This window comes from Hypanus sabinus, chromosome 8 (assembly GCF_030144855.1).
Source record: "Hypanus sabinus isolate sHypSab1 chromosome 8, sHypSab1.hap1, whole genome shotgun sequence".
NCBI lineage: Eukaryota > Metazoa > Chordata > Chondrichthyes > Myliobatiformes > Dasyatidae > Hypanus > Hypanus sabinus.
The window spans coordinates 144,291,630-144,418,043 of record NC_082713.1 but is presented as its reverse complement, the minus strand read 5'-3'; the positions used below and the strand labels follow the sequence as shown (position 1 = coordinate 144,418,043).

The window sequence follows — 126,414 nt, the reverse complement described above, 5'->3', positions numbered from 1 at the left end:
TTCTTGGGTAAACTATTTAAATAGTTCTGCTTTGGGATGTACTGTTGAGCTTTGAGGTGTTGATTTTACTGAATAAAGGTTTATTTCGTGTTCCGGTTTGTTCGATCTCCTGGCTTTGGGTCTCATCAGTTGTAACAGGCGATGCGAGGTGCCTTATTATATTGACAAGGCAATTTCAGCAGATGACTTGCGTGCAATTCTGCAACAGCAGCAAGCTCAGTTTGAGGTGGCCCAGCTGGAATTTAATCGAAACTTTTGACGAGCAGGTTATCAATAGATCCAACGACGTCAGTGTCAAACACTGAACAGAACTTGTGTCAGTCAGTAATTGCGACCTTTACCAATTTCCATTTCGATGCCACTTCAGGAGTTAGATTTGAATCCTGGTCCAGACAACGTGAGGATATCTTCTGGGTCAGGTTCACCAGTAAAGACAACTCTTGGAAGACACGCAACACGCTTCGTAATTTGGGTACTGCTGAACATGAATGTTATTTCAATTTCATCCTGTCTAAGAACCCATGTGGCATACCATTTGATGGAATTGTCCAACAGCTAACAAGCGTTTTTGGAGAGCAGTCATCTCTTTTGAGTTTTTGCTAACATCACCGATAAGTTCATCACATATGCTGGGGTCGTCAGCTGCGAACGTGAACAAATCAAGCTGGGTAACATGACTGAATCACAGTTGAAATGTCTGATTTTTTTTTGCGGACCTCAGGCACCTGGTGATGCAGACATTTGCCAGTAGCTCCGAGCCAGACTGGAGCAGGTCCATGATATGGCTCAAGAATGTCACTGGTTGATCAGCTGGAAACATGATTCCAACTTGGTCAGCAGAATGTATCAATGCAGCTTCCAGTGGCCCAGATATCATCACTAACAGGTCTCTAAGCAGCCAAACACAGCTTGTGGGATCTGTGATGAGCGGCACTATGCAACAAACTGCCAGTATAAGAAACATATTTGCAGACTGTTGTGTGAATGAAGTCACTGGAGAAAAGTACTGGTAGATACAGAGCGGTTTCTTTATTCGACAAGACAAGGCACAGCAGACATCATACGGAGACACTTTCGGTCAAAAGGTCTCCCTGGCCCAACATGGGACTCGATATTTTATGTGGCAACCATCAAAGGACATTCCATATCTACAAAGTATGGGCAATGCTTTCTTTGAAACTACATACAACCTTCACACCTCCTGATTCTCATCAGCATCACAGACATCCAAATGAATTTTAATCAGCATTGTCTAGTCTGAGGTTCATGGCTTTTAGGAACCCATTGTTCAGAGCTGCACTCCAAATTCAATCCAAATACATAATCAGATGTGAAGACTGGTAGCCAAAGTCAATTGCTAAATGTATATGTCCTAAACCCAAAAATCACTGTAACACAGACAATGCCAGTACCATGGTCTCAAAGAGGACTTTTGCCACCCTTCAATGCCTTCTAGGCCAGTGAAATACAAGGGCACAAAGTTTCAAAAGCTCCAAGCAGTTTAATGGTTACGGTCAAAGTTGATTTCACCAATGATTTATACGTCAACAATCAGTTGGTCAAGACACAACATCAGACATTATCATTATCTCCAAATGCACGTGGCTGCCACTTGATTCCCCACAGTCAAAACAACTCATCTTCCCACTTGCAGTGCATCAGGTGAAACCTTCCAGCTGATTGGCGAACTGCACCGCATGGTGAAGCTGAATGGTAACCAATCTCAGTGGTGTGTGTTCCCTGACAGACCAGCTAGATCTGAATGTCCTTGATGGACTAGATGGACAAACTTGATCCTTGGTGCATCCCTCTGGATGAGGACTGGACAAAGCCATTGGCCATTCAACACATGTCAGTCAATGCCAGTATGTGAGACCATTCCACGACTGCAACAGCACTCTGTAGCAATGTTTCTAGATGGTTTAGATCACTGTAATTAAGTACAAGCAGAACTCCATCTCCATCCAGATGCAAAGCCAGTCTTCTGTCCTAAAAGTCTGGTGCCATATGCAGCCTTACCAATTGTGGAGCAAGAGCTAGATCACCTGCAACAAGGCGGTGTGATCAAAGCTGTCAGTTACTCATGTTGGGCAGCTCCAGTAGTCATCATTGAGAAAGCCATCCCTACAGTGAAGTTGTGTGCAGACTTCTCAACTGGTCTTAGTGTGGCTCTGGAGTCACATCAGTACCCATTACCAGTACCCGCAGATCTTTTCAAAAAATTGAACTGTGGTTGTTACTTTGCAAATTTGGACTTCATAGAAGCCTACCACTGGGTAGAAGTGGTGGAATATTCACAGGAGCTTCTCACCATTACTAGACATAAGGGGTTGTTTTTCTTCCTCTGTCTGCCTTTTCAGGTAAAGGTGGCTCCTTCAGGTTTCCATGGACAGCATGCTGAATGCTGCTGCTAACCTTGATGACATCATTATGGTGGGAATGGATCAGACAGAACTATGCTAATGTCTGGATCACATTTTATACAATCCTCAAGACCTTGGACTGCAACTTTGTGCAAAAAAAAAATGCAGCCTCTTGATGTGTCTAATCGAGTATCTTGGATTCATTGTGGATAAGCATGGTCATTGTCCAGATCCCAAAAACATTGCCGCTATTTTAAAGATGCCTCTGCCATCAGATGTCAATGATTTTTAGGTATGATCAGTACTCCAAGCTGTGCACCAGCTGAGGGAGCCATTCAATACCCTGCTCAACAAGGGTGCCATGTGGAAATGGTCCAAACACTCGCAGGAGGTTTTTGATCAAGTGAAAAATTTGCTGTCATCTGACCCTCTCTTGATGCATTTCAACCTAGAGTTGCTAATTGTCATCACAGCGGATGCATCCATCTTCAGGGTACTTGCTATTATAGCTCATATCTTTCCTGAAGGTTCTGAGAAAGCTGTCATGCATGCAGCTAGATCTTTGACCTAAGCAACTGACTAAAAGTAACTCATGACAAATTCAAAATCATCTTTGCTGTGAAAAAATTCCACAAGATGCTTTCTGGTAGACAATTCACTCTCCTTACTGATCATAAGCCACTATTGTCCATCTACATGTCTAAGAAAGGCAGCCTGGTATATACAGCTAACTGCCTACAAAGTTGGGCAATGATGTTATTAGCCTACCATTTTGAATTCAAGTGCACATCAGCCCAGGAACTTGGTCTCCAGACTTATGAATCAGAAGCTTACTGAAAACAAAGGTGCCAGCGTGGCTGCGATTTCAATTGATTGAGAAGTCCACTGGGTTGTATTGGACTCTGCTGAAGGTCTTCTGGTCATGGTTGACAAGATCAGAGTAGAAACGTCTGCAGATCCTCTTCTTCAGAATATCTCCAGATACCTTGTTGATGAATGGTCAGTCAATGGGTTGGGGAAGATGTCATGCCCTTCTACCAACATCGTACGTTGCTCTTAGCTGTGAACTCCTGCTTAATGTTTGGAGACAGAATAGTGATTCCATGAACACTTTGAGCAGAAGTGCTGAACCAGTTCCACCATGGTGACCCAGGCATCAATCAAATGGAAGCGTGGCAAGAAGCTTTGTGTACTGGCCAGGTATAGATAAAGATATCACAGCTGGATGCGAACGGTGTACTCAGTGTTCAGTGGCAGCAAGGAATTCAACTACAGCTGATCCACAACCAGGGCCTCGGGCTACCAGACTTTGGATTTCAGTACATATTGACTTTGCTGGCCCAGTCAATGGGTGTATCTACTTTGTCCTGGTTGACACCTATTCCAAATGGCCAGAAGTATTACCTATGAGGTCAAGAATGATAAAGACCTGCATTTGTTGCATGCTGCAGATCCTCAGCCACTTGTGGATGTTTCTGACAATAGCACCCAATTCGGTGCACAGCGGTTTGGTGCATTCTGCAGAACAGTGGAATTATCCACATATGCTCACCCTCCTATCATCCATAGTCCAAGAGCTGCGTAAAAAGGTTTGTGGATACCTTCAAATGTTTGCTTCTGAAATCAAGAGGGGAAGGAGCATCGGCCGAGACTCACAACACATTTCTGCGTACATATTGCATCCAGGCCTCAAGGGGAAGTCTCCAGCTGAAGTGTTTTTGGGAAGAAAACTGTGCAGTGTTGGATACAATGCCACCACAGCATCCAACATCTGAAACAACATTGCAACAAAAAAGTGACAGCCTGCAACCACTAACAGTGATTGATCTCCAGCGCAAGCCAGTTGTTCCAATTCAAGTTAACCCTCAACTCAAATCCTACAGGTAATCATCTTCAAGAGGGTGGTGTTACAGTGAACTGAAACAACCAACACCTATTGGTCAGTTGACAATCAATCCCAGGCTGACTTTCACTGATTGGCCGTTATTCCTGACAACAATTGTAATGTTCTTCAGTAAACCATTTAAATAGTCGAGCTTTAGGTGAACTGTTGGGTTTTTGTAGCTGCGTAGTTTTACTGACTAAAGGTTTATATCATGTTCTGGCTTGTTCTGTCTCATGGTTTCAGGTCTCATCAATAGTTACAGGTGTGTGAGCAAACTTGCGAAAATTAAGAACGACCCATTTTAACTTAACTATATCACCTGCAATGTAGTTTACTTCATCTGCTGAGCTACACTGGTCACTTTTTTTTTCTTTTGCATAATAAATCGTCTTGCTTTTCAACCCTTTTCACAGATACTCTTCGAAGATGCATTTGATTTGGCTTCAGGATTCCTAGTCAAATCAGACCTGAATACACTGACAGGACTAAAGGAGGAAAGCAGGTATCAAACTGTTAACTGTCTTTTGTTCACAATCTTAAAAAAGTGTGTGATGTAGGAAGCAATAAAAAAATCCTGAACAGATACCAACTTGCGTGTGTGGTTCAAGCTCTGTGACTCCCTAGATAAGGTAGGCACTTGCTAGTTTTTGGGTTCTGCACTTTACTGCCATTTTGTACATGTGATAGGGTGCAGAAGTACAGTATATGGAACCTGCATTCCATTCTGATTAGGAGTTTGTCACTTCTGTGTGATATATTCTTATTTAATACTCTCATCCAAGATTAGAATCCTTGCCAGACCAAAAAGAGTACTGTAAATTTGTGGCACCTCCACTTACACTCCTTGAAATAAATCAGTTTGATGAAACTTTAATGCAATAATGGAATGGTATGTACAAAACTATTTATAAAAGATTTCAGTTAATTTTAGTCTAATTATCTATCGCTCCTAAAAATATGAATTTGTCACACTAACCATGTTAATCTGTGAAAATAATTTTTAACTGGCTAGTCCTACCTCTGATCCTTATCAGTTCTATATTAAATAGTTGTTTACTGTATATCTCGCAGCAGTACCACTGCCTGTAGCTATAACCTCAGACCTAGCTGAGGGTCTGAACTCTAGTCTCCCCTGGGTTTTGCTCTCTGGAGATGAGCCTATAGACCTGCCAGTTAATTATGCTCTTCCTGCTTCAAATATAAGGGGTCTCCTTGGCAGTAATGCTGTACAACTCACGCGAATGAGATCTTCTCAGCATTAACACCCAGTCTCCAGTTTGGAATCAGTTAAGGAAACTGATGTAATGTCCAAGGACATACATTAGAACATTTGGACCAAATTTCATCGTGCAAGTGGGAGCAGAGGCATCACTCTATTAACTGGCTTAGGATTCTCGTAAACAATGACTGTGTTCAGTATCATTTTCAGTAAGGTGTTACACAAAGTTAAACAAGCACTTGAGGTATGCTGTGCTGCAACTAGCAAACAAGAAATGGCCTACCCCAACACCTTCAAATCATCGTCGAGGACTTGTTTGAAGAAATTGTCATTGTCAGGCTTGTTTGAAGAAATCTCTGCCCATTTATCATATACGTATCTCCTAAAACAGGAAGGGTCTCAACACGCTCGACCACTGTTCCATACTTAGACTGCATTTCAGGAGATCTAATCATCCGGCCACCTTCCTTCTACCTGCATACAGAGACTAAAGAGCAACTCTCCAGAGATAAGGACAACAAAGAGGTGGTCACAGGGGGCAGAGGAATGATTACGGAATTGCTTTGAGTTGGTGGACTGGGCCGTGTTCAAGGGCTCATCAGAAGATATGAATGAATACACTAGAGTTGTCTCAGACTTTATAACAACAGTCGTAGAAGAGTATGTCCTGACAAAACCATTCAGAGCCTTCCCCAACCAGAGGCCCTGGATGTACCAAGAGATCCATAATCTGCTGAGGACCAGATCAGTGACATTCCGGTCTGGCGACCAAGTAAAATAAAGGAGGTCAAGGTATGATCTCCAGAAAGCATCTTACCAGTGCAGTGGCAATTCCAGACTAAACTCGAATCACTGAATGAAGCTCGACAGCCATGAAAGGACTTGAATGCTATCACCTCCTACAAAAGTGAAACCAAGTGACATGGGTGACAACAAGGTTTTGCTCCCAGATGAGCTCAATGTCTTCTACGTTCACTTTGACTGTCAAAGATGGTCAAAACATGGAGGCACCTTACAGACTCCCACAGCCCCTGACAACCCTGTGATTTTAGTCCCTGAGACTGACGTGAGAGGGTCCTTCAGGAGGGTGAAGCCACGGAAAGCATGCGTAATACAACCTGTGCTGATCCTGTACTTTATATTGGTCTTCTTCAGTTTTTCAGTGTTTTCTTTCTTGTGGACTATTGGTGGCTGGGTGGTCTGTTAATTTTGTGTGTGTGTGTGTGTGTGGGGGGTAGTTTGATGTTCAGTGCTACTATTGCTGTTCGTTCTGTGAGTGAGGTAGGTGATATTGTGGCTGTTTATTTGCAGTGAGGAGAGGGCCAGTGACTGTTATTGTGGTTGTTTTTTGCTGCAGGTGGGGGGGGGTCAGTGATTGTTATTGTGGCTGTTTTTTGCTGCAGGGGTGGGGGGGGGGTGGATTTTGAGGGTCTGCCAGTATTGTTCCTTTTCTTTTTCTTTCATCAACACCATCGGTCTTTCCGTATTTAATGGCTATCTGGAGAAGCCAAATATCAGAGTTGTATTGTACATGCATACTTTGACAATAAAATGAACCTTTGATCAACCGGCTGGTGTGTTCACTGATATCTCTAACCTTCACTTCAGCCATCTGAGGTACTCACCTGCTTCAAGCAGGCTTCAATTATACCAGTGCCTAAGGAAGACATGGTGACCTGCCTCAATGACTATCATCCAGTAGCACCTACATCCACTGTGATGAAGTGCTTTGGGAGGTTGGTAATGAAACATATCAACTCCTGCCTGATGACTGACTTTGGTCTGCTCCAATTTGCCTCCCACCACAACAGGTCCATTTCATTGGCTCTTCACTCAGCACTGGAACATCTGGACCCTGGTTCACATCAGGATGCTCGTCTTCGACTACAGCTGAACATTCAATGCTAGTGTGCCCTCAAAACTAATACCCAATCTCCAAGACCTAGGCCTCAATACCTCACAATGCAATTGGATCCTAGATTTCCGTGATCTCCATCAGCAAAAGTACAACACAAGGCTGTGTGCTTAGCCCCATGCTCAACTAGACTTGTAATTATGACTGCGAGGCTAAGTATAGCTTAAATTCTATATTTAAGTTTGATGACAACACCACTATTGCTGGCTGAACTCAAAGGGGAAGGAGATTGATAATTTGGCTGAGTGGTGCCACAACAACAACCTCTCATTCAATGTCAACAAGACCGAGGAGCTGATTATTGACTACGGAAGGAGGAAACCAGAAGCCCACGAGCCAGTCCTCATCGGGGGATCAGAGATGGAGTGGGACAGCAATTTGAAATTCCTCAGAGTTATCATTTTGGAGGACCCATCCTGGATTCAGCATGTAAGTATCATTACAAAGAAAGCATGGCAACGCCTCTACTTTCTTAGAAGTTTGTGAAGGTTTGGCATGTCATCTAAAACTTTGAAAACTTCTATAGATGCACTGTGAAGAGTATATTGACTGGTTGCATCATGGCCTAGTATGGAAACACCAATGCCCAGGAATGGAAAGCCCTACAAAAAGTGGTTGATACGGCCCAGTCCATCACTGGTAAAGCCTTCTTCAATGATGAGCACATGTACATGGAGCGCTGTCGCAGAAAACAGTATCCATCATCAAGGACCCACCCTCACCATTCAGAGCAGAATCAGAATCAGTTCAATATCTTTGGCATACATTGTGAAATTTGCTGTTTAATTGCAGCAGTACATTGTAATACATACAACAAAAACTGTAATAAAATAAGTATATATAAAAAATTAAGTAAGTAGTGCAAAAACAGAAAAAAGTAATAGTGAGGTAGTGTTCATGGATTCATTGTCCATTCAGAAATCTCTTGATGGAGGGGAAGAAGCTGTTTCTGAAATGATGAGTATATGTCTTCAGGCTCCTGTACCTCCTCCTTGATGGTAGCACTAAGAAGAGGACATGTCCTGGATTAACAATGGATGCCACCTTTTTGAGGCATTGCCTTTTGAAGGCATCCTCGATGCTGGGGACGTTAGTGCCAATGATGGTGTTGGCTGAGTTCTGCAGCTCTTCTGCAGCTTTTCCAATCCTGTGCAGTGGCCCCTCCGTACTAGATGGTGCTGCAATCAGATAGCATGCTCGCCTCGTTACATGTGTAGAAATTTGTGAGAGTGCTTGGTGTCATTCCAAGTCTCTTGAAACTCCCAATAACTAGTCTATGTTGTACCTTCTTTGTAATTGCATAGATAGGTTGGGCCAAGGATAGATCTTCAGAGATGTTGACATCCAGTAACTAGCTCACCCCTTCCACATCTGATCCCTCAGTGAGGACTGATGTGTATTTCCTTGATGTTGTCACAGGAAAGCAGCATCCATCATCAGGGACCTCCACCCAGGGCACACTCTCTTGTACAGGAGCCTCAGGACTCGCACCACCAGGTTTGGGAACAGTTACTAACTCTCAACTATCAGGCTCTTGAACCAAAGGGGATAACTTCACTTGCCCATCATTGAAATGTTTCCACAACTCAATTTCAAGAACTCTTCATCTCATGTTCTTGATATTTATTGCTTATTTATTTATTATTATTATTATTTATATATGCACAGTTTGTTGTCTTTTGCACACTGGATGAACCCCCAAGTTGGTGTGATCTTTCAGTGATTCTATTGTGGTTGTTATTCTATTATGGACTTATTGAGTATGCCCACAAGACAATGAATCTCAGGGTTGTATATAGTGACATATACATATAGGGTAATGTAATTGGTGGAAACATACATAATTCACAACCACCAACATTGAGCTTGGGTTCACTTTAAGGGGCTGGTTTGACGTGATAATGTAATTATGTGAAGTTTGGTTACCATACTTTGCATTCACTGTTCGGAGTACAATAAATGATGGTTATGGTTTTTCTTAAACATAAAACTTCTCACACTGTTTTATTTGTGTAAACCTTCATTGGTGACTCCGATACTCTAGGATGATCCCAGAGTTATTGAACATGTCAGCCAATGCATTCACTTTGAAACTGCTGGAGTTTTGGGAGCCAAATGCTATGGCTCGGCTTGTACAAGCTGAGGCTCAATTTGCGCTGTGAGAAATCACCACAGACCACACCAAATTTTACTCTGCCGTAGTGTTTCTCAGCAACTCCATGGCTGTGAGAGTGGTAACTCTACTGGAATATCCACCTGAACATGATAAATAGCGATCACTGAAAACTCACCTTTACAGACTTTTGGACTTAGCGGAGTCTGAGTGCGCCAAACAGTTGTCCTCGTTGCCCAGCCTCAGCAATGCTAAGCAGTCAGAGCTAATGGACCACATGTTGTCTCTCCTGGAAAATCACCATCCTTGTTTTATTTTTAAAGAACTCTTCATGCAGCAAATGCCTGATCAAGTTCACATAGCCCTTGATAATGTACCTGTGTAGGTCTACAGGGAACTTGCTAAAATAACAGATAGTCTACACTTGGCCTGAGAAAGGTGCATCATTCCTGCTTTCCCAGTCTCCATATGTCTGGTCAGCAAGGTTTCCAACATAAGCATGTCTGCAAAACGTGTTTTTACCAAGCTCGCTTTGGTACGAAAATTAGGAAATGCCGACCGTCTTGCAGATTCGACAGTGCCAACGCATCGGGACATCAGAGGTCTGTGAACACTGTGGGTTCCAGCTGCCAGGGACATCTACTGTTCATTACAGACCCCCTTTCAGGGCCACACTTCCCGTGTGACATGAGCACTCAAGTGAGTGCACTGCCAGCATTACCCATTGAGAAGGCAAAGAATGACGATACCTCGCTGGAGGCCGCAAACAACAGCAGGATCCAGACTTACAGGACATGACAGATGATGCTCTGCTTCAGTGGGCAACATTACGGTTGGGACTTCATCTAGACCAAAGTGGATAGTCCATTGCTTGGTGCTGATTTCCTGTGTACCCAAGGATTTCTACTCCACCTTAAGAACCAGCAGCTTGTAGATGTCAATGACTTTGGGTCTTTACCCTGCTCCCCCAGTAAGTTCCCCACAACAACTCTGTCAAGCACATGCACCACTGCATGTGAGTTTACTCAACTGCTGGGTGAATTCCCAAACCTCACCAAGCCCACATTCTCCACTGAAGTCACAAGACATGGGGTCAAGCAACACCTTTCTACAACTGGCTTGCCAGTTTATGCTCACACGTGTAGACTGGACCCAGAAAAGCTGACAACTGCGAAGGCCGTGTTTGCAGAAAGACTTGGCATTGTACGCCAGTCAGATAGCCCCTGGGCTTTGCCCTTCCATATGGTCCCAAAGTGTTTGCCACCCATGTGGTGATGACTGACACCTTAACAAGGTCACCATCCCCGATTGTTACCCGGTCCCACACATCCAAGACTTTTTGGCATGTTCAGCCAGAAGGCTAATTTTTTGTGAACTTGACTTAGTTAGGGACTACCATTAGGTGCCTACTAATTTGGCCTGGTTTTGGGGACAAGATTCCCAAAACAGCTGTGATAACCTCCTTTGGCCTCATTGAGTTTCTGCACATGCTGTTTGGGCTGAAAAATGCAGCAGACTTTCCAATGCCTAACTTTCCAAAAGCTGATGGACTCTGTATTAAAAGACTTAGATTTTCCTTTTCGTTTACCTGGATGACAAACTTGTCGCTAGTTCATCCAAATCCAAACACGAATCTCAGCTCTGCACACTTTGAGTGCTTAAGCCAACACAGGTTGATTATTACCCCTGGCAAATGCCACCTTCGGTTGTCAACAGGAGTTTTTAGGCCTGGTGAATTTCTATCGCTGCTTCATTCCACGAGCCGCTGAACTTGTGCTCCCCCTGATACCCCTAATCGTGTGCTTGATTGGTCAGACGATGTGACCAGAGCATTTGATCATACCAAACGAGCTCTTTCTAACGCAACCCTACTGGCACTAGCCATTGCTACCGGCACTTCAGACTGTGCTGAGCATGAACAGCTGGTCAGAGGCGTGTGGCAGCCACTCATTGCCCTCAGCCGGCAGCTCCATCCTGCCGAAAGGAAGTACAGCACGTTTGTCCGTGAGCATCTCGCTCTCTATCTGGCTGTCCACCATTTTCATTTTCTTCTAAAGGTATCAGACCCTTGGGCTGCACAGGTATACAAACCAGGCCTGCAGTACGTCTCAGAGTTCACAAATGATATACAAACGATATCAAAGGGAAAATTAATGCTGTGGCTGATTGTCTTTCATGGCCAGCCATTGAGGGTGTACACATAGGGGTTGACTATACTGGCATGGCAGCTGACCAAGCTACTGACCCCTAGGTGCAGCCTTACTGAACAGCAGTCATGGGCCTGTGGTTGGCTGACATTAAGTTCAGGGAAGCTGGGGTTTCTCTTCTGTGATATCTCAACGAATCACTCTCACCCCATAGTGCCCGCAAACTGGAGGCAGACCATTTCGGCTCCATACATGGCTTCTCGCATCTTGCTGGAAGGCCTCACAGAAACTGGTTGTACTAAAGCTGGTGTGGCATGACGTTAGAAGTTAGAACTGATGTGGCATGTGATTGGAGTACAGCCTGTGTGGAATGCCAGTGGGCAGAAATTAACTGCCATGTTTAGGCACCGTTGGCTGCTTTTAAGATGCCTAGGTGGTGCTTTGACCATGTCAATGCAGACCTTGTTGGTCCTCTTCCTTCCTCTCCCAGTTTCATGCTCCTCCTTACCATGGTGGACCTAGCATCGACAACAACCGAAGACATGGCCTGGGCATTCATCAGCACTGGGGTTGCTCGGTTTGGCACTTCTGACCGCTGTCCCCAGTTCACATCAGACCTCTGGGCTGCGATGGCCCAGAACTTCACACCACAGTGTGTCACCCGCAATCCAATGCTCTGTGCAAGCAGATTCTCCGCTCCCTAAAGGCTGCTCCAAATGCTTCCCTGAACGATGAGTGTTGGCATGATGGCTTCCCGTGGGTCCTGCTGGAGCTCAGAACTGCTCCAAAAGAGGACCTACAGTTGTCTGTGGCTGAGTTACCAGAAGGGGAGCCATTTTGAGTGCCAGGTGATTTTATTCCTGACACCATGATCGCCTGGTCTGCCTCTCAAAACCTGTTCCATGGTTTGGATTGGAGAGAAAAGACTTTTATCACAGATAAGAGGGGTAACCCCGAATCTACTTCAGTATATTGCCTTAAACCAGCCCTGCAAGATTTTGAGTATTCCACTACTCTGCCCCTGTCATCACACGACCATGAGTGTGTCAATACACCTCTGGACAAGCCAGAGGCACCTGCTGTTCCTCCACCCATGGAACGCAGGGCCAAAGCCAGGCAGCTCGTCCGAGCTCCGGACAAGCTCACAACGTCAGTTTTAGTGAATTCTGGGGCGGGGGCCTGTGTACCCAAAGAGTTGGGGTTCACATTAAGCAGCTGGTCAGCCATGATGATGTAATTACGTGAAATTTGGTTACTGTGCTTTGTGTCCGGTGCTTGGAGTACAATAAATGAGTTGTTGTGGTTTTTCTTAAAGATTAAATGCCTTACGCCATTTTATTTGTGAAAAGCTACATACGTACTTTAACAATAAATTTACTTTGAACTCAAACAATTGATCAATCTCATTCCTGTATGCCTCCTTGTCACCATCTGAAATCTGCCAACGATAGTTATGCTGTTGGCAAATTTATAGATAGTGTTTGAGCTGTGCCTAGCCACACAGTTGTGGGTGTAGAGAGAATTGAGGCTAAGTATGCAAACTTGAGGTAGTATTGATTGTTAGATAATTATTAATGCTCCAGTATTGATTGTTAGCAAGGAGGAGATAATATTCAAATTTGCAGTGACTGGTCTCGTGGTGTGAAAGTCTAAGTAAGATCCATTTGCAGACGGGTACAGAGGATGAGGTTTTGGAGCTTGTTGGCTGGTACTGAAGGTATGATTGTATTGAACACTGAGCTATAATCAATAAACAGCCTGATGTAAGTATTGCTATTGTCCAGGTGATCAAAGGCTGATTGGAGAGCCAGTGAGAGCACATCTGTTGTAGATGTATTGTGGCAAGAGGTAAATTGTAGCAAATCTAGGTTTTTGCTTAGGCAGGAGCTGATTCTGATCATAACAAACCTCTTAAAGCACTTAATCACATTAGATGTGAGTGCAACTGGGTGATAGTCATTGAGGCAACTCATCTGCTCTTCTTGGGCACTGGTATGAGTGTTGCCCTTTTGAAGCAGACAGGAACCTCCAATTGCAACCGTGAGAAACTGAAGATGTTCCGAAACACTTCTGCCAGTGGGTTGGCACAGGCTTTCAGGCCCTTATCAGGTACACCATCAGGGCCTGACATCTGGCAAGGATATAGCCTTTTGAAAGATGATCTGATGTCAGTCCCTACGTGTATGGCCTCAATGGCTGGCCATGAGACCCAATCAGCCACAGCATTATTTTTCCCCTTGATATGTTGTATATCATTTGTGAACTCTGAGATGTACCGTGGGCCTAGTGACAGACCAAGGGTCTGATACTTTGGCCATCGTGTTTACAAAGAGTTTGCGTATAGGGCATGCTCCCCAATCCAGGCAACATCCTTGTAAATCTCATCTGCACCCTTTCCACAGTTTCCACATCCTTCCTCTAATGAGGTGACCAGAAATGAGCACAGTACTCCAAGTGGGGTCTGACCAGGGTCCTATATAGCTGCAACATTACCTCTCAGCTCTTAAACTCAATCCCATGATTGATGAAGGCCAATGCACCATATGCTTTCTTAACCACACAGTCAACCTGCTCAGCAGCTTTGAGTGTCCTATGGACTCGGACCCCAAGATCCTCTGATCCTCCACACTGCCAAGAATCTTACAATTAATACTATATTCTGCCATCATATTTGACCTACCAAAATGAACCACCTCACACTTATCTGGGTTGAACTCCATCTGCCACTTCTTAGCCCAGTTTTGCATCCTATCAATGTCCCACTGTAACCTCTGACAGCCCTCCACACTATCCACAACGCCCCCAACCTTTGTGTCATCAGCAAATTTTCTAACCCATCTCTCCACTTCCTCATCCAGGTCATTTATAAAAATCACGAAGAGAAGGATAGATCCCTGAGGCACACCACTGGTCAACAACATCCATGCAGAATATGACCCGTCTACAACCACTCTTTGCCTTCTGTGAGCAAGCCAGTTCTGGATTCACAAAGCAAGGTCTCCTTGGATCCCATGCCTCCTTACTTTCTCAATAGGCCTTGCATGGGGTACCTTATCAAATGCCTTGCTGAAACCCATATACACTACATCTACTGCTCTTCCTTCATCAATGTGTTTAGTTATATCCTGAAAAAATTCATCAGGCTCATAAGGCATCACCTGCCTTTGACAAAACCATCCTGACTACTCCTAATTATATTATGCCTCTCCAAGTGTTCATAAATCCTGCCTCTCAGGATCTTCTCCATCAACTTACCAACCACTGAAGATGTTAGAGCAAAAATCAAGGCAGCAAAGGGAAAAATTCAGGAGTTCATTTATAGTGAGTACCAGATGCTAATAATCATAAATAAAGGAAATGACTGGCTACATCAGAAGGATAGGCATGTTTGATTGCACAGAAGATAACTGGTTGCTGTACACTGAGCTAACTGAACAGTATTTTAAAGCAAATAGAGTAGTCAAAGAGAAACAAGTACCAGTTTTGCTGAGTGCATTGGGTGGAAAAGCATACAGTATGTTTAGAAATTAACTGTTTCAACCTAATCAGCCAAAATGAACTTTGCTGATATTGTGAAAGTAATGCAAGAACATTTAGAACTGAAACCATTGTTGATTGCAGAACGTGTTAGGTTTCATAAATAGAATCAAAGGGAAGGGGAGCCAATTTCAGCTTATGTGGCTGAATTGAAGAGATTATCTGAGCATTGTCAGTTTAGTGTTGGGCTTAATGATGCACTGAGAGATTGTTTAGTTTGTGGAATCCTACAAGAAATCATTGTGCTACCTGAAGAGCAGTTGAGATGGCAACAGCAGACAGAGGCACAATGGAGTTGCAGTCAGGAATGAAAATGAGTGTGTGTACAAATTCGTAGCATCTAGAAGGGGGCTTGCCTGTCCGAACAAATTGTGTTCCCATTGTGGTAGGGGCTCACATACACTAGAGCAATGCAGGTTTAAAGCTGAAACTTGCAGAAAATACAACAAGGTATAACGCATACAAAGAGCATGTTGGACAGCCAAAAATAAATGGACTATACAGGGAAGAGAAAATGTCAAGTTGCAGTTTCACAAAGAGCATAATCTGCATACTGTTGATGAAAAATGAAAATGATGAGGGTGACACAGGAGACTAACAAGAGGCAAGCAACACAGATTACACCAGACATGAATGGCAAATTGATTAAATTGAATTGGGCACTGACTTGGCTGTTTCAGTTTTTCCACAAAATGAGTGTGGATGGCTTTTCAAAGATACGGAACTGAAGCCTGCCGATATTGAAGAATTTATACTGGAGAAAAGATAACTCCTGTGGAAATGATATTTGTAATAGGGAAATACAACAATCAACAAGACATATTTGGTAAAAACAGGAGGGCAGTCGGTGTAGGGATATGAGTAGCCGAGACATCTACTACTTGGTTGAAAATCCATCCACCATTTGCATGCCACATCCCCTGTAATGAGTCAAATGAAAGTATTGGATGGTGCTACAACTGTTTCCCTGCTGTACACCCTGAACTATTGCCCAACAGAGGGCAAGCAGGTGTTGATGCCAACTTCCATGCTTCTGATCAGAAAACATATTGGACCAAGGACGGACCACGCTGCTCAGAGGAATTGTACAAGTGATGGAAACAGTGGTCCGACTACAAACATTTTAGTAGGCAACTTGTCTGAGAAAGCTTCTTGTATGTTAATCAGGCAGCTACTTGTGAAGTGTGGCTTGGTTTTGAGCTGGAAGAGAGTTCAAGTAGCTTCAGGAAAGTTGCAAGCATTCAGCTTTCGTAAATATAAAGAACGAGAATCTACTCTGCATGCATTGAGGCTATTGTGTGAACTTAAAGTGGGAAACAAAAAGTTGCTCGTAAAAGTAGATGCAAAGACCAATGCCCAGCTGGATGAGTGGTAGACCAAAAAGAAAGCTGTCAAGAAAATAGATAATGTTGTGGAGGATGAAACCAAGAGGAGAGATCAGATCATAAAGGAAGCAATAGAAGGATTAATGAGAGAATATTCCAGTGAAATAAATGCACTCTCCCAAGATCAAGATGCACATTCTAGAAGGAAGAGAAGGATAATATAAGTGCTGTGGAAATGGAAGAGGATAAACAAGATCTAATTCCTTGAGAAATTAGCAAATTTAGAGATACTCACAAGAAACTAGAAGAAAGAAAGAAGAAGACGAGAAGGAAAAAGGCATGAAAGAGAGAAGGAATGTGAGAAAGAAAAAGAGCAGGGTAAAGAGGGAGAAAAGAGCCTGGACCAGGAGAGAAGCAAAGATCAAAGTAGATCCAAAGAGAAAAGTCAATAAAAGATGAAGAAATGTGTCCAGAGCTGTCAGAACCACTTCCTGCAGTCTCAGAGTCAAAATGTGTGTATGTATATAATCTGAGATCCATTCTATATTGAGTTGGAGTTTATAGCTAAGCAGGGAGGAGTGTTGTGTTGTTAATATTTCAGTAATATTGTGAATATATTGTTTAAGTAAGCATTCATTGTTATTTACATAATGCACTTCTGGATTATCTATAAAGATGTGTGCCTTGCTTAAAGTAAAAATGAAGTTAGACTTGCATTCTTGGCCTCCTTATTTTTCTTTATGTTTGGGAGTTTTAAAAAAAGTGTACCAGCATCTAACAGTACTTTATGAGGACTCCCTTTCTCAGAACTTGCAAGTTTAGGAAAGACGTTCATTCACTGCCTGCTTCGAGCACTGGGCACAGAAGTTACTGTTCAGCAAAATAGATACTGGCGATTGATGTATGTCACTGTAGGTAAGGCAGGGTAAATCACATATTGGAAAGTAACTGATCTCAGCTTTATTCGTGTACTTTCAGTGTTGAAGAGGCTGTTGGCGCAGCTATTATTGAAGGTTGAGAGAAGTGAGATGAACTAATCAGGTACAGAATCAGAATGAGGTTTAATATCACTGGCATGTGTCATGAAATTTGTTATGTGGCAGCAGTACATTACAATACATTATAATAAAACTGTGAATTACAGTAAGAAGTGTTGTGAGGTAGTGCTCATGGGTTTAATGTACATTCAGAAATCTGATGGCAGAGGGGAAGAAGCTGTTCCTGAATTATTGAATGTGTGCCTTCAGGCTCCAGTACATCCTCCCTGATGGTAGCAATGAGAAGAGGGCATGTCCAGGGTGATGGGGGGTCCTTAATGATGGATGCCACCTTTTTGAGGCACTGCTCCTTGAAGGTGTCCTGGGGAAGCCAGTGCCCATGATGGAGCTGACTGAGTTTACAATTTTCTGCAGCTTATGTCGATTCTGTGCAGTGGCCCCCCCCCCTGCCCCCCCCACCCAAAACCAGACGGCGATGCAGCCAGTTAGAAGGCTCTCCATGATACGTTTGTAGAAAGTTGAAATAGTTTACGGATTGATGAAATCTAAATGGCTGAACATAAAGTTGAATATTCTGGTTGGAATCGTACCAGGCATAGAGAAGATGTAATGAATGAATGTTATTGTAGCCTCACTCATTATTACAGTCAATTGTTAAGGCAGAGTTTTATCCATTTTATAATAAATTCTTAAATGTTCTTCCTTCAGTTATAAAGCCTATAGTAAGGCTGTTCATGATTGTTCATGATCAATTTTCAGTGTATGCAGTTCATGATTTAGGTAATGGTGTGGTGAATTCCCTGAGGTATGTTGACTGGTAATATTCTATTAATTGAGTAAATGCACAAATGTGAGAATAATAAATAGGATCTTGTAAAATGGAACAAGTAAATGGAGCATTTTAATATGCTTTCAGTAAAGAGCTAGGTTTACACGAATGAATCTGCAGATGCAGGAAATAAATAAAAAGCACAAAATGCTGGCAGAACTCAGCAGGCCATACAGCATCTATGGGAGGAGGTAGTGACGACGTTTCAGGCCAAAACCCTTCATCAGGAGTAATTCCCTTTATCAGGAGATAGGTTTATTCAGGTTATTATGAGAGTCAAGATACGTAATATTGGCCACATGGATGTTGCTATGTTGATTCCTACCTTTATTTCCTCTTTGTTTGGATTAAAAGCTCTATCTTCACTCATGTCTCCTCGGAAAACCTAGAAGAGGCCCGCATGCTCTACAAGGAGATAATCAACTTTGTAATGGCTAAATCTGGAACAGAGACACTCCATTCACAGGAGGTACGTGTACGTGTACGTGCGCTTCAGGTACGTGTACAGAAGCAGACTCAGGTCTATTATCTCTGTCTTTTATGATGTGAAATGTGTTTGTTTTGCAGTAGCAGTGCAAAGACATAAAACAATTACAAATTACAAACAAAAAAGGAGTAATTCAAACAGTGATGGTAGAGGGATGGAAGCAGTTTGTGAGTCATTGAGTGTGGGTCTTGAGGCTGCTGTACCTCCACCATGATGGGAGTAACAAGAAGAGAGCACGTCTGGGGTGATGAAGGCCCTTAGTGATAGATTCCGCCTGCTTGAGGCACTGTCTCTTAAAGATGTTTTTGCTGGCAGGGAGAGTTGTGCCCATCATGGAGCTGGCTGACTCTACAACCCTCTCCAGCCTCTTGTAGCCCAGTGCATCAGAGCAGGCTGTGTTGCAAGCAGACAGAATCTCTCCACCATACATCTATAGAGTTTGCAAAAGTCTTTGGTGATATACCAAATCTCTTTAAAATTCTTATGAAGTGAAGCTGCTGGTGTGCCTTCTTCACGACTGCATCAATCTGTTGTCCCAAGATGGATCTTCCAAGATTCACCCAGGAACTTGAGGTTGTTCCTTTCCACAAAAGACTTCTCAATGAGGACTGATGTGTGTCCTCCTGACTCCCCTTCCTGAAGTCCACAAACAATTTCTTGGTCTAGCTGACGCTGAGTGACCTCACTCAACCAGCTGATCTATCTCACTCCTGTAGGCCTCCTTGTTGCCATCTAAGATTAAATAAAGGATGTCACCTTAGTGTTGAGTTTCAAATCTGATGAAAATGGGACAACTTTAAAGATCCAAGTATTCTAAACAGGTAGCCATATGAAAACAAGTTTTCGTAACAAAATCAGAATAACAATGTTCTCTTTAATTTTCATTTTTCTGATTTCTCTTGCTGTTGGGCAAAAGCAGTGAATCATACTGAGGGCCTGTGGATGTTAATGAGTATGTTTTTTAGCTAATTAGGAAGGTCTGGTGGCGCAGTGACATCAGCGCTGGACTCCGGAGCAAAGGTTCCTGAGTTCGAATCCAGTCAGGCCGCTCCCGGACATGCTTTCCATCCGTGCCGGGTTGAGGGTTGAGCTCGCAGCTCGGCCTCATAACAAAGAGCACTGCGCTGTGAGAAGGACGTGGGAGACCGCTCACAGAATCTCTCCTCCAAGACAAGAGGTTGCTGAGGCTCTGGCAGAGTATGGCACACAAAAAAAAGGGAGAAAGGGAGATCTAGCACATCACCCACCAATGACAAACTGCTGCAGATGTACTGTTGGAAGTTTCCTGGCTGGTTGCTTTGTGATCCTGTACAGTACTTAGAATATAAGAAGCTGAGAAGAGTAGACTCAGCTCAATACATCCCTTTGCACCACCAAAAATACATGAGTTGTCATCTGGCATCTATCATCAAAAATCCCTGCCATACAGGCCATGCCTTCTTTTCACAGCCAGCATCAGCAGGAGGTACAGAAGCCTGAAGTTGCCCACCACTAGGGTCAAGAACAGCTACATCGCATCAGCCATTCAGATTTTGAGCCAACCCCCATAACCCTAATCACTACCTCAGTATAGAAACACTATGACCAGTTTGACCACTTCGCAGAGCAAGGAATTTCTTTTTTTTATTCTATCGTTTTCTTTCTTGTACAATTTATGTTTAACTAACGTTTTTTTGTCGTAAATGTTGTGTCTCTAATACTATGTGCCTATGATTCTACTTCACAAAAGATTTTCATTGCACCCATGCTTCTATGTACTTGTGAATAAACTAGAGCTGGGGTCAATCTGGTCATGAATAGGGGCCCGTCTAAATTCATTTTAGTTACTACTTAGGGAGTATCAGGAGGAGAGTGAGAAAAAAAAATAGAGTAGAAACACACTTCTGTAATTTCATGTACACCTGATTTAGTTTCCTACATAGTATAGGTCTCTGGATTGGGTATCACTTAGTCTTCCTGGTGGTGAGTTAGGCAGTTAATTGATTGGTATGCGAAAAATATCCGTCTCTTGCTCTGCCATAGGTTTGAGCAATAGAAATCTTAGTAACTGAGCAAGATAACAAGCATAATTCCTTAATACCTTTTAGTTCCAATTAATTTAGTTCATGGTAATGCTGATCAGTTTTGCTCTGTTATATCTTGGTTCAATTATAGGTACTCCTGTCTGATAGAGTAGCGTGTTGCAATATTGTATATAAAGCCTGTGACCTTGGGGATTATATATTATTCCATGACAGGGCCATGTGGGATTTTGAATGAACATTGATTAAGCAGGATGAAGGTCATTTGCAGGTGACATGTTTACTCCTTCCTTTAGTGCTAAATGACTCTCACCTCTCTACAGGAAAGTTCTCCAAACCTTGATGATGAAACAGTCCTCCTGAGATGCACAGAAACATTTGATGATGATCTTTAATTGATGGCACCTCTGCAAAAAATTCTGCTAAACGCAGGTGATTAGCTTGCAGTAATATCAGACAAGTATTTCCAAAATTTATTTGAATTTTTTTTGAATGAATTTGATCCAAATTTTATGAATTCACTAATATGGAAACAGTGGGTACAAAATAAATAATATTTAAAATGTGTCCAATTAATCTAAAAGAGTGAATTAAATAAATTATATTTTACCCTGTACTGGGGTGCATATTTTCACAAGGATTTTTCTGCCCAGTGACAGCAGCCTATTGATTGTATTGTGTGGTTATTGGCAGCATCTTTAGTTATCCCCGTGCTGCTGGCTACAATGCATTGTAAATATGTATGTGTTTAACTTAACAGGATTTGCAAATACAGTTTGTGCTTATGGTTATTCCACATTTTGGAAATATGAAAGGCTTAAATTAAACACAATTATAACTAATAATTGTTGTCTAGGTTAGACAGGGAAGCAGTCTGGTGGTAAAACAGATGCCAAGTTATCGGTAGCTGTTTGAGAGGAGAGGGAGGACCTCTGATTTGAAATTGATACATTTCTATGTATATGATACTGAAAATATCATTTCAGAATATTCCAGGTGTTAAAATACAGTTTTTCAGTCTTGAAAATGTGCATTTGAAATAAAGATTTTGTATAGTTCTCTGTATATGTTAATTAGAGCCTTAAATTTCTATTCATGTATAATTGTTTCATGTAAACAATTGCATTTTCTTATTCAGAGTTATTGCCCCTTTTTCATACTTCAGGAACTCGTGCTTTTCTCAAGAACATTTATTCCAGTGATCTAAGAATGTTATGGTATCTCAGTCTAAAGAATATTGTTTGTTTGTGCCAATTCAGAGATTATTAACAACTTATTCTTTAGCTGAGATTGATTCAATTTTATCTCAGTGTTTATGCACCTGTCACATTTTTCATAATTTTTACTGGATCAATCACCTCAATATAAATTAACCTGAAACATTCTACTGTTTTCTGAGTACTGTACTTCATATTGTCTTTAACCACTAGCAAATTACTGTACATCAAATATTTCCTCCAACATTTGCTTAATCGGTCTCAATTTTATTTAAAATCATCTTGATAGCAATTTGCATCTCTCACTCTCTCACTTTCTCTCACTCTCATTCTCTCACTCACTCTCTCTCACTCTCACTTTCTCACACACTCTCACTCTCTCTCACTCTCACTCCCTGAACTCTCACATCTCACATACACATTTCCATTGTTTTTATGAAATTAAGTGCAGTAAATGGTTGACAGAAGGTATGAAACTGAACTGAGGGCTTTAAAAGGAAGTATTTAGCTCTTGAAACGACAGGTGCTGCTAGTCTAATTTTATAGCGAGTTTACTCACTTCTTTTCCTTTCCAAACAAAAATAATACAAGTGTGATTCAGGCAGGGTAGTTTTCAAAAGAAGGAAGAGTTGTTCATCACTTTTAAGATGAACAAGTATTTTTCTTCCACTTGAAGGATTCTTGATCTGGAGGTCAAATAAGAAGTGAGGATATATACCCTACATGTAAAAAAAAATCTCAGAACTTTGATAATCTCATTAAGAAACAGAATGCAGAAGTAAGTTACCCCGTGCATTTGAGTAGAGTCCGATTCCCGTTCTGCTATCCAATGTTTATATTATTACTAGTACAGAGAAGTCCTTGATTGTCTACCCTTTGTCAGATTTTCTATTTATAAATAAATACATTTGAGTTCATATTAATAACATTTACCAGTTGTTTTAAAGGGAATCTGTTCTAAGAACATCGTTATTCCTGGAAATATATTTCTAACTTGAGTCAATCCTCTAGATTTGTGTTCTGTTGAAGGCAGGTTTAGTTTGCTGCCATTAAAGTGCCAGAATAACACTGGTCATTTTTTAAAATCCTTGGATGATGAAGCTCTGGGAAAACGAACTGACAATTTTCAATGTCACGGTTCCTTGGAGTGGATTTAACAAGATGAGTCATGCACAAATGTTTGAAACATAACTTGCACCGTTTGTTAATAGCTAAGAGGTATGCATGTAAATAGTCATAATTAATTAAGATCTTTTGAACAGCATACTCTTGTGATGAGAGCTGATTGGAATTCTTGTGACTACAAATGTTCTGGTGTTCACATTGTTTTAAAATAGTTTTTAATTAAACCATTGTCATCTTGGTTTCATTGGGACGGTTGTGGATTGTAATGTTGTTGGTATTGCAATTAAACGCCATTGGACTTCGTGTTTAAATCAGAAGCGTTCTGGTATGTGAGTTTTGTTTTCATTTAAGTAGCTTTTGTGTTTCTCAGACTCCTTTCTCTTGAACTGATCAAAATGCCTGCTAAATGTTACTGACTTCATTGACCTGTGATTGGAGGACAATTCCCAAGTTCCTCATAGTGAACAAAACCTTCATTAGGCAACTGCTGAGTTAAATAAAACCCTTTGTTGAAGCAACAATGCAAATGTTTCTTAACCAGCATAACGCTGCACTTGGGCATTGCCGGTGCAAATACTGGAACTTCCTACCCAACACCAGAAGACTGCAGTGGTGTGGTTCCAGCACTCAGGCAGCTTAGCGCCATCCAGGACAAAACAGTTCTGTCCCAGCCACTGCGCAAAATACTCATTCATTGCACCACCATTGAAAAAGATCACATTGTTAGGACACCCCAAGAGTACTTGGAACTTTTCAACCAGGAAGAATAAAGGCAACACCACTCCTCTAAAGTTTGCTAACCTTTCAACCTTAGAAATACTGTGGATTACTGGGTCTAAATCCAAGAACTCCCCATAAGGACTGTGGAAGTGCCTTCAACAGACCTTCTGGAACAGTTGAAGAAAGCCCCTCATTCCAACCCATCATCACTAAAGGCCTGGCTCGTGATCATCATGTCCAACGTGGTGTGGGTTAGCACAGCGCTGCTATAGCTCAGAGTTCACCCTTGGCATCCTCTGTAAGGAATCTTTGTACATCCTCTCTGTGGAAGGCATTTCTCTGGGTCCTCCGGTTTCTCCCACTGTCCAAAGACATACCAGGTAGGGTCATTGATCATTATAAACTGTCGCACGATTAAATTGGGGTTGTCAGGGGTTACAGGACAGTGTGACATGAAGGACCTATTCAATTCTGTATCTCCAAATAAATGTTAATTAAAATAAGATAAACATCCTTCTCAATGCTGATGTCCCCAAAGTACAAAAATCTGCCAACCTCTTATGTGAACTTACATGACAAATAAGCATTTGCAGCCTTCCTGAAAAGAAGCTTTTAAAATTGATTTTTTTAAAAAGTGCATCCTTTTCTCAGCCCTAAACATGTTTCTCTTTATCCTGAGACTCTCCAGCCAAAGGACATTGCCATCAGACATTTCCATTCCCTACTCTCTCAAATGTTAATGTTTCAGTGAGATAGCCTATCACTTTTCTAAACTCCAAGTAGTACAGGTCTATTCTATTTGCCCTTCTTAAAGGAAACGATCCTCATCCTAGGAGTCAGCCTATAAACATAAATGGCATTCCATCCAAGGTCAGTAGGTCCCTCCCATCTGCTCAGAGTACTTAAGTTCTGGCCTCAACAAATCCCTGCACAACTGCAACAAAATTTCCTCACATTTTATTTCAGTTCCCTTGAAGAAAAAGCCAAAATATCATTTGCTGCCTTGTTTTTTTTAAAGAGAAATGTTTGAGGAGATAGTGTTTTCCCTAAAGAGATTGACATTGATAATGTGCCGAGCCAGAAAAAGCTGACAACTGAGAGTGACACTGACGACTGTAGTAATTTTCCCTGCCTCTGGCATTTTCCAAATTAGTGCTAGAAACACAGCGAGTCTCCAAATTTCCAAAGCATTATAGTGGGTTGCAGAGATCCCTGCACAAGGAAAGTTATGTTCCCTTGTCAGTAGGTAGACTAAGGACAGGGAATCTCCAGACCAATGGGATTCTCGGCTGTGCGAGGGGTGATTGACATTTTCCATATTTCATTCTGTTTACCAATTAAAAAGGATATCACTCCAAAGTTTGTGAATGGAAAAGGCCAGAAAATAATCATAGTCAAAACCCAGAACCACTTGTGATGCTCGTACCTTCTGTTCTTTCTCTTTTATGGTTAACATGTCAGAATAAGTGATCAAATTCAAAGTAAATTTATTATCAGAGTACGTACCATCCTGTGCAAAAGTCTCAGGCTAACAAGATAGTTAGGGTGTCTTAAGACTTTTGTATGTGCATTGCACTGTACTGCTGCCACAAAAAAACAAATTTCCCGACATATGTGAGCGATGATAAACCTGGTTCTGATATGGGTCTCTGCTGTCGGCTGAGAGTGGGAAGGAGACAGGGTGAGAGGAATCATGGTTGGGGAAAGAGGAAGGGGGAGGGGCAGGAAGCACCGGAGAGACATTCTGTAATGGTCAATAAATGTTTGGAATCAAATGACCTTGCCTCATGTCTCAGAGCTGGATGCATTTGCACCCGCGCCATTCCCCGCCTCGGCATTCCTTCTCTGCCTCCTTCACCCCCCCGCAGCGCTCCACCCTCGCCATTCCCAACATCCTTTGCTCCCATCAGATGTACAGATTTGCTATCCTCTCCACATTGACAAATACCGTACTCTGCAAGAGTATCAGGCACCCTAACTATATATATGTACCTAAGACTTTTGTACAGTACTGTGTACATCATCATATACAACCTTGAGGTTCATTTTCTTGTGGGAATTCATAATAATCCAAGAGGTGCAGTAGGATCCGCACTCAACAGGATGGACAAATGACCTTTCATCCTTTCCCACAATTGACCAGAAACTTAACTGGAATGGTTGCGTTATAGTTGAGGTTGTAATGTGTAAGAGACAACAAATAGTGCAAGTACAAAAGAAAATAAATAAAATAAATAAATAAGCAATAAATATCGAGAACATGAGATGAAGAGTTCTTGAACATGAAATAAGTGGTGGCTACTTTAAAAAAGTTTAACTTCGCAACACCAAATTGCTTGCAGCCATTGGAGGGTGCCCCTTAAGAGGAGAAAGCAGATGTAACAGAGGTCATGGTACCACCAATAACAGAGAGCAAACAAATGCTATTCTTTTGCAATGCTTCTCGTGTGTGGTGTCACTCAGGTGGTGTCCTACAGAACAGTGAAGAGCACACATCTTTTATCATGGCTGTGTTTTCCACAAACGAGTATGTTGCGGATTTAGTCCTTTCCAGAAATTCAGGAATGGGGCTGAAGGAGGAGGAGGAGGACAGAGAACTGTGGGAGGTGGAAAAGGAATCAGCATTGAGTCCTTTCTCATTCGATGAATAATAGAACCAGCATCGAATCAGTGTGCTACACCGTTGAAATAGTTCTTGTCCACATGTATTGAGTTCCTGAATAATATTCATCAAGGGGCTAATGAGTTGCAAGTAATGTTCATCACAGACTATTAGGCAATACCCATCTCCATACCAAAAGAGTTAAATTATTTTCTTTTAACTTTCAATAGTGTTATCAACACTAAGGAGTCACAACTGAGCAGAAACTTAACTGGAATGGTTGCGTTATTGTGTTTGCAAAAATAGTTCAGAGGCAGGGTACTGTGATTCGTTTGATCTTGCTATAAGGCGGGACTAAATGAAGTCAGGCTGATCTAACAAGCATATTGGACACTCATGAGGATGGCTGTGGTATGAGTCACTTAATCGAAAGTTCAATCACATTTTTATCTCCTCAGAAAGAGAAGCAACCTTTATGTAAAACCAAAGCAACTGTCAGGCATGACCTGGGAAGCGGCAAGGACATTTTTCACTTCATGTGCACAGGACAATAGCAATCTCTGTTAATACAGGTCCTATCCATCTACCTATTGCATTGCCTTGACAAGCCCCCCCCCCCCACCATAAATGACTGGGTGGGCAATTAGTGTCCAGAAATTTTAGTGGGCATAGGACATGGAACCTAGAAAAGTACAATAAAGGATCAGGCCGTCTGGTCCATGACGTTACACTAAGCTAATTATACTTGTAACTAAATGTCTAACTAAGCTGATCCCTTGTGCCTACACAATGTCCATACCCTTCCATTCTCTGCCCAATCATGACTCTATCAAGGAGCCTCTTGAATGTCTCTATAATATTTGCTTCCTCCACATTCCAGGCCAACCATTCTGTGTTAAAAAACTTGTCCTGCACATCTGCTTTGAACTTTAAATGCATGACCTCTAGTATTAAACATTTTGACCCTGGGGGAAGAAAAGATAACAGCTGTCCACTTTATATCTTTGCCTTTTTAATCTTATAAACTGCTATTAGATCTCCCCTCAGCCTTCGCTCCTCTAGAGAAAACAAAGTTTGTCCAGCCTTTCTAACTAGAGGGTACATACCCTCTAACCTAGGCAGTATCCTGGTAAACCTCTCCTGCACCATCTCCAAAGCCTCCACATCCTTCCTATACTGGGACAGCCAGAATTGAATGCAATACTCACATTAATTGTGTGGCCACGTCAGTAGGTTGGCATCTGGATATCCTATGTCAAGTGAATCACCTCCTGATACCCCTCAGAGTATGATGGAGCTCTTTGTTTAGCTGAGTACAGCTGTCACAATGCACTAGAAGCTTGGCACCAACATCACCATGATCCTCTTGAGCAGACTCACAACTACTAAGCTCAATATTCTGTCCCTTCACCAGCTTTGCAACATGGACATTGTACAATATTCTGTCCCTTCACCAGCTATGCAACATGGACATTGTACAATATTCTGTCCCTTCACCAGCTTTGCAACATGGACGTTGTACAATATTCTGTCTCTTCACCAGCTATGCAACATGGACATCTCCAAAATATTAAAAGACCATAAAACATAGGAGTAGAATTAGGTCATTCCTTTGAGTCTGCTTCATCATTCAATTGTGGCTAATTAATTCTTCCCCTCTCCACCCTATTTTCATGCCTACTCCCCATCATCTTTGACACCCTTACTAATCAAGATCCTATCAACATCCACTTTAAACGTACCCAAAGACTTTGCCTCCACAACATTTATAGCAATGAATTCCAGAGATTTGCCATTGTTTGGCTGAAGAAATTCTACCTCATTTCTGTTATACAGTACAGGGATGTTCTTTTAGTCTCAGCTTGTGCACTCTAATGTTAGACTCTCCCACTACTGGAAACATAATCTCCAGGTCCACTCTATCTCTTTCAATATTTGGTATGTGAAATATTTTCAGCTGGTGAAACTCAACTGAGATCTTTGTTACCCACCAAGGTTTCCTGAAATTTGAACCAAACTAGCAACCTTGAGCACCTGAAAAAATAAAGGCAGTATTTGGAAAGGTAACAATACCATCTGGAAATTCCCTTCTGAGTCACAAGCCCTCTTGTCTTGGAATTATATCACCTTTCCCTCACCATTGTGGAGTCTAATTCCTGAAATCCAAATGCAACAACACTGTGGAAGTCCCTTCACCAGGAGCATTGCAGGGGTTCTGGAATATGGCTCACCGCTGCCTTCTCAAAGGCAAGAATGAAAGGGTAACTACGATGGCCTCTCATCCAGGATGATACATTACGTCTGACTGGTCTGCCTGATAACTTGATGTGTGAATTGTTTGCTGTGCAATTTTCAATCTTTTCACCAGTGCCATCCTCTACATTGCTGGTTCTTTCCTCTGGTGTTCTACGATTATTTCTATTTAATTTAACTAATATATGTATAGTAATTCTGTATTGCATTGTACTGCTGCTGCAAATACGACAAATTTCACAACACATGCCAGTGATAATAAATCTGATCTTGATTCGGATTCGGATTTTTCCTTTGTTACGAACGTGCCACAGCTCTGAGGGGCCGAAGGGTACGGGCGGGGTAGCCCCCTCCTTTTTGAGAATCGCAAGATCACTATTGAGTCAGTTCAGGAGACCCAGGAAATGAGAGAAAGAGATGCAGAATCCACAAAGAGTTGGAATGTGTCCTGGCCTCCGAAAGGTGGAGCCATTGATACCGGCTATTGTCTTTTGGAGACGGAATTGTGTATTGGATACTGTACGATGCATCGAAGCCCCCAGGCAATAAACCGAGGGGGAGGTTGGTGGAGGGATTGCATCATCCCAACCTGATTGACATATGAGACCCTGTAAGTCAGGATAAAAGAGGGTCTGTGGGAACAGCCCTCAGATGCACCAGAAGAAACGCTAGCGATCCCGTAATAGCGAAAGCCGGTGGGAAGGCCACGTGCGTCCGTTTCCATTTGTCCCAGAATCGGTGAGCCTTTACCACGGAAGAGCGATTTTTAGCTAACAACGGGGAAATCAACTCCCAACGACTCTCGAAGGATTGACATCGTAAAAGGAATGGGCAAGTTTTAACCCGTCTTCCTCTCCAACCAAAAAGCTGCAGCTTGAATGAACTAAAGTGACTTTTGTATTTCCATCGGACAATACATTATCCCCTAGACAACGACAGAGCTATTTCTTATTGATTATTATTATACCCACGCTTTTAGATTTAGTATTGACGACGTATATTATCTGTATGTTTGCATTGATATTATTTTTGTGTATTTTTATCAATAAATACTGTTAAAAATAGTAACATCAGACTTCAACGGACCTCTCTATCATTGCTGGTAAGTGACCCAGTTACGGGGTATGTAACACCTTCATAAAGACAAAATTGTTCAGAATAAACTGCGGCAATCTCCCAGGGAATGCTCCCATTCTGCCTCAGCGCCTGGATTCCTTCATAATTCATAACAACATAAAAGGAGGTCATTTAGCTTTCCAATTCTCTGCCAGCTCCCCAAACAATCTCATTCCCTCACTTAATTATTTCTAACATTTGTTAACTTCTTTCTCACACATACCCAGTCAAAGCTCCCTGTTTCTTCCACTAGCCACCTACACCAGTGGTCGTTTATGGTAACCGACTAATCCAACAACCAGAACGTATCCTGGGATCTAGGAAAAAATTGGATGATGAGGGGTACACACTGTCATGGGGGAATTTCCACACACAACTTGGAGCTGAAAGACGATGTCATTACCTGTCGCACCACCCTGTTATGCTTGGATTCTGAAAGAGAGTTTGTTAAAAACCCCGGTGTGCAACAAGGTTTTTCACATGCATTATATCTCAATGTATTGAGTAGAACATCCACCAGTTGCCAATACCACACTCCTCCGGTCTCTTTGAGACCAAGAAAATAACTTTGCAATAATTGTCTGGTAGCAGGCAGAGTGGTGGAAATTGAGATGAAAACCCTTTTGCAGCGGTTGTTGAATCACGTTCTTGGAGTGATAGTCCCTCCAATTCACATTTGGAGACCACAGCATATAGCCATGTAGATTTTAGCCAATTAATTATTTGTACACTTGGGGCTCTGAAAGCAAAGGATGTTGTTATTACTTTTTAGATTCTCAGGCTCAATGATATCTATAAAGCCAATATGTTTGTGTGAAGAAGTAACAATGATCAGATTCCCGGCATTTAATTTTCCCAGAACCAGATGTGCAAAGGAGATTCAAGATAAGGTGGATGATATTAATAGATGACTCCTTTGTTTTCTCCAAGGCAGCTTATATCCAAAGTGCCCCTCCAACTCCAATGGCAAACGAAACCTGCCCACTTCAGTGGTCAGACATGTTCAGATGAATCTGGAGTCAGAGCAGTTGGCTCCACCATTTAGTAAGATCAAGGTGATCTGTTGTGACCTCAGGTCTACATTCCAGTATATGTACTGTATTGTAACCTTCCAGACTCTGCTTCTCTCTTTGACGAAGAAAGTTCCAAAGACTCCCTACATTTTGAGAGAATATTTTAAACTCATCTCTGTTATAATTGGGTGGTCATTAATTTTAAATAAAGTTGGAAGTTGCTAACTGTGTACTTTAACCCATGAAGACTTGAAACACAGTACTGACAAACAATTACCTAAATTACTTGTCAATCTGAGTACTTGACTTATTACCTATGACAGCAGAAGTGAACAAGTTAACCTTCTGACTCTCGATGTAAAGTGCCTATGACTCAAATGAAGTGGAGGCAAGGAGCAAGTGGCCTTTGCTCCTTAATTATATGTTTTCCGACAATGATGGGCAAGGGTGGCAACGTAAAGGAAAATCCCAATGTTATATTTAGTTAGATTCACACACAGAAAGATCCATGCTGATTGTAGGCAATAAAAAGGGTGTTGGCTTACTAGTGCCCACTTTGGAGTGTCAAGTTCCACTCCACTGACTTCAGATGATAATTAGACATCATCTATCTGAGTCAGGGATAACTTGGGCAGGTTACACAGTCATCTATTTCCTCTTATAACCTTGAAGAGAATGGATTACACAACATTTAATGCCAGTTCTAACATAACCTAGCAACAAAGGAAATGTTTGTCCAGAGGAGGAAATACATTTTGTACTACAAAGTGTACAGGGTGTATAATGTTGGCACTTTGTAGAACTCTCCCAATATGACCAGTAATTTAGGTCAACATGGAATTGGAAGTGTTTGATGGAAAATCTTTGTCACCTAAGCTGAGCGTTTGTACCAACCCCTTCCCTTCCCATCTAAGCTGTATTTATGCACAGTGCAGCTCCAGAGGCTACCTGCATGTTGAGTAAGTGCGGGTCAATATTTTTTGCTGAGGTTTATCAGAAGGTCTAAACCCCATCTTCCTTTTGATTTCAAGAAGGAATGATAGTCTCATTTCTAGCATGCTGGGGACCCTTCACCAATTAGAGTTGTCACCATTATAAAATTTTAGAGTCAGTGTAAAACTCTAATAATCTGGCATCCTTGGGATTTTGATGGTGCCATTCTGCAGATTTTCTGAACTATTGGATATCATTCCTACTTATACCCCAACACAATTTTAATTCACTTTTTTTTGCATGGTAGAAAACTAAATTTCTACAGTAAACTTGGTGAGTATCAAGGTGGCACAAGAAATGGTTCTCAGTGGCTTAAAGAAACAGAGCATATAACATATAACCATATAACAATCACAGCACGGAAACAGGCCATCTCGGCCCTCCTAGTCCGTGCTGAACTCTTAATCTCACCTAGTCCCACCTACCCGCACTCAGCCCATAACCCTCCACTCCTTTCCTGTCCATATACCTATCCAATTTTACCTTAAATGACACAACTGAACTGGCCTCTACTACTTCTACAGGAAGCTCATTCCACACAGCTATCACTCTCTGAGTAAAGAAATACCCCCTCGTGTTTCCCTTAAACTTCTGCCCCCTAACTCTCAAATCATGTCCTCTCATTTGAATCTCCCCTCTCAATGGAAGCAGCCTATTCTCGTCAACTCTATCTATCCCTCTCAAAATTTTAAATACCTCGATCAAATCCCCCCTCAACCTTCTACGCTCCAATGAATAGAGACCTAACTTGTTCAACCTTTCTCTGTAACTTAAGTGCTGAAACCCAGGTAACATCCTAGTAAATCGTCTCTGCACTATCTCTAATTCATTGATATCTTTCCTATAATTCGGTGACCAGAACTGCACACAATATTCCAAATTTGGCCTTACCAATGCCTTGTACAATTTTAACATTACATCCTAACTTCTGTACTCAATGCTTTGATTTATAAAGGCCAGCATTCCAAAAGCCTTCTTCACCACCCTATCTACATGAGACTCCACCTTCAGGGAACTATGCACTGTTATTCCTAGATCTCTCTGTTCCTCTGCATTCCTCAATGCCCTACCATTTACCCTGTATGTTCTATTTGGATTATTCTTGCCAAAATGTAGAACCTCACACTTCTCAGCATTAAACTCCATCTGCCAACGTTCAGCCCATTCTTCTAACCGGCATAAATCTCCCTGCAAGCTTTGAAAACCCACCTCATTATCCACAACACCTCCTACCTTAGTATCATCGGCATACTTACTAATCCAATTTACCACCCCATCATCCAGATCATTTATGTATATTACAAACAACATTGGGCCCAAAACAGATCCCTGAGGCACCCCGCTAGTCACCGGCCTCCATCCCGATAAACAATTATCCACCACTACTCTCTGGCATCTCCCATCTAGCCACTGTTGAATCCATTTTATTACTCCAGCATTAATACCTAACAACTGAACCTTCTTAACTAACCTTCCATGTGGAACTTTGTCAAAGGCTTTGCTGAAGTCCATATAGACTACATCCACTGCCTTACCCTCATCAACATTCCTCGTAACTTCTTCAAAAAATTCAATAAAGTTTGTCAAACATGACCTTCCACGCACAAATCCATGCTGGCTACTCCTAATCAGATCCTGTCTATCCAGATAATTATTAATACTATCTCTAAGAATACTTTCCATTAATTTACCCACCACTGATGTCAAACTGATAGGTCTATAATTGCAAGGCTTACTTCTAGAACCCTTTTTAACCCTTTTTAGACAATGGAACCACATGAGCAATACGCCAATCCTCCGGCACAATCCCCGTTTCTAATGACATCTTAAAGATCTCCGTCAGAGCTCATGCTATTTCTACACAAACTTCCCTCAAGGTCCTGGGGAATATCCTGTCAGGATCCGGAGATTTATCCACTTTTAAATTTCTTAAAAGTGCCAGTACTTCCACCTCTTTAATTGTCATAGGTTCCATAACTTCCTTACTTGTTTCCCACACCTTACACAGTTCAATATCCTTCTCCTTAGTGAATACCGAAGAGAAGAAATCATTCAAAATCTCTCCCATCTCCCTCGGCTCCACACATAGCTGACCACTCTGATTTTCTAAGGGGCCAATTTTATCCCTCACTATCCTCTTGCTTTTAATATAACTGTAGAAACCTTTCGGATTTACTTCCACCTTATTTGCCAAACCAACCTCGTATCTTCTTTTAGCTTTTCTAATCTCTTTCTTAAGATTCCTTTTACATTCTTTATATTCCTCGAGCAATTCCTTTACTCCATGCTGCCTATATCTATTGTAGACATCCCTCTTTTTCCGAACCAAATTTCTAATATCCCTTGAAAACCATAGTGCTTTCAAACCTTTAATCTTTCCTTTCAACCTAACAGGAACATAAAGATTCTGTACCCTCATAATTTCACCCTTAAATGACCTCCATTTCTCTATTACATCCTTCCCATAAAACAACTTGACCCAATCCACTCTCTCTAAATCCCTTCGTATCTCCTCAAAGTTAGCCTTTCTCCAATCAAAAATCTCAATTCTAGATCCTGTCCTGTCCTTCTCCATAATTATATTGAAGCTAATGCTATTGTGATCACTGGACTCAAAGTACTCCCCAACACATACATCTGTCAGCTGACCTATCGCATTCCCTAACAGGAGATCCAACACTGCCCCATCTCTAGTCGGTACTTCTATGTATTGTTGCAAAAAACTATCCTGCACACATTTCACAAACTCTAAACCATCCAGCCCTTTTACAGAATGAGCTTCCCAGTCTACGTGTGGAAAATTAAAATCTCCCACAATCACCACCTTGTGTTTACTACAAATCTCTGCTATCTCCTTACACATTTGCTCTTCCAACTCACGCTCCCCATTAGGTGGCCTATAATACACTCCCATCAGTGTTACTACACCTTTCCCATTCCTCAACTTCACCCAAATAGCCTCCCTAGAGGAGGCTATTTGTACATTTAAAGGCATTAGTACATTTAAAGGGAGTGTGAGAAATGGTATCCTGGTGAATTGAAAGACAGAGTGGGAACTAGGGCCCTGGTATTTAGAGCGTAAATGAGAAACTGTGCTGGTGAACCAAATGCTGAATTATCAGGATTTCCAAATATAGTGGCTTTCCGGGTTCAAATGAGTTACAGAGATCTGATTCTACATGAGCTCTCCCAAAAAACCTTTAAAGTATTTTTCAAGCTGGTATAACAATAAACTGTTTATGTCCTTTCTGCTCTGGCAGAGGGACCCTGGAGCCTATCCTCGGCAGCTGCCTGAAAGCCCTGGGAGAAGGCTGCTACTCCTGGTGCCATGACCAGTTGCTGAGCAGTGGCAGAAACTATCTCCTTTGCCATTAAGAACAGGATGACCCTGAGCACCTCACCAACCCAGAAAATCCATAGCCTTTGTCGAAACTGGAGACCAACTACAGCCTCAGCCCAGGTCAGCTCCAGGTTTGATCACCATGGCAACTGAAAGTCGATCTTGGCAAGCAATTGCAGTTCCCTGACTTCATCGCATTATCATCGCTGAGGCCTGGCATGGTCATTCTGTCAGAAATCTCAAAGTAGGTGGTCATGGTAGAACTGACTGTGCATTGGGAAGACCAGACTGATGAGGCATTTGAATGTAAGAAAGCCAAATACCAGGAGCTGGTAGAGGAGTGCCAGAGGTGGGCATGATGTGAGTCTGGAGAGGTGGGGTGTAGAGGATTTGCTGGCTGCTCACACTGCAGAACCTACTCTCTCCTGGCATTATGGGGAATGCAATGAAAACAACCATTATGGCTGTCACAGAGGCTGCTGAGTGAGTCTCCAGATGGCTGTGGATCAAGAGGTGTGACCAGAGGGCCATTGCTCCTGGGACACAAGCCAGGGCCTGATCAGATCTGGCTGGGTCGCCTGTGCAAGTGTCTCTGATTCTGAAAAACCCAAAACACGCGATAGCTCCAGATTATATCATCGATGATGTGTCCCAGCGCATCCTAAATGTATCTCAGCATCATGGAATTGATTGATGACTGGATACAGTAGATGTTCCATTTGTTTAATTATGTGTAGTGCTGGGGTAGTTATTCAATAAAATGAAAGAATTTTAGCAATTTTACGTAGAGCAATGTCATATGGGGAGCAACAGAAAATAGAAATTTCTGTCTTACAGAAGAATCAGCGTACAGTAAGTTCTCAGAAACTGAGCCCTCATACTTCTTGGGTCTGCTGGTAATTGAATAGTGGATTACTGGAGTTTTTAACTAAAGAAAATATAAGTTTAACTTTGCACTGAATATTTTGTATATTCTAGTGTAAATCAATGCTTCCCCCTAGCTATGTTTGATACACTCTGATTGTATCAATTTTGTTGATTTTATCCCTGTACTCACCTCTTCCAGAACAGGTGGAGAAAGGAAGAGAACTCATTGAAGGGGTGTAAAATTAATTTTAAAAGACCCAGACGAACGAGCTGTAACTGCTCAAGGCCATATGATGTGACTTGGGTGCCATTAGAGAGAGGCCGAAGATGTAAAAAGAACTGTACGTGCTAAAAGGAAGGCTTTTTAAAGCAATTACTTCCACAAGTTGGGGGAGAATCCTACTCCAATGTTGGCAGTACCCCATTTCCTTTTCATGCACTTCCCATCTCAACATGACAGTCTTCTTGTCACAGAGTTAGATTGTGCAAGTAGAACATTTTTCCAGTACTGGGGAAATTTTTAGCTGGAGTCTGTGATCTGTCTGCGCTAAACTTACCAAACCTTAAAGGTCCACCAAAACAAAGTTATAAAAGTATTAACAGGAGCCATAAATGTTTAAGAGGCAAATTGTGCTTAAAATTGTTTGCAGTTTCAAAAGACAAAAAGAAATTCCTTGATAATTTATGCAATAAATCTTAAAACTTGGATTTATAAACTAAATATAAAATGTTTTGGAAATTTAACTCATGGTTAACAAAATTTCATTTTGATTGTTGCCATAGTCATGTTAATTCAAAAGCTGAGGTATAGTACAATCTGGTATGAAAATGTTTCTTTCTCTACTTAATTGTAGTTGTTGATAAACACAATGCAGGAAGAGGTTTGTCTTCAAAGGAAAGTTGACTAAGAGGTATCTAAATATTTTTAATATGTAGAAAGTCATTGAAGGTCTTTCTTTACATTTTGCCATTAGTTCTCTTTTTTCAAGAACCTGATATTCAAGTTTCATTTCTGACTATATGGTCACGATCATTATTCAGACATTTGGAGTATACCTTTAATCCTTCTACCCTACATCAAATCCAAATCCTCCCCCTACCAACTCTCCTCCCTATCTCCTCTCCCCCCTTTGCTCCAGTGCTTACTTGACAATCAAATAGATCAGTGACGATAGATTGCCACGTGGCAAAGGAATCGGAGCACACGCCTGGAGACTCTCCTTCATTTAGTAGCAGGCCAGCTGTTCAGAAACGTACTGGAATTACCGACTGATGAAACTGCCAGGCTGCTTTGAGATGATTGCTTGTTACACAAATGCAATTGATTACCCATTGATGAGTGAGCATCCTTTCAGACAGCAGGCACAAGCAGGCACCATGGACAGGAAGATTAATGTACATGTCCACCCAAGTAACAAGTGATCTGCTGCTTGATTTATGTATTTGCATTTGTGTAATGAAATATGTCAAATCACTGATTAACCAATGTGGCAGTCTTGAATGAGATCAGTCTTAGTACTCCTATTGTTCCAAAAATGCTTGTGAGTTCCCTTTGTTACGTACCCCGTAACTGGGTCACTTACCAGCAAAGATAGAGAGGTCCGTTGAAATCTGATGGTACTATTTTTAACAGTATTTATTGATAAAAATACACAAAAATAATATCAATGCAAACATACAGATAATATACGTCGTCAATACTAAATCTAAAAGCGCGGGTATAATAATAATCGATAAGGAATAGCTCTATCGTTGTTGAGGGGATAATGTATTGTCCGATGGAAATATAAAAGTCACTTTAGTTCATTCAAGCTGCAGCTTTTTGGTTGGAGAGAAAGACGGATTAAAACTTGCCCATTCCTTTTATGATGTCAATCCTTCGAGAGTCGTTGGGAATTGATTTCCCCATTGTTAGCTAAAAACCGTTCTTCCATGGTAAAGACCCACCGATTCTGGGGCAAATGGAAACAGATGCACATGGCCTTCCCACCGGCTTTCGCTATTACGGGATCGCTAGCGTTTCTTCTGGTGCGCCTGAGGGGCTGTTCCCACAGACCCTCTTTTATCCTGACTCACAGGGTCTCAGATGTCAATCAGGTTGGGATGATGCAATCCCTCCACCAACCTCCCCCTCGGTTCATTGCCTGGGGGCTTCGATGCATCGTACAGGATGCAATACACAATTCCATCTCCAAGAGACAATAGCCGTTATCAATGGTTCCACCTTTCGGAGGCCAGGACACATTCCAAACTCTTTGTGGATTCTGCATGTCTTTCTCTCATTTCTTGGGTCTCCTGAACTGACTCAATAGTGATCTTGCGATTCTCAAAAAGGAAGGGGCTACCCCGCACCCTTCAGCCCCTCAGAGCTGTGGCACATTCGTAACACCACCTTTCTTCAAAGCGTTTTCACCAGCAGTGAAAACAAAGTAGTACAGAGTCTTACAGGATTTTAGAATATAACACAATACAAAAGTTTTTTTTCTACAGAGTAATACAGTTATATATTCAATTCAGCATCTAAACAGTTAACGAATACAGTGTCACTTCCTTTAATATCTTAACATCTTGTACCTTACTGGAGTCTTGTAGCATCAGACTTCAATTTAATAACCACCTATTTTTATTTCTTTCCTTCAGCAAACAAAAACTAAAGAGTTGTGATCTTAGCTTACGTTTATACTACAAAAGTTCATGCAAGTACTAATCTTTATGGTGCTTTCAAACTTAACAGGCAGGCTTCCATGGGGTTGCCTTTATTATTCACATGCTTTGTCGAAATCCCGTAAAACCGGCTTTTGCTATTTAAAAATGGCGTCCCCATTAACGCTCGCCTCTTTTCCGGTTAATCCCCACGTGGGGAGCTTGGGTACCCTGGCGAAATAGGTTTTCGTTCGCTCCTTCCATAGGAGTTATTTTATCAACACTGTGTCCCAAACTTAGACCATCTTCTGAATTTCCACCCATTTCTTTAATTTTACACAAGTTGCTAGTTTTCTCTTCAGGACCCTTCAGGCTATTAGTTTTCAGTTTAAACTCTTTGTTCAAACAGCATTTCAAATTTTGCCTTTTTACACCACACTCTGGAATAACAATAGCGTGTGGGGTCCCGTTACCTTCCAACTCAATCTGTAAGTGATCCGCAGGCTTTGTGGTATCACACCATTGTCTCTGTAGCCTGGTTGCTGCCTTTGTTATCAATCCAACCTTTAAATTTTCTGCATTCAATTTGGGAACTACATATTTCCCGTTTCCTTCAATAATAATATTCATCTCCCCACTTTTGATCTCCGCATTAACTTTTAACACACCTTCGAGCACAAACACCTGGGAAATCTCACTTCCCACTATTACCAAGGTTAACCCTTTCTTCCCTGAACCAAGTCTATCTGACCCACAAGGACTGCATTCCTTTTCAACTGAATCAAATACCTCAGACTTTTCCTGAGCTCCGTTACTAGGTTCAGTACCACTAGGTTCGTGCATCCACATCTTGGACACACTCAAACGGGACATTTGCCTCTTCCAGGCTTTCAATACCTGTACCCTGTCCAAATTCTAAATTCCCCTGATCCTCCCAGGTACTCTCTGGGCAACTCCCTTCCGGAGTAAACTCAACCCCGCGGGCTGAAACAACCTCATCTGCCAACCCAGCAGACTTCTTCAAGGCAAGGGCACCCTTTTCAGCTAGGGCTGCCCTCATTTCATTATCAGGAACACCTTTAGAATTTTCAACTTCTTCAAACAGTTCTTCCAAACCAGACAGATCATCCATGTCCAACTCTGGACCTTTTAACAGCTCTATCTGCTTCTCATCTTTATTTTCTGCCTCTAGAACTTTTCTCCTCGCTAAGGGCAAGTCTGCCTCCTCTCCCTTACCCTCTTTCACTTCACTACTCTTCGTTTTACCACCCTCTAAACCCTCGTGGTACAGGGTCGGTAAAAACGTCTCGGCTAAATCGAAACTGGCCGGATTTAAACTGCTCTCTGTCTCAGCTGCCTTTCTCAACGTGCTGCGAGTGATCACGCATGCGGGATAGATCTTGGAATCTAGGGGTGGGGCTGCAACACTCACAGGCCGGCTCGTCAGTGTCATTGCTGACCAAACCTTACCACCGGCTAAATCGTTACCAAGAAGGATGTCTGCGTCAGTTCTCGGGAATTCTGATCGCACCCCCATTTCAACTGGTCCAGACACCAGCTCACAATCCATAATGATCCTATGCAAGGGCACCATTTCCGTCCCTTTGCCTATTCCTTTCACAGCTACCATTCCCGTCTTGCGACCAAAATCTAGTACCTTACTGCTGATCAATGATAGTTCAGCCCCCGTGTCTCTCCAGATCCGTACTGGAACTGGTGTGTCTCCCTGCCTCGCAGACACGGTTCCGTTTGACATACAAGTCTCAGACCCTTCTCATACTCAGTCTACCTGGGGATCTCTTGTCGATTTACTGATTACCACGGCACATCTGATAGGGACCGCTGCTTTCCCTTTTCCTGTCTCTTTCCTCAGAGCAAAGCACCTAGATGCAATATGCCCCCCCTTTCCACAGTTAAAACAGGTCAAGCCCAGAAATCTCCGGCCGTCTGGCCTCTCCCCCTCAATCTTACCACTAGCTCCCAGCGGGACCTCTGCCTCAGCCGGCGGGCTTTCTCAATCGTTCCCACGGTCTCTCTGGGAACTTTTATTCGAGGAAAACTTTGTCTTGTGGGTTAGGGCATATTCATCTGCGAACCTAGCAAATTCTGAGATGGACTTATTCGGCTTCTCATTCAAATACATCCGGATATCCTCCGAAACACAACCTTTAAATTCTTCAATCAGAATTAACTCCCTAGACGCCAATAATCCTCATCCACTATCTCTGCTGTGCACCAACGGTCCAAGAGCACTCCCTTCTCATAGGCAAACTCGGTATACGTCTGATCCCACCCTTTCTTTAAATTTCTGAACTTTTGTCTATACGCCTCAGGTACTAGCTCATAACTCTGGAGAATGGCCGCCTTTACTTTGTCATAACTCTCCTCCTCTTCCTCCTCCATGGCCAATGCCGTATATGCCCGCTGTGCCTTCCCTTTTAACACATTTTGTAACAACGCCACCCACTGATCTCTGGGCCACTTCTGATTCACTGCCACCTTTTCAAAAATCAAGAAATAACTGTCAACATCCGTCTCCTCGAACGGAGGTACTAACCTCAACTCCCGACTAACATTAAACCGCTCCTCTCGGTCTGACCCCTGAACTCGTGCTCTTGCCTTAACTTTTCCTCTCCAAGTCATGTTTCCTCTGTTTCTCTGCCTCCCTCTCCTTCTCGGCCCTTTCCTTCTCTTTTCAGCTGCTTCCAGCTGCTTTAACTGAATTTCGTGCTCTCTTTGTTTCTCAGCTCTTTCCTGCTCCCGTTTCACCTCTAACTCCTTTAGCTGGAGCGCATGCTCTCTCTCTCTCTCTCTCTCGGCTCTTTCATTCTCCTTCTCAGCTGCTTCCAGCTGCTTTACATTAATTGCATGTTCCAACCTTAATTTCTCCAACTCTAAATGAGCCGTCCCACTAGCTGGTACCTTCTCAGGGATATTTTCCAATACCTCAGCTGCAAACACATTCTTCCCAATATAATACTGAGTTATGGCCCTTCGCACCTCCCGCTTTTTCACTGACAACCTCACCTCTGCGAGGTTTAACCCCTTCGCCAAATTTATCAAGTCTGATTTGGTGGCTGCCTCTACTGCCTCCAGAGTCGGGTTTTCTATAAATTCACCCACGTCCATCTTTGCTGGTTTCCCGTCTGGCTACCCGCCTAACCAGATCCAAGTTTGGACCTACAAGCCCGATTCACTGGCCTCCCAATTTGGTGTCAAATCCTGAGACGAGCCCCCAATTGTTACGAACCCCGTAACTGGGTCACTTACCAGCAAAGATAGAGAGGTCTGTTGAAGTCTGATTTTTAACAGTATTTATTGATAAAAATACACAAAAATAATATCAATGCAAACATACAGATAATATACATCGTCAATACTAAATCTAAAAACGCGGGTATAATAATAATCGATAAGGAATAGCTCAATCGTTGTTGAGGGGATAATGTATTGTCCGATGGAAATATAAAAGTCACTTTAGTTCATTCAAGCTGCAGCTTTTTGGTTGGAGAGAAAGACGGGTTAAAACTTGCCCATTCTTTTTACGATGTCAATCCTTCGAGAGTCGTTGGGAGTTGATTTCCCCATTGTTAGCTAAAAACTGTTCTTCCGTGGTAAAGACCCACCGATTCCGGGGCAAATGGAAATAGATGCGCGTGGCCTTCCCACCGGGTTTCGCTATTATGGGATGGCTAGCGTTTCTTCTGGAGCGTCTGAGGGGCTGTTCCCACAGACCCTCTTTTATCCTGACTCACAGGGTCTCAGATGTCAATCAGGTTGGGATGATGCAATCCCTCCACCAACCTCCCCCTCGGTTTATTGCCTGGGGCTTCGATGCATCGTACAGGATGCAATACACAATCCTGTCTCCAAGAGACAATAGCCGTTATCAATGGTTCCGCCTTTCGGAGGCCAGGACATATTCCAACTCTTTGTGGATTCTGCATGTCTTTCTCTCATTTTCTGGGTCTCCTGAACTGACTCAATAGTGATCTTGCGATTCTCAAAAAGGAGGGGGCTACCCCGCACCCTTCGGCCCCTCAGAGCTGTGGCACATTTGTAACACCTTGTAGACATATAACAAAGAAATCTTCCAATGCTCGATTCCAAAATGTAACACTTTCCTTTAAGCAGAAGTTGATTTCTCTTTGAACAAACTTTTGGTACACTTAATAATTACATGAGAATCAATAAATAGTAGCAGAGTTCTTCAAAGCACTTGATTATAAAGTGAACATTTGTGTTTTTTTGAAAGTTGCTTGAAAGTGTACCATTACACCAGCTCTCAAAATATATCATGGAGATGTTACAGAAATGTTACAGAAATTGGGGTGTGTTTGGATCAGCATAAAAACTACATTGTAATAATTAAACTGGAACAAAAATGGAATGAGTCTAACATGCTATGTCTGAATAATGATCGTGACCATAGAGTCAGAATTGCAATGAAATAAAGGGAATTAGGGATGCATGAGACAGGAGTTTGCCCAGATGGATTAGAGGAGGATACAGGTGGGGATGACAGCAGAGCAGAGATGGCTGAGGTTTCTGGAACCTCAGTCATCACAAGATGCAGGACATGTCCCACAAAAGAAGAAGTTCTCAAATGTCAGGGCTAGGCAAACGTGGCTGAAAAGAAGTTAAGGACTGTGTAAAGGCAAAGGAAAGGGCATATAAAGTAGCAAAAGTGAGTGAGAAGTTGGATGATTGGGAAGATTTTTAAATCCAACTAAACCATAAGGGAAAATATGAAATATGAGGGCAGTCCAGCAGGAGACCAAAAGTTTTTTTCAGTTATATAATGAGTAAAAGGGAGGTGAGAGTTGATATTGAACCACTGGAAAATGATGCTGGTGAGGTAGTAATGGGGAACAAAGGAATGGCAGATGAACTTAACGGGTACATTGCATCAGTCTCCACTGAGGAAGACACTAGCAGTGTGCCAGAGGTATGTGAGTGTCAGGGAGCAGGAGTGAGTGCCATTGCTGTTCCAAAGGAAAAAATGCTAGGCAAACTCAAAGGTCTTAAGTTGAATAAGTCACCTGGGCCAAATGGACTACATCCCAGAGTCCTGAGAGAGGTTGCTGAAGAGATAATGGATGCATTGGTCATGATCTTTCATGAATCATTTGATTCTGGCATGGTCCCAGAGGACTGGAAGATTGCAAATGTCACTCCACTCTTTAGGAAGGGAAGAAGGCAAAAGAAAATAAATTATTGGCCAGGCAGCCTAACCCTAGTCGTCGGTAAAGTGTTGGAGTCTATTATTAAGGATGAGGTTTCGAGGTACTTGGAGACTATTGATAAAATAAGTCAAAGTCAGCATGGTTTCTATAAAGGAAACTTTGCTGACAAATCTGTTAAAGTTCTTCTAGGAAGAAACAAACAGGGTGGACAAAGGAGAGGCAGTGGATATCATTTACTTGGATTTTCAGAAGGCATTTGATAAGGTTCCTCACATGAGGCTGCTTACCAAGATAAAATCCAATGGCGTTATGGGAAAAATAATGGCATGGATAGTGGAATGGTAGCGAGTGGGAATAAAAGGGGCCTTTTCTGGTTGGCTGCCAATGACTAGTGGTTTTCCTCAGGGGTCAGTATTGGGACCGTTACTTCTCACATTGTTTGTCAATGATTAAGATAATGGAGTTGCTGGCTTTGTGGCAAAGTTTGCAGGTGATACAAAGAAAGGTGGGTAGGTGGGTAGTGCTGAAGAAGCAATGCAATTGTAACAGGACTTAGACAAATTGGAAGAATGGGCAAAAAAGTGGCAGATGGTATACAGCATTGAGAGAAGTCTGATCATGCATTTTGGTAAAGGGAGCATTAGTGTGGACTATTATCTAAATGGGGAGAAGGTTCAAACATCAGAGGTGCAGAGGGACTTAGCAGTCCTTGAGCAAGACTCCCAGAAGTTTAATTTACAGGTTGAGTCTGTGGTAAAGAAGGCATATACAATGTTGCCATTTATTTCAAAGGAAATAGAATATAAAAACAAGGAGATGATGCTGAGTTAGTCCGGGCACACTTAGAGTATTGTCAACAGTTTTGAGCCCCATATCTCAGAAAGGATGCTTTGTCATTGGAGAGAGTCCAGAGGAAGTTCACAAGGATGGTTCTGGGAATTCTGAATTAACATATGAAGAGCGTTTGTCAGCTTTGGGCCTGTACTCACTGGAATTTAGAAGAATGCAGGAGGATCTAATTGAAACCTACCGAATGTTGAAAGGACTAGATAGGGTGGATGTGAAGAGGGTGTTTCCTATGGTGGGGGTATCCAGAACTAGAGGGCACAGCCTCAAAATTGAGGGGCATCCCTTTTGAACAGAGTTAAGGAGGATTTTTTTTATCCAGAGTGAAAACATGGAATGCTCTGCCAGAGACTGCAGTGGAGGCCAAGTCCGTAGGTATATTTAAAGCAGAAGTTGATTGTTTCCTGATTGGTCAAGGCATCAAAGAATATGGCAAGAAGGCAGGTGTATGGGGCTGACTGGGATCCAGGATCAGCCATGATGGAATGGTAGAGCAGGCTCGATGGGCTGAATGGCCTAATTCTGCTCCTATGTCTCGTGGTCTTATGAAATTTATTTCACTTGGACAAGGATTCGAAAGCAGGGATAAATTCAACATTGTTCTTGTGCTTAGGAATTACTTTCAGAACCACCAACTTTGGAAAAAAAGTTATTTTCTAAGACATATAAATTTCAGGTGAAGATAGGAAGCTGATGAGTCATGTGAGCAATATAGAAAAAAGTTGCAAAATTGTACTGGTGCATTGAACTGCAAACTCAAGGGAGCAGCAGAGGTTGATTTGAGAAATAACCTTGGCTGAGAAACAGTTTAGAATTGTTGTGTGGCAGAAAGTAGGGAGTATCAGCCTGAAGTGATTAATGAGTCAACAAACTGGAATGTCACTAAAGTAAGAAGTCCCAGAAAATCTCAGGTAATAGAAAGCAACCTGAAGCCATTGTTAAAGAATCTTATAGAAACAGGTGCTTTGGGAAAAGAAAAACATGTCCAGCTTTCAGTAAAATAGGTAACAAACATTGGCGAGGTGGGTATTTTGGTTGGGGGATGTTTGGGCAGGAGAGTCAAACTTTATCTGATGTTTTGAATGAACACAGGTATAATTCTGAAAGCAAAATACTGCAGATGCTGGAACTCTACGATAAGCTAAAATTCTTGGAATACTCAGCAGATCAGGCAACAGTTGTGGAAACAGAAATGGAACTAATGTTCAGGCTGAAGATCTTTTCTTCAGAACAATGTAATACCATTCTGCTTCATAGATATACCGGGGTACACTGAGCAGTGGAGGCTACTCAGTATACTTCCTCAGTAGATATAGATACGTTCAGTGAATGGGCAAGGGTGTGGCAGGTGGAGTACAATGTTGGTAAACGTGCGGTCATCCACTTTGGAAGGAAAAGAAAATAAAAGAGCAGCTAATTATTTAAATAGTAAAAAAAAATTGCAGCATGCTGCTGTGAAGAGGGACTTGGGAGGGCTTGTGAATGAATCACAAATGGTTGGTTTGCAGGTACAGCAGGATATTGAGAAGGCAAATGGGAGGTTGTCCATTGCTAGAGGGACTGAATTTAAGAGCAGGAAGGTCATGCTGCAACTATACAGGGTACTGGTGAGGCCGCACTGGAGTACTACATGTAGTTCTGGTTTCCTTATTTGAGGAAGGATATACTGGCTTTGGAGGCAGTGCAGAGGAGATTCACCAGGTTGATTCCAGAGATGAGGGGATTCAACTATGAGGAGAGATTGTCGCCTGAGACTGTACTTGCTGGAATTCAGAAGAATGAGAAGTGATCTTATAGAAAAATATAAAATTGTGAAAGGGATAGATAAGATAGAGGCAGGAAAGTTGTTTTCACTAGTAAGTGAGACTAGAACTAGGAAACATAGCCTCAAAATTCGAGGTTTTGAATGGAGATGAGGAGCAATTGCTTTTTCCAGAGAGTGGTGAATCTGTGGAATTCTCTGCTCAATGAAGCAGTGGAGGCTACCTCAGTGAATGTATTTAAGACAAGGTTGGATAGATTTTTGCGTAGTAGGAGAATTAAGGGTTATGGGGAAAAGGCAGGGAGGTGGAGATGACTCCATGTCCAGATCATTATGAACGGTGGAACAGGCTCAATGGGCCAGATGTCCTACTCCTGTTCCTATTTCTTATGTTCATGTATGTAAAAGAAAACAACCAAAGGTTTTAAACTGGGCGAAATTGAACCACTTCAGTCATAACTTGTAAACAGTTCCTCCGGTTGACTCAATGTATAAATTGGACTGTGAACTTGTTGATAGGATAACTATAAGACCCCTAATTAATAAAAAGGCAATTCTGAGCATAGCTAATATCAAGCATAACAATGATATTTGGCACAGATAATTTTCCACTGGAATAATAATAATATATTTAATGAATGACTATGAGCTATAGCCAATGATTATTTGAAACAGCAGTATTGTCTAGTATTTAGTGGTAGAACTGATCAATTTAAAAGAGAGTGTTGAAGCTTGATGCTGTTGTAAATCAGGGGAAACTTGTGGCTTTAAAGAGTAAGCTGAAAGAATGTTAAGTGATCTGGTCAGACAAGATTTCTAGTTTCAATAACAACTCCAGCAACCTGAATCAGTCCAGTGGCAGACAGTGAGGATAGGAATAGAATGAAGTGGTGAATAAATGCGAGGCTGAAGATTTGGAGAAGGGGGCAGGGATTCAGATTTCTAAATCATTAGGACCTCTTCTGGGGCAGGTGTGGCCTGTACAAAAGGGACTGGTTGCACTTGAATCTGAGCGGGACCAAAATTCTTGTGGGCAGATTTGCTAGAGCTGTTGGGAGTGGTTTGAACTAATATGACAGGGGGAAGGGTGCCAGTATGATAGAGCTGAGGAAGAGCCAGCAGGTTTACAGGTATTTGATGCCATATGTCATATGAATGTAAGGAAGAACAAGCCAATGATTGGGTACAACTGCAGAACAGAGCAAAGAGTTAAGTTGTACCACTGAGTCAAAACTCGTAAGGGTAAAGAATGCAGGACTGAAGGTGCTATATTAAAATGCACGTAGCATTCGGAATAAGGTGGACAAACTCGGTGCAGTTAGAGATTGGTCTGTATGACGTTGTGGGCATCACTGAGTCCTGGCTGAAAGAAGGTCATAGTTGGAAATTTAACAACAAGGGATGTACTTTGTATTGAAAGGACAGGCAGGAAGTCTTAGGCAGTGGTGCGGCTCCATTGGTAAGAGGTGGAGTTACATCCTTAGAAAGAGTTGACAGGGTCAGAGAGTGTTGAATCTTTGTGGGTGGAGTCACGAAACTGCAAGGATAAAAGAAACATTATGGGAATCATATACAGGCCTCCAAGTAGTAACCAAGATGTGGGGTTGAGATTGCAAAGGGAGCTGGAAAGGGCATGTACTAAAGGTAATGTCACAATTGCAATGGGGGACTTCAATATGCAAGGGGATTGGGAAAATCAGGTTGGTATCATATCGCAAGAGAACAAATTTGTTGAATGCCTACAAGATGGCTTTTTAGAACAGCTTGTGCTCGAATCTACTAAGGGAAAGGCTATCTTAGATTGGATATTGTGTAATTACCCAGGATTGTATTTGCCAGCTTATGTAAAGGAACCTTTAGGAGGCAGTGATCTTAATATGATTGAATTCATACTGCAATTTGAGAGAGAGAAGCATAAAACACATATATTGGTATTGCAATGGAATAAAGGGAATTACAGAGGCATGAGAGAAGAACTTGGCCAGGTGGATTGAAGGGGGATACAGGTGGGGATGATGATAGACCAGTGGTCGCTGAATCTTCTGGGAATGGGTCACAAGGCGCAGGATAGGTATGTCTCACAGAAGAAATTGTTCTCAAGTGACAGGGCTAGGTAACCATGGCTGACAAGGGAAGTTAAGGACTGCATAAAAGCCAAGGAATGAGTATACAAAGTAGCAAAAGCGAATGGGAAGTTGGATGATTAGGAAGTTTTTAAAATCCAACAAAAGGCAACTAAGAAAGCTATAAGAAGGGAAAAGATGAAATATAAGGGCAAACTAGCCAATAATACAAAGCAGCATACCAAAAGTTTTTTCAGTTATATAAAGAGTGAAAGGGAGGTGAGATTTGATATTGGACCACTGGAAAATGATACTGGTGAAGTAGAAATGGGGGACAAAGAAATGGCAGATGAACTTAATAAATACCTAGCTTCAGTCTTTACTGTGGAAGACACTAGCTGTATGCCAGAGGTCTGTGAGTGTCAGAGAGCAGGAGTGAGTACTATCGCTATTACAAAGGAAAAAGTGCATAAATCACCAGATGGACCCAGAGTCCTGAAAGAGGTTGCTGAATTGATAACAGGTGCATTGGTCATGATCTTTCAAGAGTCACTGGATTCTGGCATGGTCCTGGAGGACTAGAAAATTGCAAATGTCACTCCACTCCTTAAGAAGGGATGAAGACAAAAGAGGAAATTATAGGCCTGTTAGCCTAACTTCAGTGGTTGGGAAAGTGTTGGAGTCTATTATTAAGGGAGAGGTTTCGGGGTGCTTGGAGACTAATATTAAAATAAGTCATAATCAGCATTGTTTCTGTAAAGGGAAATCTTGTTTAACAAATAGAATTCTTCAAGGAAATAACAAGCAGGGTGGATGTAGAAGATGCAGTGGATTTCATTTACTTGGATTTTCAGAAGGCATTTGATAAGGTGCCTCACATGAGGTTGCTTACCAAGATAAAATTCTATGGCATCATAGGAAAGATACTGGCACAGTTAGAAGAACGGCTGACAGGTAGGAGGCAGCAAGTGGGAATAAAGGGGGCCTTTTCTGGTTGGCTGCCAGTGACTAGAGGTGTTCCTCAGTGGGTCAGTATTGGGATCGCTACTTTTTTATTGTTTCTCAATGGTTTAGATAGTGGAATTGCTGGCTTTGTGGCAAAATTTGCAGATGATCCAAGGATAGGTGGAGGGGTAGGTAGTGCTCAGGATGCAATGCGATTGCAGCAGGACTTAGACAGATTGGAAGAATGGGCAGAAAAGTTGCAGATGGAATACAATGTTGGGAAATGTATGATAATGCATTTTGGTAAAAGGAACAATAGAGCAGACTATTATTTAAATGAGGAGAAAGCTCAAACATCAGAGGTGCAGAGGGACTTAGGAGTCCTTGTGCAAGACTTCCAGAAGGTTAATTCATAAGTTGAGTCTGTGGTAAGAAGGTAAATGTAATGTTGGCATATATTTCAAGGGGAATAGAATATAAAAACAAGGAGGTAATGCTGAAACTTTAAGAGACACTTGTCAGGCTGGACTTGGAGTATTTTCAACAGTTTTGGGCCCCTTATCTCAGAAAGGACGTTTTGTCTTTGGAGAGAGTCCAGAGGAGGTTCACGAGGATGATTCCAGGAATTCCTGGTTAACATATGAGGAGCATTTGGCACCTTTGGGCCCTGTACTCATTGGAATATAGAAGAATGTGTGGGGATCTCATTGAAACCTACTTGAATGTTGAAACGTCTAGTTAAGGTGGATGTGGAGAGGATGTTTCCTCTGGTGGGAGCATGCAGTACTAGAGGACACAGCCTCAAAACTGAGAGGTGACCTTTTAGAACAGAAGCAAAGAGGAATTTTTTTAGGCAAATAGTGGTGAATCTGTGGAATACTCTGCCACAGACTACAGTGGAGGGTAAGACCATGGGTATACTTAAAGTGGAAGTTGATAGATGCCTCATTTTTTGGGGGGGGCATTAAGGGATATGGAGAGAGGGCAGGTCTCTGGTGAGACCGCGCTTAGAGTATTGTGTTCAATTCTGGTCACCTCATTATAGGAAGGATGTGGAAGCTATGGAGAGGGTGCAGAGGAGATTTACCAGGATGTTGCCTAGTTTGGAGAACGAGTCATATGAAGCAAGGTTAGCAGAGCTGGGACTTTTCTCCTTGGAGCATAGAAGAATGAGAAGGGACCCGATAGAGGTCTAAAAGATTATGAGAGGCATAGATAAGGTGGATTGTCAGTACCTGTTTCCCAGGGCACCGATAGCAAACAGCAGAGGACATATGTACAAAATTAAGGGAGGGAAGTTTAGAGGAGACATCAGGGGTAAGTTTTTTACACAGAGGGTTGTGAGTGTCTGGAATGACTTACCAGGGATGGTGGTGGAGGCTAAAACATTAGGGGTATTTAAGAGCCTCTTGGACAGGCACATGGATGAAAAAAAATGGAGTGTTATGAGGTAGTGTGGGTTTAGTACTTTTTTTAAAAAGGATTATATGGGTCGGCACAACATGGAGGGCTGAAGGGCCTGTACTGTGCTGTAGTGTTCTATGGTTCCATGGTGTATGGGGTTGAATGGGATCCAGGATCAGCCATGCTGTGAAATGGTGGAGCAGAGTTGATGGGCTAACTGGCATAATTTTGCTCCATGTCTTATAGTCCTGTGATCTAATATCCAAAAAGAATAGATCACTGCTTGTATTGTCTGTCAAATTCACACTCAGTCACAGTACTGAGATCTGGTGAAAGGCATAATTAGCCTAATTCAAACTATTAAAGTAGAAATGCTCACTCCTTTTACAGAATACCACCCACCAGGTCAGAAGGAGATCAGCTTTGGATAAATTTGTGCCTTTCCTTTGCTGTCAGATACTGGATATGGATACAGGGTCTCCATGTGAACATTTGTCCCAGTAGGAATTCAAAGAGTTATCCTTTCCTAAGCATTCCTCTTCATTCCTCTCTCAGGGGCCAGGGGATTCCCATTTGTCAGAGACAAGGGTCCACTTTCTCAAAGATACTTCAAAACTATGAAACAGTTTCTGCCTGTCTGCACCGAAGTCAGAACAACCATCAGGCATGACCTGAGAAATGCTAGGTAACTTCTGGCCATACCTGAAATTGTCCAGTCCTGTAAAACCTGTGGCATCGTGAACAGGTCAGGAATGGGTATCCTGTGGCAAGTGAATCAGCTCCTGACAGTCACTGCTTACAAGGCATATCAGGAAAACCCTGAACATTTGAAACGCAGCACTGATAAGCGGAATACACAGTCAATCACAACATCTGTCCTATTACCTATGACCAGCAGAAGTGGATTAAGTTAAGTTACTTATTCACAGTGCAAAGTGCCCATAACTCCAACAAGGTGGAGGCACGAAGCAAGTGATCTCTGCTCCTAATTATCGGTTTCTCAACAAATAGATGGACAAGGTTAGCAATGTAAAGCAAATAAAGTTCAATTTTAGTAGCATTTAGCCAGATATATGTTATGTAAAAATAGTCAGATGTTGCTCACTATTGCCTAAGGAAAAAGATGGAATATGAGGGTAAGCTAGCAAATAATATTAAGGAAGATACAAAAAGGTTCTTCAGATATATAAAATTTAAAAGAGAGGTGACAGTAGATATTGGACTGTTGGAAAATGATGCAGGGGAGGTAGTAATAGGGGAATAAGGAACTGGCGGATGAACTGAATAAGCATTTTGCATCAGTCTTCACTGTGGAAGACATAGAGGTATGCTGGATGTTTGAGAGTGTCTGGGGGCAGAAGTATGTGAAGTTTCCATTATTAGGGAGAAGCTGCTCGGGAAACTGAAAGATCTGAATGTAGATAAGTCACCCGGATCTGATGGTCTACATTCCAGGGTTCTGAAAGAGGTGACTGAAGAGAAGGCGGAGGCACTAGTAACGATCTTTCAAGAATCACTAGATTCTGGAATGGCTCAGGAGGACTGGAAAATGACAAATGTCACTCCACACTTCAAGAAGGGAGAGAGGCAGGAGTAAGATTAGATTAGTCTGATCTCAACGGTTGGGAAATTGTTGGGGTCGATCGTTCAAGATGTAGCTTCAGGGGTACTTGGAGGGACATGATAAAGTAGGCCATTGTCAGCATTGTTTCCTTAAGGGAAAATCTTGCCTGACAAATCTGTTGGTGTTCTTTGAAGAAATAACAAACAGGATAGACAAATGAAAATCGGTGGATGTTGTGTATTTGAATTTTCAAAAGGCCTTTGACAAGGTACCACACATGCAGCTTGTTAACAAGATAAGAGTCCATGGTATTACAGGAAAGATAATAGCCTGGATAGATCATTGGCTGATTGGCAAGAGGCAAAAAGTGGGAATAAAGGGAGCTTTTTCCGGTTGGTTGCTGGTGACTAGTGGTACTTCACAGGGGTCTGTGTTGGGACTGCTTCTCTTTACATTATATGTCAATGATTTGGATGATGGACTGATGGCTTTGTGGCCAAGTTTGCAGACAATTCAAAGATAGGTGGTAGCGCAGGTAGTTTTGAGGAAGTAGAGAGGCTACAGAAGGACTTAGACAGATTAGGAAAATTGGCAAAGAAATGGCAGATGGAATACAGTGTCGGGAAGTGTATGGTCATGCACTTTGGTAGAAGAAATAAAAGTATAGACTATTTTCTAAATGGAGAGAAACCTCAAAAGTTTGAGGTGCAAAGGGACTTGGGAGTCTTCATGCATGATTCTCTAAAGATTAATTTGCAAGTTGAGTCGATGGTAAGGAAGGCAAATGTGATGTTAGCATTTATTTTGAGGGGACTAGAAAATAAAAGCAAGGATGTAATATTGAGGCTTTATAAGGCACTGGTGAGGCCTCACATTGAGTACTGTGAGCAGTTTTGGGCCCCTTATCTAAGAAATGATCTGCTGACATTGGAAAGGGTTCAAATAAGATTCATGAAAACGATTCCAGGATTGAAAGGCTTATCATATGAGGAGAGTTTGATGGGTAGTAACTGGAAGTCAGAAGAATGAAGGGGGATCTCATTGAAAGCTATTAAATGTTGAAAGGCCTTGGTAGAGTGGAGAGTATGTTTCCTTTGGTGGGGTTATCTAAGACCAGAGGACACAGCCTCAGAATCGAGAGACGCCCATTTAGAATGGAGATGAGGAGAAATTTCTTTCACCAGAGAGTACTGAATCTGTGAAATTCATTTCCACAGGTGGCTGTGGAGGCCAAGTTATTGGGTATATTTAAAGCAGAGGTTGATAGATTCTTGATTAGTCAGAGCATGGAAGGATATGGGGAGAAGGTAGGAGATTGGGACTGAGAGGAAAAATGGATCAGCCAAGTTGAAATGATGAAGCAAACGATGGGCCAAATGATCTAATTCTGCTCCTATATCTGATAACAGTGTTGCACAGAGTTAAACAATATTCCAATTACTTTGGTTGATACTGGACCTAATTCTTCTGAGTCAAGGATAACTGGGGCTCTACAGGTTGCACCCTCATTATTTCCAGGGAGTCTGTACCACACAACATCTAATGTTCCTAACCTGAAAAATCAATAAAGAAAATGTTTGCCCAGAGAAGGATCTGCAGAAGATTATGGACCAAGTGCTGGTGAATGAGATCTGTATGGATGTGTACTTAATAGTTTGTGTTGACATATGGACTGAGGCCCTTTATCTATGCTGTATGATCCTATGATCTGTTGGGCCTCAGGGGATTTGCATCAAACTCTTGATTGTCCCTGGTTAATGGTCTGCATCCAATCCCCTCCTAGCCTAATGGATGTGTACAGATGCACAGTGCAGATTTAGAAATGTCTATTTACTGCACTACTGTACTGGGATTAGACGAAGGGCAGAGTGGACATTCAGAATAGTTCCTGTGCCTAGGAAATCCTCTTGGATTGTCAGCTTGAGAAAAAATACTATACCCTCCAAGAGGTACGAGTTTCAGGAGCAGGTAGGAGGCTGGTGAGAAATCCTGGTCACAGCATTGGACTACAAGAGCTTGAAGCATTTACTGGGTCCAAGAAAAAATGATGTACACATTGTAAACTCACCTTGCTGAAGGAAGTAGCATAAGTTATTTCATTTTGATGGACTATCATTGAAAGAACAGATTGAGGACTGTTGTAATATGCATGACCCTGGTTATTCTCTTATCTGTCCACAATGTCTAAAGAAGTACATAATAACTGAAACAACATTTAAGGATCCCATAAGTCAAACACCAGTCACTGATTGTAGACCTGGAAAACAGTGCCAACCACCAACACTATGGAAGGACCAAGAGCTTTTATAATGTTTCTTGCAATTGGAAATTTGGTGCTGTTAAACTGTAACATTTTGTTTGAAACAAAAAATGTAATGAGGTACATTACATTACTTAGTAAACCTTATAATGGTTAACAAGTTCACATCTTCAGGTCTGGTATTTCAGTGAGTTCTTGAGGGTGCCCACATGAGTTTGTGAACTAACAAATTTGGACATACCTGGATCTTAAATGACATATAATCAACTTGTTTTACATTAAATAACAGGTGACATCTTTGTTTAACATACAGTTGTGAATCATCACATGAATAGCAGAGAGAGACACCCTGCTAGTACCTCCAGCAGAACCCTGGAATTAATTTGAAGTGCAGAATTTGACACCACAGATGGAGGGGTCCACCAGGTCCAATTAGTGGTGGATCTTGTTCAAGGAAGCTGCAAAAGTCCAAAACAGCTGCTCACCCTTTACACTATGACCTCTCAATGAGGACAGCTGTGTGTTCTCCCAAGTTTTCCTTCCAGAAGTCCACAATCGAATCTTTGCTCTTGCTGACATTGGGTGAGGTTGTTGCTGTGACACCACTCAACCAGCCAATCTATCTCACTTCTGTATGCCTCCTCATTGGCACCCAAGATTTTACCACCAACAGTGCAAATTTATAAATGGTCTTTGTGCTGTGTTTAGCCACACAGTCATAAATGTAGGGGGAGAAGAGTGGTGAGGCGACCCTGTGTTGATTAACAGAATTAAAAGACAGAGTTAGAGAGAAATGGTACAGTCTTTATCTTGCACAGACCGAATTCATAAACTGTACAGTGTACACTTACCTTATGGCACTTCAGTTAAAGGGAATTTGTCCTTACAGAATCCACAAATCACGACCAAAAGATTTGAAATGCAGAATAAAAATTTCCTTATATGTAATTGATGCGAGAAAAAAATAAGCTCAAGGTGTGAAAAATGCAACAAAAGTGTCAATATTTGGAACGCTACCACATCCTGTCCCCCCCCACCACCACCATCCTTGACACAGCATTGTACCATACCTACAAACATGAGAAACGGGAGCAACTGAGGGCCTCGTGAACCTTCGCTGTCATTTAACATGATCATGGCAAATCTGACTCTCAAGTTCCATGTCCTCAGTAGCATTTCAATCCCTTGCTATCAAGAATCTGACTCCCTTATAAACCTCTATGCCCTCTACTTCCATCTAGTCCGTTAACTTTGATTAACACTTCTTTTGCACTAGCAGGTAACTTTATGATGATGGGAATTGTATCGGAAGCATCACATTGGTGGAAAATTACACAATCCTTCACCCTTTCGCCTGGTAGTGCTTTGAGTTAACTCTCTTTCCATCACCCTTACAGACAGTAAATTTCAAATCCAAAACACTCTGCGTATTGAAGCTTCCTCACATTCTATGTGTGCCTTAGCCATTACTTTAATGCTGAGTCCCTTCATTGATGGTAACGATGCATTCCCCAAAATCAGAAAACTTATTTCATGATGCTGTGAGCCTTTATATCCAATAGTGACTCTGAAGTTACCTGAGTGCACTTTGCTGAAAAATACAAGCCCCTGAGTTAAAGTAGATTCAAGTATTAGACTAAAATGAACGGGCATTTTTTTTAAAGCTTTAACTAACTGGAATTGAAGCAAAAAACGGCGAATTTAAAAATAGACTACAAGGAAATACCGGCCATAAGCTGATTAGATGAGTGTTCATTGCCTCCATCCTAATAAAATAAATATTTCCTCCAGCTGACTCAATTAGGAGATTGACAATGAATGTTCTTATGTAGGCACAGGCACATGTTCAGTACATCTGACTTACATTATAACTCCTTCAGCTCTTCGTCTCTGCTGCTACCATCCAGGAATAAATAGAATAAAAGCAACATAAGCATGGAAAGTGTTTGGATTTACCTTTGATTAACTGAATAGTAGTAAATGCAGTAAATATATTGCCACTGCTAGGTAACTTACCTGTAAAATGTTACGAGATAGGCCCTTGTAATAATTTTATGAAGTTAATGATGTATAGGGATAAATATTAACCCAAGCATGCATCATTTAAATTAAGTAGTTAATATTGACAAGATGATTAACCCTCCAATCTCAGTAATATTGAAGAGTTCTGGTACATTAGTATCAGGGATTGTCATAAAAGGATTCCAACATTCCAGGACTTCTGCAAATTAACCTGATATCTATGGATTTTGATGAGAATCAAACCAAAGTAGGTAAATAAATAGTCTGCTGTTCCTAAACCTATTGATATGTTATTTGCCTGTTTTAATGTAAAAAAGTGTTTAAACTCACTTTTGGAGAACCATCTCATTTTTGTCTTAGCAAGGAATGAGTTGCACTCTTGTTCTGATATTTCAATCAGAAACACTTATGATGCAAAGCTTCAGGGAACTGGATACCTTCCAGGTTTGCAAAGCAGTAGAGGAATGTTCATGTGATGAATGCTGAACACAATCATTTTCTTTACGAGTAGCCAAGATATCAGAGTAATACTTCAGAAGCAATTTGTCCAGATTGCATCGCGAGGCAGAATCTGTACCTTCTCCATGATTCATGCCCCAAAGAGAGGTAACAAGGGCAACGTCAGGAAGTGGAATTACGTTGAGGGAAGTTACAATGTACAAATGTTATGCTAGAGTTTACATTCCTTGATTATAGGGGTACATTTTCAATTTCATACTTTGATCTTTACAGCTAGTATTGAGGTCAACAATCCATAAAAGAAATTTAAAATATTAATTTTAGTCAGGCAGTGTTGAATTTCTGCACATTGTCTTTGAATCACTTTATCTAAATTATTGTTTCATTGACGCACTGCCATAGTTTGTGTGTCAATCTACTTATTTGATCGTAGTGGAATTGTATTTCCATGCCACGTAGTAAGCATTTCAATCTGATTTTTCTACTCATCAAAGTGGAAATTATTTAAGTAAAATGTTAGGTTGCAGTAATGTGGCTTGTTTAATTCACAATGGGTGGAGTTAGTTTGTTCAAATCAACAAGACTAATGATTAACCATTTTGTACAATACTGGTCCGTTTGCTCTTTTCAGGCAGTGCTATTTCCAGGCTTCCAATTTCCTACTCACACTGGAATGATGAGCTTCATCTAGAGGACACTGATGACTGAACTTTGTTATGAACTGCTAAGTTCCTGAGGGTGGAAAACTTGAAAGAAGATTTTGTAGAGAAATTTCAAAATAAGTTATATGGATCTTTGACATCATCGGAAATTAATTGCAGTTGGCTATTCTGAAAATTGTTTGTAAGCAATTTCTACTGCACATCTCTGCCTTGAATTGCTATGTCTTCAAAGAAAGAACTCAATGGATTGGATAATTATGGATATGTAGTAAGTATCATTTTATTTAGAGTGAAAACTCAAAAGTTAGTTCCAAAGCAATATGTTCAATTATTCTTTTGTTTGCTATCAGGGTTATTCACATGTTCTGCTTTATTATAGTGTTAGATGAAATTATATTTTCTCCGACCGTTTCATAGTAATTCCATCCCAGATACTAAAGGCAAGAATGTTGTCTAATACATTGCAAATATTTGCCATACTTCTTGATCCTGTCTCTACATTTACAAAATAAAATAGTGAGTAATCTTGTTGTATCTGGTTACGTCAGTCTACTATTCACATGCATGATATCATTGTACAGGGACACAAGATATTTTATTCCTTCTATTTATGCCCGACTGTAGAAATAGTTGAAATATCTAAAAGAGTCCTTTTCTTTACTCACAGGGATGATGACAATTATTATAATTCTGTTGATCATGATTTTATGTCTGCATCTGTCTACAAACTCCCTTTTGTGTCTCCTGTTGCATTTTGCCAAACAGTAGTTTCAGAATTGTTAGTTCTTGAAAACATTGGTAGAAAAATTGGGCTCTGTAGCATCATTCAAGACTAGTGATCCAGGACTATAAATTAAGTCCAGGGATGACCTTTGGAGGGCTATTTTGACAGCAATAAAACAACTCTGATTGAAGTTAGAAACAGAATTGAATGCATGTCAGCACTGGCAGAGTTTGCAGGCCATTACTTCCTGCACAACAAAACCTAACATCGTAATTAGCAGTGATGTTTCACTCGCAGATGAATTCAAAGCCTTTCATTCATGCTTTGAAAGGGAGAATAAAACTACACCTGTGTGAATCCCTGCAGCAACTGTTGACCCTGAGATCTCTGTCCCAGAGGCCGATATCGGAACACTCACCAGTTCACCAGGCATCTGGCCCTGGTGGTGTGTCTGGTTGGGCTCTGAAAACTGGCAGGAGTGCTCAAGGAGATCTTCAATCTCTTACTAATGCAGTCATTGGTAACCCTTGCATCAAAAGGGCAACAATCATACCAGTATCCAAGAAGAGCAGAGTGAGCTGCGTCTACGACTATCACCCAGTTGAACTCACATTGACTGTGATGAAGTGCTTTGAGAGGTTGGTCATGGCCAGAATCAACTCCTGCCTAAGCAAGGATCTGAATATACTGCAATTTGCCCATCACCGCAATAGGTCTACAGTGAATGCAATCTCACTGACTCTCTACTCAGTCTTGGATCACCTGGACAACAGCAGTATCTACAAAGTTGTACATCAGGCTGCTGCTTATTGATAATAGCTCAGTGTTCAAAATAATCATTCCCTCATTTCTAATCAACAAGCTCCAAAATGTGGGCCTCTGTACCTCACTCTGCGACTGGATCCACACTGGGAGACCACAGTCAGTGTGGACTGGAAATATTGTCTTCTCTTTGCTAACAGTCAGCACTGGCACACCTCAAGGACATGTGCTTAGCCCACTGTTCTACTCTCTTTAGGCCCACAACTGTGTGGCTAGGCGCAGCTCAAATACCATCTGTAAGTTTGCAGATGACGCAACTATTGGCAGAATTTCAGATGGTGATGAGGAGGAAGACCGAGGAATTGACTGTGGACTTCAGGAAGGGGAAGTTGGAGGAGCACACACTAGTCCTCATCGAGGGATCAATAGTGGAAATAGTGAGCAGTTTCAAGTTTCTGGGTGTCAACATCCCTGAGGACCTACCTTGAGCCCAGTATATTGATACAATTACCAAGAAGGCATGACAGTGACTATACTTCATTAAGAGTTTGAGGAGTCTTGGTATGTCACCAGACACTTGCAAATTTCTACAGATGAACTGTGGGGAGCATTCTAACTAGTTACATCACCGTCTGGTACGGAGGGGCCACTGCACTGTATCGGAAAAAGCTGCAGAAAATTGTAAACTCAGCCAGTTCCATCATGGACCCAGCATCGAGAACACCTTCAAGAGGTGATGCCTCATAAAAGCGACATGGCCTCTTCTTATCGCTGTCACCAAGGAGGAGGTACAGGAGCCTGAAGGCACACACCCAACATCTCAGGAATAACATTGTCCTGACAAAGTGTCTCAGCCTGAAACGTCGACCGTACTTTCTTCCATTGATGCTGCCTGACCTGCTGACTTTCTCCAGCATTTTGTGTATGTTAATAACAATTTCCCCTCTGCCATTAGATTTCTGAATGGGCAATGAACCCATAAACACTACTGCACTATTTTCACCTCTCTTTTTGGACTACTTATTTAATTTGATTTTTATATATACTTCTTATTATAATTTATATTGTTTATTATTATGTATTGCAATGCACTACTGCCATGAACAACTAATTTCATGACATATGCCTGTAATGTTACATCTGATTCGGATTCTGGCCAATATTTAAATGCAACAGGTCCAAGTTTTGTTTAAGTTTCCTAAACAAATGGCACACTTTTACTTTTAGCACAATTTTCATTCTCTCCAAATTAGTGAGGACAGTAGCTCATCCATTGATAATGCACCCAGGAAGTATGCAGAAGAGGCAGATTGTGATGTCTGCCCATGCAGAAAGGTAATTTAATGCTTTGATGGTAGACTGGACCAGGATGCTTCAGTAAATGTGTTAAGTATGCATAGGTATCCCACTGTTTAGGAACAGGAAACCCCAGCCCGACATCCCACCTCTGTCTCAATTACTTGGGGGTTTATTTGGATGGGTTGAATACAGAACTGATTGCTAGGTGCTAGATGTGGGAGCAGGAGGAACTATCTTCCTTTAATCCCTTATACAGGGAACAGCAGACAGAGTCATCATGGAAAATCTTACAGGTGATGTAAGGAACAACTCACAGTATCCACAAATTCTGAGATATGAAGTTAACGTTTCCTCATCGTCCAGCTTTTATCCTCCAGTGTCCACTGCAACAGGTCACTAAGGTCTCTTCAAACATTCAATATCTACTACCCAGCATTAAGGCAGCAAGTGCACTAACTATACCTGACTTTTAGTCTGGAGATTGATTTAATTAGTTAATGCCAGTTTTTCATATACAAGTTACATATAAATTGATTTAACTTTAAGTGGATTTCCCTAATTATAATATTCAGGTGAAAAAGCACCATCTAGGACAGGACAGGACTTTCCCACATGCATGTGCTATTCTCCACGGCTGGGCACTCACTTAATGATACCACTATTGACTCTCACTGAGATAAGCCAGAGCTCAAAAGTATGTTCTACACCCATTGTGGGCCTGTCACAGAACAACCAGAGTATAGTTTCATAGGTCTTTTCATTATGTAAAAGCTGATAACACAAGGAAGTTTGATTGAGTAGCTCCAGGACTTATTCCAGGCTGTTCAAAGACCTTGCAAGGTTCACAGTCATTTACAATGGGCAGTGATTGTTTGTTGAAGAAGTTAGCTGATGATATATCATTCCACGAAAACCTCAGTGGTAATAGCATCAGCAATATCTATTAGCAGCCTTTCTAGTGAAGCATAATTGATTTATAACAATCCCAGCAGCAGCCACACCACTCTTAGCACAGGATCTGATCCCCAATACCAAGTGTTCTGTCCGACAGAGTTCCTCCAGTAGTTTTCTTTTTGTCAGACTAGTGAACACTGCACATTGTGTGATGCAATTCACTCACAATGGGGACGCATCTCAACAGTACTAATATGTTCAGGATCGTTAATAGTGCAATAAGCAAAAACCTTAACAGTTGGGTCTAAAAATCTAACAACCTAGTGCCGTTTCATTTTCACCATCTTGCACATGGGTGTTGACGTTGTATCTTTATGTTGCAGTGTTACGCTGCTTATCTGTAGCTAAACTGCTGAGTCTGTACTCTGAGTCCACACGGAGGTTCCACAAGTAACTCTTGCCCTAGACTGGTAAACAGGAGTCTGCTGTCCAGGCAATTGAAGGGCTAAACTATGGTTGGTGCTTGCGGTTTTGTAAGAGAACGATGAGGACAAAAAGGAGGAGAAGTTTCTCTTACATTTTGAAGGAGCAGTCCGGGATTGGTGGTTTGTGATGTGCCACCTGAAAGTCCGTGGTGGGACCTGCATTGGTGTCCACATGAGAAGGGACATTAATTCACCGGGCAACCACCCAGGGGACTGCTCTGATCATAGTGTGATATTTTATAGAGATGTAGAGCACCAAAACACAGAAACAGCCCTTTTCTACCTAGTCCCACCTACCCACACCCAGACCATACCTTCAATAACCCTCTCATCAATTCAAATGCTGTATTTGAACCTGTATCTGCCACTTCTATTGGCAGCTTGTTCTACACTTGCATCACCCTCTGAATGAAGAAGTCATCCCACTCCACCAACCCCCCCCTCCACCCCCAGTTCACAAGATCACAAGACAAAGGAGCAGAAGTAGCCCATTTGGCCCATCGAGTCTGCTCCGCCACTCAATAGACAATAGACAATAAGTGCAGAAGTAGACCATTCGGCCCTTCGAGCCTGCACCGCCATTCTGAGATCATGGCTGATCATCTACTATCAATACCCGGTTCCTGCCTTGTCCCCATATCCCTTGATTTCCCTATCCGTGATACCTATCTAGCTCCTTCTTGAAAGCATCCTGAGAATTGGCCTCCACTGCCTTCTGAGGCAGTGCACTCCACCATGAGCTAAATTATTCTCCCATCTAGTTCCAATTTCCAGCTTTTTCCCCATATCCCTTATACCCTGACTAATTAAATACCTATCAATCTCCTCCTTAAACACCCTCAATGATCGGGTCTCCACAGCTGTATGTGGCAACGAATTCCATAAATCCATGACCTTCTGGCTAAAAAAATTTCTCCTCATCTCTGTTTTAAATGAGTAACCTTTAGTTCTAAGACCGTGGCCTCTTGTCCTGGACTCACCCACCAAGGGAAACAGCCTTTCCACATCTTCTCTGTCCAACCTTTTCGACATTCAAAATGTTTCTATGAGATCCCCTCTCATTCTTCTATACTCTAATGAATACAATCCAAGAGCTGACAAACGCTCCTCATATGTTAGCCCCTGCATTCCAGGAATCATCCTCGTGAATCTTCTCTGAACTCTCTCCAACATCATTACATCCCTTCTAAGATAGGGGGCCCAAAACTGCACACAGTATTCCAAATGGGGTCTCACCAGTGCCCCTTAGAGCCTCAACAACACCTCCTTACTCTTATACTCTGTTCCTCTTGGAATGAATGCCAACATAGCATTCACTTCCCTTACTGCTGATCCAACCTTTAGGGTATCCTGCACAAGGAGCCCCAAGTCCCTTTGCACTTCCGATTTTTGAATTTTCTCCCCATCTAAATAATAATCTGCCCGATTATTTCTTCTTCCAAAATGTACAACCGTACATTTCTCAACATTGTATCTCATCTGCCATTTCTCTGCCCACTCTCCTAAACTGACCAAGTCTCTCTGCAACCTTTCCATTTCTTCAACAATTTTTGCTCCTCCACCTATCTTGGTATCATCTGCAAACTTAGCCACAAAACCATTTAATCCATAATCTAAATCATCGATATACAGTGTAAAAAGAAGCAACCCCAACACCGACCCCTGTGGAACACCACTAGTAACCGGCAACCAACCGGAATAGAATCCCTTTATTCCCACCCTTTGCTTTCTGCCTATCACTCAAAGCTCCACCCATTCCAATATCTTTCCTGTAATTCCATGGGCTCTCATCTTATTAAGTAGCCTCCTATGCGACACCTTATCCAAGGTCTTTTGAAAATTCAAATACACAACATCCACAGCCTCTCCCTTGTCAATCTTATTTGAGATTACCTCAAAGAATTCCAATAGGTTTGTGAGGTAGGATCTTCCCTTCATGAAACCATGCTGGCTTGGGCCTATCTTGTCATGCACCTTGAGGTATTTCATAAACTCATCCTTGAAGATCGACTCCAATAACTTTCCAACTACCTATGTCAGACTAATAGGTCTGAAATTTTCTTTTTGCTGCCTCCCTCCTTTCTTAAACAGCTGATCTTCCAGTCTTACATCTTACATTTGCGATCTTCCAGTCCTCCGGAACCACGCCAGAGTCTATTGATTCCTGGAAGATCATTTCCAATGCCTCCACAATCTCCAAAGCCACCTCCTTCAGAATGCATGGGTGCACCTCATCCAGAGCGGGAGACTTATCTAACCTTAGTCCATTTAGCTTCCCAAGCACTTTCTCTCTGGTAATCTTGACTGTACCTAATTCCATTCCTTGAGACCTCTGGCTATCAGATATGTTGCTAATGTCTTCCACTGTGACGACTGATGCAAAATACTCATTTAGTTCCACTGTCATCTCTTTGTTACCCATTATAATTTCTCCAGCATCATTTTCAATCGGTCCTATATCTACCCCTGTCACTCTTTTACTCTTCATATATTCAAAAAAACTCTTAGTATACTTTTTTATGTTAATTGCCAACTTCCTTCATAATTCTTATTTTCTTTCCTAATGACTTTCTTAGTTTCCTTCTGTAAGTTTTTAAAAGTCATCCAGTCCTCAGTCTTCCCACTAATTTTTGTTTCCTTGTACGTCGTCTCTTTTGCTTTTATTTTAGCATTAACCTCTCTCGTTAGCCACTTTTGCGCCATTTTTCCATTCATGATTTTCTTCTTTCTTGAAATATATTTTTCCTGCACTTTCTTTATTTCTTGTAGGAATTTCATCCAATTCTGCTCTACCATCTATCTTTCTTTTCCAATCAACTTAGGCCAGTTCCTCTCTCATACCACTGTAATTTTCTTTGTTCCACTGAAGTGTCGATACACCTGATACCAGCTTCTCCTTTTCAAATTTGAAACTGAATTCAATCATATTATGATCACTACTTCCAAGGGGTTCCATTACCTCTAGCTCCCTAATCGCCTCAGATTCATTACGCAGCACCCAATCCAAAACAGCCGATCCCCTGGTGGGCTTACGGACAAGCTGCTCCAAAAAGCCATCCCGTAGGCATTCTACAAACTCCCTCTCCTGAGATCCAGAATCTTCCTGACTTTCCCAATCCACTTTCATATTAAAATCCCCCATTATTATTTTGACATTTTCCTTCTGATATGCTTTTTCTATTTCCAGCTCTAACTTGTAGTCCACATCCCGGCTATTGTTTGGAGGGTTCCCCTTAAATATTTCAACTTTCACCCTAGACTTATAACCTCTAGTTCTAGTCTCATTTAACTTCAGGGGAGAAAACCTGCATGTATTTACCCTATCTATACCCCTGATAATTTTCTATACCTCTCTAAGGCCTCCTGATTCTCTTACGCTCCAATGAATAAAATCCTAACCTATTCAACCTTTTCCTATAACTCAGATCCTGAAGTCCTTGCAGCATCCTTGTAAAATTTCTCTGAACACTTTCAAGTTTATTGATATATTTTCTGTAGGCAGGTGACTAGACTGCCCACGATACTCCAAACTTGGCCTCACCAATGTCTTAGATAGCTTCAACAAACCAGCTCTGTATTCAGTGTTTTGATTTATGAAGGCCAATGTGCCAAAAGCTTTCTTCATGATCCTGTGTACTTGTGACATTTCTTTCAGGAATTATTGATCTGTATTCCCAGATGACTTGTTATACCGCACTCGTCAGTGCCCTACTGCTCACCATATAAGTCCTACCCTGGTTTGTCATGCCAAAGTGCAGCACCTCACACCTGTCTGTATTAAATTCCATCTGCCATTTCTCAGCCCATTTTTCCAAATGGTCTAGATCCTGCTTAGACTCTAATAGCCTTCCTCGCTGTTCACTACACACCCAAGCTTCTTGTCATCCAGTTGATCCAGTTTGCTACATTATCATCAAAATCATTAATATAGATGGTAAACAACAATGAACCCAGCACTGATCCCTGTAGCACATGGGCCTCCAATCAAAGAGACAACCATATACAACCACCCAGTCTTTTCATGCTAAGATAATGCTGAGTCCAATTAACTAGTTCATCTTGAATGCCAAGAGGCTGAACCTCTGGACCAGCCTTCCGTGTGGGACTTGTTAAAAGCCTTGCTAAAGTCCATGAAGACAACACCCATCGTCTTTTCTTCATTAAATTTCATCATAATCTCCTCAAAAAATCTCCATAACATTGGACAAGAAAGGTCTCCAACCACACCTTACTCCTTTAATGCTAGCAAAGATCATGAGGAAATGTTGGAGATGGACTGGGCACGTGATGAGAAGAGAGGCCAACTCCATCATTAAGACAGCACTTCACTGGACCCTGGGAGGCCAGGGGAAATGCAGGAGACCAAAGACAATGGTGCCATACTGTAGAAGCAGAAATGAGAATCCTGAACCACACCTGGGGCACATAGAAAGGATGGCCAGGGACAGACAAAGATGGAGGACCTTCATTGCTTCCCTAAATGCCAGTGGTGTAATGGGGCAAAAGAATGAGTTAATGCATTTCTGGGTTAAGACTGATTTATACTTGTGTGTCGCATCGACGCCATAGGAAACGCATACCCTATGCCGTACCGATGCCGTACCGTATGCCGTAGGGTGATGTGCACCTCCCCCAAAAAATTACTCATGTATCGTGGTGACGCAGACCACAACAACTGTGATTGGTCTGCTTGGTAGCATTGCATTTCCTCCTACACATTTCCAGTTGCTTCTTCTCCACCATGTCTGTACACCGATGTAAAACAGATGAACCAAGTCGTCAGATCTACCTGCCAACATGTGAAAATGTTTGAAATGCATTTCCTCGTCCATGTCTCTAATGAAGAAACTCAACACAGTGGTATAGAAACCCCACCGCCATCTAGCGTTTTGGCACACACCAACGCATGCTCGCTAGGGTGTAGAGCAACATAGAAATGAAAATCAGGGTTACGGCATAGGCTGCGGTGTAGCCCATACATACAAGTATAAATCAGCCTTCACAACATTCGAATGAACACCTCATCAGCTCCTGGGATTTATCCATCCTAATTTGTCTCAAGACAGGAAGCACCTTCTGTAATCTGGATATGGTCAGTGACCTCACTACCCTTTTGCCTCAGTTCTGCAGACCTTGTGTCTGCCTTGCAAGTAACTACAGGCACCAAAAGTTAATTTAAGATCTTCCCCAACCCTCTTGGTTCCATGCATAGATGACCACAATGGCCATAAAGAGGACCAATTTTGTCCTGTGCTTTTTGTTCTCGATTTGTCTATAGATGTTCTTGGAACTTCATTTCACTTTGTCTGCCAGAGCAACCCCATGTTCCCTTTTAGCCCTCCTGATTTCTCTCTTATGTGTTATCTTGCATTTCTTATACTCCTCACGTGCCTTGTTTAATCCTAACTGCCTATACCTGATATGTGACTCCTTCTTCCTAACACCATCCTTCAAAATCAGTTTCTTAAACCTAACATCTTTGCCTTTTATTTTAACATGAACACACAAACTCTGTATTCTCAATATTTCACTTTTTATGTGAAATAGAAGGCCCTCCACTTGCCAAATATCTCTTTGCTAGAGAACAACCAGTCTCAATCCACACCTGCCGGATCTCTTCAGCTGTCATCAAAATTGGCCTTTCTCCAACTTAGAATCTTAACTCAAAGATCAGTCCTATCCTGACACTAATTAACTTGAAGCTGATGAAATTATGATCACTAGATCCAAAGTGTTCCCTTACATAAACTTCTGTCACCTGCCCTGTCTCATTCTCTAAGAGGAGATCCAGTATCGTTCCTTTTCAAGTTGGGTCAGCTACATATTGATTAAGCAAACTTTAATTTGACAAACTCTATCCCGTCTGGTCTTTTTACCGTATGGGAGTTCTATTCAATATGCAGAAAGTTAAAATTATCTAGTATTGCAACTTTATTTTTCCTGCAACCGTCTGCTCTCGCTCCACAAATTTGTTCCTCGAAATCCTGCTGACTATTGGAAGGTCTATAATATACACTCAGTAATGTGGTCAACACTTTCTTATTCCTCAGTTCCACTCATAATGCCTCACTAGATAAGCTCTCCAGTATGTTCCCTCTGAGTACTGTGTGACATTTTCTCTGAGAAGTAATACCACCCCCTCCCTTTAATCCCCACCCCTCTATCACGCTGAAAACAATGGAACCCTGGAATAATGAGCTGCCATGCTAATGGGTTTAACATCATAATTCCACGTGCTTATCCATGCTCTAAATTCATCTGCCTTATGTACAAAACTCTTCGCATTGAACTCATAACATTAGTTCCTGTCTTTGTATGTAGCCTACTTTCCCCAAAGCCACTCCACTTGCTGACCTGCCACTCTGGTTCCCACCCATCCCTGAAAATCTAGTTGAAAACTCCCGGAAGAGCACGAGCAAATCTTCCTGCAAGGATATCAGTCCCTCTCTAGCTCGGGTGCAAACCATCCTGTTTGTACAGGTCTCGCCATCCCTGGAAAGGAACCCAGTGATCCAAAAATCTAAATCCCTACTTGTTAGCTACATGTTAAGCTACCTTATCTTCCTATTCACCTGGCACCTGGGAGGCAACATACCATCTGACAGCCTTGCTCCTGCCTCTCCCCATAACCAGTGAATCTCCTATCACTATTGCGCTCCCTTTCCATTATGAACCACAGGACCAGACTAGATGCTACTCAGTGTAATTATTGTTTGAGTGCCACTTTTGCTGGTACTCAGACCATAATAACATCATTTCAGACCCAGACTCAGAGCTGAGCCCTGCCATTTCCACTCCTTGCCTCGCAGTCCCTTGAGTTAGTGGTGCTGTTCACCATGAGGAAGGGTGTGAGTCAAGGATGTGACATATTGGCTGTTCTTGCAGATAAAAGACAAGTTCCCCACATTTAAGTACTTTGTTAGCTCATTAACAGATCCTTCCTGACCAATGAGCCCACACTGCCCAATTATACCCTACTAACCCATATGTCTTTGGAATGTGAGAGGAAACTGGAGTGCCCGAAGGAAACCCTCGTGGTCAAGGGAGAAGATACAGCCAGCAGTGGAACTTTACCCGGGCTGCTGCCACTCTATTAACATAATGCTAACTGCTACATGGCCACACATGGCACCTTTCTGATCCTGCAGAGAGCAATCTGCTCACAAGTGGCACCTTTCTGCTCATGCAGCGGGACAACCTGCTGCCACGCGGCATCACCCTGTTATTGCAGAACATTAACTGCACAAGTGCAGCATTCCTTTGCTCATGAGCCGTTCGGGGAAATCAGCCCTACCTCTATTGAGAATAGGGATCTGCTTACATCTTGCTGCACGGTAAGGAAAGCTATCCATTCCTATGCATATCTCTGCTGAAGGAGAATATCACGTTCAAATACTGATCACCACCATCTAGGTCATCCCATCTTCTTGCTGCTACCATAGGGAAGGGGGTATCGATGCCTGACACCACCAAGTTCAAGAACAAGCATTTCCCTTCAACTAGGTAGCTTTTGTTTGTGAATAATGGAAGAAAATTAGCTATCAGACAGTAAGTTAACAGATTTCACGACGCATGCCGGTGATAATAAACCTGATTCTGATACTTGATCTACTGATGGCAGAGACTGAAGTGAAACTGACTACCACTTCTCTGTGGGAAGGGATGGGCTCAAATCTCTACACAGTCTTGGAAATCTATTTTTTAAGACTTGAATTAAGGATTGATGATGGTGCAAAACTATATTCCAGTAATATTTTTAAGAAGAAAGTTAGAGGATAACAATCTCTTGAAATTATTTTACTTGAATATAACTTTTCAATTGCAGGAAGCTATATCACTTTATCTATGTCATAACCATATGGTTAGCAGATGAAACTGAATTGTATAAACCTTCATATACTTTGTTCTTCTACAGACAGTCTGTTTCCTCAGCCAAATTCAGACACATTGACTAATTATATTCTATTTCTTTTGATAAGCAGAAATGGTTATTCAAAAGAAGTGTGGTAAATTGTTTTGATGTACAATTCTCTTGAAATGATCCCAGTCATAGAGATGTCCTTTCTTATTATTTAGAATGAAAATGAAAGCACACTGGAAAATGGAAACAGAAGGCCTCATTCATCAAAGAAAAAAGCAAATGATATGCTATATCTTGTCACTGATAATCCCCCCTGGTACTTATGCATACTTCTTGGCACTCAGGTAAGAAATGCAGTGGGACTGGGAACAAACAAGAAAGAGAAAAGATGAGAGGAGGGATTTACTTCTCATCTTAAACAAATTGGAGCTGCAATGTGCTCTCTCTGCTGCAGAAACATCTATCACCTGTCAACTAAGAGGATAGGAACTGTAAATGCAAGGGACTGCCAGGTTCCTTGCCAAGTATTCCAACATCCTGGCTTGAGGATATATTTGTTAAATATTTGTAATTACTCAGTATTGTGAGAGTTATTTTAATAGAGAGCCACAGTTCAAAGAGAAGCAACTTCTCAAAAGAAGTGTGGTGAACTACATGTACCTGTCTGGACACGCCCCCCCCAACTGCTCCTGTGGCTCCTCCCACTGACTGTGGCTCCTCCCATGGACCCCGGTATAAATGCGATTGGAGTCTGAGCCCTGCCCTCAGTCTCCAGGATGTAGTGTGGTGGTCACTTGCTGCTTGTTCTTTCTTCCAGCCAATAAAAGCCTATATCTCGCCTCACGTCTCAGAGAGTTATTGATGGTGCATCAATAAGCCAGCAAAAACTTATGCCCTCGGTGGCGATAAAGTAAACAAAAAGGCAGTTGCCTAGCAATTTATCAACTAATAAACCAACAACCATTGTTTTCATGGAGTCAAGCATTGTATCCATTTTATTTACCATTTATCCATTAAATTCAACTGAAAACAAATCCATTAATGACTTCAGTGCTTTTAGTTGAGGAATAATTATAGGCAGGGACACCCCCACTCCCCAAAGAACTTGTACCCTTGAAGTTTTACCTCTCGGTTGTTAACAACCATTTCAATATCCTTCTGCAAAACAATATTGCCTCTGTGCTACAGAGGTGGTTGTCCATTGTGGAACAGCAGAGAAGAAATTAAGGGCTGCTTTACATACTTGGCAGACAAACATGTTTCCCCATTATTAGAAAGACAGGAATCTAGGAAGAATGGTAAGAGAAATCAGTTGTGCTTTGGTAACATTTTTATAGAAATTTATCAATGTCTGATTAAAGTGTTGTTTGTAATGATGCTTTCTCCAGCATTACCTGACGGCCTTGGGCGGAACAGTTGCCATTCCCCTCCTTCTGTCTCGGGAGATCTGTTTGCAACATGATCACCTCACCCAAAGCCACCTTATTAGCACCATATTTTTTGTGTCGGGAATGTGCACGTTACTTCAAGTTCTTTTTGGGGTCAGGTAAGCCAATATTTTAACATTTCATCAGTGTATGATGATAAGGAGATTTTTTAGACTCACAGAGTCATAGAATACTGCAGCACAGTAACAGACCCTTTGGCCCATCTAGTCAGTACCATACTGTTATTCTGCTGAGTCCCATTGACCCACACCTGGACTATAGCCGTCTATAACCCTCCCATCCATGTAATTATCCAAACTTCTCTTAAATGTTGCAATCAAACCTACATCCACTACTTCTGCTGGCAGCTCACTCCACACTTGCACCACCTTTATCAACCTTTATCGTAAACTCCTCAGAAAACTCTATAAAATTGGTTTGACACAATCAACCACACACAAAGCAGTGCGGAATATCCTTAATCAAGCCCTGTCTAGGCAAATAATTATGTATCATGTCCCTTAGAATACCTTCCAATAATTTACCCACTACTGATGTCAGCATCACCAGCTTTATGATTTCCTACTGTGGTGAACTAAATGTACCTGTCTGGACACGCCCCCCCCCCCCCCCCGGCTGACTGCTCCTGTGGCTCCTCCCACTGACCGTGGCTCCTCCCACGGACCCCGGTATAAACGCGATTGGAGCCTGAGCCCTGCCCTCAGTCTCCAGGATGTAGGGTGGTGGTCAATTGCTGCTTGTTCTTTCTTCCAGCCAATAAAAGCCTATATCTCACCTCACGTCTCAGAGAGTTATTGATGGTGCATCACCTACATTATCCTTAGAGCTTTTCTTAACCAATGGAACAACATTAGCTATCTCATTCAGACCACCAGAACCCACCTGTGGTTAAGTATGCTTTAAGTACCTCTGCTAGGGCCCCTGCAGTTTCTGCTCGAGCTTCCCACGAGGTCTGGGGGTGGGGTGGGTGGTTGTGTGGGGAAGCACCTTGGCAGGTTGTAGGGACTTATCCATCCTAATTTTCCTCAGGACAGCAAGCACCTCCAAGTTGCAGAAAAGTTTGAGATCCCTTTGCAGTTACCTGGCTTACTGCATTAATTACTCATAAAATGTGATCTGATCTTAATCTAAGTCACAATAATAGAGAAATGTAATCAGTCTAAACTAAACTAGTAACACAGAAACAATTGTACTTTGCATGTCTTTATTGAACACATTATTTAATCATTCACAGTTCAGTCTGGAAAAAGTATGTGAACCCTTGTATTTAATAACTGGTAGAAACTCCTCTAGCAGCAATAATCTCCACCAAACGTTTCCTGTAGCTGCTGATCAGACTTGCACAATGGCGATGAGGAATTTTAGACCATTCCTCCATACAAAACTGTTCCAGTTGATCAATATTTCTGGGATGCCTTGCATGAACAGCCCTATTCAGGTCATGCCACAGCATCTTAACTGGTTTAAGGTCTTGACTCTGACTTGACCATTCCAAGTTAAGAGTTTTGACCAGCAGCCAATCTGGACATTGGAAGTTTTAAGAGGAGGGGACTTCAATCAGGTCTACTGCCCGAGGATAAAAGGCAGCAGTGGGTTGGTACAGTGAAAATGAGTTTTGACCAGAGTAAATTAAAGGAAGGCGGGCAAGTGCAGCAGTCATTGTCTGAGAGGATATAAAATGGTGATCTTGAGGCTCTAACTCTTTGAGGCTTCAATCAGAGAAAGCAAAGGAAAGGGGAAGGGGGGTAAGAGTAGTGTAGAGTAACCTTGTGGCCATCCCCCTCATCAAAGGTATATCACTCTGGATACCATCGGGGGAGGGGGGGGAATGACTTAATAGAAGAAAGTCGCAGTGGTCGGTCTCTGGCACTGAGTCTGCCTCTGTGACTCAGAAAGGAAGGGGGGAAGAAGAGGCATGCTGTGGTAATAGGGGATTTGTTCGTTTGCGGAATGAACAAGAAGAATGTGATTCCCAGATGGTACGTTGCCTCCTGACTACCAGAGTCTGGAATATCTCAGATCAAATCCTCAGCATTCTTAAGAGGGATGGTGAACAGCCAGAGGTCATGGTCCATGTAGGTATCAAAGACATGGGTAGGACAAATGATGAGGTTCTGCATAGGGGGCTCAGGGAGTTGGGTACTAAGTTAAAGGGCAGGGCCTCTGGGTTGTGACCTCAGGATTGCTACCCGTGCCATATGGGAGTGAGGATAGAACTAGGAGGATTATGTAGTTAAACACGTGGCTAAGGAGTTGGTGTAGGAGGGAGGGCATAAGATTTTTGGATCATCCAGGGAAGTTGGGGCCTGTACCGAAGGGACAGCTTACATCTGAACTGGAGGGGGACTAATATCCTCACAGGAAGGTTTGTTAATGCTGCACGGTGGGGTTTAAATTGGATTTGCAGGGGGATAGGAACCAGTGGAGAAATTGTGGAGGCAAATGTGCTAAGACCTCAGAGATAAAGTTAGGACTCAAAAGGTTGAGCAAGGTGTGACTTGTGCCCTGAACTGCCTTATTTCAATGCAAGAAATACAGTAGGAAAGGCGGATAATAGTGCTGAAGATGAGGGAGATGGTTTGCAAACAGAGGCAATGTGTAGTGAAGAGAGGCTGATGTTAGGGCAAAATTTCAGTCAACAAGATGAGTTCCAACATAAAAGGTGGACATAAAAATTGAAAGGGTGAATACAGGACTGATGGTGTTGTGCTTGAATGCGTGCAATATATGGAATAAGGTAGATGATCTTATAGCACAATTGCAGATTGGCAGGTATGTAGGCATGACTGAATCATGGCTGAAATAAGATTACAGCTGTGAGCTTAATACCCAAGGATACACATTGTACCAAAGGACAGGCAGGAAGGCAAGGAGGTGGCATTGCTCTGTTGGTAAAAAATGATATCAAATCATTAAGATTCGTCCATTGTCATCGATGAAGACCTCAACACCATTAGTACTTTTTACAAGGTCAAGTTGCTAGCTCAACGCTCAACCCAGCACGGAGGGAAAGTGTGCAAGGGAGCCGGCTGGATTCGAACTTGGGACCTCTCACCCCAAAGTCCAGCGCTGATGCCACTATGCCACCAGCTGGCTGTTTGATGGTGTTGAGACTAGCGCTTGATTTGGATTAAGTGAGGGAGAGTTGTGCAGAGACCGCCTCATTCTCTCTTCCCAATTCCCATCTGGATCCAGTGGCAAAAGAGAGTCCAGACGGCAGGAGATGGGACTAGGTGCAGTGGATGACCAGGTCGGCTTCTGTGTCTTGTTGTGCTCTACGTGTTCCATGACACTTGCAGAGACTGCCTTCTTGACCGTTGGACCTTCCATCGGTCTCGTCCGCTCAATCCGCCGGAGTCTGTCTTCACATGTTGGGATCGACAACTCCCTATCTCACTGAGGGTTTGAGACCCGTCGGCTACCCTCACCTGGTTTAGCCAGCTTGTGGAAGCCGTTGCCCGGGGTGTGGCTGCTGTCGGGTGCAAACAGCTATGGGGAGTCACAGGTGAGAGTTGAGTGGCAGGTGGGGACCAAAGGTGGACAAACCGCCTGAAAAGGACGGGACATGTTCCCCCACCAGGGGTGCTACCCCTCTCTGACACCCCATACATCCCATCAAATCATTAAAAAGAGGTACATAAGGTCAGAAGGTGTTGAATCATTGTGGTTAGAGCTAAGGAACTGCAAGGATAAAAAGACACTGATGGGAGTTGTATACAGACCTCCAAGCAATAGTAAGGATGTCACCTACAGATTACAATGGGAGGTAGAAAATATATGCCAGAAGGGCAATGTTACAATTGTCATGGGAGATTTCAGTATGCAAATAGATTGGGAAAATCAGGTTGGTGCAGGATTCCAGGAGGAGGAATTTCTAGAATGCTTATGAGGTGGCTTCTTAGAGCAGCTCATGGTTGAGACCACTAGGGGATCAGCTATTCCAGACTGGGTGTTGTGCAATGAACAGGAATTGATTAGAGAGTTTAAGATAAAAGAACCCTAAGGGACAAGTGATCATGATTGAATTCACCATGAAATTTGAGAAGAAGAAGCTAAAGTCAGATATATCAGTATTACAGTGGAATAAAGGAAGTTACAGAGAGGAGTTAACCAGTATTAATTGGAAAAGAACACTGGCAGGGATGACAGCAGAGCAACAATGGCTGGAATTTCTGGAAGCACTTTGGAAGGCACAGGATATGTACATCCCAAAGAGGAAGAATTATTCTAAAGGAGAGATGACGCAACCATAGCTAACAAGAATCAAAGCCAACATAAAAGCCAAAGAGAGGGTAAGTGATGGAGCAAAAATTAGTGGGAAGTTAGAGGTTTGGAAAGCTTTTAAAAAGTAACAGAAACCAACTAAAAAAGTTATTAAGAAGGTAAAGATGGAATATGAAAGTAAGCTAGCCAACAATATTAAAGAGAATACCAAAAGTTTATTCAGATACATAAAATGTAAAGAGAGGTGAGTGTGGATATTGGACCGCTGGAAAACAATGATGAAGAGGTAGTAATGGAAGACAAAGAAATGGTGGATGAACTGAATAATATTTTGCAGCAGTCTTCACTGTGGAAGACACTAGAGGTATGCCAGAAGTTCTAGGTGTCAGGATCATGAGTGTGTGAATTTATCATAACTAGAGAGAAGGTTTTTGGGTAACTGAAAGGTCTGAAGATAGATAAGTCACCTGGACCAGATGGTGTACACCCCAGAGTTTAAAAAGATGTGGCTGAAGAGACTGTGGAGGCATTAGTAATGATCTTTCAAGAATCACTAGATTCTGGAATTGTTCTGGAAGACTGAAAATTTGCAAATGTCACTCCACTCTTCAAGAAGGGAGAGAGGCAGGAGAAAGGAAACTATATGCCAGTTAGTCTGACCTCAGTTGTTGGGAAGATGTTGGAGCCAATTATTAAGGATGAGATTTCAGGGTACATGGAGACACATGATAACTTAGGCCACAGTCAACATGGTTTCCTCAAGGGAAAATCTTGCCTGACAAATCTGTTGGAATCCTTTGGAGAAATAACAAGCGGGATAGACAAAGGAGAATCAGTTGATGTTGTGTACTTAGATTTTTAGAAGGCCTTTGACAAGGTGTCAAACATGAGGCTGCTTAACAAGCTATGAGCTCATGGTATTACAGGAAAGATTCTAGCATGGATAAAGCAGTGGCTGATTGGCAGGAGGCAAAGAGTGGGAATAAAGGGAGCCTTTTCTGATTGGCTGCTGTTGACTAGTGGTGTTCCACAGGGGTTTGTGTAGGGACCGATTTTTTTTACGTTACACAGTTTGTCAATGATTTGGATGATGGAATTGATGGCATTTTTGCAAAGTTTGCAGATGATATGAAGATAAGTAGAGGGACAGGTAGTTTTGTGGAAGTAGAGAGGATACAGAAGGAATTGGATTAGGAGAATGGGCGAAGAAATAGCAGATGGAATACAGGGTCAGGGTCAAAGTGTATGGTCATGCACTTTGATAGAAGAAATGATAAATGGAGGGAAAACATTGAAGTACAAAGGGACTTGGGAGTTCTTGTGCATGATTCCCTAAAGGTTAATTTGTAAGTTGAGTCTGTGGTGAGGAAGGCAAATGCAATGTTAGCAGTTATTTCATGAGAAATAGAATATAAAAGCAAGGATGTAATGTTGAGATTTTATAAAGCACTGGTGAGATCTCACTTGGAGTATTGTGAGCATTTTTGGGTCCTTATCTTCGAAAGGATGTGCTGAAACTGGAGTGGTTTTGAAGAAGGTCCACGAACATGATTCCTGGACTGAATGGCTAGTCTTATAAAGAGTGCTTGATAGCTCAAGGCCTGTATTCGCTGAAATTCAGAAGAATGAGGGGTGCCTTCATTGAAATTTATTGAATGGCGAATGGTTTTGAAAGAATGGATGTGGAGAGGATGTTTCCTATGGTGGGAGAGTCTAAGACCAGACGTCACAGCCTCTGAATAGAGGAATGTCATTTTAGAATGGAGATGTGGAGAAATTTCTTTAGCCAGAGAGTGGCGAATCTGTGGAATTCTTTGCCACAGGCAGCTATAGAGGCCAAGTCTTTATGTATATTTAAGGCAGAGGTTGATAGATTCCTAATTGGTCAAGGCATGAAGGGATAGGGGCAGTAGGCAGGAGACTGGGGCTGAGAGGAAAATTGAATCAGCCTAGATGAAGTGGTGTAATTTTGCTCCTGTATCTTACGGTCTTCCTCTTTTTAAACCATTCTGTTGTTGATTTACTCTTGTATTTTGGGTTATTGTCTTGTTGCATCAACTAACTTCTATTAAGCTTCAGATGACAGACTGCTACCCTGACAACCTCCTGTAAAATGTCTGGACACAATTTTGAATTAATTGTTCCCTCAATGATGGCAAGCTGTCCAGGCCCTGAAGCAGCAAATCAGCCCCAAACCACAATGCTCCTTCCACCATACATCCTAGTTAGAATGAGGTTTTAGTGTTGGTGTTCAGTGCCCTTTTCTGCCAAGAAGTTCAACTTCAGTCTCATCTGTCCACAAAACATTGTCCCACATGTGTCGTGGAACATCCGGGTGGCCCTTTGCAAACTTGAGACTTGCAGCAATGTTTTTCTCGGAGAGCAGTGGTTTCCTCTGTGGTGTCCTTCCATGAACACCATTTTTGTTCAGTGTTTTTCTAATAGTGGACACATAAATAGAGAATTTAGCAAGTTCTACAGATTTTCTGCAGGTCTTCTACTGTTACCCTTGGGTTCTTTTTCACCTCCTTCAGCATTGCAGGTTGTGCTTTTGCTGTGATCTTTTCAGGACATCTACGAGGGAGAGTAGCAACGGTACTGGATTTCATCCATTTGTAGACAATTTCTCTTACTGTGGATCAATGAACAATCAGGACTTTAGAAATGCTTTTGTAGCTTTTTCCAGCTACATGCATCTCTACAATTCTTCTTCAAAGGTCCTCTGAAAGTTGTTTTGATTGAGGCATGGTGTACATAAAGAGATCTTTCTTAAGAAGAGCAGGCTCTGTCAGTAACTTGACGTGATGTGCTGTTTTTATAGGGTAAAGCAGCTCTACAACCCACACATCCAATCTCATCTCACTGATTGGAACACCTGGCTTCAAATACCTTTTGTAGAAGATTCACATACTTTTTTGTACTTAGACTGTGATTGTTTAAATGGTGCATTCAGTATTGACAAGAAGTACAATTGTTTGTGTGTTATTAATTTATGCAGGTTGCATTTGTCTATTATTGTGACTTAGATGAAGATCAGAACGCATTTTATGAGTACTTAATGCAGAAAACCAGGTAACTGCAAAAGTTCACAAACTTTTTATTGCAACTATCCTCTTCTCAATTTACAGTCCATGACCTCACTATTGTTCTGCCTCATTTCTAAAGACTCTGAGTCCATCTTCCAGATTTCATTTGAAAATCATAAAAGCCCCCACAGATTTTGGAGATCTATAATAAAAACAGAAAGTAATACTGAAAACACTCAGCAGATCAGGTGGTGTCTGTAGAAAGAGAAACAGCAAATGTTTTGGGTCAAAGACCCTTTAATGGAACAGGGAAAGAGAAGGAAACAAACTAGTTAGTTTGGACTTGGAGAGAGTGAGTGGCCCGGCATGCGTGGGTAATGAGCTGTTGGTGATGTTCCCAGCTTGATAGGTAAATGAGAACAGATAGAGAGAAAGAACATGAACAAAGCTTCATTTAAAATCAACCAGCCAGGCGAGTTAAAGAGAGAACATAAACAAAGGAGGTTAAATATTAGGTGGTGTATCCACTGGAATAGAGGTTGTGAAAAGGTTAGATGATTAAAGGTATTAAGATTCTGAATTAATAGGGTATATAGCTTCTTCCACTCCAGACAAGGGTACGAACTATAAAATTATAGCCAGGCTATGCTGCAAAGAGAGTAGGAAAACTGTTTAATGCAGATTGTGACAGAACTGTGCAAAACTCAACATAAACAGCAATATATTTTATTATAGAGTTAAAAGGTTAGTCCTGGGAAGATCTGTGTTAAAAAGATCTGAATCCAGAGAGCAGGATAGAGTAGAGTTCAGCTGTGAACTGCAGATCAGACTAAGTAAACTGAATGTCCATGGTCTGTTCGTAAATTGCCATTTTTAAACTGAGACAGGTCGACAATTATTTAAAATATCTAGTGAGAAACAATATATCTTTTGTTGTCAGTAGTGAGGTGTTCAATAATCCTTTTCTGTCAACATCAGTTCCAGCCATTTCCTGTCAGATCAAATATCAGCAAGACACAGAAGGAGCTTTATTTTAAATTAAATTCAAGTTCTGGTTAATATAGGAATGTCTAATCTCTGCTGAAATTACAGTGGGAGATGATGTTGGGAATTCATTACAGCTTGGCACTGCTTTTGAAATATATGAAATTCTTCACTGGAAATGAAAGAATACAATGTTAAATTATGGAAACAGTGCTATGCCAAGCAAAAAGTCAAAAGATGGTTTTGGGCTTCACCTCACTATATTTTTACATTCCGACTTCCCTACACAGTCCTGATACTGTGTGTGACATCAGACACACTAGCATCGCGAGCCTCCAGACTCAACACCCCAATGTGCTCATCGCAGTATCAGGAGACCTCAGCCATGGTTCTCTTTCAGCGACACTACCCATCTTCGATCAGTTTGTCAAGAGTCGCACAAGAGAAAATAAATACTGGATCTCTTGTATGCAAATGTTAAAGATGCATACAGCTCCACAGCTCTCCCCCCACTTGGAAGATTAGATCACAACCTGGTTCACCTCATGCCCTTGTATAAGCCCAAAGTACAGCAACAGCTAGCTACCACCAAGAGTAAAGAAATGGTGTCCAGAGGCCATCGTGGCCTTGAAGGGGTGCTGTGAGGTTACTGACTGGAATTTGGTTTGTGAACCATATGGGGAGGACATTAACAGACATTGATTGGCTGTATCAACTTCTGTGTGGACACTGCACTACCATCAAAGACTGTTTACTGCTTTCCAACAACAAACCATGGAGCTCCAGTTATCTACAGGCTCCTCTCAACCATAAAAAGAGAGCCTTTAGATCAGGAGATGGGGGAATTGAAACGTGCAGAGGGAGCCAAAGGAGAAGATCAAGCTGGCTAAAGAGGAATACCGGAGGGAGCTGGAGAACAAGCTGGGGCAGAGTAGTACACGGGGGTGATGGAGAGGCATGAAGAACATCACTGGCTTCAATCAGCCGAGCTGTAGAGCCTCAGAATGCAACCATCAATGTGCTAGTGAGCTAAACCAATTCTTCAAATTTCCTGTTCACACCACCCTCAGCACTCCAGTCTGCTTTCTCAGAACCAACGCCTCCCCTACTCCCTCCTTTCCCCTCCAGTTCAACAGATGAAATGACAACACAGGCTACTACTCTCTACTTCCCCTCTTTGCCGGGCACCTACCATCCACACTTCCTCACAGCAACTGCTATTATCCGGATCTTCACTTCCCCCAGCCCCCATCTTCCACCAACTCCCCAGTCATCATGGACTCACCTTCACCACAGAGCAGGTGAGAAGGGCTCTGGGGAAACTCAGACACCACAGTTTGTCCAGCTGCTGAGCTGCAGCACAGGGGCCCCCTTCTTGTACTGGCTCCCTTCCTGTTCACCCTGTAAACCTCCAACCTTAGTTACAACATTGAATCATGCCATCTGCAGAAATTCTCTGATGACTCAGCAATAGCTGGGTGTGTAAAGGGAGGAAGGGAGGATGAATACAGGGTCCTGTTGGAGGACTTTGTCAAATGGTGCAAGCTGAATCATCTGCAGCTCAACAAAGAGATGGTGATGGATTTCAGGAAGACTAAGCCTGATCTGCTCCCTGTGAGGATGTGGATGTGGTGAGGACCTACAAGTACCTGGATGACAAACTTGAGTGGAGCACCATCACAGAGGCTGTGTACAAGAAGGGCCAGAGTCACCTCTACCTCCTGAGGAGACTGAGGTCCTTTAGACTATGCAGGCCTCTCCTTCACATGTCCTACCAGTCTGTTGTTGCCAGTACAACCTTCTGTGCACTGGTAGGCTGGGGTAATGGCATTAACATGGATGATGCCAACAGGCTCAATAAACTGATTAGAAAGGCTGGCTCAGTTATAGGAGTCAAACTGGACACAATGGAGGCTGTGGTAGAACAAAGGGAACTGACAGAAAGTCCTGGTAATTCTGGACAATGTTTCTCACCCTCTGCATGCCACCTTGGCTGAATAGAGGAGCACTTTCAGTAATAGACTAGGACAACTGTGCTGCTCCAAAGGGCGCCATATGAGGACATTCTTACCCTGGGCCATAAGGCTCTATAATAAGTCAACCTATAGCCAGGGAAGTGACGGCCTTCTCCTGTAGGCTGTTATTACCCTCTGTTTAAGCTCTGTTTACCACACTCTGCTATCGTGGACACCTTGTGCAATAAGACCATAAAGCCATAAGATATAGGAGCCGAAATAGGCCATTCAGCCCACTGAGTCTGCTCCACCATTCAATCATGGGCTGCTCCAATTCTTCCAGTCATCCCCACTCCCCTGCCTTCTCCCCATACCCTTTGATGCCCTGGCTATTCAAGAACCTATCTATCTCTGCCTTAAATGCACCCAATGACTTGACCTCCACAGCCACTTGTGGCAACAAATTCCGCAGATTTACCATCCTTTGATTAAAGTAATCTCTCCGCATCTTTGTTCTAAATGGACATCCTTCAATCCTGAAGTTGTGCCCTTTTGTCCTAGAATTCCCTACTGTGGGAAATAACTTTGCCATATCTAATCTCTTCAGACCTTTAACATTCGGAATGTTTCTATGAGATTCCCCCGCCTCATTCTCCTGAACTCCAGGGAATACAGCCTAAGAGCTGCCAGATGCTCCTCACACAGTAACCCTTTCATTCCTGGAATCATTCTCATAAATCTTCTCAGAACCCTCTCCAATGTCAGTATATCCTTTCTAAAATGAGAAGCCTAAAACTGCACACAATACTCTAAGTGTGGTCTCACGAGTGCCTTATAGAGCCTCAACATCACATCCCTGATCTTATATTCTATACCACTAGAAATGAATACCAACATTGCATTTGCCTTCTTCACAACCAACTCAACCTGGAGGTTAACCTTTAGGGTATCCTGCACAAGGACTCCCAAGTCCCTTTGCATCTCTGCATTTTGAATCCTCTCCTCATCTAAATAATAGTCTGCCCATTTATTTCTTCCACCAAAATGTATGACCATACACTTTCCAACATTGTATTTCATTTGCCACTTCTTTGCCCATTCCTCCAAAATATCTAAGTTTCTCTGCAGGCTCTCTGTTTCCTCAAAACTACCCGCTCCTCCACCTATCTTTGTTTCATCAGCAAATTTAGTCATAAATCCATTAATCCCATAGTCCAAATCATTGACATACATTGTAAAATGCAGCAGTCCCAACACCAACCCCTGTGGAACTCCACTGTTAACTGGCAGCCAGCCAGAATAGGATCCCTTTATTCCACTTTCTGTTTTCTTTTGATCAGCCAATGCACCTCCTATGCTAGTAACGTCCTTGTAATTCTATGGGTTCTTATCTTGCTAAGCAGCACCTTGTCAAAGGCCCTCTGAAAATTCAAGTACACCACAATTACTACATCTCCTTTGGCTACCCTACTTGGAATTTCCTCAAAAAATTGCAGTAGGTTAGTCAGGCAGGGTATTTCTTTCAGAAACTGGGCTGGCTTTGGCCTATATTGTCATGTGCCTCTGGTCAATCCGTAATCACATCCCTAACAATTGATTCCAACAACTTCCCAACCACTGATGTCAGGCTAACGGGTCTATAGTTTCCTTTCTGTTGCCTCCCACCCTTCTTAAGTAACAGAGTAACATTTACAATTTTTCAGTCATCCTGTACCATGCCAGAACTGATAGACTCCTGGAAAATCATCATTAATGCCTCCGCAATCTCTCCAGCTACTTCCTTTAGAACCTGAGGGTGCATTCCATCAGGTCCAGGAGATTCATCCATCCTCAGACCATCAAGCTTCCTGACACCTTCTCAGTTGTAATTTTCACTGCACATACTTCACTTCCCTGACACTCTTGAATGTCTGGTATATTGCAGGTGTCTTCCACTATGAAGACTGATGCAAAATGCATATTCAGTTCCTCTGCCATCTCTGCGTCTCTCATTACAATATCTCCAGCGTCATTTTCTGGTGGTCCTATATCTACCCTCAACTCTCTTTTATCCTTTATATACTTGAAGAAGCTTTTAGTATCTTCTTTGATATTAGTCACCAGCTTCCTTTCATAATCCATCTTTTCCTTCCTACTGACCTTCTTAGTTTGCTTCTGCAAGTTTTTAAAAGCTCCCCAATCCTCTATCTTCCCACTGTCTTTGGTTTCCTTGTATGCCCTCTCTTTTGCTTTTACTTTGGCTGTGACTTCACAGTAGTCAGCCACGGTAGTGTCTTTCTTCCATTCGAAAATTTCTTCTTATTTGGAATATTTGCACTTCCCTCATTTTTCACAGAAACTCCAGCCATTACTGCTCTACTGTCCTTCCTACTAGTGTCGCTTTCCAGTTAACCTTGGCCAATTCCCCTTTCATGCCTTTGTAATTTCTTTTATTCCACTAAAATACCGAGAATTTAGTTTCTCCTTCTCAAATTTCAAAGTGAACATGATCATATTGTGATCACTATTCTCTAAGGGTTCCTTAACCTTAAGCTCTCTTATCACCTCTGGATCATTGCACAACACCCAATCCAGCACAGCCGATCCCCTAGTAGGCTCAACAACAAGCTGTTCTAAAAATCCATCCCTTCGACATTCTACAAATTCTCTCTCTTGAGGTCCAGTACTGACCTGGTTTTCGGAATCCACTTTCATGTTAAAATCCCCAACAATTATCATGACATTGCCTTTCTGACACACCTTTTCTATCTCCAGCTGTAATTTGTAATCCACATCTCAGCTGCTGTTTTGAGGCCTGTATACAACAGCCATTAGGGTCCTTTTACCCTTGCCATTTCTTACCTCAACCCATAAAGGCTCTACACTTTCTGATCCTATGTCACCCTTTCTAATGATTTAATAATATTCCTTATACACAGGATCACCCCAGCCCTCTGCCTACTAAACTATCTTTCCAATACACCTTTAGCCAAGTTTCAGAGATGGCCACAATGTCATACTTGCCAATCTGTAGCTGAACTTCAAGACCATCCATTTTATTTCTTATGCTGCATGCATTCAGATATAACGCTTTCAGTCCAGTATTTGTTGCTTTCTGTTGAAACTGCACCACACCTCTATTGCCCTGTAGATCATCCCATTGGCTATGATTATGCCTCATCTTCTCCCTGTCCTTTCTATCATCTCTGTTGCACACTATCTTTGAATTTATTTCTGTTTTCCCCTTCCTCAGCAATATCACTCCGGTTCCCAACCCCCTGCCAAATTAGTTCAAACCCTCTGTAACAGCTGTATTAAAACTGCCTGCTAAGATATTGGACCCCTTTGGGTTCAGGTGTAACCCGTCCTTTTTGTACCGGACTACCATCACTTCTGTGCAGTACTGTGCAATACTACTATCACTTCTTATCTAGACGGTGTGAATGTGCACCCGTTACTGTATAATATTATGGTAATTCTTGCACTCCTATCTTAGTGTGAACTTGGAATCTTATATATCTTATTTTTAATGTAACTTATTTTTATTCTTTCTTTCTTCTCTTCTAAAATGTGTATATCTGTGCACTCCTAATGCTACTGTGACACTAATTTCCTTTGGGATGAATAAAGTATTTATCTGTCTACTTGTACTGGAAATGGAGAGACAGTGATTAGGCTTTGAAGTAGGATTTTTCCCTGCTCAGATTACACTGGCAAAGGGGTTGTATCATTTTCTGGAAAGAGTGGGTTTCTTGCATGCTGCTTCCATGCAGGACAGGAAAGAGTTCCCTTTGCATATTTTGAGATACAAGGTAGGACATCTGGCTGCTTTCTGGCCTGTGGGCATAGCCCACATGTTCACAAGAATAGGCAGATAGTGATTTTGGTTGATGCTTATGGAATTTAAAAATGGAATAGCCTTCATATTGCAGTAAAATGTTTTCAAAATGCATGTCAGGCCTGGCTGGTCATTCATCAAAGAGCCATGACCAAGTTGCTTGTGCTATATTGGCCTGGGACACAACTTTGAGTAAGTCTTCTTAGGTAAAGTAGTTTGCTATGATGGTGGCTCACCCAGTGCCACAGATCCTCTCCCTCCTCTATCAAAACACCTACTACTGCTCCAACCTGCAGCCCAACTCCTGTGCTGATGATCTGTGATTTCAGGCCAATCCCCAGCTCAACTGATCTCCAGCAACGCCTCACCATGACTTCCACACGGCCCACAAACACACAGCTTCAATGTAGATATTTCTATTGGCCTCCAATCTGAAACACATTATCCTCCCAACAGACAACCTTAACTCCGGATCTCTGCCAATCACTCTGCTCTTGAAGGTTACTAACTTTTGAAAATCTAATCTTCAAACTCTCAGGCTCTCCTCCTTACTTTATGCTTCTCTTCTCTGTGATACTTTCACCCTACCTTTCCGTCAGGTGCCCCTTACCTTTGCTGACAACTTGTCCAACTTCATTGGTAAAGAAAACATTCAATAGGCCACTATAGACTGCCTACTAAAAAAGAAATTCCAAGCACCAAACAATTGCTAGGACAGTATGTTTAAACTAAACAATAATTGTTTAATTCAAATGGACTGTCTTTGAAAGATTAAGGATGTTATCAAATAAAATCTTACCTTGAACATTCAATGTTGTTAATATGAAGTGTACATAAGAGCGTGGTTTTCAAATTTCTTCACAGCTTTAGAAAGATAGAACAGGAAATTGAGAACCATTGCCTATATTCAGTTAGACTGAGTGTTTGCTGTGTATGGGTAGGATTTGTTCTCCATATTCCAGCAGCAAGTATTTAAAGCATCTTGATGAAAAGAGATCCACCGTGGAGCGCAGATATAGAGTTCATCCTCTCCATTCCCACGTTGACCCAAAGGTAAGTGGTCCCCATTATCAGCCCAGACCAAGTATTCCAATCAAGGCTCTACCTCTGCATTTCACTTGAGCATAGGACATGTGCCAATGGTATTGCATGCATCTGCTAGCTTTGATAAATGAAAGAAACTCCCTATTTCTCAGAGTCCAACAGGATCAGAAACAGATACTGTGAGAGGGCCACTCACAGTGCTAATGCAGACTGAAATATTATGTGCACATGCAAAAATGAAACTGTCCAAAATGCATTAAATTGTAGTAATTGTGCAGTGAAGAAAGTGGACCAAAATGCTCTGTTTATTTCAGGTTGCCCATTATTCAAGGAGGGACTTTTGCTTTCCTAACACCTACTTTGGCCATGCTGTCCTTGCCCAAATTTAAATGCCCAGAATGGACCTTCAACAAGACAATGGTCAATAGTAGTGACCCTATCTTCATCGAAATCTGGCAAACACGCTTACGAGAGGTACCTCAAAACACTAGAAACTTAATTCTAAGGGGAGTGCTTGATACAATGAGTTAGTGACCCAGTACCTGGGCATGAACCTAGGCCAGAGTGGTAAACTAAAAGATAAATTCCATTAATGCAAGGGCTCTATATGCCAAGAATTGGGATTTAACCAGATTTATCCCTGTTACTAATGGATCTTCATTTCAAGTGTGAAACTTAAAACAATAATTTGATTAAATGGTTCACGTGAAAATCAGGATGGTATACAGTGGAATCTAGTTAATTGGGATACATCAGGACTAGTACATTTTGGCCTAATTAAGCAGCTTCCCCAATCAACCAAAGTTTCATGGAAATAGCACCTTAAGACCATAAGATATAGGAGCAAAATTAGGCCATTTGACCCATTGAGTCTGCTCCGCCATTTCATCATAGCTGGTCCATCTCCCTCTCAGCCCCAGTCTTCTGCTTTCTGTCCATATCCCTTCATGCCCTGGCTAACTGAGAATCTATCAACATCTGCCTTAAATATACCCAATAACTGGGCCTTCACAGCCACCTGGGGCAACAAATTCCACAGATTCACCATTCTCTGGCTAAAGAAATTTGTCCTCAGCTCCATTCTAAATGGACGTCCTGCTATTCTGAGGCTGTGATCTTATTCTCCTCCACCAGAGGAGATTCTTCAAAAGAATTACAACAGATTTGTCAAACAAACTTTTCGCTTAAGGAAACCATGCTCACTTTGGCCTGCTTTATCATGTGCCTCCAAGTATCCCTGAAGCTACATCTTGAACAATTAACTCCAACATCTTCCCAATCACTGAGGTCAGACTAACTGGCCTATAATTTCCTTTCTTCTGCCTCTCTCCCTTCTTGAAGAGTGGAATGACATTTGCAATTTTCCAGTTTTCTAGAACCATGCCAGTATCTACTGATTCTTGAAAATCTCTTCAGCCACCCTTTTCAGAACCCTGGGGTGTAAACCCTCTGGTATAGGTGGTTTACATAACTTAAGAACTTTCAGTTTTCCAAGCACCTTCTCCCTAGTCCCTGACACATTCGAACTTCTGGTATACCTCTAGTATCTTCCACAGTGAAGACTGATGCAAAATACTTATTCGTTTGTCTGCCATTTCCTAGTCCCCCATTACTACCTCTACTGCATCATTTTCCAGTTGTCCGATTACTACTCTCGACTCTCTCTTACCCTTCATATACCTGAAATAATTTAAGTATCCTCTTTAATATTATTGGCTAGTTTACCTTCATATTCCATCTTTCCTTCTTTATGACTTTTTTTTAGTTGTCTTCTGTTAGTTTAAAAGCTTCCCAATCCTCTGAATTCCCAATAATTTCTGATCTCTTATATGCCGTCTCTTTGGCTTTTATATTGACTTTGACTTCTCTTGACAGCTGTGATTTTGTCATCCTGCCTTTAGAATACCTCTTCTTCATTGGGATGTATCTATCCTGTGCCTTCCGAGTTGCTTCCAGAACCTCTAGCCATTGCTGCTCTGCTGTCATCCCTGTTCCCTTCTAATCAATCTTGGCCAGCTCTGCTCTCGTGCCTCTGTAATTCCCTTTACTCCACTGTAATATTGATACATCTGACTTTAGTTCCTCCTCAAATTGCAGGGTGAATTCTATCACATTATGATCACTCTATCCTAAGGGTTCCTTTACCTTAAGCTCCCTAATCAATTCTGATTCATTGCACAACACCCATTCCAGAGTAGCTAACCCCCTAGTGGGCTCAACCACAAGCTGCTCTAAAAAGCCATCTTTTAAGCTTTCTACAAACTCTCTCTCTAGGATCCAGCACCAACCTGATTTTTCAAATCTACCTGCATATTGAAATCCCCCATGACTATAGTAGTATTGTCTTTTTGATGTGCATTTTCTATCCCCTGTTGTAATTTGTAGATCATGTCTTTGCTACTGTTTGATGGTCTGTAATAACTCCCATCAGGGTCTCTTGACCCTTGCAGTTTATTAGCTCTACCCACAATGATTCAACACCTTCCTATCCTATGCCACCTCTTCCTAATGATTTGATTTCATCTTTTTTTTGGAGAAGGAAAAGTCTGATCTCAAACATCCACAGCCTTGTGGCCATACCTGCTCATGAGGAAGGCTTCAAGAGTAAAACCTGAGGGAAAAATTCAGAGTTGGAGTCCAAAAGGCAGTCTCACGTTGAGTTCAACAGAAACTGTCAATTCCTGTGATGCTGCTGGTACCAAACTGTAACAGTCTCTGCCATTCCTTTGGGTTCATCAGATGCATGAAGAGGGAGTGCTTGCTCTCCATATCGTTCTGCCCTGGCTTGTGCGTCCAGATAGCTAGGACGCAACATCCATGGTTGCCCCTAACCAGCAGAGACCTCACTCACTCACAATTTCAGTTTTTACTAACAGACCCAGCACATCCCCTCTGGCCTACGTCCCTGATAAAAAGGTATAAAAAAGACAAACTACCATTTAACTCAGTAACAAATTATGTATTTTATCAATACTTCTGTAGGACTATAAAAATGTATATCAGTTCCTAAGAGTCTTCAATGGAGAAATACATGCAGTGTATGCAGCCATGTTCATTTGACTGAATGATTCAGATCAGTGCAGATAGTAGACTACCTTCATACAATGCTTCCAATGAATGCATCCTCCAAGCCTTCATGTTCATTGTGACATTCAAGATGATTGTCAATACCTTGTCTAATAGCCATGCAATTGCACATGACTGATGCTAGTTAGAAACTGTTCAGCAATGATCTCCTGTCCCTAAGTAGCGTAGTGTCCCAAATAAATGAAGGAACTCACAACTATTTTCTTGATTAGTTTTTGTTCTCTAAGAATTGCCCCAAATAAGCAGTCGCTCCAATTAACCAACGGCCCAATTAACTAGAATCCACTGTATTAATGCAGAAGAAGTGTACTGTTCTCTGATGTGGTTAAGGCAAAAACAAATGTTTGGGGTGGTGCAAAAGGAGTGATCGTCTGCATCTGATCAATACCATTCGTGATCTGAGCATTTTTCATCTGAATTTTGGGGTTTTGATTAAGGAACTGTTTTGTTTGTAAAGCTGACTTATTTCAGCAGTCAGTTCAGAAAAAAATAGCAAGTATGCTTTGGTATATTTTCAAAGTGTGAACCTGGATTAGGTGGACTAGCTAATGTCTTTTTGTGCTGCCAGATTCTCCGATATTGATATAGAACAATGGGAGATTGAAACAATGGGAAAGATGAATTGTTTATTCATCCTGTATTTCGGCCAATCTATATACTTTGCTCACCTTTTGTGTATTCTGACTGAAGAATGTGATGATTGGATCTGGTTGCTATGCATTTGTAGGGTTACATAGAGTATAGCACAGAAGAAGTCCCTTTGGCCCAGACGTGCCAATGCAGAGCCTATTTACCCTATATTCTTCAATAAACTGATTAATTTGGTAACATCAACAATTTTTAAATTTCTATTTGGAGCCAGGAGCCTAAATATTCTGAGTGGAAAATATGTTTCTTAGTGACAATTAGTGCATCTGAAAAGCAGTGAATAATTTTCAGAGTGATGGAATTTCCTGTTTGCTTAGTGGCCATCTTGTCTGAAAGGTGCAGAACAAGCACCATGGTAACCAGATCATCTCATTGTTTGCAGATTCAGGGAGCAGTCATGGTGGCAGCCTGCTTCCAAGTGTTTGTGGGGTTTTCTGGTTTGATTGGATTTTTGATGCGGTACATTGGCCCATTAACTATCGCTCCGACCATCTCACTGATTGGACTGGCCCTTTTTAATTCAGCAGGGAATGATGCAGGCACCCACTGGGGTATTTCAGGCATGTAAGTATTCAGTATTAAATCAAAACTTGCAAGTACTTCAATGGGTGGCAGTGGCGCAGTGGCATCAGCACCGGACTCCAGAGCAAAGGCTCCCGAGTTCGAATCCAAGTCGGGCCACCCCTAAAGCATGCTTTCCATCCATGCCGGGTCGAGTGTCGAGCTGGCCACTGGGCCTCATAAAAAATACAATGGTCGAGTTCAGGAATGTGACCCGATTAATCTGAAAGGAGACCAATCCTGACACCACGTGCCAAACAAGAATGGCTGACTGTCTGGTGCAACACACTAAAAAAAACTTCAACAGAACTATTTAGGATGTCTAGAATTAATACATATTAATACTTATTAAGTTGTAAATGACAACGACAGAAGATAATTAATGTAATTGTTCTGTGGCCCAGAGTTTCTCATTATCTTATAACTAGAACAAGGTTATTCAACTAATCAAGTTCTCTCAGTCAAAAAAATCCATCCTATTGCTTAACTTACTTCCCTGTGACATAGTCTGTCTCACCCCCAGATTCTCTTCCAAAAGGGGTCACCTAACCCAGTTAGTGTATCAACCAAGCGTGTCAGCCTGCTGTAGAGCTGGGAGAAGCCTGCACTGTCACAGGGAAAAGAGGCAAAGCCCCCACAGAACGCCAACTAAAGTAGGATCAAACTGAACCAAGTTAGTAACTAAGCAACAACCATTCTCTTTTTTTTAATGTTTAACCTACATTAAATGATGGGCATCAGACAAAGTCCTGTCAAATGTAGGTAATTAATTCTCAGTTGATTGGATTTGGATTATTCAAGTTCAAGTTTAATTGTCATTCAACCATGCTGTACTTGAGTACCGATGAATGCAGCCAAATAAAACAGAGTTACTCTGGGGATGGGGTGCAAATCGCAGTACAAGGCACTATAGCACATATAAGATAGTAAAATACAGTCACACACAAAGAGATATGTTGTCCAGGTCATTGAATGTTGCAGCAGTCTGCAGTCAAATGCAATATAGCTTGACTTCTGCCGAGCGAACAGACCCCAGCTTGGATGCTGCACCGTGCTGCCTCTGGCACTCCGATAGAGCACACTGACTCCGATGCCTCCTGGGTGGCTGTAAACAGGCTGCTAGTGGTGTCACCTGTATACAGGCACCCAGGAGGCGGTGGAGTCAGTCCTCACTACGACTGAGGTGACGCAGCTCCCCCACTGTCCACTATGAACCAATGAATCGGACTTGCAGCTTTTCACATTAGCAACGTCCAACAGGGTCTTGCGATCAAGTCAAGTCGCTTACCACACAAGAAAAGTGACTAAGATGATTACTTTCTGTTAGAATAAACCAGCTAAGACAATCGCTCACAACTGCAGCTGTGATAAGAACTGTTTAAACCATGTTTGACAATTAACATTGCTTGTTATGAAATTGTGTTTCAGGACTACAGGTTTCATTGTAATATTCTCCCAATATCTGCGCAATGTGCCAGTACCTATTCCTTCTTTTAGTAGGAGTAAAAGGTGCCATATTAATTGGCTGAACATTTTCCAAATGTTCCCGGTATGTATCAATAATACTTACAATTATAAATACAATCTTGTAAAAATTAAAATAAAAGAATGCATGATGTCACCATGAACTCCCTCAAACAGATAAACATCCTCAAAGTTTTTACTTTTATGTTTATAACTGAGGGATATTGCTGTTGCAAAGTACAATTCTTTCTTTTCTCAAACAACCAAAACAATCCACCCAAATAAGATTGTCAGTCATGAGCAAAGTAAATCATCTAGTATCACACAATAATTTTACTCAGCTCCACCAACTTTCCAACTCCCCCCACTAGGAATTCTATGGATCTTCAATATCTCTTAGTATTAAACTACAACAATTGAATACAGTGCGCCCAGTTCCATGAAGTACTAAACTGACATGAATTCAGCACTTTTCACGTACAGTAAGATCCTGACTGTGTGCTTTGACTTTATTCACTCTTCCTTTAAAAGATGAATCAATTGCAATGATCTCAGTTTCTGGCAGTGTTCAATAGTCCACCAACCCACAGCATAATGAAATCTCAAAACTGAATTTAGTTCTTGCTAATGTTATTAGTAATTTTAAATTGAGAGTACTCTTTGGAAAATAAGAGGAAATTAGATTTACACGAATAAAAGAAACAAATGCACCATCCCCTGTTTGTTTAAATAAAGTGTGGATAAATAAATTTGGAAACACTTACCTCTTGACCTCTTTCTACAGTAGCAGCAGTACACCCTACCTCAATGGTGTTGTGGTGCGCCGTTCCATTTTATCCCCCACTATATTCAGTGCTTCAATGAAAACTATTTTACTTTCTTCCAGATATCAGAGATTGCAAAGTTCAACAGTTTCTGAATTTAAAATATATTCACATGGAACCTACTCTTTCTATTCCTCAAAACCCATCCTTCCCAAGTCCCAACCCTGGCCTTGTATTATCATCTCCTCCATTTCTGCAATTCTTAACCACCTCATCCTCTCCTTCTGGCCTCTTACCAGTTCAAGGTTTGTCCAAATTTGGGAGGTGCAACACGTTCAGTGACATTGGAGAGGACGGCAGGGGTGACTTCTGTGCTTGAAAGAATCATAAAGCTCAAATCAGTTTTCTAGAAGATGATGAAGGTTGAATGGATGGTGTAATTAACAATATCAGCTACCATGGGGGTACGTTAGTTGATAGCAAACTAAACAGTTGAGAATCCGTATTCCTATGATATAACTCACACTGCTAATTATCAATAACAATGAAGGACTTAGCAGCAAGATGTGAGAAGATGAGAGGAATAGAAGAGAAACTAAAGAAAAGCACTGCCTTGAGTTTGACCATCCACAACCCGTTGCTCACCTCCCCCTCCCAATGACTCCCCTGAGAAATGTTGTACTGTCCAATGGATGGACCTACAAAATTTTTATCGCTGTCCTGGACCAATTCAGAGACAATCCAAGTTCACTTTTCTGTTAAGCAAAGTATGAAAAATCTGGTGGTAAAAGCTCAGCTAATGACAGGGTCAAACTGTTTTTATAAGCTTAGGTTCTCATTGCATATTATTAAGAGAAAGTAGTATTCCCACAGAGCTTTGAGGAGCAATAGTTCTTCTACAACTTTCCATGATCAGAGTGTTTGTGACAATAGTGAAACTGATTATTTCAAAGAATGTGTTATTTGATTTTATGTGCAGGTGCTCTTTGGAATTGTAGTTTCATGGGTCATTAGTTTTCTACTGACATATTTTAATGTCTTTCCTGATGATCCTAATGCTTATGGATATTATGCAAGAACAGATATAAAGAGTACTGTTATCAGTCGTGCTGAATGGTTTCGCATTCCATACCCTGGTAAGCAAAACATCATGTTGTACTGAAGTTCAAAGTTTCCACCTTGTTTAAGTTATAAATTGTTGGCCTTAAGTTCTACCTGGAAATCAAGTTTTTGTTGGCCATCCCTTGGTATGTTGGAATCAACTAATGGCCTTGTTATTGTGCAGATCAGTGTCTGTAACTTCTACAGCTAGATGTTCTCTCCGAGTGCAGTCTCAGTAACATCGTATTAATCTAGTCCAGCCGCTCCTGCTGTCGGCATACAGTACCACTGGCTTTGGCAAAAAAAAAGTTGTTCAAAATGGGTACATTAAAATCTGGCTTTCCCCACAAAGACTCCAATTTCATTTAGCTACATTGTTTAGATGGGCCCCACAGTAAACAAACAAGGTCCTTCTTTAATATGGAACGACGTTCTGTGATACTACTGTGCCCGGTTCTGTTCCAACCAGATCCTGCATGGGGAAGTTTGCATACTGGTCCCTCCAGAATGACTTAGATAAGAGACTAGATCTATAAGGGTGATAATTTTATTTTTTATGTCTTCTTTGTGTGAGAGGATCAGCAGCAGCCTTGTTCCATTTGTTGCAAAGAAGGTATGCCCTCCCAATCCCTGAGGGGTGTCTGATTTACATAAGAACCTGTTCCTTAGGCACTTGCATCAGTGTTTTTGGGCTTGAGGTTCTACTCTCACTTAACAGGCAGCTGCTGTTTGTCAACAGCTGGGGACAGGGTCCAAAACAACGCACTTGACATCCTGGAGTCAAACCTCCCCCGACCTTAAGCTGGGGACATGCTTTGCCGATACACTGAGTGACTATCTAACACTGAAATCTCTATCCTGTGGTAGGCTATGAGCTTACACAATCCAATGATGCAGCCTGTAATACCATGACTTTATCGTTCTGTGTTCAGGGCAGTGGGGACTACCAACTGTCAGCCTGGCTGGTACCTTTGGAATTCTTGCTGGAGTGATCTCTTCAATGATTGAGTCTGTTGGAGACTATCACGCCTGCGCCCGGCTCTGTGGGGCTCCTCTTCCACCAAGAGAAGCCATTAACCGAGGCATCGGCATTGAAGGGATTGGCTGTCTTCTTGCTGGAGCTTGGGGTACAGGCAATGGAACCACCTCCTACAGTGAGAATGTTGGTGCTCTGGGTATCACTAAGGTATTAAATGAAGTTTGAATGGGAAATTGATCCTCTTCAATTTACCTGCTGATAATCTCCCAATAATTCCAAGAATAATTTTATATTTGCTTTAATTTTATTAGAAATCAGTGTTTCCTCGTTTCAATCCTTATACGATTTCTGTTAATTATGCCTATTCTATAATTAGTTGCCATTACATAAAAATAACTGTGACTTCCCCTTCCTGACTTCTTGTCAGCTAAAACAGGACTTAGATGGGCAGGCAGGGGAAAGAAAGCACTCAAAGACAGTATCCTGGGTCTGAAAATATCTTACCTACCAACATTAAACACAAAGTGCACTGCAGATGCTGTGGTCAAATCAAGACGTAGAAAACATGCTGCCCGACCTGCTGAGTTTACCGACCAACATGTCTCCCACCAGACAGAAACAGAACATGTTGATTACACTTTTAACAGAGGGTTACAATTAACTTTTCATTTGGTATATTACACAATACTAGGCATTCAATTGCAACAAATGCTACTTTGGTTATCTCTTCAGCCTCTCCATCTCTATTTTCCACCCTGACAATCTGTAGATACTGATGCTTTCCTTTGTCCTCTTGTCTACTTTCTTGCTTTTCTTTTGAAAAAGTCATGATTTTTCTAGCTTTCCCTTCTGAGGTCATCTCTGTTTTTGACTCTGCCATGACTGTTTTCAGACTGTCACATTACACTGTCTGTGTTGTACAGGGATGACATTAGCAAGCTTTCATCTGCTGTGATGTCATTCTGAACTTTGAAACAGTCCCCTCTAAATACATCCAACTTGATCTACACTTAGTCCAGGCCATTCAGCTACTGTTTTTTCTGAATTACAAGAGCTTGTAGACACCATGCTCTTCTCTGGAGCTTACACAGTTATCAACTCCTCCATCCGTGCTGTCTGTACCATACTTTATTGTTGTTGCTTCTCATTGTGGGTTCACGCAAAAGCATAGACATTGTCCTGAAACCCCTGGGAACCAACTAACATGTCGACTGTGGACTCTCCCACTGATCTATTTGCCACAGAGACTTGTGGAAATTTCTACTGTCGAATGAAAGCCAAATCACTATTCCAGTAATACCTTCGACTCAGCTATGTACTCAGAATTGAAGGACAGAAACTGCCCCCTTGGCCCAGTGGATGCACTGACCATCAAACATTCATTTATACTCATCCTATACTAATCCCATTATATTCTCCCCACTTTCCAACTGTGCTACACAATCTATCATCGGCTCCAGGCATGAGCATCTTTTCCTCTGGGGCGTTCTGACCTGGTCCAACTCTCTAGCCTGGAACTGGAATTGGTTTATTATTGTCACATATACCGATGTATAGCGATAAGGTTTTCTTGCATGCTGTTCACACAGATTGATTCATTACACAGTGCATTGAGGCAGAACAAGGTAAAGCAATAACAGAATGTGGAATAAAGTGTTAAAAGCAAAGTGCTACCTATACCTTATTGCAGGCAGACAGTAAGGAGGTGCAAGATCGTAACAAGTTATATTCTTGAAACAAGGGCCCAATTTATCGTATTAGGAAACCATTCAGTACCCTTACAACAGCAGGGTAGAAGCTGTCCCTGAGCCTGGCGGCACGTGCTTTCAGGCTTTTGTAATTTTGCTTGATGAGAAAGAAGAGAAGAGAGAATGCCTAGCATGGGTGGGGTCTTCGGCTGTGCTGGCTGCATTCCCAAGGCAGTGAGAAATGTCAGCAGAGGCCGTGGTGGGGAGGCTGCTTCCTGTGATGCGCTGAGCTGATTCAACAACTCTTGGAGTCATAGACAGGGCAGTTGCCACTCCAGGCTGTGATGCCTCTGGTTAGGAGGCTTTCTATCGTGCATTGCTATAAGTTGGTAAGGGTCAACAGAGACTTTAGCCTCCTGAGGGAGAAGAGATACCGCCGAACTAGTTGGACTAGGACAGACCAATGGTGATGTTCACTCCAGGAACTCAAAACCGTTAACTCTCTCAACCTCAGCACGATTGATGTAAACAGGAGCATGTGCAGCTCAAGCCACCCCCCCCCCCCCCACCCAGCTACCACCCTCCAACCCCAATGGCCAGCTCTTTTGTTTTTCGGACATTGAAGGAAAGCTTGCGCCCTCTTACTTTTCTTTGTAAGTCTGTTTCCTGTCCTCGCGGTGGCCTTCGCAAGCACTTCTTCACTCAACAGCTTTGGCATTATCCTGATGCAACACAAAATTTCCTGCTGATTGATGCTGAGAAGGACAGATGCATAGCTTTAACAGGAAGACGTATGAACAAATAGCACTGCAACACCATCCCTGGGTCCAAACAATTCTCCCCGCCCTATGCCCATCAGCACATGCTCCAGGCACAAAACCCTGATAGGCTCCAGTGGCAACCCGACAGTTTTCTTCTCCCCACATACGTACCCAACGCTTCAGCAAAGGTAGTTGAGTCATATCAGGTAACCACCCTGCCTACAATAAACTAAGAGGCCATAAATTGATTTGCATTCATTATGTTTTGTATTAATCAGATTGCCTTAAATATATAGTTCTTATCACTGTTCTTTGGTTTGCTTTGGACACCACTCAGTATTCTCACCTCATTATCTGATACTGTCCTGATCACAGCTGGTCCGTACCCTTGCCCCGTTAATCTGAGGCAAAATGGGACAGCTATAATTTTCATGTTATTGTCTTCAGAGCCACAAATCTCTATAGAACATACGCAGTCCAATGACAGCTAAAGCAATGGAAGATTTTGCATAGATATTATGAAGTTTGGCAGCTTACGTAGGGCCCCCTTTCTTTTTCACGTGGCTTGTAGCTTTCCTTCCTCTTTCATCTACTCGGTCTACTAGTTTTGTACTGAGCCTGCTTGGAGTATGCATGTAACTAGGCCTGCCCGTTGGGAGTATGCTCTGACTGAAACTGCCTTATGGCTTCAGACAGTCTTCAAATTGCTCACTATTCTGCACTTTGAACATTAAGTCCAACGCATCAAATGTCTCCACCCAAATCCTTTCATTTGCCAGTCAGCTCTTGTGTTTTGTGACAGTGAACTCTCAACTTTATCACCTCCCGACTTGCTGCTAACCAGTGCATCAGAAATGTCACAGAGCTGGTTTATTGCACATCACAAGATGAATTTCTTCATGTAAGTGGCACGTTTTTAGGAAGCGCACGTTTCCTTCATCTTGATGGAATAAACACGGCTGGATGTTTCTAGCAGCCAGCACTGCCCAGAGGCTTGACTCCTGCAGGAAAATGGTTTTCTCTATGTCTCTGACCCCTCATGACAACGCTCTTGCCATCTTCATCAGCTAGCAGTAGACGTAAGAGCCAAGCAACTGCAATAAAATGTTGTAGAAGATGAGATTTAGTTGTCTTCATTGTCCCTGAGAGGCCTTACAGTGCATCAGCCAGGTGTGGAGACTTCATCGCATTCTACAGCATGCAGCACCAACTTGATAGTGGAAGACAACGGGGTGGGGGGCGGGGGGGAGGAGCAAAGAAACTATAGCCTGAGAGGGAAGTGAGGAGCCTGGGAAACAGCAGCACCAGCCACAGCTCCATACCCAGCTGAGAGGGGCAAGAGGGCATTGGCTGCACAAGAACGTAAGGCACTCCATTTAATACGTAATTTTCAGAAGGAAAGTAGCCAAGGTCAAGCTATTATAATCCTAGGTGTCCAGCTGATAGACCAAAATTATGGAAGTTTAGCTTCTTCTGTCTTCTCGGAGAGTGTTTCCTGTGCTATCTGACAATGTAAAGGAGACTGTGAAGAGGATTGTGAAGATGACCTTAGTCATGCCACCTTTGTGCAGGAAATTAGTCACTCAGATGTAGTGTCACCTTGCTCAGCAGAAATGCTCCTGGAAACCTGCGAGGTCCTTCCGGAATGTATCCCTGTGGCCACTGAAGCATCAATTTCAGCACAAATCACACCCTGATACTCAGCATAATGCCCTGATTAATCCTGTCATCTTCTTAATCAATTTCGACCACTGTGGTGAGCTGTGTCTTGTACAGACTCCTAATCAACAATCCGTACGAAACCGTCATGAACCATGGCACAGATCACAGTGGAGCCAGTGCTGCCATTCTGGTGTGGTCGGTTACTTGTCTTTCCAGCTCAGTGAGAACATGCAACACTGAAACATAGATCCAGGTCCTTTAGTCCAACGATGTTGTGTCGGACTAACCAAATTAGTAATCAAATGCCCAATTTAAAACTGATCTCTTCTGCCTACACAATATCCCTATTCTTCCATGTCCTGCACATTCATGTGTCAATCCAAGGGTCTCTTGAAGACCTCTGTTATATTTGTCCCCAGCAGCACGTTCCAGGCTCCCGTCACTCTCTGGATGTCTCTGTGAAATTTATCCTCTCTCAGTTTAAACGTGTGGCCTCTGGTACTGGACTTTTTAATGGGCAGGGGGAATACTGGCTTTCTAATCTATCTATGCCTTTCGTAGTTGTTATGTTTGCGGTACTGGGAAGCCAGGTGGCCGTGAATAAGACACACACGAGAGACGGAGAGGTGAGGAGCAACATGCTGCTGTTTATTTTGCTTGTAAGTAATCTACCCAGGTTGCCCTCTCACATTGCGTTCAGTGCACAGCAAGCAGGGAAACTCGACAGCAACCCTTAAAGGTCAAAATATGCATGAATACACACAATAATCTTAAAAAAACTCTATAAAATCTGCCCTCAGCCTCCACAGCTGCAGAGAAAACAGCCTAAAATTTGTCCAGCCTCTCCTTACAGCACATGCCCTCTAATCCAGTCAGCGTACTGGTAAACTTCCTCTATATCCTTTCCAAAGCATTGACATCCTTTCTATAATGAGACAACCAGAATTGAGTGTAAGTGCAGCCTAACTAGAGTTTCCTATGAAGCTGCAACACGATGTCCCAATGCTTGAACTCATTTCCTTAATAATGAAGGCAAGCTTGCAATTTGCCTTCTTTCCTACGTTTCAACCTATGTAACCACTCACGGAGCTGTGGACTGCAATTTGCCTCTAAATATCAGCATTGTTATGAGCCTTGCCTTTACATTTAATCTCCCAAGTGCAACACCTTACATTTAACAAGTTGAACTCCATTTTTCTGCCCATGTCTGCAACTGATCAAAATCCGCACGGTAGGTTAGTTAGGAAAGTTCAATCGTTAGGTAGGTTCAATCGTTAGATATTAATATTGAAGTAGTAAAATGGATTCAACAGTGGCTGGATGGGAGATGCCAGAGAGTAGTGGTGGATAACTGTTTGTCAGGTTGGAGGCCGGTGACTAGTGGTGTGCCCTGGGGATCTGTACTGGCTCCAATGTTGTTTGTCATATACATTAATGATCTGGATGATGGGGTGGTAAATTGGATTAGTAAGTATGCAGATGATACTAAGGTAGGTGGCGTTGTGGATAAGGAAGTAAGTTTTCAAAGCATGCAGAGAGATTTAGGCCAGTTAGAAGAGAGGGCTGAGCGATGGCAGATGGAGTTTAACGCTGAAAAGTGTGAGGTGCTACATTTTGGTAGGAATAATCCAAATAGGACATACATGGTAAATGGCAGGGCATTGAGGAATGCAGTAGAACAGAGTGATCTAGGAATAATGGTGCATAGTTCCCTGAAGGTGGAATCTCATGTGGACAGGGTGGTGAAGAAAGCTTTTGGTATGCTGGCCTTTATAAATCAGAGCATTGAGTATAGGAGTTGGGATGTAATGTTAAAATTGTACAAGGCATTGGTAAGGCCGAATTTGGAGTATTGTGTACAGTTCTGGTCGCAGAATTATAGGAAAGATGTCAACAAAATAGAGAGAGTACAGAGAAGATTTACTAGAATGTTACTTGGTTTTCAGCACCTAAGTTACAGGGAAAGATTGAACAAGTTAGGTCTTTATTCTTTGGAGCATAGAAAGTTGAGGGGGGACTTGATAGAGGTATTTAAATTTATGAGGGGGATAGATAGAGTTGATGTGGATAGGCTTTTTCCATTGAGAGTAGGGGAGATCCAAACAAGAGGACATGATTTGAGAGTTAGGGGGCAAAAGTTTAAGGGCAACACGAGGGGGAATTTCTTTACTCAGAGAGTGGTAGCTTACTCAGTAGTGCCATTTGCCATCTTTCTACACTATCCACAGCACCACCGATCTTTGTATCATTGGCAAACTTACCAACTCACCCATCTATCTTTTCATCCAGGTCATTTACTTATATCACAAATAGCAGAGGTCCAAGTACAAGTTATCTGCAATTTGAGAAGGATAAGGGCAGATCGGAGGTGTCAGTGTTGCAGTTGAACAAAGGAGACTATGGAGCCATGAGGGAGGAGCTGGCCAAAGTTAACTGGACAGATATCCTAGCAGAAAAGACAGTGGAACATCAATGGCAGGTATTCTTGGGAATAATGCACAAGGTGCAAAATCAGTTCATCCCCCGGAGAAGGAAGGATTCAAAGGGGGGTAAGGGGCCACAGTGGTTGACAAAGGAAGTCAGAGATTGCATAGCATTAAAAAAAAAGTATGACAGAGCTAAGGTGAGTGGGAGGACAGATGATTGGGAAATTTTTAAGGAACAACAGAACTTAACTAAAAAGGCAATACGGGGAGAAAAAATGAGGTACGAACGCAAGCTAGCCAGGAATACAAAGGAGGATAGCAAAAGCTTTTTTAAGTATGTGAAGAGAAAGAAGATAGTTAAGAACAATGTTGGGCCCTTGAAGAATGAATTGGGTGAAATTGTTATGGGAAACAGAAAAATGGCAGAAGAATTTATTAAGTACTTTAGATCTGTCTTCACTAGGGAAGACACAAGCAATCTCCCAGATGTATGGATGGGCCAAGGACATAGGGTAACAGAGGAAATGAAACAGATTGACATTAGGAAGGAAACAGTGATGAGTAGACTGATGGGACTGAAGGCTGACAAATCCCCAGGTCCAGATGGTCTGCATCCTAGGGTACTAGGAGGTGGCCCTGGAAATTGTGGATGCATTGGTAATCATTTTCCAATGTTCCTTAGATTCAGGATCAGTTCCTGAGGATTGGAGAATGGCTAATGTTATCCCACTTTTTAAGAAAGGAGGAAGGGAGAAAACAGAGAACTATCGTCCTGTCAGCCTAACATCAGTAGTGGGGAAGATGCTAGAGTCCATTATTAAAGATGAAATAGTGGCATATCTAGATAGCAGTGATAGGATTGGGCCAAGCCAGCATGGATTTACCAAGGGCAAATCATGCTTGACTAATCTATTGGAGTTTTTCGAGGATGTAACCAGGAAGTTAGACAAGGGAGATCCAGTGGATGTAGTGTACCTTGATTTTCAGAAGGCATTTGATAAGGTCCCACATAGGAGATTGGTGGGTAAAATCAGAGCTCATGGCATTGGGGGGAAGATATTGACATGGATAGAAAACTGGTTGGCAGATAGAAAGCAAAGGGTAACGGTGAATGGGTGTTTCTCGGAATGGCAGGTGGTGACTAGTGGGGTGCCACAGGGCTCGGTATTGGGACCACAGTTGTTTACGATTTACATCAACGATTTAGATGAAGGCATTGCGAATAACATCAGCAAGTTTGCTGATGATACTAAGCTGGGTGGCAGTGTGACATGTGATGAGGATGTTAGGAGAATTCAGGGTGACTTGGATAGGCTGGGTGAGTGGGCAGATACTTGGCAAATGACGTTTAATGTGAATAAGTGTGAGGTTATCCACTTTGGGAGTAAGAACAGGAAGGCAGATTATTATCTGAATGGTGTAGAGTTAGGTAAGGGAGAAATACAAAGAGATCTAGGAGTCCTTGTTCATCAGTCACTGAAGGTGAATGAGCAAGTGCAGCAGGCAGTGAAGAAGGCTAATAAAATGTTGGCCTTTATTACAAAGGGAATTGAGTACAAGAGCAAGGAAATCCTCTTGCATTTGTACAGGACCCTGGTGAGACCACACCTGGAGTATTGTGTACAGTTTTGGTCTCCAGGGTTAAGGAAGGACATCCTGGCTGTAGAGGAAGTGCAGCGTAGATTCACGAGGTTAATTCCTGGGATGTCTGGACTGTCTTATGCAGAGAAGTTAGAGAGACTGGGCTTGTACATGCTGGAATTAAAGAGATTGAGAGGGGATCTGATTGAAACGTATAAGATTATTAAGGGATTGGACAAGATAGAGGCAGGAAATATGTTCCAGATGCTGGGAGAGTCCAGTACCAGAGGGCATGGTTTGAGAATAAGGAGTAGGTCATTTAGGACAGAGTTAAAGAAAAACTTCTCCCAGAGAGTTGTGGGGGTGTGGAATGCACTGCCTCGGAAGGCAGTGGAGGCCAATTCTCTGGATGCTTTCAAGAAGGAGCTAGATAGGTATCTTATGGAAAGAGGAATCAAGGGATATGGGGACAAGGCAGGAACCAGGTATTGATAGTAGATGATCAGCCATGATCTCAGAATGGCGGTGCAGGCTCGAAGGACCGAATGGTCTACTTCTGCACCTATTGTCTATTGTCTATACAGCTTCCTGAGGAACTCCAGAAGTTGCAGGCCTACAGACAGAATAAAGTTCCATTGACTGCTACCCCCTGTCTTCTATGGACAAACCAATTCTGAATCCAAGTGTCCAATTCACCATGGATCCCATGCATCCTAATTTTCTGGATGAGCCTTCCTTGATGGAACTTGTCAAGCATCTTACTGAAATCCAGGTCGATAACATCCATACCTCTACCTTCATCAATCGCCGTCGTCTCCACCTTGAAAAACTCAACAGTCAAGTTAGTGAAACACCATTTTCCCTGTGCAGAGCCATGCTGACTGTGTTTAATTAGGCCACAGTTTACCAAATTATCATAAATATTATCCCTAAGAATTCCCTCCACTAACTTCTCCATGACTAATGTGAGACTCACTGTTCTATATTTTCCAGGATTATCCCTATTTCCCTTCTTGAATAATTGAATATTAGCTACTTGCCAGTCCTCCAGGACCTTGCCAGGGGCTAGAGAGGATACAATGATGTTGGTCAAGGCACAGGCCCTGCCTGTCCCCCTAACCGATATCTCCTATCACTATTACTCTGCCTGACTTCAACTCTCACTGCTGAGCCTCTAAGCCAGTGACCAAACTGCAGCCCGATAGCTAACCCCACGCCAGCAATATGCTGAGGGGAATGGCCACAGGGGATCATGTCTCTTCCCTTACCTCTCCTGGTGACCAATTTGTTTGCAAATAACTTACCCTGCAAGTTACAATTTGTGGTGATGAGAGATCTCTCCATAAAAGTAGGTTTGAAGAATCAGTGGCAACCTCAATGGAAAATGTAAGGCTTGGTGGCATTTTACAGGTACAGAGAAGATGTTTTGTCTGATGGGGAAGTGTAGAATCATTTATCTGCATAAGCAGCTGGTTCTTAACATTGAGGCAAGCAGTATTTTCCCCCTCAATAGATTGTGGGTCTTTGGATTCCTTTATGACAGGTTTCTGCGAGTATTGTGTCATTGGGAGAGGCACCTGGTTTCTCTTACGATCACCCACCAGTTCTCAGCAACAGTCTTCAGCCAGCCTCTCTGAGCACACACTGCTTGTATGAGAGAATAAATGGGGCAATCAGTTGCAGCCCAACGGGCTGAACATTTACTAATCCGACTCGGCAAAGCCGAGACATGAAGTGTGTTAGGAGCAGTCTCCTCAAGTTGAAACATGCAGCTGAAAGGTAATAACTGGTGGTTGTAAATTGGGAAGGATAGGTTCGAAAGGAATGGATAATGTATTAATCTGAAATAGTACACTGTATACTAGTGCAATCTCTCTCTTTGTTCTTGTTTCAGGTGGGGAGCCGAGTTGTTATTCTCACCAGTGGATTATTAATGATTTGTGTGGGAATGCTTGTAAAAATTGGAGCAATTTTTAGCACCATCCCACAACCAGTAATTGGTGGAATGTTGATGGTGATGTTCAGCGTTATTACAGCTGTTGGAATTTCAAATTTGCAGGTACAATGTTCAGTCTTTCCAATTGACCAAACGGCTCTGCATTTTCAGATTCGGAATAACGTCCATTTGGTGCAAGGGTGCAAATGTGCTCACTGCCCTCGGCCGCCATTCACCAGGTCATTAATTAGAAATGGAGATAAGATAAGGGCAGTACCCGAAGAACAGAATCCAGTGTTTTACAAGTAAATGAGGTGCAAATTCCATTATTATTATTATTATTATTAGTAGTCTGAAGTTCACCTGTTGACTTCAGCTGAAAATGATGCAGCTACAGAACACCTGCTGGTGGCTGTCTCTCGGTGGATGTGCCAGAACCAGTCAGCTCCAGACTCTGATCCTAACGTACAACTGCTTGTCACTTAATGAGATATGGCACTGTGGCCTTATTATGGCACTAGAGGCACTCCTGGCCTTCTCATGTGGCTTAGCGTCTAAGCCCAGCAGAACTGTTTCTACTGACGGGAGAAGGGGCAAAGGCGGGTCCTGGTGCCTTAAAACCGGTGTTTCGGGTAGATGGAGCTCGTCAGCCTGGGATAGCAGTCCATCTGAGAGAGGGAAAACTCTGATTTTAAACCTCCGCTGCCTTGTGGCCATACCCACTCATGGGAAAGGCTTTGGGAGTAAACCCTGAGGACAAATCCGGAGCCGGGGTCCCTAAGGCAGTCTGACGTTGCCTTCAACCTCGTTCTGGCAACTCCTGCGACGACACTGGTGCCAAGCTGTATCAGCCCTTGGACAACATCGGTGGCATGGAGAGGGGAGACTTGCAGCAAGGGCAACTGCCAGTCTTCCGTACAACCTGCGCCCCGGAGAGGAGACTCCAGTAGACTTTCCAGGCGCAGATCCATGGTCTCACCAGACTAATGGAAGGAGACTAACCAGAGGAAGAAGGCATGGATATACTGGATAAAATAAAATAATATATAAAGAGAGCTAAATAGGTTGGTGTCATTCAAAGCTAGCAAGTCATCTTCCCCAAATATATTGCTGACAGGTATCAGGATGGAGGGAACAGAGCTCTTGTCTATGGTTTTTAAATCCATCTTAGATATGGAGTGGAGCCCGAGCACAGATTTATATGCACCTCTTCGCCAAAGAGAGAATTAGATATAAACCTGCTAATGAGATAGCATACTGTATATCTAACTGTGGGAAGCTATTAAAGGTGAGATAACCTATTACAGGTTATAACTATTAGACAAAACAAAATTCGTTCTCACATGGAAAAGCAATGAAAGTCAAATCACTTACCGGGAATCTGAATAAGATAGTTGAATTAACAAGATTTTGCAAAGAGAGCTCAATATGTAGTACTTCAATGCTGTTTGAAGTACTATACTGTATTAACTTGGAAAAGAGTTTACCGGAATAGGTGTAACTTGGGTACAAATTCCCTTGGCAGAGTGGTGATGAATGGTTGCTTTTCTGACTACGGTTATTCTGGAGCATCACATTTCCTGTTAGTTGAGGCTGTCCTGTAGCATTCCCACCTCAGAGAGAGATAGGTTTGAGTTTAGGTTCCACGCCAGCAATCTGAGCAGTACTCTGAGAGTTCCATATTGTCAGAAGGACAGTTTATCTGGTAGGAGGTACCGAAAATTGCACAACCGTCTGCTGTTTCAGAATATCAATCCTGTGAAGTTATTTTGCAGAAGAGTTATTGCATGTATCCAGGACTGTTCTCTAGCCACAGTGAATATTACCAAAAACGTTAGATGAATAATATTTTGTATTTTGGCACCTACTATGCATAAATTGGCTGCTGCCTTTCAAACATTACAATGGCGACTGCACCCCAACAGTATCTTACTAGCTTAAATTATTTTGAGTATTATGAAGTTGAGAAGTTTAAAGTTCAAAGTACATTTATTCTCAAAGTTTGTGAACCATATACAAGCTTGTGAATCATCTTCATCCAGGCAGCCACAAAACAAAGAAGCACAAGAGAACCCATTAAAAAATCCCACTCTACAAGGACCGTCAAAACACCAAATGTGCAAATAAAAAGAACAAGTCATGCAAGAAATAAAAAAAGCAAACAAATAACAAGCAGAATATTGAGCACAGACTCCCCAGAAGGGAGTCCACAGCCACAAAGCCTGTTCAGTGGTGAGATGAGTGAAGTTGGCCCAGAAGCCCAGTGACTGCAGGCCACAGCCACAGGCCCAGTTCAGTGCTGAGGGGAGTACCAATGGTTGCAGGCCATGGCCATAGGCCCAGTTCAGTGCTGAGGGGAGTACCAATGGTTGCAGGCCACAGCCACAGGCCCAGTTCGGTGCTGAGGAGAGTTCTAATGGTTGCAGGCCACAGCCACAGGCCCAGTTCAGGGCTGAGGGGAGTTCTAATGGTTGCAGGCCACGGCCACAGGCCCAGTTCGGTGCTGAGGGGAATACCAATGGTTGCTGGCCACGGCCACAGGCCCAGTTCAGTGCTGAGGGGAGAACCAATGGTTGCAGGCCACAGCCACAGGCCCAGTTCGGTGCTGAGGAGAGTTCTAATGGTTGCAGGCCACAGCCACAGGCCCAGTTCGGTGCTGAGGAGAGTTCTAATGGTTGCAGGCCACAGCCACAGGCCCAGTTTGGTGCTGAGGAGAGTTCTAATGGTTGCAGGCCACAGCCACAGGCCCAGTTCGGTGCTGAGGAGAGTTCTAATGGTTGCAGGCCACAGCCACAGGCCCAGTTCAGGGCTGAGGGGAGTTCTAATGGTTGCAGGCCACGGCCACAGGCCCAGTTCGGTGCTGAGGGGAGTACCAATGGTTGCAGGCCACGGCCACAGGCCCAGTTCAGTGCTGAGGGGAGAACCAATGGTTGCAGGCCACAGCCACAGGCCCAGTTCGGTGCTGAGGGGAGTACCAATGGTTGCAGGCCAAAGCCACAGGCCCAGTTCAGTGCTGAGGGGAGTACCAATGGTTGCAGGCCACAGCCACAGGCCCAGTTCGGTGCTGAGGGGAGTACCAATGGTTGCAGGCCACAGCCACAGGCCCAGTTCGGTGCTGAGGAGAGTTCTAATGGTTGCAGGCCACAGCCACAGGCCCAGTTCGGTGCTGAGGAGAGTTCTAATGGTTGCAGGCCACAGCCACAGGCCCAGTTCAGGGCTGAGGGGAATTCTAATGGTTGCAGGCCACAGCCACAGGCCCAGTTCAGGGCTGAGGGGAGTTCTAATGGTTGCAGGCCATGGCCACAGGCCCAGTTCGGTGCTGAGGGGAGTACCAATGGTTGCAGGCCACGGCCACAGGCCCAGTTCAGTGCTGAGGGGAGAACCAATGGTTGCAGGCCAAAGCCACAGGCCCAGTTCGGTGCTGAGGAGAGTTCTAATGGTTGCAGGCCACAGCCACAGGCCCAGTTTGGTGCTGAGGAGAGTTCTAATGGTTGCAGGCCACAGCCACAGGCCCAGTTCGGTGCTGAGGAGAGTTCTAATGGTTGCAGGCCACAGCCACAGGCCCAGTTCAGGGCTGAGGGGAGTTTTAATGGTTGCAGGCCACGGCCACAGGCCCAGTTCAGGGCTGAGGGGAGTTCTAATGGTTGCAGGCCACGGCCACAGGCCCAGTTCGGTGCTGAGGGGAGTACCAATGGTTGCAGGCCACAGCCACAGGCCCAGTTTGAGGCTGAGGTGAGTTCTAATGGTTGCAGGCCACAGCCACAGGCCCAGTTCGGTGCTGAGGAGAGTTCTAATGGTTGCAGGCCACAGCCACAGGCCCAGTTCGGTGCTGAGGAGAGTTCTAATGGTTGCAGGCCACAGCCACAGGCCCAGTTTGAGGCTGAGGTGAGTTCTAATGGTTGCAGGCCACAGCCACAGGCCCAGTTCGGGGCTGAGGGGAGTTCTAATGGTTGCAGGCCACGGCCACAGGCCCAGTTCGGTGCTGAGGGGAGTACCAATGGTTGCAGGCCACAGCCACAGGTCCAGTTCAGTGCTGAGGAGAGTTCTAATGGTTGCAGGCCACAGCCACATGCCCAGTTCGGGGCTGAGGGGAGTTCTAATGGTTGTAGGCCACAGCTACAGGTCCAGTTCAGTGCTGAGGGGAGTTCCAATGGTTGCAGGCCACAGCCACAGGCCCAGTTCAGTGCTGAGAGGAGTTCTAATGGTCACAGGCCACAGCCACAGGTCCAGTTCGGTGCTGAGGGGAGTTCTAATGGTTGCAGGCCACAGCCACAGGCCCAGTTTGAGGCTGAGGAGAGTTCTAATGGTTGCAGGCCACAGCCACAGGCCCAGTTCAGGGCTGAGGGGAGTTCTAATGGTTGCAGGCCACGGCCACAGGCCCAGTTCAGTGCTGAGGGGAGAACCAATGGTTGCAGGCCACAGCCACAGGCCCAGTTTGAGGCTGAGGTGAGTTCTAATAGTTGCAGGCCACAGCCACAGGCCCAGTTCGGTGCTGAGGAGAGTTCTAATGGTTGCAGGCCATAGCCACAGGCCCAGTTCGGGGCTGAGGGGAGTTCTAATGGTTGCAGGCCACGGCCACAGGCCCAGTTCGGTGCTGAGGGGAGTACCAATGGTTGCAGGCCACAGCCACAGGTCCAGTTCAGTGCTGAGGAGAGTTCTAATGGTTGCAGGCCACAGCCACAGGCCCAGTTCGGGGCTGAGGGGAGTTCTAATGGTTGTAGGCCACAGCTACAGGTCCAGTTCAGTGCTGAGGGGAGTTCCAATGGTTGCAGGCCACAGCCACAGGCCCAGTTCAGTGCTGAGAGGAGTTCTAATGGTCACAGGCCACAGCCACAGGTCCAGTTCGGTGCTGAGGGGAGTTCTAATGGTTGCAGGCCACAGCTGTAGAGTGAGTTCAGTGCTGAGGTGAGTAAACCTCATGGAGTAGTGAGCTGAAGGAGTTTTTCCTTCGCCATCAGCCTTGATGCCTTGATCTTTTTAATCTAGTTGGCTCTTAATTCAGCCAAACATCAGTTCATTTTTAACCCTTGGGCCCAGGCCTCACCATTTTGATCTGGCCACAAGTCTGCTCCAGCAATGGCTACTGCAGCCATACCTGCATTTTCAAGAGACCAGTTTGCTGAATCCTTCAGCATAGCGCAAAAATGCAGGTCACACGGATGATTCAAAAGTCCAGCTCCCAAAGGGAAATTACAGGCTACAGATTGCGGTGGCTGTAGTCCAGAAAAAGTGTAATAGATCAGTTAGGAGTTTTGTTTCCTGCCTGCCTCTCCAGCACCAGCTTTAACAGGAAGGAGCTTGACAAGGCTTTACTATATGTGAATAGCCTTGTCTATAGCAAAGGGAAGACAAATCTGTGGATCTACTAAACATGCCAATGTGATCATTAGTGAGGCACGTGGTAGGCGACACCAGAAAGACAAAGATAAACTAATGAAACTGACAGATAGACATAATTTAATGCAATTATATGCAAACCCTTGCACTTTGGAAGAAAAACAGAGTGCAACTTGGACATTGCATTTCAGGAGAATAGATAAAGCCTTGCAGAAGGTGCAAAGGGCAACAGGCATTCATCAGGATGAGATCACTGATGCTGGACTTCAATTACCTAGAGAAGCTGGAGAACCTGAAGTTGATTGACTTGCATGAGAAAAGTGAGAAGGGAACCTAATAGGAATATTCAAATTGATAAAAAATAATTGGTAAAAATGGAAACATTTCTTATGACAAGTGGTTTGAGGTGAAACTAACAAAAGCTTGGAAATGAGAAGAGATCTCTTTACACACAGATTGATTAAAATTTGGAAGACACTATTGGAAGAAACATTGGAAACAAATTCCAAAAGACACTTGGTTCCGTCTGTGAAGAGGAACTTACAGAGTACTGGGGGAAGGGTGGGATATATAACTAAACTGGACAGCTCTTTGAACGAGTTGGTACAAGCTTGATGAGCTGGACGGCTTTCTCTCTGCTAGGATTCTGTACTCTATTCCACTAGGCAGGTCACATTTGTAAGTTGAGTGGAGAAAGTGGGTAGATTAGCAATAAACTACTCAGAAGGCTCAGGGTTAGCTTGAACGCGAAGACTGACTAGAACCAATACCTTTGCTGAAGCGTTTGCTAGCCCTATGAAAGAGAATTTAAACCAGCTTGGCAGGAGAAAGGAACCTTAAAGAAAATTCAGGAATGAGAGAAATAAAGGGGGAAGGGGAAATTAGAAAAGAAATGTGAAGAAGCACAAACAAGAGAAAATCTACAGATGTTGGAAATTGAACACACACAAAATGCTGGTGGAACTCAGCAGGCCAGGCAGCATCAATGGAATACAGTACGGTCAATGTTTCAGTCCGTGAACTAAGTAGATGTCAAGCACACAAAGTCAGTTAGTAAAGGTTATTAAAGTATAGAAAATGCTAGTGATAAAGTTAAAGGCATTGTATCTGACCTCCTTCAGGATTTGCAAAAAGGTAAATGAATTAGAAACACACTAGAATTGAAATTGGTAGACCTCATTGCCATTTCTGAAGCATGGCAGCAAGGAAGAGGGAGGGAACCAGTGCAGTGATGAGACATGATCTTGACCTATGTGTACAGCAATCAGCAATAAACATTTTTTAAACATTATTTAAACAATAAACATGATTTAAAGACAACCAAAATCTTAATATCGGGTGTGGTCCAAATCAGAAAATTTGTGATGCATGTGTCAGGGGTAATATAATTATCATAGGAGTCTCTCTCTTCCATGTAGAGAATGATCATGATCAACAGGTCACAGTGAAGAACTAGAATCACTTTGAATCAGGCTTAAGAATGGCAAAGGACACAAAACATTGGCAGGAGTTGATGATGAACCACCAAATTGTACTAGTAATATTGGTGTGACATAACTCAGTGAATCAGAGTTGTATATACTAGGAGAAATGCCATAAGCATTTTAGACTTTAACCTACATTCAGATTAGACAAATAAAATCTGAAATTATAATGAAATTTAATTACTGGATTATTTTTGAATGTTTTGCTTGTCAAGCAACCAGGGTATCTTAGAGTCAGGGAAAATCAATTAGACCAGATGCTGGAAATCTGAACTAAACTCTGAAAAATACAGGAAGCAGATTAGAGAGTACCTTTGGATAGGACATTCAATGCTAACTTTGCTTCTCATTCCATAGTTGTTGCCTGACCTGATATACGAGGGGTGATTGATAAGTTCATGGCCTAAGGTAGAAGGAGTCAATTTTAGAAAACCTAGCAGATTTATTTTTCAACATAGACCCCTCCTACATTTACACACTTAGTCCAGCGGTCGTGGAGCATACGGATCCTTTCTTTGTAGAAGTGATCCACAGGAGGGTGATTGATAAGTTTGTGGCCTAAGGTAGAAGGAGAGGAGTTATTAACTTCAAACTTTCTGTGTTTTCACTCAAAGAGTTGAACTGCACGTGCATGTAAAGTTGCAAGAGATTGCTGTAGCACCGAGTTCAATAGTTCCATTTACTGTCAGAGAAATGTATACGATATACAACCTGAAATTCTTGTTCTTTGCGGACATCCACGAAATCAGAGAAGTGCCCCAAAGGATGAGTGACAGTGAAAACAGAACCCCAGAGCCCCCCACTCCTACCCACACACAGGCAGCAGCAAAGCAATGACCCTCCCCTCCCCCACTTACTCCAGCAAAATAATGCATCAGCCCCCTCCACCCACCAAGCAAGCAATAGCAGAGCCCCCACAAGAGGCCATGATCTTCAGTACGACAAAAACTAATAGTTCACCCCGACAATGGACAAACCACAGGCTCTCTCGCTCCCCAATAAAGGGGCGGAGATGAGCCTCCCTTTCGCAGCGAGCGGGGAGACATAACAAAATGGCTCACTGATTTGTGATGATAATGTCTGCCGCGTTGCTTTATCGTCCGAGTTCTCCGATTTGTGAATCAGCAACAGGCTCTCCCCCACTAACGAGTGAGAGAGGGAGAGTGTGCAGTTCGCTGAGTACGGAGCCCCCAATGCCGATCCACTGTTCCCAATGCTCCATTTTCTCCAATGGCACTGGGGTAGAGTCGGCTCGTCCACAGGGCTGGAAAGCCTCGGAACCACAAAGGTGGGCTCATCTCCTAGGCTGCGTCCTTGGGATATGGAAAAGTGGCAGGTCATGAGCCACTGGGTGCAGGTCCCAGCACTGTGAGTGTAACTCTATGTCAGGATCTCCGACAGAACCACCTTGAAAAGGGAAAAGAGAGATGTTAAAGGTAGAAATTAAGCTGTTTCCTCAGATGAGCTCTAAAGAGTCACTGTTAAGTTGCACCATTGGATGTTTGGGGACATTCTAAAACTTAACAAAAGAGGAGCAAGAAGCTGGTAAAATAAGCATGTTTGGAACATAAGGTAAATTGACAAGAAACGTGAAAAATGGGGAAAAAAACCTCTCTGGGATGTGTAAAAGAAAAGACCAGAGAGAATAAATATGGGCCCCTTACTGACAGAGGCAGAAACATTTATAATGGGGAAAAAGGAAGGAGGTGAGTTGGGCTTAAACAATTACTTTACTCTGTCTCCACAGGCAGAACATAACAGATAAATTAGAAAATTAAAGATTAAATGAGAATAAAGACCTGAAGAAACTATTAGTTAATAAACACTTCCAGAGAAAGTTGTGAAATTGCAAAGTGCTAAATCCCAAGGATTAGATGCTGTCCATCCCAGATTCACCTTGCTTAGTACGACAACTGTGATTTGTCCGGTCTGTTAAAGTCTGCAATGATCATGGTATTTCTCCTGTTCCTCTCAGCTCACCTGAGCAAACCCAATATTACAAGTACTATTTGCTGGTCTAAATATACAGTAACTCCTTCCAATGTTTTAAAGGACGTGGCTTTTGAAAGGTGGATGCACTGGTTGACCTCTTCCAGGATTTTATAGATTCTGGAATTTCTCTGTGAGCTGGAGAGTAGAAAATGTGACCGCATTGTTTAAGAAAGGAGAGGGAAAGCAAGTTGGGAACAATTGACCTGTCGGCCTAATAACTGGGGTAAGGAAAATGACAAAATGCAATAGTGAAGGGTATAATACCCTTTGAAAAGAATACTGTAATAGAATTGCATAAAATCAGCCTGGATTTATAAAAGGTGAATCACATTTGACTAACCTATGAGACTCTAGTAGGGGTTCCCAACCTTTTAATGCCATGGATCAATACCATTAAGCAAGGGGTCCATGGACTTGGGTTAGGAACCCCTGTATGAGAGTTCTATGGGGATGTGGCTAGTGGAAGGGATAAGCAGGATCTAGTGGGTGTGTTTATCTGGATGTCTGGAACACTCTCAATAAAGCTCCATTGTTGTTCAGGTCTTTCTGAGACATCAAATGCACAGTTTGGGTGTCCTTACCAAAGAAAGGGTGTACTTGCCATTGAAGGCGTCCAACTGGTTTCAGGAATGGTGGGTATCAGAATTGCTTATCAAACCTTAGGGGAAATTAAGTTCACGGGCCCTTCATATTTTGGGACTTGAAAGGTAAAGGTGAAGAGGGCAGCCTAAGGAGATGATTGGTTGCTGAGAAAAGAAGGCAGCAGTTACCTTTGCTAAAACATGTTGATGACAAATCATGGGTGATTTCAGAGGGGTGAACAGTTTTCAGCTGGGAGGCTTTGAATGGTTTAATCTCTGCTGCTGCATAATTCTCAGTTCTGTAGTGACTGTTCTTCAGAGAATATTGGCTGTGGAGCAGATAGAATGCTGCATCATCTCTCTTGGAGTTTTGGGGTGCTTCTGCCTCCAGGTAACACTGAAACTAGTCCATACTAACAGCCATGAAATTTTAACAGGCAGCTTTTGACATCAAAGCTTCCCAGTTTAGCTGCCCCATCGTCTTCTGTAGCACTTGTAGTGTCTAGCTAATACCTAGGGTCAGTCTTTCAATATGGGATTAACTCCTGTTCTACTCAGCTTCAGATTCCAATATGCTTGTATTAAAAGGACTTTATTGCTCAAAGTGCAGCACGTAGCATTTTCAAGGGCTGTCTGTTGGATTGCATGCCGATCTGCATTTCCGCTCTGCCACCTTATGGCTAAGATGATGAGAAACTCCTTCTCTGCCTAACCACAGCTTTCAGTCAGTTGAGGAAATGAACAAATGGAGATTCAGGTCTCATGGATCATTACAGCAGCCTTATCAAGCTACTGGAGAAACTCCATCACTGCTAACTGTAAAGTCCTTCAAATTCACGGGATAGAGCCCTCTTCCAGCCTGACATCACCTGCCCTGAGTCTTAGCCTGATACAGCAGGGAGGCCACCTTGTTCGAAAAGCAGGCACCTTATTCCCAGCTCTTTCATGAGAGGAGGTACCAGGTGAACAGAACAAAGATTCAAGAATGTGCCTAATACCTCCTAGAAGAAGTGCAACATCCTCCCTGTCTCCTGGCAGTCCCTGGCACAGGATAAGAAGCATTCAGGACGGTACTAAGAACCTCAAGATCATGCACTGGGACCGTGTGAATGGCAGAAGGAGCAATCATCTCAGAAGTTGCCCACCATCTGACTGGTTACCAACCTCCTGTCATACCTGTGGAAGAGTCTGCTGTTCCCAGGCAGGCCTCATTAGCCAGAATCTGCCCTGAGGAAAGTAAAGAAAGTACCGTCATACCTGTTTTGGATGTGAGCTGTGCATACTGAAGTTCTGGTCTTCAGTGAACGTGGTAGATGATGCACTTCCAACCCTCCATCATCTCAATCCCTGCCCAGCCCAGCACGTCAGTGACCAATCTACATCTGAAAAATATGCGTTGCATGACTGAATTTCTAACCCACAAACAGCAAAATCGTTTGATATAGAATAACATGTTATGTTGACACTTTATATTCCCGTTTCATTGTGCGATGTTTGAAGAGTTTTTGATTCAGTTAAAATTTGCCATATTAAAAGTCAGAGCATATTGAGAATGTTGGAACCTTGGATAAAGCCCATTATTTCCTTTAATCGCTATTCCTTTTTATCCCCCTTTAGTTTGTGGATATGAACTCTTCAAGAAATATCTTTATTTTTGGATTTTCCATGTTTGCTGGCCTGGCCATTCCCAACTGGTTAAATCAGCATCCAGGTTCTATACAAACAGGTAGGTTTATACCATTGTCCAAGTTTGTGTCTAGGTCTGTATTTATCCAAATAAATTGATTGAAAAACTTTATTTTCCTGCTAGTTTGTGACCTGTAAGTGAGATTGCCAATAAGCATTCATTTACTCGGGGTTTCCAACTATTTTTAATGCCATGGACCCCTACAATTAACAGAGGGGTCCATGGACCCCAGGCTGGGAACCTGAGCAGATTGACATAGTTTAGGTGATCTGGACCAGTGGGAAATGGATTCATGTTTTCTGCATTTATGTGAGATGCTTTACAACAGAAGGATGAGAACTTGGCCTCCAGATGTGAAGGCAAATGTCCATTTGTACATCCAAGATCGCACAGTTCTTCTTTATCTGGCCTCTTCGCTCATTCCTCTGATGACTCACTATTCCTTTCATGTGGAGAGGAAGTTTCCTATGGTGGGGTGTCAAGAACTAGATGGCACAGCCTCAGAATTGAGGGGTGACCTTTTAGAACAGAGGTAAGGAGGAATTTTTTTAGCCGGAGAGTAGTGAATCAGTGCAATGTTCTGCCACAGGCTGCGGTAGAGGGCAAGACCATTGGTATATTTAAGGCAGAAGTTGATCGTTACCTGATCGGTCAGGGCATCAAAGGATACGGCGAGAAGGCAGGTGTATGGGGTTGTGTGGGATCCGGGATCAGCCGTGATAGAATGATGGAGCAGGCTAGATGGGCTGAATGGCCTAAATCTGCTCCTATGCCTTGTAGCCTTATGGACTTAATGGATTCAAACCAACTGTAAATGCAAGCAGAACCACATTCCCTGTCTCTCCATATCTTTTCCAATCCCATCAAGGCTAAAGCATTTCTTTACTGTATAAAAATAGGGGGATTCTATTTAATCTCAGAGTTGTTCCATGAAAATTGTAATGTGCACACACAATTAATCTAAACATTCTGCTTTGCAGGAGTAGTTCCAGTAGATCAAGTCATCCTTGTACTTTTAACCACCAGTATGTTTGTTGGAGGATTTCTCGGTTTTTTTCTGGATAACACCATACCAGGTAGGCTTCCGTCACTCTGTGAGAGCGATGAAATTATAATGCCGTTAGACCTGTGGTAATGAAGTTGGGATGAAGGGGATGAAATTGACATGGACAGGGAGAGGGATGCAGAGGAAGTAACATCATTCTAACTTGCATTCATTTCCAGTGAAATCAGCCTTGTTCCACAGCGGGAGACAGATACATTCACAAAATGCTGGTGGAACACAGCAGGCCAGGCAGCATCTATAGGGAGAAGCGCTGTTGACGTTTCGGGCAGAGGCATCGACAGTGCTTCTCCTTATAGATGCTGCCCGGCCTGCTGTGTTCCATCACTATTTTGTGTGTGTTGTTGTTTGAATTTCCAGCATCTGCAGATTTCCTTGTGTTTGCTTGGCAGGTACATTCAATTTGTTTTCTAACCATTTTCACACAAACTTCAGTCACCAGAGTTCATTCAGACCTCTGTGGCACTGATCATAAACTGTATTATTTGCAGATATCACCATGGCACCGGCCTTTAGATTGCTACCTGGGCATTCGTTTAGTTAAATTGCTCCACCACATACAAATCTACGGAAAATACCATTAATCCCATTCCACCATTAATTTCCCTGCAATCCGCCACATTTCCACGGACTCCTCCTAGATTTTCCACTATTCACCTCCTCGAGGAGAATCTATGGGGGCAAGTGACCTATCAGCAGGACTTCGGAAAGTGGGATGGAACCAGAGCACCTAATGAAACCCACACAGTTACAGGGAGAAGATGCAAACACTGCGTTGATAGCACCCGTGGTCAGGATCCAGCTTATGTTGCTGGAGCTACATGTAAAGCAGTAGTAAGACCATACAACCATAAGATATAGGAGCAGAAATAGGCCATTCAGCCCATCATCTGCTCCGCCATTCAATCATGACTGATCTAATTCTTCCAGTCATCCCCACTCCCCTGCCTTCTCCCCATACCCTTTGATGTCCTGGCTAATCAAGAACCTATATATCTCTGCCTTAAATGGGCCCAATGACTTGGCCTTCACAGCCGCTTGTGGCAACAAATTCCACAGATTTACCACCCTCTGAGTAAAGTAATTTCATTGTCTCTCTGTTCTAAATGGACATCCTTCAATCCTGAAGTTGTCCTGGACAATTTGTCCCTCTTGTCCTGGTCTCCCCTACCATGGGGAATAACTTTGCCATATCTAATCTGTTCAGGCCTTAGATAAGGCCTTAGCAGAGACCAGAAGTTTCAAGTGATGCCTTTGGGTCCTGATTAGTTGCTATGCCACAACATATGATGCATAACTTCATGGTGTTCTTTTGGAGAAGACATGTAAGATGGCAGACGCTGTAATCTGGAGCATAAAGCAAACTGCTGGAGGAACTCAGCTGGTCAGGCAGCATCTGTGGAGGCAGAAGGATTTCTGGCTGGCCTTTCAGGTTCTGGTGGTTCCACCAGGGTTGAGTCCTTGTCATTCTGTCTCTTTGCTTTTGGTGTCATTCTGGCAGGTCTCATGCAAAAAATGTTTGAAAGCTGTAATGGACACGTGAGTAGACAAAGACAAAAATGCTGAGAGGGAAATTGGATGTGTAGGGAAGCGTAATCTTCGGAGCATCTAACAGTAACTCACTGAAATTGTACTAATGCTTATTAACAGTGGTAACATTCAGGTTACTCATAACCAACAGTAATATGATCACTCCCTGAATATATATCTGCAGTACCATGCATAATGAATGGATTCAAAGGTCAAAGTAAATTTATTATCAAAGTACATATATGTTACCAAATACAACCCTGAGATGCATTTTCTTGCAGGCATACTCAATAAATCCATACTAGAATAATAACCATAATGGAATCAATGAAAGACCACACCAACGCCGGCATTTAACTATGTGGAAAAGATAAAGAACTGTGCGAGTACAAAAAGAAAGAAATAATAGTAATAATAAATAAATAAGCAATAAATACCAAACTTCCCATATTTCTTCTCTATAAATGTGCATTTCAATCTTTCAAATGATGGTCTAGGCTCAATCTCAAGAACGCTGAGGGCTCTCTAGCAAGCCATCCATAAATGGCCTCAGTTCCCAGCCTTGCTTCCTTCTCATTATATCCTCTGGCCTCCAGTGCAGTTTGATCCAATTCCTCTTTTTCACCACCTCCACCGCCACCCGACTCCTGGTTTGGAAATATGTTTATTCATTCTCTCCCCATGCATTTCCATCTCCTACTGCTATTCTCCTCTTTCTCCAAACTCAGTTTCCAACTCCCCACTTCTCTTGGCCCCATTGTGGTCCAATTCTTTCTATTCCTTTCTTTTAATTGATTCCCCAGATCTTGGCGAGACCTGTATCTACTGTTATGACCCAGATGTGAAAGTGGTGGTGAGCCACCTGGAACTGCAGCACCCCTATGGTGAAGTTGCACTCAGCCTACTGTTAGTCACCCCGATACATATGATCATTTTCCACCCGTCTCTCACCGTCTCTTGCTTTACAACATTCCCTTTCCCATTTCCAAGCCTCAGTCAGTGGCCAACATCCCTGCACCCATTCCCTCCTGGTGCAGGCAACTTATGGCACATGAAGCGGGATGAGTGAATGAAAGGGGTGAGGACCAGGTCATTGTGGGAGATGGTGACATCATAGAAAGTGATACACATCATGACACTGCAATATTTCAAGTGTGTAGATCTTCCAATCCTCCAGAAGCAACACCCAGGAGATCTACATTCCAGTCTGAATCTCCTCACCAATCCAAGAGTCTATTTGAATGAAAGGGAAAGCACAGAGATGATATCAGTATGTCTCAAAACGCATTCCCCATGTGCAATGGACGCACTACAAAATGCATAAACACAAGCCCAATAAGAGAATTTCAATAGTTATTCATCAACAGACTGTGTGCCAGAATAATGTCTAATGTTTTTCAGGTTCAGAGAAGGAACGGGGTATAGTCACTTGGAAGCAATCTCTCTGTGCTGATGGTGATAAAGCAGCAACTGAAAGTGAATGCTACAATTTACCTTTCGGCATTGGCTCCAGATGTTGCACTGGTGCTTGGACAAGATACATCCCCTTCTGGCCAAAGCCGAAACCTACTGAAGAGGAGGAGAAGAAAGTGAATGCTCAAATTCATAATGAAACTCAATTTTAATGCAGTGTGAAAAATACTTGAATCAACCATTTTCACAAATAGATGGAATTGCTGTATATTTCATTCATATTTTCCTAAAATAGAACTTTAATCTCCTCTGCATCAAAGAAACAAATAAGAATTCTCCAGAAGTTTCTAAAAGTAAATGCCAGAGGTTACAAGGTTATGAGAGAACATCACTACCACATTATCGTAACCACATTCCACTTCCCTCAATTGTTTTCAAAATGTTTTCTCATTCCTTTCTTCTTGTGACAATTAAAAAATTTCAACAGTTTGTCTCCCTCTCCATATGTAAGATCTGTAATTGTATACTCAGGATAGTTAATCAGTAACAATGCAAACGATTCTTGGAGCTTTATAATGTAGATCTTCACCTGGAAGATTTGCACCTGTGCGGATTTCCGATTAGAATGAGTACCCACAGCCGAGGACCTAAACTGATGTGAAACTATTGGAAAAGCACAATCTGATTGCATTTCATGTAACCTAATGACAAAGAGAATAACTGGAATCATTCAAGAGATTTTGATTAAGCAATACCTTGGGGTAAGTTTCTCAGTGTAAATAAATTAATAACTGATGTTATTCTTTCATTTCTAGTTTGTGTGCAGGATGCTAATAATTACAGCTTGCATTCTGTTCCAGACCTTCTCAGATTCTATGATCTGATACTGTTACTGCTGTATTTCAACTGTAGACAGTGACATGATCGTCTCTTTTAGCTGTTGCCCATCTTCCTACCCTGAAGTTCCAAAATGCTTGCATGTATTTTTTTCATGACAGATTGCACGTGCCTGCAAAAGGAGAAAAGTAAGCTCAAACATTTCATTGCCTATCCCAAAGTACAGGATGATCCAAAACCCACACATTGCTGCCGCTACCATCTGCAGGCTGACATCGTCCACTATATACAGCTGTATACAGAAACACTTGTTGGGCCAGCTTAATAGTGAAAGCTCAAGCAAGAGTAACTCTGCAGATGCTGGAAATCCGAGCAACACACACAAAATGTTGGAGGAACTCAGCAGGAAAAGAGTACAGTCAACATGAAAGCTGCCAATTTGCTTATTCTTTGTAATTGGTTCAAATCAGCTCACATGTCTTCCATTGGTGAGACACAAGAATTTTAAATAAATTGACTTAACCACACTGGCAGCAATGAACCAGATTAGATATAATAAGCATAAAACTGTGGACTTCAGTTTCAGAATTTGCCATTCACAATCCTTTTGTCCTTTCGTAATTCTAAGTTCCCAGACCATAAAGATCTGCAACATTGGACAGACATTAGGCAGATCAATTTTTTTAATCTCAGAATCTTGCAAGTCTGCTGCAGAGGACATCAACTACATGGCCCAGTCTGTCTTGCGTGACTCATTTGGTCACTCTGCCAGCGCCCTCTTTACAAGAATGACCCTGGACAATGGACAGTGATGGATGGAGTAAGAGAGCTTTTGGATTTCTTGCAGTGAGTGACCAGAGGACTGCAGATCTTGTCGAGTCAGGAGCGTGTACGAAGAAGAGCAGCTTCCAGGATTCCCTGGATTGTGATAAACCACAGGACAAGTGAAGTTAGCAGCCTTCAACCCATCCTCATCTTGTAAGATCATCTCTTCCCCACTTTTCCACTCCAGTGTATGTGATGTATTTGCACTTCCAAGAGGCATTTGACAAGGTGCCACACCAAAGATTATTACTTAAAGTAAAAAATCATGGGATTGGGGATAATATTCTGGCATGGGTGGAGGATTGGCTTTCTAACAGAAAACAGAGAGTTGGGATAAATGGTTTATTCTCAGACTGGCAGTTGGTGACTAGTGGTGTTCCGCAGGGGTCGGTGTTGGCACCCCAACTCTTTACAATCTATATTAATGATTTGGAGAAAGGGACTAAGTGCAACGTATCGAAGTTTGCTGATGACACAAAGATGGGAGGGAGTGTAATGAGTGCGGAGGATATTGATACCCTGCAGGGGGACATAGATAGGCTGAGTGATTGGGCAGACATTTGGCAGATGAAATATACTACTGACAAGTGTGAGGTCTTGCACTTTGGCAGGAAAAATAATAGAGCAAGTTATTATCTAAATGGAGAGAAACTGGAAAGTGCTTCTGGGCAAAGGGATCTGGGGGTCCTGGTGCAGGAAACACAAAAAGTTAGTATGCAAGTGCAGCAGGTGGTCAAGAAGGCCAATGGAATGCTGGCTTTTATTGCTAGGGGGATGGAGTATAAGAACAGGGAGGTCTTACTGCAGTTGTACCGGGTATTGGGGAGACCACACCTGGAGAACTGCGTGCAGTTCTGGTGTCCATATTTAAGAAAGGACATACTGGCTCTCGAGGCAGTGCAGAGAAGGTTTACTAGGTTAATTCCGGGGATGGGTGGGTTGATGTATGATGAGAGGTTGAGTAGATTGGGACTCTTCTCTTATTGAAATATATAAGATTGTGAAGGGGCTTGATCGGGTGGATGCGGGCAGAATGTTCCCAATGATGGGTGAAACTAGGACTAGGGGGCATAATCTTAAAATAAGGGGATGCCGCTCCAGGACTGAGATGAGGAGAAATTTCTTCACTCAGAGGGTAGTGGGGCTGTGGAATTTACTGCCCCAGAGAGCTGTGGAAGCTACTACACTCGGTAAATTCAAAATGGAGATAGACATTTTCCTGGATAAAAATGGCATTAGGGGATACGGTGAGCGAGCAGGTAAGTGGACATGAGGCTAGGTTTAGATCAGCCATGTGATCTCCCGGGCCAGTTTTCGATAGCCTGGATGGATTGGAGAGGAATTTTCCAGATTTTTTCTCCTCAATTGGCAAATTGTTTTTTCTTTTTCCCCCGGGTGATCACATGGGTTTGGGTGGGATGAATAATAAAATAAAATGGGTGGCATGGTGCCCTGTTGGTTGGCACTGTTGCCTTGTGGGATTCGGTGAAAACTAGAGTTAAGATTGGATCAGCCATGATCTTGTTGAATGGCGGAGCAGGCTTGAGGGGCCGATTGGCCTACTCCTGCTCCTATCTCTTATGTTCTTATATTCTTAAGTGTGACAGGGACTGACTGCTTTGTGTCAAGGATACCCCAAAACCTCTCCAGAACATAACTGAAACAGGAAAGATACTGTGAAGCCAGGGGAGATGACTAGAAACATGATCAATCATGTAACTTGGATCTTCAAGGAAATATTTCAGTGCCTGATTGTTTCCTAGAATATAACCCATATTATCATAGTTTCTGAATAATAGCAATTCAGAAAGGACATGAATTGAAAGAGACACAACAGGAAAAATTGCTTAAAGGTGAGGAGTATCAAACCTGTTGAAAACAACACTTTCATTGTATGTCATTCTGTATAAGTGTCAAGATGTCCCTCTCTGTTAAAAGGCTCTGTCAGGTTCTGATTCCACATCAACAGACAATGAAACTATTCATCCTAATTTATATACATACAGTGGCATGCAAAACTTTGGGCACCCCGGTCAAAATTTCTGTTACTGTGAATAGCTCAGAAGTAAAAGATGACCTGATTTCCAAAAGGCATAAAGTTAAAGATGACAGATTTCTTTAATATCTTAAGCAAGATTTTTTTTTAATTTCCATCTTTTACAGTTTCAAAATTATAAAAATGGAAAAGGGCCCGAAACAAAAGTTTGGGCACCCTGCATGGTCAGTACTTAGTAACACCCCCTTTTGGCAAGTATCACAGCTTGTAAACCCTTTCTGTAGTCAGTTCAGAGTCTTTCAATTCTTGTTTGGGGGATTTTTGCCCATTCTTCCTTGCAAAAGGCTTCTAGTTCTGTGAAATTCTTGGGCCATCTTGCATGCACTGCTCTTTTGAGGTCTATCCACAGATTTTCGATGATGTTTAGGTTGGGGGACTGTGAGAGCCATGGCAAAACCTTCAGCTTGCGCCTCGATGTAGTCCATTGTGGATTTTGAGGTGTGCTTAGGATCATTATCCTGTTGTAGAAGCCATCCTCTTTTCATCTTCAGCTTTTTTTTAACAGACATTGTGATGTTTGCTTCCAGAATTTGCTGGTATTTAATTGAATTCATTTTTCCCTCTACCAGTGAAATGTTCCCCGTGCCACTGGCTGCAACACAAGCTCAAAGCATGATCGATCCGCCCCTGTGCTTAACAGTTGGAGAGGTGTTCTTTTCATGAAATTCTGCACCCTTTTTTCTCCAAACATACCTTTGCTCATTGTGGACAAAAGGTTCTATTTTAACTTCATCAGTCCACAGGACTTGTTTCCAAAATGCATCAGACTTGTTTAGATAAGAACACAAAATGCTGGCAGAACTCAACAGGCCAGACAGCATCTATGGGAGGAGGTAGTGACGATGTTTCGGGCCAAAACCCTTCATCAGGAAGGTTCGTCAGGCTTGTTTAGATGTTCCTTTGCAAACTTCTGATGCTGAATTTTGTGGTGAGGATGCAGGAAAGATTTTCTTTTGATGACTCTTCCATGAAGATCATATTTGTACAGATGTCACTGCACAGTAGAACAGTGCACCACCACTCCAGAGTCTGCTAAATCTTCCTGAAGGTCTTTTGCAGTCAAACGGGGATTATGATTTGCCTTTCTAGCAATTCTATGAGCAGTTCTCTTGAGAAGTTTTCTTGGTCTTCCAGACCTCAACTTGACCTTCACTGTTCCTGTTAACTGCCATTTCTTAATACATTATGAACTGAGGAAATGGCTACCTGAAAACGCTTTGGTATCTTCTTATAGCCTTCTCCTGCTTTGTGGGCATCATTTATTTTAATTTTCAGAGTGTTAGGCAGCTGCTTAGAGGCGCCCATGGCTGCTGATTGGTGGGACAAGGTTTGAGGAGTCGGGGTATTTATAAAGCTTTGAAATTTGCATCACCTGGCCTTTCCTAACGATGACTGTGAACAAGTCATAGCCCTAACAAGCTAATTAAGGTCTGAGCCCTTGGTAAAAGTTATCTGAGAGCTCAAATCTCTTGGGGTTCCCAAACCTTGGCATGGTGTTCCTTTCACTTTTTTCACTCAAAAATTGTACAAAACAAAATTAAAACACTAATCTTGCTTAAAGTGTCGAAAAGAATGTTTCATCTTTGACTTTATGACTTTTGGAGATCAGTTCTTCTTCTACTCACTCAACTGTTCACAGTAACAGAAATTTTGACCAGGGGTGCCCAAACGTTTGCATGGCACTGCATATATAAATTTAAAAGTGACAATGGATATTGCAGACTAACAAGTTGTAATGAAGATAAGCTACATAATCATGAGGACAAAGACTTACTTTCAACACTATACAGTATTATGATCAATATGCCAGGACTTCTGACTGAAGACGCCTGACTTGCTGAGCTGCACTATTACAGAAGCTGCCAAATCTTCTGTTAGTTGGATAATTGCCACCTAGGCTCACAAACTTATCAGAACTTCACAGTTCTCATGCTTTCCTTCATCTGTCACAAGAAGCTTCCGCCATTTACTGTTTAGATCTGCAGTATCTAATGCTTGGCACTTAACATGATGCTAATGCCAGAGTGAAGGAAATGGAGATGTAGACACTGGTAAATATAGTTTTGCTGCTGATGTCCCACAGGGTCTCACCGCTTCCATGTCTGAGCTCTAAGATCAGTTTTGAATCCGTTCCATTTATCTTTATGATGCTGCCTATAACCAAGGATGTGAAGTAGTGTCTTTACCTCCATTAGGGTTGTGTTGTGATCACTCTTACCAATAGTCCTGCCAGATGCTTCTGGGACAGATGGATTGATGAAGAAAAGTTCACAAAGGGTTTTCCATTGTTAATCCCCTCATCATCAGTTAGATTTAGGTTGTTATTTTTGCAGCTTCTTTGTAAAAACCTCTAAAAAGTAAAAGGCAGAAGCAGTTTGTGATAGATGAAGGAAAATATTAACACTGTGAAGTTCTGACACATTTGTGAGTGTTGGTGGCAATTATTCAACTAACAGAAGATTTGGCATTTCTGTCATAGAGCAGCACGGCAAATGAGTTCAGAAGGTAAGGTTCGTATTCGAATGTC

At 42.5% G+C, this 126,414-nt stretch overlaps 1 protein-coding gene across 1 annotated transcript; it reads left to right on the top strand.

Annotated features, from left to right (window-relative positions):
• The first annotated feature begins 16,104 nt into the window (after positions 1 to 16,104).
• On the top strand, positions 16,105 to 120,502 carry slc23a4 (solute carrier family 23 member 4). The gene is made up of 14 exons (XM_059976449.1): positions 16,105 to 16,333; positions 18,211 to 18,307; positions 18,686 to 18,827; positions 70,142 to 70,270; positions 71,315 to 71,472; positions 86,739 to 86,898; positions 90,542 to 90,723; positions 92,149 to 92,269; positions 93,928 to 94,084; positions 94,982 to 95,235; positions 105,041 to 105,205; positions 116,094 to 116,202; positions 117,144 to 117,239; positions 120,158 to 120,502. The coding sequence occupies exons 1-14, from the start codon at positions 16,105 to 16,107 to the stop codon at positions 120,379 to 120,381; spliced, it is 2,223 nt and encodes a 740-aa protein (XP_059832432.1). The 3' UTR covers positions 120,382 to 120,502.
• Positions 120,503 to 126,414: the final 5,912 nt, after the last annotated feature.

Excerpts from the sequence above, each read along its gene's own strand:
- slc23a4 (XM_059976449.1), top strand. The coding sequence starts at position 16,105 with ATGAGTCAAATGAAAGTATTGGATGGTGCTACAACTGTTTCCCTGCTG. Across the intron at positions 94,085-94,981 it reads GTTTCGCATTCCATACCCTG|GGCAGTGGGGACTACCAACT; the intron begins GTAAGCAAAACA and ends TTCTGTGTTCAG. Across the intron at positions 95,236-105,040 it reads GTGCTCTGGGTATCACTAAG|GTGGGGAGCCGAGTTGTTAT; the intron begins GTATTAAATGAA and ends TTCTTGTTTCAG.